This window comes from Coptis chinensis, chromosome 6, assembly GCF_015680905.1.
Source record: "Coptis chinensis isolate HL-2020 chromosome 6, ASM1568090v1, whole genome shotgun sequence".
NCBI lineage: Eukaryota > Viridiplantae > Streptophyta > Magnoliopsida > Ranunculales > Ranunculaceae > Coptis > Coptis chinensis.
This window is the reverse complement of record NC_141461.1, coordinates 56,416,202-56,560,380: the sequence shown is the minus strand read 5'-3', so window position 1 is coordinate 56,560,380 and position 144,179 is coordinate 56,416,202. Positions and strand designations below refer to the sequence as shown.

At 37.6% G+C, this 144,179-nt stretch overlaps 5 protein-coding genes, 1 long non-coding RNA gene, 1 other non-coding gene and 2 pseudogenes across 9 annotated transcripts; 4 read left to right on the top strand and 5 right to left on the bottom strand.

Moving 5' to 3' along the window:
• The first annotated feature begins 38,559 nt into the window (after nucleotides 1-38,559).
• Nucleotides 38,560-38,665, top strand: LOC147493710 (small nucleolar RNA R71). Its single transcript, XR_015200617.1, has one exon. It is a non-coding gene; the product is annotated as a small nucleolar RNA R71 (small nucleolar RNA).
• A 43,284-nt stretch (nucleotides 38,666-81,949) lies between these two features.
• Nucleotides 81,950-85,073, top strand: LOC147493709 (Remorin family protein). 2 transcript variants are annotated; one of them, XM_086568851.1, is made up of 6 exons: nucleotides 81,950-82,017; nucleotides 82,104-82,159; nucleotides 82,335-82,501; nucleotides 82,743-83,542; nucleotides 83,709-83,790; nucleotides 84,424-84,821. In XM_086568851.1, exons 4-6 carry the CDS (start codon nucleotides 82,755-82,757, stop codon nucleotides 84,625-84,627), a joined length of 1,074 nt encoding a protein of 357 aa, XP_086424977.1. In that variant the 5' UTR covers nucleotides 81,950-82,017; nucleotides 82,104-82,159; nucleotides 82,335-82,501; nucleotides 82,743-82,754; the 3' UTR covers nucleotides 84,628-84,821. The 2 variants fall into 2 exon arrangements, with proteins under 2 accessions (XP_086424977.1, XP_086424976.1); XM_086568850.1 differs by adding an exon at nucleotides 84,847-85,073 and having other exon boundaries at nucleotides 81,983-82,159; nucleotides 82,332-82,501; nucleotides 84,424-84,623.
• Nucleotides 85,074-86,318: 1,245 nt separating this feature from the next.
• Nucleotides 86,319-92,807, bottom strand: LOC147493708 (Rubisco methyltransferase family protein). Of its 2 annotated transcripts, XR_015198277.1 has the most exons (13): nucleotides 91,942-92,807; nucleotides 91,791-91,866; nucleotides 91,495-91,700; nucleotides 91,329-91,415; nucleotides 91,092-91,184; nucleotides 89,719-89,873; nucleotides 89,281-89,365; nucleotides 89,099-89,185; nucleotides 88,905-89,024; nucleotides 87,724-87,825; nucleotides 87,462-87,632; nucleotides 87,277-87,375; nucleotides 86,319-86,597 (listed from the first exon to the last, which is right to left on the bottom strand). XR_015198277.1 is itself a non-coding variant. In XM_086565377.1 (12 exons), the coding sequence occupies exons 1-11, from the start codon at nucleotides 92,266-92,268 to the stop codon at nucleotides 87,465-87,467; spliced, it is 1,506 nt and encodes a 501-aa protein (XP_086421503.1). In that variant the 5' UTR covers nucleotides 92,269-92,807; the 3' UTR covers nucleotides 87,104-87,375; nucleotides 87,462-87,464. The 2 variants fall into 2 exon arrangements, 1 of the variants encoding a protein (XP_086421503.1); XM_086565377.1 differs by lacking the exon at nucleotides 86,319-86,597 and having other exon boundaries at nucleotides 87,104-87,375.
• A 226-nt stretch (nucleotides 92,808-93,033) lies between these two features.
• On the top strand, nucleotides 93,034-95,038 carry LOC147493707 (protein CYPRO4-like; annotated as a pseudogene).
• Nucleotides 95,039-97,968: 2,930 nt separating this feature from the next.
• Nucleotides 97,969-99,167, bottom strand: LOC147493706 (uncharacterized). The gene is made up of 2 exons (XR_015199789.1): nucleotides 98,986-99,167; nucleotides 97,969-98,233 (listed from the first exon to the last, which is right to left on the bottom strand). It is a non-coding gene; the product is annotated as an uncharacterized LOC147493706 (long non-coding RNA).
• Nucleotides 99,168-101,196: 2,029 nt separating this feature from the next.
• LOC147493705 (uncharacterized) lies at nucleotides 101,197-102,359 on the bottom strand. Its single transcript, XM_086567918.1, has 3 exons — nucleotides 101,982-102,359; nucleotides 101,722-101,897; nucleotides 101,197-101,481 (listed from the first exon to the last, which is right to left on the bottom strand). The coding sequence occupies exons 1-3, from the start codon at nucleotides 102,046-102,048 to the stop codon at nucleotides 101,197-101,199; spliced, it is 528 nt and encodes a 175-aa protein (XP_086424044.1). The 5' UTR covers nucleotides 102,049-102,359.
• A 293-nt stretch (nucleotides 102,360-102,652) lies between these two features.
• On the bottom strand, nucleotides 102,653-103,776 carry LOC147493704 (uncharacterized). The gene is made up of 4 exons (XM_086569463.1): nucleotides 103,616-103,776; nucleotides 103,257-103,547; nucleotides 103,063-103,165; nucleotides 102,653-102,974 (listed from the first exon to the last, which is right to left on the bottom strand). Exons 1-4 carry the CDS (start codon nucleotides 103,696-103,698, stop codon nucleotides 102,678-102,680), a joined length of 774 nt encoding a protein of 257 aa, XP_086425589.1. The 5' UTR covers nucleotides 103,699-103,776; the 3' UTR covers nucleotides 102,653-102,677.
• Nucleotides 103,777-136,683: 32,907 nt separating this feature from the next.
• On the bottom strand, nucleotides 136,684-138,399 carry LOC147493703 (protein FAR-RED IMPAIRED RESPONSE 1-like; annotated as a pseudogene).
• Nucleotides 138,400-140,740: 2,341 nt separating this feature from the next.
• LOC147493702 (cyclin-dependent kinase G-2-like) lies at nucleotides 140,741-143,808 on the top strand. Its single transcript, XM_086564975.1, has 8 exons — nucleotides 140,741-140,792; nucleotides 140,872-140,915; nucleotides 141,020-142,298; nucleotides 142,421-142,586; nucleotides 142,677-142,765; nucleotides 142,896-143,016; nucleotides 143,123-143,229; nucleotides 143,324-143,808. The coding sequence occupies exons 3-8, from the start codon at nucleotides 141,412-141,414 to the stop codon at nucleotides 143,361-143,363; spliced, it is 1,410 nt and encodes a 469-aa protein (XP_086421101.1). The 5' UTR covers nucleotides 140,741-140,792; nucleotides 140,872-140,915; nucleotides 141,020-141,411; the 3' UTR covers nucleotides 143,364-143,808.
• The last annotated feature ends 371 nt before the right edge of the window (nucleotides 143,809-144,179 follow it).

Sequence of the window (144,179 nt, the reverse complement as noted above, 5' to 3'; positions counted from 1 at the left end):
GCCATATATCAACAACCGAAATAGTTGTGGATCTTTCCATAAATAATTTTCAGATAAAACACATCCAAACACCATCAAGCATCATGATTTCCCATGATGTGGCATAACGGAATAAGAGAGAATAGTGATGAATGTAGAATCTAACCTAGCATGCAAAGTCTTTTTGTTTTTCCAACAAAAGAGTGGGCAAGTGAATGATTGTGGGAAAATGGATTGTTATGGAAGATATGGTGGATATGGATGAATTATAGAAGTAAGAAATGGAAGAAATGAGAGAGTGGGTTTATCACAACATGCATTGGTGGAGTGGGTTGGTATAATCACACAATTGAAAATGAAAGTATCTGGTGGCTCTGCAGGTAGTAATTTCGTACTAGGAGAATTTAGAAAATCATGAAGCACAGGAGAAACGAGAGGGTCAAGTGCAAACTCAAGGTTCCTTTGAAAAGGTGGAGGGCAGGGAACATTGATAGAAGGTGAATGAGTGACAGGATAATTTAAGGTGGGTGAATGGTGTTCAGCTAGAGCTCTCAGGTCTATATCATCATAAGTTTTTAGATATGCAAGACATTCTTTAATAGGTGGGTTAGAAGAATCACTAGGATAGTGGGTAAAAAATTCTTCTTCTATCTTGGCGTAAATGTTGGAACTTTCGAAAGAAAAAAAATTGGTGCATCTGATTATTAGGAAACGTGTTTTTGAAATAATCTTGAGCTAAGCTCTCGATCATGCTAACCTCTCCATCTGAAGTCATATCTGGGAATTGTTTCGTCATTTTAAAAACATTTACCTTAACAGGAAGATGGCCAAGAAGGGACGCCCTAAAATGATATGAACAGAGTGGTTAGCGACTTCTGTGTTGAGGATAACGAAATCAGCCAAATAGTAGAAATCCTTAATCTTAACAAGCATATTTTCAACAACACCCTTAGGATACTTAATAGACCGATTAGCTAATTGCAATGTCATTTTAGTAGGTTGCATCTCTTGTAGACCTATTTGTTTGTAGAGATAATAAGGGAGTAAGTTAACACTCACCCCCAGATCTAATAGAGCAGTTGTCGTGTGAGTATCCCCTAAGGTGCATTGTATAGTAAGATGCCCAAGGTCCTTGCACTTGACAATTCCATTATGTTCAGATAACGTGGGAAACTGTTCAGTTAAAAAGGTGTTTTAGGAATATTTGTTTTATGCCTAGTAGTGCACAACTCTTTTAGAAACTTGGCATGTTGTGGTAACTTTTTAATTGCTTCAAGAAAAGGTAAGTTTATTGTTAAATTTTTAAAAACTTCTCTAATCTCATCAAAATTTGTATCCTTATTTAACATGGCTAATCTCTGGGGAAATGGTGGTTTCTCTCTATATTTAGCATATGGATCAACAGGATGTTTAACCTTGGCCTTTTGTTTCTTAGGTTGTGGTTTAACTAGTGCCTCTACAGGGTTAGGATTTTCAGTTTCTATTTCGGTATCTAGTAAGTTTTCATTTGTTATGACTAATGGTGGTATAACAACGGGCATAGTTACGGCGTTATCAACCACTCTGCCAGAACGGAGAGTGGTGATGGCATTTAACTCACCTATGTTTCCATTTTCATTACTAGTATTATCGTTTACCTCAAAGGTTGTGTTTGGTGTTTTAGGGTTAGATATCGCTTGACCTGGAGACACACCTTTGGGTTGTACTTTTTCTTGTGTTAACTGCTATAAGGAGAGTTGGATGGACTATAAAATCTGTTGTTGGGTTTGCATAAAGGCATCAAAATGATCCGGTTGTGGAGGAGTGTTTGTTACAGGTTGTGTGACAGGAACTATGTCACGTTGATTATTAATGGGTGGGTTGTGATAGTTATTATTTATCAGAACGATACATCTATTAGCATTATAATTATTATTGTTATAATTATTATAATTCCCTTGTCCTTGTCCTTGTCCTTGTCTTGGTGGAGCTTGGTTGTAATTGTTTGCTGGCCTAACATTTTGATTATAATACCCTAGAGGTGTAACTTGTTGATTATTTCTCCAACTGAAGTTGGGATTTTGTCTCCAAGGGGCGTTAGGAATAGGATAGCTATTAATGGAGCAAACATTATCTGGTTGTGATGGTTGTCGTTCATAGGCGAGAAGACAATTGGAATCGGGATGCTCTGGACTCAAACAAAAATTACATGGAATTGAGTTAACATTCATGACGGGGGTAAGCTTTTATTGAACATAAATAGCTTCTACCTTTTTAGTGAGGGATTCAATTAGAATTTTAAGCTCATGATCGGATTTAACCTCAAACATATTGGTAGCATTAACTGTTGAAGAAGAACTAGTGGAGCGGGGGATATCGTCACTACCCCCCAATTATTATTATACTTTGTTTGATCTTCTAAAAACTTATAAGCCTCTGAGGCTTCTTTACTGAGGAAACTATCACCATTCATTATATCCAGGACCTTTTTGTGATGGTGTAAAAACCCCTTGAAAAAGGCATGAACTAACGTGTCTTTCACAAGGTTATGATGTGGACACTCTATAAGAAGATCAGTGAAATGATTCCAGTCCTCTGAAAAGGATTCATGAGGATTCTAGAGGAAAAAATGAATCTTGGAAAGCATTTCATTTGTCTTTAGGGGTAGGTAAAAATGTTCCATAAACAATTGAACAAGTTTGGCCCATGAGTCCACACAATTCGGGGCTTGAGCAGTTAACCAAGACGCCGCCTTATCGGCTAGGGTGAAAGAAAACACCCTCAGTTTAATTTGTTCTGCACCTACCGTAGGATGATAGAATGTGGTAAGAACTTGTTCAATCCTACGCATATGCTAATAAGGAACCCATGAAAAACTGGTAACAAATTAAATATATAGGGGGATTCAGAAATCCTCCACTGGGTCTGCAAGAATGATGCAAGATTTTGGGCTATCATTCAAGGCTTTGTAAAAGTCAGAGAGAGGAGTCTCTCTTTCTTCAGCCATTATTTCAGGTGTAGTGTGTGGTATACTAGATAGGTGTGTGTGTTGATGTTCACAATAGATTATGTTAGTCGTTTTTTCTCTACCTGACCTTAATCTCATGCAATGCTAAGTCCAATATTAACGAAATACGACAACAGTCAAAACAACCCTAATATGCTAGTATAAATCCTCTAACAGGAGATGCGAGGATTGGAAGAAAGAAGTACCTGAATGCCTCCTTGCTTCGCTTATGAATAGCGTCTTGTATACGCGAGCTCAGTGTATTTAACCAGTTAGAAACACTGAATAACTTGAAGACACGAAGTTTGTACTAACTTGTGAAAATCGGGCTGTTCAGAAGAAGGCACGTGGTACGCTCAGATTTTGCCTTTCAAGGGCGCGTGTTACGCTCTTGCCTAACTCGAAGTCTAGTCACTTTAGCATGGGGTGTGCTTCAAATTTGTCTAACAAGGGCGCGTGGTGCGCTCTTGCCTTGGATGATGTCCAAGCACTTTAGCGTGTGGCGCGCTGAAAAAATAGGCCAATCAGGCGCAGGGCGCGCTCAGTGTATTTCTGCGAAAAAAATCAGTTCTGAAGAAAACAACCACAGTTAGAACCAAACAAGGATGGGTGGGTTTAATGGGATATTGGTAGGATTAACACTACTATAGGAAATGAAACTAAACACAACTAGGATGGCAGCGGCGCCATTTGATAACCGAAAAAATGCTAGTTTTACCTACGAATAAGTAATTAAACTCAAATGTAAGTAAAACTAGAACTAATTCATGCTTAATATCAAAGTTATCTACTCTCATTATCAATGCAATATGTTTAGAGTAGAGAATTCGTTCCACTCCTAGTTCGTTTAGATGTGAAGTTTCCTTGTTCGTGTAAGCTAACAAAATCGTGAGAGTAATGGATTTGAATTTAACTACGTTGGTGAATTAACTAATCAAGATGTGATAAATGAAATGACAGCAATTCAATACTAAATTGCCAATATGAGAATGAAGTAGGGGAATTTGATTCCACCTTGATTCGACTTAATAAACTAGCATAGAATATGTTGTAATCCTAATCTTTAAGTTTTCACATAAAGGTTGGGTATTTATAATCTCTAATTATTCATAGTAATCTCTACTAACTAATAACTAGCATGTGAAGCAATCAAACTCATTCTCATGGTGAACTAATTACTTTCTAAAGTATAATAGAATATTACAACTATATCTATATTAACAAAAATCAAGTCATCATCAAGGCTTCCTCAAACCCCTCTAATGGAGGTTTTAGCCTTGATTCATTAAACTATCATTTCTAGAACAAGAACAATAAGAACAAGTCATTATTGAATGAATAACAATTACTTTATTAATCTAATTTGAACAATAGTCTAATGATTCAAAATGAATTAAAACTGGATTAAAACTAATTTAGAACTATGATTATGAATAACTAATTATGAATTTAAAACAAACTAAAGCTAACTAAGTATTGAATTTGAACTAAGTAACTTGAAATATAAACTAAGTATTTGATTCTAAAAACTAATTTCTATGTACTAAAACTAATTTCTTGATAATTAACTAAGTAGTTTAAGAGCTAAGTCTTAGTCTCTTTATATAGAAGAGGCTAGATCCACAATTTCGTGCATGGGCTTAGGAGTCATGTTTTGGGCCGAAAAATCGAGCCCAAAACCTCATTACTTCAGTCCACAAAGGGGTTTTCAGCTGGAAATTACTTCAACAGGCTTTTCATCCACTTCTGCTCCTCTTATTGGGTCAAGGCTTAATTCATTAGAAATCTCTTTCTGAGTCGGTCGTTTTGACATATGGTAAGCCTGATTCCGAGGTCTGAGTCCATAGATATGGCCTTCATAAGTTCTACTGACTTTTATACGATATTTCTGCCCGCGTTAACTTTGACTTTTCAGCTTTGATCGGGCTTTAAAAGGGCTTTTTCTTCTTGAATATTGGCCTTTAATCATAGAACTTCTTAGCAACCAACCTTTGCTCTTTTATCTCGCAAAAGGGACGCTTTTCTTTACATATTCGACTCCAATGCCTGAAATACACAAAGCATAATAACAATACTAACTCTTACTTATTAATCACATAATTGGTCTAAAAGCAATATTGTTAAGGGGTTAAAACTACATTTTTGGGCTCTTATCAGGTTTCTAGAATAGATGACATGTTGCAAAAAAAGGAAGACACAGCTAGCCTCTCGATGTTGTATATGTAAGCAAGAGGAAGAAAACCTTGAGCTTATTCTCTATCACTTCGAGTTGGCCATGAGAGTTTGGGATCATGCCAGAACTATCTTCAACATTCAATCGCACATTGATTCCTTCACTGACATAATGCAACAGGGCAAACACCATAGTTCCTTGATTCTAGATATGTGGAAAGCTTGCTCTGTGACAAGTCTGGTAAGCTTATGGAAGAATAGAAATTAGGTGCTCTATGATCAGAAAAATTCCAGTTTCTCTAACATTTGCTTTCTGACTAGACGAGCCATCATCAGAGCATACCACAAATCATCAGGTATCATGAACAACACAGTGACAGATATGAAAATTCTTCACATATTCAATCTCCAACACAAACTAAGAAGAGCACCCAAAATTTTGGAATGTTACTGGCTTCTCCCACCTCCTGGTATCATAAAAATTAATGTGGATGGAAGTTCACATGGAAACCCAGGCATGGTTGGTTGGGGAGTGATTCTCCGGGATTACATGGGTAACATTTTGGGGGCAGCAGCAGGAGGACTTGGGGTATCAACTAACTATATGTCAGAACCTTTTGCTATTATAGAAGGAATTCATAGGGCACTGCATCGGGATTGGAGATATATTTGGGTGGAATCAGACTCTTCATCGGTCGTCAAAGCTTTTTAGGATGACACAGTGCATTGGAGGGTAAGAACAAAATAGAAGCATCTTAGAGAGAAACAAACTCAAGTGCGGACAGTTGTGCGAGACATGGTGCATCATTGCAAAATGGAGAAAGTAAATGATGGGATAATAAACCTCCTTTTGTGAGAAATTTGGAAAACCATTTTACTACTTACTTCCGATTCATAAGCTAAATGTTGGATGTAATAGGTGGGTACACAACTGATGATACCCATACTAAACAGTTCTTACCACTTCATAATCTTTTTTCTTGTAACCTTTTATTCATTTAATCAATTATCTTTTAGCAAAAAAAAAAGTGATGTAAAAAGACAATTTTTGCAAGGGGTTTATATTTATTTGCTAAAATTTAATTAATACGATTTGTTAGAATTGTTTAAGAATTACACGTTCATATCTTCGAGCAAGTAAAGGTTACCTTTCCCTCATGCTACTCGTAATAAAAATAGAACTTTAAAATTAATTAAACTAAAATAATCTACAATGTTCTAGGGTGGATTCGAAAGCCTTAGTGTTTTCTTCATTGATAGTTAATCCATATTTTTATTGCTTTCGTAGTTAATAGTTTAATTGCATTGCTTAGTTAATAGTTAGATTAAAACATACATTAAAAATCCGGTAGAATTAGTTAAGTTCAATTTTAAGACTCGATTTTTCTAAGTGGCATTCCCTGTGGGATCGACCCATTTGCCGCAACTATTTTCAACGATAGCTGTGCGTTTACAGTTTAACTAGGGTTAGATTAATCTATTAATTTAGATCGATTAAATTCCTATCAGTCAAACACCAACTTACCCCGATCTTCAACCTCATAGTGAAAATTCAGTTTTCAAGGTATTCATGTGTCAGCCACCTGCTCATCAAGCACAACTGAAGAGAGTACTATCCAACCATATGGTTGGGATTGACTCAAGTTTTCAAAAATTTCAAAAGTCTTTGGAATCTGACTTAAAATGACCCACCTTTTTAAAAATTATGTTCTTATTCAAAAATTAAAAAAAAATTAATTAAAATTTTCTTTCTTTTGTTTGTATATATTTTCTACAGTTCTTTTTCGTTTCTTTTCCTCATCCATTTTTTATCCATTGTTGGATGTGAGTGTACCCTATATTTTTGTGTGGCATTTTCTATGTTGATCGTTTTGGTACCTCATGGGTCAAGATCGGACGAGTAACGAAGCGTGAATCGGTTTTTTAAGTTGGCAAGGCACTAAGGACATGATCGCAATTACCTTATTTCATTTAGGCTTGGGCCAAAATTTCATAACAACTTATAAAGGCACGTGTTGTCAACCCTTTATAAGCCTCGCGACCGCCTGACCGACCTTGTATTCCCCAAAATTTCCTAACCTTACCCTCACCTAACCGTGCGCGCGTCTGCCCTCTTTAACTGTGCGACCGCCCACCCACCTATACACACTGTAATTGCCTTTTGCTACGTTAGAGAATTGCTTCTCTTCTTTGGCGAAAGTGCAAATTCAAATTTTTCCTTACTCACGATCTTCGTGTTCATATAGTTGGAGTAAGGATTCGAACCAACCTAAATCTTAGGACAAACTACAACTTGGTTGTTTTACTCTTTAGGGAACTAGTGAGTAACTTTAAATATGATTATATTAATACTAAATACTTGGTGTCTTTACTACACAAAAATTAAAAACATTAAGTTACAACAATCATGCAACTAATACACAATACAATTTTACTAAAAGCAAAGGTGGAGAGTTAATCCTCCTCATGTGAAGATAACTTTTGTTGTTTGATTTTAATAAGTTCATTTTATTCTTCCTAGAACTCATAGACAAGTCCTAATAAAATAAAACTTGATCCCTAACATGTATGGCTCATCTCTAAGCTCATACATGCTAGCATGTAGAACCAAGGCAATGACTTATCTCTAAGCTCATCACTTTGATCCCTAACTAGACACTACACCAACTATCATTTTGGGATAGGATGTAGGTCTAATTGTTCTTCCTAAACAACTTACCAAACCAAACAACAAAGATTTTCCCTCACATGAGTTTTATTAACTCCCCAAAAGGGAAGTTAGCTCATGATCCTTGGGATAAAGGATTACAAGTGTAGAATGTAACAAAAAGAAATAGAGAGAAAGAATAAGAAAACTAACTATCTAAACTCACTTGCTTTTTATTTATTTTTCACTAGAAGAAAACCAAAGTTTCCTCCATTAAAACTATTACAAGCTTTTTCTTACCAAATAAAAAACTAAATAAAAATCTAAGACTAAGGAACTAAAATAATACAAGGTAAGGAAAAGAAGTCAAGGGAGTAAATGGAGTGTCCCCCCCCTTATTTTGTTTTCTTCTCCCTTTTGAGAGAAATCTCATTTCCTCCCACGTGAAACATCAAACCACATTTACTTCATTTTTATCCACCACATTAAAACAAAGTGACACCTTGCCTTTTTTTCACTATTAACACCTAATCTAATTAATTACATGCAAGGTGTCAACTTTGCACCAATAATTTGTCATTTTTGTCTTGACATGCTCCATGATTGATGACTCATCCAATCTTACGAGCCCGCATAATGGGTCCATGTGCAGTCTAGTGGCGGTCCGGTCTTTGGGCAATTTTATAACTTCCCGCCTATGCGTAGAGTTCATCGCCCTGATTTTCTGAGTAGGTCACTTGTCGCATTCGGAGTCCTGGTTCAAGAGGTAGGAGCTTCGGAAGTTTGATGCTTCTGTGCGGATTTGGAAGAATTCATATATATGTCGTTCCCCGTGCTTTATCGTAGGTTTAACCAATATTTCCATGTTTACTGCGAATACCTGCAAAAGTATGAAAATATATTTATTTCATGATTATTAAACACATAATTAACCAAATTTATATGTCTCAATGGGGTTTCATAATACATTTTTGGGTGCTTATCACACACCACCACTCCAATTTTTTACAGTTTGCTCCATTTTCAACCCCATTCCAACCAAAAAAACCGATTTCATAAATCCCTAATCTAAATAGATCGAGTTCTAAAAATCGTGTCAGAGCAAACCTTTCAAAACCTCTTCGATTCTGATCTATTTGAAGTGCACTTCAAGGCCGAGATTAGAAGAAGAGGATGAGAGTCTTTAGTTTTGTTGGAAGGTGCAATTTATTCTCCCTCTCTTACTCTTTCATTTTATAACCACATGAAGCGAGGGGAGGATGACCGCATCATGGTTGTAAAGGGTAGACGCACACTCGAGCTCACTAAGGAGGTGGTGAGTGAGGTTATGGGGATTCCTCTGAAGGTCTATACTCAGATAGAACAGTCCCCAGACCACAAGACCATTGATGTGATGATGGCAGAAACTCTTCTCGAGGGAGTGAAAAACCAAGTCACACTACTCATTTTAGAGTTCGCTGTGAAGGAATCAGTTGGTGGTATTGATAAGAGCCCAAAACTGTAGTTTTAACCCCTTAATAATCATACTGTTAGACCAATTATGTGAATAATAAGTAAGAGTTAATACTGATTACGTGTTTCTATGCATTTCAGGCTTCAAAGTCCATTATGTGCAGAAATGTGCCACTTTAGCGAGATAAAGGAGCAACAGTCAGCAGAACTTCCGAATGCCATATCTTTGGACTCAGACATCGGATTGAGGCCTACCTTATGTCAAAACGACCGGCTCGGGAAGAGCTTTCCAATGGTCCAAGCCTTGACCCAATCAGAGGAGCAGAAGTGGACGAAAAGTCTGTGGAAGCCAACTGCAGCTGAAGAGGCCTTTTTGGACTGAAAGAATTGGGTTTTGGGCCTGATTCTCTGGCCCAAACCATGGCTCCAAGCCCATGCACGAATTTTGGATCTGGATGTATAAAAACAAAAGCTTAGCTCTTTGTTAATGGTAGCTAGTTAGACCTAAATTAAAATATAGAATTATATATCTAGTTTTATTAATGAAATTAAGTTTTAGTTCCATTTAAATTCTTGTTTTAGATTAAATCTCTGAATCATTGTTCTTGATTGATTAGATAAATAAAATAGATAGTTTGTCAATTTCGAATTTGTCATTTCCATTCTAGATCTAATTTCAATTCTTGTTCCTATTTCATTCCAGCCATTAAGTTAGATTCATTATTGTTCAAATTAAGTAAATCTAAATTTCTTACATTATGTTTAGTTTAGATTCAATGGGAAATGTTAGATTGATGATTCAAGGCTAAACCTCCATTAGAGGGGTTGATGAAGCCTTGATGAAAACTTAGTTGTTTAGTATAGAAACGCGTTGTAGCATCTATTCCACTCTAGAAGGTCGTGTTTAGCCATGAGAATGGGTGGGCTTACCTCACATGCTAGTTAGTACTTGGTAGAAATGCCATGAACACTAGGGATTAGACTCGGAATTCTTGCCGTGAAAACGTAAGAATCGAGATACCACAATCTGTACTAGGTCATTAAGTTGGATTCGAGGTGGATTCGATTCCCCTCTAATTCCTTTATCTAGAGTCAAACAATAGTATTTCCATAGCATTTGTAGTTAATTTCTAGTAATCATCTTAATTAAGTATCGTAGTATAATATTTCGTAAAGCTCTCATTGACTTAAGAGCGACTAGTTAGACTTAGAAAACAATCCATGCTAGGGAACTAGGAGTGGAACGAACTTCGTACTCCATTTAGTGCAATTCGCATTGAGAGTAGAAGATTTGATAATAGACTAGTAAAAGTTTAGTTTTAGTTTACTTACGTTGTGAATTCATCGTTCATTTCGTAGGTAGACTATTCATTTTACATTTATCAGGTATCTCAATGGATAGCCTACAACTTGATAGGCTCAGTCAAGCCTTTTGATATCGTAAAGGCGATGCCCCATATTCTATGGATTCTTCAAGAGTAGAAAAACAGCTTCCACGTCGTCTCCTTCGTTTGGGAGCAACTCTGCAAACTCAAGAAGTCCACCGCCCCTCTACCAGTGCCAGCCACTAGGATAATACAGCACTGGGGGTTCGATGCTACAGATGCGTTAGTGGAGGTAAGAGATGTTTCTATAGGTCCTATCTATGCCCACTGCATCTAGAAATTCTGGTATCCACCTGCCACCAGAGCCGCCAAGCAAGCACGCCCTACTGAGCAAGTGGACTACTTCGCTGAAGGTGTCATTCGACAGTTCACTCAACCCATGGATGGAATTCATTTTCTGTATGGAGGCCATGGGATTCTACACCAGCACATTCACCAGATCAGGTAAACACAAGGAGTCATTATAGCGGCACAGCAGACCCTGAGAAAGGAGCAGCAGACTTTCCAGTAGGAGCAGCGACATTTTCATCACAGTGTCACAAGGACACTGTAGAGCCTTAGAGACGTACTCCCGTGTAGTGATAGATACCTTAGGACCTGACATCAAGGAGAAGGATCTTCTCGACGTTGTGACAAGTCACGCACGGATTCCGACTAGGCAGCTCCCTAGTGTCCGTATAGATAGTTATGTATTTACATTTTTATGCACCTATGACATTAGTATAATTTTAATTTTATCTGTCTTTTATTTGTTTCTTATGTGGAATTTGGTATATGAGTAGAAAGTAATACAAATACATAATGTCAAAATTTTCCATTTTTCTTTTCTGCATTTGCATATGTTTTCAAAAATACAAAAACCCAAAAATACAGTTCATAGTAGAAGAATTATACCTAGCACAATAAATCATGTATTTCTCGTTCTATATTAAACAACCCACGCCCCAAACTTATTTGGGGGTGGCGTATTTTCATCATGAAGAACATAATACAGGTGTATCGTTGTTTTTTGTCATGTCTCTACGATACCTTATCTCTTCATACTTTGAAGACAAAACATATTTCTATTTGGGGGTGGTATAGTAACTTTTTCAAAAACTAGGCATTTCTTATAGTAAATTCTTTTTTAGTAATATATTTCTTCCCTTTCTAAAAAAAAATAAAAATTTGGAAAAAGACCAAAAATATTTTTCTGTTGGTACTAAATGTCTTGTTTCCTTTTTCTATGATGAATAAAAAGTCTATAAGTCTCATAATAGCAATAGAGTAAGGATTTGTTCTTCGAACTTAGACTATTATATGTACAATAATTTCTGCATCTTTTCATAAATTGCATGCATAAGCATTTGTTTGTATATAGCAGTGAGTTTCTGAGACCAAGGTTAGAACAATTAAGTTCCATATCATGTGAGAATCTAGTCAAAAGCCTCATCTTAATAATTATTGAGTGATGACACAAAGGATGTCTGGATAAAAATACCACACGTCCACTTGCTTGATCACCACGTCATATTTAAGAGAGAATATAGGCCATTTTTGGATTGATATAGCCAAATAAACGTTAAAAACCTAAAAAGATAGTTTTTCCTCTAGTTACCCCTTTTAAACCTTCGCCTATTTCTCAAAGCCTTTTTATTCTTCACCAAAAATTTCTGACCCATTACTACACACAATAAAAAGCTTACCCAGCTAACGAGTTGAGAATTGGATGGATATCATAAAAGAGAAGAGAATACCTTGTACAAAAACAGATCAACTAGATGTTTCGAAAAGAAAAGAAAGACCCATCAAAACCAAAACTCCAAAAAAATCAAAGGAGTCAAAAATTGAATCTCCCAAAAGTTCAATTCAAAAGGAGATGATATCAGAAACAAAATAAAAAAGAAACAAAAGCAAAGGTAGAACTCCCAAATTTCAAAATCATATGGAGTCACAAAGCCAAAGGGCTAAAGAATGAATCACAATTCAGAAGTAAAGAACAAAACGAGGTTCTTCGCTAGTTACAAGTATCTTGAAGACTCAATTTCTCAACTTATCATATTTTTGTTTTTCCCTTCCTCTTTCTTTCTAAACCATCACCCTAGCCCCGTAACTCCTAATAAAAGACATCTAGCTCAATTAGGAATAGGATGGTGTGATAGTAAGTGGCAAGTGTGATCAATCGACCTCAGTTTCCTTTGGACGTCATACGTGTATGTGAGGAATATAAATGTCCGCTGCATTTGAGAGAACGAAACTTGACTGAATCTATCAGGGAGTTTGTGTTTTGACACATCCCTATGAGAACCCACCTTAAGGGCGCTCTCCAAAAGCTTCGAAAACAACTCTGTTTTTGCATTTCATTGCTCATGTTTATGCATTTATTTTTAGATGATTAAATTATTGTACATATGTTATTCTAAGTTCAAAGGAGCTTGTCTTTATTCACCGCTAGTGAGAAGTATAGACTTCTAAGAATAAATAAGGAAACAAGACCTTTTGTACTAGATGGAAGAAGTTTGTGAGTACCTTCACTGGAAAACTCTCACGAGGCTTAAAGCTCATCCACTAGGGAATTCCTAGCGGTTTAAGGCCTTGTTGCATATGGTCAATGCAATCGCACTCCGCAAAATAAGATTAGTATAATAATAAATCACACATTTTTTGAAACTTATGTGGATGAACATAAGTTGAAACTTGGTTGAAGTTGTGAAACTTACCAAGAGTTAGAGTTTTCATTGCCAAGGGAAGTTCAAGTGTGCAAGGCGAGTCGTGAATCATACGCTCGTGCACTTTGAATCAACTTGGTAATCAACACTTTAATTACGTTTAGCTCTAGTTAATCTAGATAATCTATCTAATCTAGTTAATCTATTAGATTAGTTTTAGTGTTAGTTTACTTTTATGTTTTGGGCCCTTGAAGGTAAAGTTGTTTAATTATCAAAAGCCTGAATTGTGGGCTTTTTAAGTGGACCTTATTTGTAACCTAAAACAGGGAACGCTCGAACGGTTGGGCTTGATTCCCAGATCACGCGCCAACCAATGTCGCCTTCTCCTCAAGCAGTGTGTAAGCACGACTTGAGAGGTAAATTCTAAAGCTCCTCGAATCCCATGTAAGAGAATACCTTGTGTGTTCAAGCATGTTTACGTGATTGTTTGAATTTTAATTTCAGCACTGCAATTTACATTTACGCATAAGGCTGAACCTGAGCCACATAACAACCATTGGGAAGTCATTCCCCAATGTAGATAAATTGGACGTTGTTTGATTCTTGGAGCCCTAGACCAAAAAAATAAATTAAAATCAATCAACTAGAGCCCAAAGTAATCATGTTCCTCCAGAAAAAGACAAAAATATAACCACAAGGATTTAGAGTAATCAATTACCAGATTCTGGTGGACCAACTACCTTCCTCGCTCCCTTCCCCCAGATTCATCGCGAGTGAGATTCTTGGTAGCACACCACTTGGTGAAGTGATTACTTACTCTTCTGAACCATGTAGTAGAGCTATCCATGTCTCGCGCCCAATTGTTCCTTTGAACAGGGCATAGTAAATTATGTAAAACTGATGACAGGGTAAAAAAGAAAGGCGTACATATGGCTTCAAGATGCAAACTATGTAAAACTGAGGAAGAATCTACTAGCCATATTCTTTGGGAATGTAACGAAACTAAAGAGCTATGGTCATGGCTTTTTGAAGTTCACAAGCTGCATCCAATTCTTAGATTGCAAGGTATTCTAACTGCTCCCAAGTTGCTTAGCCCTATCAGAAAAGAGATTTGGAATTCAACTACTACACATCTCATGACCCAGATTTGGAAGACGAGGAATAAAATATTTTTTTAGGACAAAAGCTTGAACAGAGCTCACATCAAGAACGAAGTTACTAAAGGTGTTCAAGCCTAGGGCAAGATAGCTTCTACGTATATGTTTAACTCTGTAGAAGACTTGGAAGTGCTTCACTCACTCAACATCAAGGGTAAAGCATGAGATAGAAGCATACAAGAAGTCAGATGGACCCCACCTGAAGATGGGGTAGTCAAAGCCAATACTGATGGTTCTTCAGCTGGAAATCCAGGGATTGGAGGTGCTGGGGTCATCTTTAGAGACCACTTGGCCCAGGTTTTTGGTGTCAAGGCCTATGGACTTGGGATCACCACAAACTTCGAAGCGGAGTGCTACGCCATTGTTTTGGCAGTGGAACTAGCAGTGTTAAATGGATGGTATCATATATGGATAGAAAGTGATTCACTAGCTGCTGTCATAGCTCTAAGTAGGGACAATGCTCCTTGGGTGCTCAAAGCACAATGGCTTCAAGCAACTCAAAAACTCACCAGCTAGAGACTATCACATACCTACCGAGAAGCAAATTTTGGTGCTGATGCAGTTGCCAAGATGGGATCAACTCTGAACCAAGGTGAGGAAAGGTGGAGCTCTACCAGACCAAGTTATGTCACTAGCCTAGAAAGCCCTTACAGGACTTACTACTGGTTTAACTAAACTTGGAAGTACTATTTTCAGCATTATTTGGATGTAAACTCTCTGCTCTCGATGTAACATTCTTTATTAGATTAATAAAATATCCCTACTTGCGTGCAAAAAAAAATTATAGACCAAGCAAAGTTTTCAAAACTCCAAACTTGCAAAAACGAATTTCGATTATTTGAGCATACTTTACATCGTTTGTGCATGTTATAATAGTTTTGCTTTCTTGCTAAAAGTGCATTATACTGCATTCAGGCATTACAAGTATTAGCAAGAATAAAACTTATTTACGTAGGAGAGCACGTCGTCCTAGACAATCTCCAATTTCTCGCCCTTCACCTACTAAGATGGCCGACGAGGTAGTGCAAGCTGAAGAGCCTCTCTCCAACTTCTACACACCGTTGCAAGATGGGCATCCATCTTGTATACGACTCACACCACTTACGAGCGACTTTCACATTCCACCGAACGTGTTCAATCTTCTACCCATATTCCACGGGTTTGAACACAAGTTACCGTACGAACATCTACGCCAGACACATGAAGTATGCAATACTTTCCACCATCCGGGCGTCACCGACGATCAAGTGATGCTACGAGTGTTTTATTTCACTCTAGCTGGTAAAAGTCACGCCTGGCTTATTTCTCAGAAGCCCGATTCTTTCGACACATGGGAAAAGGTTGTGTTCTCCTTCATGAAGAAGTACTTTCTACATAATAAAATAGAAGAGATACGGAATCAGATATAGTTCTTCATACATAGTCCGAGTGAGACATTTTCTGAAGCATGGGATAGATTCTCTTACCTACTCCATTCATGTCTTCACCATAAACTAGAAAAATCCACTTTTGTCCAATGTTTCTTCAAAGGTCTTCTCCAAGAACACAAAGTAACCCTTGACATCATGAGTAATGGTAATTTTTTGGATCGAGGTGCAACTAAATCTTTAACCTTTCTTGAAAACCAAGTTGAAAAGAGTATCCATTGGGGCGACATAAGCAATTCCATAATAGCCCAACCCAGTACAGCTAATGCTAGTGGAATTTTTTATGTGAAATCCGATCCAGAAATCAAAACTTTAATCGAAACCCTCACAAGAAAGATAGATGCCCTCACAACCAAACAAAAAGACCAAACTCCTCATTATATGATGAACATGAATACCTCACCATACAATTTCTGTTTAAGCTTAAATCATATAGATGCTACTTGTCCCTTGATCACAAACCTATCATCACTTCAACCAGAAGAAGTATGTTATTTCAATGTACCAAATGCACCATGGTGACAACATCCAAACTTCACATGGACTAATATTCCACAAACCCATCTACCTCCAGGTTTCAATAAACCACCAAATACATTCAAACAAAGACAAGGTACCTATAACAATCAGAATGAAACATTGGCTCCATCCCATTTTAACCAGAACTACCAAAACCCACTGATCAACAATCAAAGATACTTAGTTTCCATTACACCATCAACTAGTGTCCAAACAGATAAGCCCACCGAGATAATGCTATCTATCATGCAACAACAAACCCAAATCCTAGAATCCATGCAACAATCTCTAAACTTGTTAACCCAAGATAAAACCCACAAATGTGTGTTCCACGTATATCTCGCATATTCTTTGTAAAACATTTTTACTCGTCGTTTGAGTAAGTGTGAACCTGTAGAGCGAGTATATAATTTTTCTTTTCTTTATTTTACAATCTTTTTCAAAATAATTTTTTTTTCTTGGTTTATGTCTTACATAAGTTCTTTCCTTCAATCTTCACTATTGATGCTTGAATAGTCTTTCCTCTATAAATAAGATATGTGAAACAAAGCAGAGATGAGATGGTGATTGAGTGGAGGTGTCTTACGGTTACTTTTCATGGTTATTTTGCATGCTTCGTCTTATATAGGCATGCCAAATCTTGGGATGGTTGGCAATTGGAGCCCTATTAATTCAAAAAAAAAATTCCTTCTATGGGCGATTTCTAGTTGTTTTGAGTTTCGTCTTACAATCTAGTCGAAATGGCTTTAAGTAGGGCTAACTAAATAGTAAGAGAGGAGAGACTAGATTATCTAGAAATAAAGCTAGTGCTCTTCATTAGATTTGCCTACTTGCAAAACAAGAGGTGGAAGATCTAGGGAGGCCAAACTATGGGATGGTTCGCAATTTGAGTCACCTAAATTCAATTTTTTTTCCTTCTATTAGGTGGATCACTCTCCTCATTGTGATTTTTCAAAGAAAAAAAAAACAAGGCGTCTCCAAACGAGAATTAAACAAATAGAGTAACCCAAAGTTATATTATTATCTATTTAATTCTATCTTTTGCATCCACCTCTCTATTTGTCTAGAGAATCTGACGTTAAAAGACTCAAACTTATACAAATTTTCAAAAAACTTTTCGTTTCTTCTAAAAATTAATCTTTCTTATTCCCAACCTCTCTCTTTCAAAAACTGTCAAAAATGTCATCTATTACGAACAAAAACCCTCCACCTAGCAAGACTAGATGGATAAGTTTCAATGATCATGTGCAAGCACTTCCTAAAGAACTACAACTGAAAATATGGATACATATACCAAGAATCATTTCTGGTTTGGGTAAAAGTTCATACGCACGTAAGAGACGAGCTATGAGAGAAGACTGGTGCTCGAACTGTCAATGATAAACACATAAATGTTACATATATCTATGCCTAATTTTATATTAGTTAGTTCGTTCAATTTATTCATTTGACTTAATTAGTGTGTTTTCGGTGATTATATAGGAATTGAAGCCGACTTGATTAATAGTGTCGATATTGGCAGGAATCGGAATGGTCAGTATGGGAGTTCTGGATTTTACAGGCGATTCATTAAGGACTTTAGCAAGATTTCTTGTCTCCTATGCAATTTACTTGGTAAGGACGTCGCTTTTGTCTTTGATGATGATTATTTGAAAGCTTTTGAGAAGCTTAAGCATTTATTGACTACCGCTCCTATCATACAACCACCTGATTGGAGTGTGCCTTTTTAGTTAATGTGTGATGCGTCGGACTATGCTATTAGGGCTATTTTAGGTCAACGGTTTGATAAGTTGCCCCATGTAATTTATTATGTGAGTTGAACTCTTAATGATGCCCAAATGAATTACACTACAACCGAGAAGGAGTTGTTAGTTGTTGTGTTTGCTTTAGGCAAGTTTAGGTCTTATCTCATAGGGTCTAAGGTTGTCGTGTTTACTGATCATTCGGCTTTGAAGTATCTTCTTTCTAAGAAGGATGCTAAAGCGCATCTTATTCGTTGGGTCCTCTTATTATAAGAGTTTGACATTGACATTAGGGATAAGAAGGGTACGAAGAACGTGGTAGCTAACCATTTGTCTAGACTTATAGTAGAGTCTTTTACTGATTCATTGCCTATGAATGATTTTTTCCCTGATGAGAAACTTTTTGTTGTCTCCCAATTGCCTTGGTATACGGATATTGTTAATTATCTTGTCACAGGTCAGTTTCCAACTCATTGGAGAAAACAAGATAAATCTAAGTTTCTTGCCGAGGTCAAGTATTTTTTCTGGGATGACCCATACTTGTTTAAATCATGCCCTGATCAGATTGTTAGGAGATATGTTTCTGAGGGTGAGTTTAGTAGTATTCTCTTCTTTTGTCATACCATGCATGTGGTGGTAACTTTGGTCCTAAGAAGACGGCTGCTAAGTGAAGTTTTAGATAGTGGTAGTAACTTCAAAAGAGTTTGTTTTAGAAGTGAGGTTCATCCTAAATTATTTAGAGTTTGAGTGAGGGAGATGTGAAGAAGAAAGGTAGACTCTTGTATGGATTAGAATGGTTCTAAGCTAATGAAAACTTGAAAGCTTTGATTGTTGGTATTGAAATGACTTGAAAACATGGAAGAAAAGATTAATTAAAACTTGAAATAAAAACAAGTAAACAAGATTGAAGATTGAAACAAGAACAAGTAATAACAAGTTTGATTGAAATAAAAACAAGTAAATAACAAGTTGATTGAAAGGAAATAAAACAATAAGAAAGTAAAAACATGAAGTGAAAAACTAGACAAGAATTAAACAAACCAAATGGTTTGGATCATAAGACAGTGGATGGTTTCTCTCTCCCTTACTTTTAGCTTATATACCCCTATTTTTGTCTTTTACAGATTTGCCCTCCTCCATTACAAATTAGACACCTCACACTTTACTTTTGCTTTTGCTTTTTGGGTTTCTTCTTGACCAAGGTAGGTTTAGGGAGAAAATTCATCATATTTTGAGATAAGGGCCTCCAACTCTGGTCTTTTTATTTGGGGGCTTTGACTTTTGAGTTTGATCGTTGACTTTGACTTTTTCAGCACTTTTCTATAGCAGCTATTAGCCTTCATTATAAGCGTGATTAAGGCTCCTTTTGGTGCTAAGACACAACTTTTATGATAAGTGGTCTGAAATACTCCTTAACCTGAAGAAGGCAATAAAAACTATGAGTTGTCTTTTCGTTAAGCGTAAGAGGGACTATAATGCAACAATATACGGGTAATAAAACGCACATTTGGGAGCTTATCACCACCCCCAAATAGCATCTTGCTTGTCCTCAAGCAAGGATGATAGAAAAAATTAAGATCACAAATGAGTGATTTATTATCAGTTATACTAATCTCGCTTCCCAGAGTGCGATTGCATTGACCACTTGTAACAAGGCCTTAAACCACTAGGAATTCCCTAGTGGACGAGCTTTAAGCCTCTTGAGAGTTTTCCAGTGAAGGTACTCACAAACTTCTTCTATTTAGTACAAAGGGTCTTGTTTCCTCATTTATTCTTAGGAGTTCATACATCTCATTAGTGATGAATACGGACAAGCTCCTTTGAACTTAGAATAACATATGTACAGTAATTAAATCATCTAAAGATAAATGTACAAAACATAAGTAATGAAATGCAAAAGTAGAGTTGTTTCTGAGGCTTTTGGAGAGCTTCCTTAACTATCTGATAAATTCACTCAAGGTTCATTCTCTCAAGTGCAGTGGGCACTTATATTGCTCACATACTCAAATAATGTCCAAAGAAACTGGGGTTGATTGATCACGCTTGCCACTTACTTTCACACCATCTTATTCCTAATTGAGCTAGAGGTTTTTTATTAGGAGTTACGGGCTAGGGTGATGGTTTAGAAAGAAAAAGGAAAAGAAAGCAAAATCTGATAAATCGAGAAACTGGATCTTCAAGATACTTGTAACTAGAGAAGAACCTCGTTTTCTTCTTGTGCTTCCGAATTGTGATACATTCTTTTTTCCCTTTGGCTTTGTGACTCCATATAATTTTGAATTTTTTAGGAGTTTAAACCTTGCTTTTGTTTCTTTTTGTTTTTGATATCGTCTCCTTTTGATTTTTGAACTTCTGGGAGATTCGATTTTTTTGACTCCTTTGAATTTTTTGGAGTTTTGGTTTTTGATGGGTCTTTCTTTTCTTCTCTTTCTTTTCTTTTTTTTTAAGCAAATAATTGTTTTGTTTTTGTACAAGGTCTTCGCTTCTCCTTTTCTGATATCCATCCAATTCTCAACTTGTCATCTTGGTAAGCTTTTTATTATGTGTTGTAACGGGTTAGGAATTTTTAGTGAAGAATAAAAAGGCTTTTAGAAAGGTTTAAGGGCTCAAGAGGGGTAACTAGAGGAAACTATCTTTTTGGGTTTTTAACGTTTATTTGGCTATATTGATCCAAAAATGGCCTAAATTCTCTCTTAGGATATGGCGTGGTGATCAAGCAAGTGGACGTGTGGTCTTTCTATCTGGACATCCTTTGTGTCATCACTCAATAATCATTCAGATGAGGCTTTTGGCTAGATTCTCATAGGATATGGAACTTAATTGTTCTAACCTTGGCTTCGGAAACTCATTGCTATATACAAACAAATGTTGATGCATGCCATTCATGAAAAGATGCAGAAACTATTGCACGTATATTAGTCTAAGTACAAAGAACAAGTCCTTACTCTATTGTTATAATTAGACTTCTAAACTTTTTATTCATCATAGAAAAAGGAAACTAGACTTTTTAATACTAAACGGAAAAATATTTTTGGTCTTTTTCGGAAAAAAATTTAGAAAAGAAGAAATATACTATTATCTAATATATAGAAATTGCCTAGTTTTTGCAAAATATTACTATACCACCCCCAAATAGAACTATGCTTTGTCCTCAAAGTATGAAGAGATAAGGAAAGATATTACCATTGAAACATGAGCAAAAACGGCGATACACCTATATTCTGTTCTTCATAATGAAAATACGCCACCCCCAAATAAGTTTGGGGTGTGGGTTGTTTGATATAGAATGAGAAATACAAGGTTTATTATACTAGGGATATTTATTCTACTATAAAATCTTTTTGGGTTTTTGTATTTTTTTTAAAACATATATGAAATGCATGAAATAAAAATAGAAAATTTTGGCATGATGTATCTGTTTTATCTTCTACTCACATACCAAATTCCACAAGAACAAAACAAAATAAAACAAGCAAATAATATTAAGCATATAATTAAACTTATACTACGTCATACACGTAAAAAATAAACATAAAAATAAATAAATCCAACTACACGGACACTAGGAATCCTAGTCAGAATCTGTGCGTGACTCGTATCGACGTCTAGAAGATCCTTCTCCCTGCTGACGTCGGACCTGGCATGTCTATCACTATGCGGGAGCACATCTATGATGCTCTGCTGTGTTCTAGTGACATTGTGCTGAAAATGTCGCTGCTCCTGCTAGAAGGATCGTTGCTCCTCTCTGAAGGTATGTTGTTCCTCTCTGATAGTCTGTTGTTCCACTATGATGTTCCCTTGAGTTTCCCTGAGCTAGTGGAGATACGAATGTAGAATCCTCTAGCTTCCATGGAGGAAGTGAATTCCATCCATGGGCCGAGTGAATTGTCGAGTGGCATCTTCAGCGAAGTAATCCACCTTCTTAGTCGAGAGTGCTTGCCCAGCAGCTCTGGCGGCAGGTGGAAGCCATAACTTCTAGATGCATTGGGCATAGATAGGACCTGTGGTAGCGTCCTTGACCTCCACTAGGGCGTCTGGGGCTTCAAACCCCCAGTGCTGCATGATCTTGGTGACCAGCACTGGTAGAAAGGCGGTTGACTTCTTCGGTTTATAGAGTTGCTTAAAGATAAAGGAGACGATGCATAAGCTATTCTTCTGCTCTTGAAGAATCCATAAAAGATGACGCATCGCCTTACCTATATCCGAAGGCTTGGCCGAGCCTAGCAGGTTATAGGTTGTCCACTAAGATACTGCTAGTTGGTTCCTTCGTAGCAAACTTTGAAAAGAGCAGTGAGACTTGGGGTTTTTAACCCCCTCGAGAAGTGTCTCTACCATCATCACATCGATGGTCTTTCCGTCTGGGGACTGTTCCGTCTGAACATAATCCTTCAAAGGAATCCCCATAACTCCCCTCACCACCTCCTTGGAGAGCTCCAGTGAGCGGCCATCCTTGACAACCATGATGCGGTCATCCTCCCCTCTAAGCATGCAGTTATAAAATGAAAGAGTAAGAGAAGGAGAATAAACCGCATCTTCCAACAAAACCAAGGGCTCCCATCCTCTTCTTCTGATCTCAGCCCTGAAGTTCACTTCAAACAGATCGGAATAGATTGAAGAGGTCTGGAAAAAATTTCTCCGGCACGATTTTAAGAACTCAAGCCATTTGGAGTAGGAATTGATGAAATTGGGGATTCTTGTTGGAATAGGGGTTGAAATTGGGGTCGGCTGTAAAAATTTGGTGGTGGTGTGTTGAGGTGAGGTCGCAGTCGCGAGCTAGCTTGTGGTGGCTAGGGTTTGGAAATTTGTGAGGAAAAAGATGGGAGGTTGGGCGGTCGCGTGGGCTAAATAAGGTTGATGGCATGCGCCTCTTTAGTGAATTTGAAATTTTAGCCCAAGCCCAAATAAAATCAGGAAAGTCCGATCTTGTCCTCAGTGCCTTGCCAACTTCAAGAGCCGATCCGTGCTTCGTTACTTGTCTGATCTTGACCCGTGAGGTACCAAAATGATCAGCATTGAAAATACAACGTAATGGTATAGAGCACACTCACATCCAACGGTGAACGAAAAACATATGATGGAAAGAACTGTACAAGAACTATAAGAAAATATGTACATATAACATAAAGAAAATTTTAATTAATTTTTTTGTGTTTTGAATAAGTTTGACATAAATTTTAAAAAGGTGAGTCGTTTTAAGTCAAATCCCCAAGACTTGGAAGTTTTTGAAAACTTGAGTCAATTCCAACCAGATGGCTGGATTACTCTCTTCAGCTGGGCTCGATGAGCAGGTGGCTAGAACATGAAAATTGTAAAAACTGAATTATTATGAGGTTGAAGACTAGGGCAAGTTGGTGTTTGACAGTTCAAGCACCAGCCTTCTCTCTTAGCTCGTCTCTTACGTGCGTATGAACTCTTACCCAAACCAGGAATGATTTTCGGTATATGTGTCCATATCTTAAGATGCAGTTCTCTAGGAAGTGCTTGCACAAGATCATTGAAACTGATTCATTTAGTCTTGCTAGGTGGAGGGTTTTTGTTTGCTACAGAAGACATTTTTGAAAAGTCTTTCAGAAACGAGAGAAAGATTTAGAAGTGAAAAATATTTAAACGAGAGGGGAAAGATTTTTAAGAAAGAAAAATTTTGAAATTTTGAAACTTTTTTAGTCTTTTAACGTCATATTCTCAAGGCAAAATAGAGAGGTGGAGGCAAAAGATAGAATTAAACAGACAATAATATCACTTTGGGTTACTCTATTTGTTTAATTCTCGTTTGGAGACGCCTCCTTTTTTTCTTTTTTTTTTAATTGGTTTTCTCATTCAAAATATATCTCTATCCATATAAAGGTTTTGCCAAGAAGATAAAAATTATACGTTAATCCGGTATCATTTTGGTTACTCTGGGCGTATAACTTTCATTTTTATATCCTCTGGTTTTGAAAATTATGGAGAGATGTTTAAAGAAACTCGTACTCAAAACCTGTAATTCTAGATGCTACTTACTTTAAAACAAATCATAACAGATAATCTTAGGCAACTTTCGTGTCGGCTTTGTGGCGAACCCAATCTAGACAAACAGAGCTTCAGCTATGCGAGTTAGGGGATTTACTGTGCAAGACATGGAATGTCCTGACCCGAGTAAATTGCTCAGTGATATAGGTGACCCTTAATAAGCAAAGCTGATCTTAAAATGCTCCTAGATTGTGTTGTTCTAGGGGTTGGTCTGTGTAATATCCATTGCCCATTTTGAAAAATCACTTAACTATTGATGTATCAAGAATCATCTATTATAAACAAACAATTTTATTAAAGAGAGAAAGATTTGTTTTTGACTTTTTGGTTTTTATGTTCCTAAATTACTATGATAGAAAAATATAAACTATAAAACTACTAAGAAAAATCACTATGACAAAAGTGATCCTCCCAATAGAAGGTGCTTGAAATTAAGTGATTCTAATTATGAACCATCCCATGGTTTGGCCTCCATATATCTTCCACCTCTTATTTTGCAAGTAGGCAAATCTAGTGAAGAGGATTTGCTCTATTTCTAGATAATCTAGTCTCTCCTCTCCTACTCTCTAGTTAGCCCTAGTTAAAGCCATTCCAACCAGAGAGAAAGAGGAATCCTGAAACAATTAGAAATCACCCATAGAAGTAAAATATTTTCGAAATCAAGGGCTCCAGCTGCTAACCATCCCCCGGTATGGCATGCCTATGGAAGATGAGACATGCTAAACAACCATGAGAGACAACCGTAAGACACCTTCACTTAATCCCCATTGCCCTCTACTTTGTTTCACATCTATTCTTTATAGAGGAAAGACTACTCAGCGTCAAAGGTGAGATTGAAAGAAAAATGCTTATGTAAAAATAGAAAACAGTGAAATGAAAATAAAGACAGGAATTGTAAATGAAATGAATAGAAAAGTTATTCTAAAAAGAAGTGTAAAATAAAGAAAAGAAAATTTGTATACTTGCTCTATAGAGGTACACTACTCAAACGACAAGTAAAAGTGTTAATGTGGAATGTGCAAGATATACTGTAAACTAAGGCTCCAGCACTTACAACCACACCCTCCAAGTGGAGAGGTCCGGTCACCTTATTGATGTATCCTCTTTAAAGGAAAAGATTGAATGGAATGGATTAGGATATGAATACATCATAAAAGAGAAGTTAATCCTCATAGATGGGATGATTAAGAAAAAAAATTTAGCTATCCAGCTTCGTTCACGTCACTTGTTGCTTCAAAGGCTGTGTTTGTTGGTTTAGGATTAGGAATAGTGATAAATGTAAAATGTATAGTTTACCTACGAAATGAACGATGAATTCAATCCGTAAGTAAACTAAAACTGTTGTTTTACGAGTCTCAATTATCAAAGCTTCTACTCTCGATGCGAATTGCACTAAGTGGAGTAGGAAGTTCGTTCCACTCCTAGTTCCCTAGCATGGATTGTTTTCTAAGTCTAAGAAATCAGTCTTAAGTCAATGAGAGCTTTACGAAGGGGAATTATACTACGATGCAATATGAAATTGATTATTTGAATTTAAACTACGAATGCTATGGAAATACGATTGTTTTTGAATCTAGATAAAGGATTAGAGGGGAATTGAATCCACCTCGAATCCAACTTAATATCCTAGTATAGATTCTTGTATCTCGATTCTCACGTTCTTACGGCAAAAAAATCGAGTTCTAATCCCTAGTGTTCATGGCATTTCTACCGAGTACTAACTAGCATGTGAGGTCGTCCACCCATTCTCATGGCGAAACATGACCTTCTAGAGTCGAATAGAATCTACAAACAATTCTATACTAACAACTAAGTTTTCATCAAGGCTTCATCAACCCCTCTAACAGAGGTTTTAGCCTTGATTCATCAAACTAACATTTCCCATTGAATCTAAACTAAACATGATATAAAGAATTGAAATTTACTAATCTAATTTAAACAATAATTAAAATCTAATTACTAACTAATAATTGAATGACAAGCAATAAATGAAATCAGATCTAACACAAATGTAAATGACAAGAATCTAAATTTAACAACTAGCTATTTTATTAATCAAACTAATTAAGAGTAATGATTCTAATAGTTTAATCTAAACAAGAATTGGATTTGAAATTAAACTTAATTAAAACAATCAAATCTAGATCTAGAAGCTATTCTAATGGCTACTTTCTATTCTAAGCGATGAACCCTAATTCTCTCCTAAAAATCTACCATTAACAAAGAGCTAAGCTTTTGTTTTTATACATTCAGATCCAAAAATCGTGCATGGGCTTGGAGCCATGTTTTGGGCCAGAGAATCAGGCCCAAAACCCAATTCTTTCAGTCCAAAAAGGCCTCTCAACTAGATTCGGCTTCAACAGACTTTTCGTCCACTTCTGCTCCTCTGATTTGGGTCAAGGCTTGGACCATTGCAAAGCTCTTTCCGAGCCGGTCGTTTTGACATAAGGTAGGCCCAATTCGAGGTCTGAGTCCAAAGGTATGGCATTCGAAGTTCTCACGACTTTTGCTCCTTTATCTCGCTAAAGTGGCACATTTCTCACATATAATGGACTTTGAAACCTGAAATGCATAAAAACACGTAATCGATATTAACTCTTACTTATTATTCACATAATTGGTCTAACAAGATGATTATTAAGGGGTTAAAACTACAGTTTTGGGCTCTTATCAAACCACCACCAAACAAAGATTTTGCTTGTCCTCAAGCAAAGATGAGAAATTAGAATAAGTGACCAAAAATGGAGTTCTAACTACTCTCGTTTTATTGAGTGTGATTGCATTGACCATATGCAACAAGGCCTTAAACCACTAGGAATTCCCTAGTGGACGAGTTATAGCCTCATGAGAGTTTTCCATGAAGGTACTCACAAACTTCATCTATACTACAACGACTAAGAAAATAAAACTATTGTTTCCTTATTCATGCTCAACTATCTATACATCTCTCTAGCAATTGAATAAGAATAACCAAGTCAAAACCTAAGTTAATATATGCATAATAATCTATCATCTACAATAAACATATACATAATGAGTAGTACTATAAAATGTTTAGCGGGTTTGTTTTCGAACTTCGAATAAGCGTCCCTAAAGTAGGTTCTCACAATAATAGTCAAGAAACAACACTCTGATTTTTCCACTCAAGTTTAAGCTACTCCGATTAATGCGTGGGCACACTTTACCTTACACAATCTCAATGACAACAAGGAAGCCGAGTCGATCAAACACATCTGCCACTTACTATCACACTAACCTATTCCTAATTGAGCTAGAGGTCTTTATTAGGTGTTCACGGGGATTAGGAGATGGTTTAAGAAGGAAGGAAATGGATATTCTAAAGGACAAGTCCGAGATAATAGAGTCTTCATATTACGTAACTAGAGAAACCTTGTTATTTACTTTTTGCTTCTACACTTTGTTTCCATCCTTAGCCATATTTTTCTTTTTTTCTTTTCTTTGGCTTTTGACTCCCTTTTATTCTATTTTTGGAGTTTTTATTTTATTTCTATTTTTATTTTTCTTTTCTTTGGATGGAAACTTATTTTCTTTATTTTCCAAAGCACTAACTAATTTTTGTTTACACAGGTTTTTTCTTTCTTCTTTCTTCATCATTCTATTCTCGGACTTATTCTAAATTGGGTAGGTTGATTTTTTTTTTTTTTTTTTGTTTTTTTTGTAACAGGGGTAAAGGAATTGTGGTTTATGGAAGGCTAAAGAAAGGCTCGATTAGGGGCTAACTAGCGAAAAATATACTTAGGTCAGAATTTCTAGCTATATCGATCCAAAAATGGCCTAAATTCTCGCTTAGGATATGGCATAGTGATCAAGTAAGTGGACGTGTGATATCTCTATCCGGATTTTACTTCTTCCTTGTGTCATTTCTCAAATGTTTCGCTCATATAAGGCTTTAGGCTATATTCTCACAGGATTTGTAGAATAAGTACTCTAGCCTAGATTTCAGAAACTTACTGCTAACAATCATAGATACTCATGTAATATATTTATAGATAGATGTAAAGATTATTACCTATATATTAACCTAAGTTTCTAACAATTATTTAGATGCAAAAACTACGTGAGACTTCTAGATTGTTAAGAGCATGGAGAAGGAAAACAATACCAATATTCCTAAGTGTATAGCATGGACTTATTTATTTATATTTTTAAATTTTTGAAATTTTAACTAGAAAACAAATGCATATTATATATATTTATATCCTAGCAGATGTCTTAATTACACGTGTTTCTATGCCCCCAACAAGAAGCATGCTTTGTCCTCAAAGCATTTAAATAAAGAGGGTAGGAAAAATACCATTGAAGCGCGTGAAATTCAGAAACATCTGCAAAACAAGGTTAGAATGTACTAATATAAGAAATAAAACTGACGCGAACTATAAGAGTTCCACCCATTATGGGGTTAATGCAATTAAATTGCTTGGGACATAAGCGGACACTAACGTAAACTAAAACTTACCTCCACTCCCGCTTTATTCAGTCATCTTCGCCATCCTCTACTTCTATAAAGAAGTGAGGCTCCTTCGCGTCTGCCATGCTATGATAATTTGCCGGGCTTCACGCCATTTATCATCTATGGTTGCTAACCTATTAAGTGCCACTTGGTCCGATGGGGTGTAGGGTGCAACCTGGTGAGGTTGTATCCGCCACCCTTGCCAAGTCATTTATGCGGAAAGATCGAATAATACTATTGGTGGGTCGCGACCGCGTCTACCCTAATCCAATCCGTGAAACGTGTACACAAAAACAGGAAAGAAACATAGCATAATACGCGAAATTAGAGCAGGCATAAGAAGGTACTTATGCCTCATGGTATGGGCTCGTGCTAAACTAGACATCAAAATTCCGGGAAGGTCATAGAACCCGGCCCCGTGGCTAAAGCAAGGAAAAACGCCGCAAGTGGCGCCATTCACGTAAGAAAAACGCCATTCCCTAAAATGTTTAGCATAATCCAAAACATAACAGTTCCTATGTTCATGGACAAAGCTACCAAGGGCAACGTTATAGTCCCCTTGGTCCTCAATCTGGAAAATGCCTGCCCCATAAGCCTCGTGCAAAAACTCATAAGTGTAGACATGCATATTATCGAATCTAATAGCACCATGGGTCTTGTATCTCAGCGGGCATAGCAAGTCCAAGAACAAATGCTAGCAAGAACCTGGTAATTTCCATTGGTTCATCGTCAATGTTGATGGAGAACACTTGTTCTCCATCCGGTCTCTCGAAGAAAATGCAGTTATTATAAAAATAAGATGCAAGTGCTGGAGAATAAAGTTCAGCCGGTCTTACCATAAGAGGTTCCCAGCCAACGTATGTGATCACCTCATGAAACCAAGCACCGTAAGTAGTGCTTTGGAACAAATCTTCGAAAGACTGTTCGGTATTATTATAGGAGATGTCATCTCAAAACTACGCCTGGAACAAATTCCAAAACAACCGGGCACAACTTCGCGGAAAAACTGAATTTTTCCGGTCCACGGAAGTCGGTATGCTGAGCCAAAACTAGGCGCGAAGTCGCTCTTTGTATTTTTGGAATTCCAGTGTTTGAACGCGAAGTCGCTTTGACTTGGCGGCGCCGCTTTGAGCAAAATTTTCTGTGTCGTGAAGTGTAGAGCGGCCTCCGAAGTTGCGATTTGCGAAAATGGAGACGAAACGTGGGAATCGCGGGTGTGAAGGGTGCGTGATGGAAGTTAGATGTAGTGTGAGTTGTGAGTGTAGAATGTATGAAGTTTATATAGGTTTTAAGTTGCTAAAACGGATCGGGAAGTTGCCAAAAGTATTTACGGCAGTTTCCGGAAATCCTAAAATTTCCAAACCCGAAAACGGAAACAACTCATTTTCTTGATTCTAATTCAAACCCAGTATCTTTTAGGTTGATTTTATGATTGAATGTACCTATTTAATCTAGATTTCCTCCTACAATGATTCTCAATCATAGATATGCCTAAAACGGCCATATTTTCACCTTACTCCATAATAAATTCTAGCACTAGGGTTATATAAAAAATTAAGCTTGAATTGATAAAACCACCCCCAAACAAGTTGGGAAGGTGGGATCAATATGAAACAACCACACATACTGAAAATAACCCTTATATTAAAATTTTCATTCGAGTACCTTTCACTAGAAAATTCAAATTACGAAAATTAAAGTTACATTACAATAAAACAACAAAATAAATAAAACAACAACCACTATCAATCCTCACACTCTCTAAACACCTGCGCCACCGGGTGGCGGAGGCACACTCTCTAGTGGTGGCTCTACGGGCTCGAAGGTCCAAAGAGCGGTCGTCCTTCGTCGGCGATGCTCATGCCTCGTAGGCTGTGTCCTCGAGGCGAGTCCAGTATGAGGTGGGAAGCGTGCAAGCATATCCACTCTAAACCGGCTTCCATTCCATCTCACCCCTGCTTTGTTCCCATCTCTCATCCTCTCGTCGGGTGCGGATCTCGGTTGTGATGAATAGTCGCCTGTCGAGTCCGTGGGGTCTCTTGATAGTGTTTAGTGAACACATGCCCCTATGAAGCCTGCGCCATGCGTTACGCATCGGACCAACACCTCTGGAAGGCATCCGTATCAAAGCAAGTCACGCCCTCCTCATCCTCCTCCGAATCATCCTCATCCTCCTCCTCTATCTCATCCCTCGCTCCCTATCCGCGGGCAATATCCAGCGTTGTTGGACACACTCCCTATAGATCACGCGGGTTACGGTGCGGGGGTAATGTAAATCCTATCGAGACGGAGTCGCTTTCATCTTCAAAGATGATCTTGGTAATTAACACGGGGAAGAGGTGCCAAAGACTTTCCGACCCCCTAATCATGCTCAGCAAAAACTCCAAGATACAGAAATCGTATTTCTTCGCTCTGGACTACCCATAAGATGTGGAGGCGGGGCGGACCGATATCAATTGACCTTGTCCTTCCCTAGGACATTCCGACCAATCCAATCCAATCGAGCTATAGCCACCGTGGTTGGTCCCGAGGATGCTGGCGAACACAATGGGAGTTTGTATTGTAGCTCCCATTGATGATGATCCACGCCCATCAAAGGCTCTACCCGTCAAACCGGGGCTCTGTAAAGTGGCATCGGATGGATTCTAGGCGGAATGCCTAGAATCTCGACCAACAATTCCGTGAGTCAACTCCTTCCTCTTCTTCCTTACCAACACAAAATCCTACTCCCTCCAACTCTCGGTGTTGTAGAACCGTCGGACCAAGTCTTCGTGGTAGAAGGCTTCGGTCGAAAGTACCATAAACTACTCCAGTCCCTACTAGCCATTTCGTCACCGTAAAAACGGCGCGAAATGGTCGGCAAATGAAAACTTGCTCCGGTAAAATTCGGCGTTGTTGCCATTTGAAGTTTGAATACGGTTTGGGGTTTGTAGAAGGTGTAGGAGTAATGAGGAAAGACCTTCATGATAAAACCGATGGTGGTGGTGATGTAGTGGCGGGCAGACCAAATTTTTTATTTTTTGGTGGTTTTGTTGGGTTAAATTGGTGGAGGGTGGTGGTTTTGGTTTTAGAGGAGATTTGAATTGGATGTTTGATGGTTGGCGTGAGTTATTTTGGTTTTCTTTTTATTTTTATTTTCTTAGGGTTTTGAAGCTTTGTTAATGGCGGTGTGGAGAAAAAACGATGAACTCTGTAGGTGAAGTAAAGGCTTGGCCTTGTTGTCCGTGAAGCTGGTTGGTGGTGGTTGACCCCAAAATCAAAATCGAAATTTTTTTTTTTTTTTTTTTTTTTTTGATTTTCGCGAACTTCAAATCAAAATTGCCGCCGTTACGGTCCGATTTTTGCGAATGAGATATGGAAATGATCAGGAGAGAATTTCCTATCCAATGATCCATAAAACACTCTATTCCGACTTCAGATGACATACGAGATAGTGGAAAACGCCTCGAAGTCGCGTGCATGACGTAAGTTATCTTGAACGAATGAACTCTAAATTAATAGATTATGTCAATCCGAATCGTAATACAATAAAACGGCCTAAGCAACTCTAATTGGACATAAAACATTTTAGTATGCGAAACCACGAACACCCCACCCCCAAACAAATTTTTTCTACGTGAAGCTTAAAAATTTTTTTTAGCGATGGTCTTTTAAAGTCGATTCGAGACTTCCTTACTAGATTACTATTTTTTTTTTTTTTTTTTTTTTTTTTTTTTTTTTTTTTTTTTTTTAGAAGGAAAAACAATAAGCAATAAAGACATAATTCACACCATAGAGAAACATGACTCAAAAAAATCGAGAAAAATCATGCAAGAGTGGAAAACGTGAACTATGTGAACCGTGGACTTAGGATCCGGTACTTACAGCCACACACTCCATAGGGAGGGCCGGTTACCTTAATGGTGCACTCACCAATATATTAAAGTGAAAGGAAGTGCACCAAACACAGAAATTGAGTCGTTTATAGTCGATACTTTCGAGACTTTATCTAAAACATATGTATGAATATGCAGTTGATCATATATCAACAACCGAAATAGTTGTGGATCATTCCATAAATAAATATCACAGAAAACATATCCAAACACAATCAAGCACCAAGATTTCCTCTGGACGCGGCCTAGTGGAATAAAAAGCGAAGTCGGATAACCCTATTGTGTAACCTATCATGCACCTTCTTTTTAATTTTTGAATGAGTGGGTGTTTTAGTAAATAAGTGTGGAAAAGTGAATGGTTGTGGAGAATATGGTGGATATGGATAAGTTGTAGAAAGACAGCCTGTACACAATGAGGATGTGGTTTTAGCATTGAACTCATTCATTGTGTGTGTAGGGACTGTCTCAATTCTGAAAATGAAGGTGTCAAATAGTTTGTCTTTCTGAAGTATCTGTTTGCTAGGAGGATTTAAAAAATTATGAAGCACAGGAGAAACAAAAGGATCGAGTGCAAACTCGAGATTCCTTTGAAAGGGTGGAAGGAGGGGAGTCGAGGTGGATGTTGTGCAAGTTAGTTCTTGATAGGGTGAATTGTCACCTACTCGAAAAAACTCATCGAATTCCTCATCTAGATTGGTCATATCCATATTACTATGGTAGTCCTCTACATCTTTGAGAAAGTCATCTATCCCGTCCTCATCAATAATATGTGTATCGACTAGTGTAGGGATGAAGATGTTGGAGTCTGACTTTCCAAAGGAAAGAATTTTGGGCATATGATTATCAAGGAACGTGTTGTTGAAATAATCTCGAGCAACGCTTTCGATCATGCTAACCTCTCCATCCATAGAGATGAATCGGGTAATGGCGTGTCCTTGTTTTAAAAAACATTGACTTCAACAGCAAGATGGCCAAAAGATATGGACATTGAACCATCCGCGCAATTAATGAGCGCATTGGCGGTTGCCGAGGAAAGGGCGCCTAAAATGATGATCGGAACCCAGTCGTTAGCGACTTTCGTATCGAGGACTATAAAATCAGCCGGATAATAGAAATCTGAACTTTTACCAAAGACATTTTCGACTACACCCTTAGAATACTTAATAGACCGATCAGCTAATTGCAACGTCATTTTAGTGGGTTGCATCTTGTCTAGACCTATTTGTCTATACAAATAAAATGGGAGTAAGTTAACACTAGCCCCCAGGTCTAATAACGTGGTCGTCGTATAGGAATCTCCTAAGGTGCATTGTACAGTAGGACGACCAGGGTCCTTGTACTTAACAATTCCATTATGTTCAGATAAGGTTGGGAATTGTTCTGTTAAAAAGGCGTCTTTTGGTATATTTGTCTTACGCCTAGTAGTACACAATTCCTTAAGAAACTTAGCATGATGTGGTAGCTTTTTAATAGCTTCGAGGAAGGGAAGGTTTATAGTTAGATTCTTGAAAACGTCCCTAATCTCCTCGTAATTTGTATCCCTAGTTAACATGGCTAATTTTTGTGGAAACGGTGGTTTCTGTCTATATTTAGCAATGGTATCACCTGGATGTTTAACCGTGGCTTTCTGTTTCTTAGGTTGTGTTGTAACTGGTACCTCTACAGTGGTAGGCTCTTCAGTTTCTATTTCGGTATCTAGTAAATTAGTAGGTGTAGGGGCTACTGGTGGGGTAACTATAGGCATAGTTACCTTGTTATCAACCACTCTACCAGAACGGAGAGTGGTGATGGCATTTATCTCACCTACATTTTCATATTCATTACTAGTATTTTCGGTTACCTCAAAGGCTGTGTTTGTTGTTTTAGGATTAGGTATTGCGTGACCTGGCAACACACCTTTGGTTTGGGCTTTATCTTGAGCCAACTGTTGGGTTAAATTATTAACGGATTGTAGAAGTTGTTGGTTAGATTGAGCCATGGTTTGGAAAAGTTTTTGGCTCACTTGTATGAAGGTGTCAAAGGCGATCCGGTTGTGTGGGTGTAGTAGTCCGCGGGTGGTGTGGACTGGAACTATTTCCGTGAATTATTTGTGGGTGGATTTTGATAATTATTATTGGCCGAACGATACCTCTATTAGCATTATAATTATTATAATTACCTTGACCTTGTGCTTGACCTTGTCGAGGTTGCACTTGGTTGTTATAATTATTAAAATTACCACGACCACATCCTTGTCGTGGTGGAGCTTGGTTAAAGGCGTGCGTTGGCCTAACATATTGATTATTGTACCCTTGAGGTGTGACTTGTTGGTTATTTCTCCAACCGGAGTTGGGATTTTGTCTCCAAAGGGGGTTAGGTTCACTATTAATGGAACAAGCCTGTTCATAGGCTATAGGACGATGAGAGTCGGGATGCTTTCGGGACTCAACAGAAACTACATGGATTTGAATTTATATTCATGGCGGGGATAGGCTTTTGTTGTCTGAGAAATGGCCGCTACCTTTTTAGTGAGTGATTCGATTAGAGTTTTAAGTTCGAAATCGTGTTTAATTTCAAACATACCGCGCCCTTAATCGTATTAGTAGAGCTAGCGGAGCCGGGAGTAATCGTCACTACCCCCAATTATTATTTAAACTTAGTTTGGTCCTCTAAAATTTATAAGCCTCAGAGGCTCCTTTACTTAAGAAACTACCCCATTCATTATGTCAAGGACTTCTTTATGGTGGTGTAGAAGACCTTTGAAAAGGCCGCGAACTAACGTGTCTTTAAGCTAAGTTATGATGTGGACACTCTATAAGGAGATCGGTGAAACGATTCCATGCCTCGAAAAATGATTCATGAGGATTACGTGGGAAAAATGAATCTTGGAAAGCGTCTCATCCGTCTTTAGGGGTGGGTAAAAATGTTCCATAAACAAATTGAACAAGTTTAGCCCACGAGTCCACGAATTAGGCTTTGGCAAAGTTAACCAAGGCACGCCGCCTTATCGGCTAAGGGTGAAAGGGAATACCCTTAATTTAATTTGTTCCGTACCAACCGTAGGATGGTGGAATGTTGTTAGGACTTGTTCAATCCTACGCGTGTGCGATAAGGTTTTTCATGGTCTAAACCATGAAAAAACGGGTAACAAATTAAAAATTTTTGAGGGATTCTGAAATCCCACTGGTCTGCTAGAACGATGCAAGATTTGGGGCTATCGCTCAAGGCTTTGTAGAAGTCCGAGAGGAGTCTCTCTTTCTTCCCCATTATATCGGGTGGTGTGTGTGAAATAGTAGCTAGAGGTGTAGTGTGTGGTATACTAGATAGACTTGTTTGTTGCTTGTTGTTGTGTATTTACGTTAGGTGTTTTGTTCTACCGGACCTTAATCTCATGCAAGACTAAGTCGAGCTTAACTAAACATGCAACACTCCAAACAATTACGATATACTAGTATAAACCTCTAACGAGAGACGCGAGGTGTGGAAGAAAGGAATACCTGATTCGTCCTTGCTTCGCTTATGAATAGCGTCTTGTTTACGCTTGTTCGATGTATAGAGCGAGTTAGAACACTGAAAAATATGAAAGATCAAAGTTGAATCAAAACGTCAATTCGGAAAAATCAAATAAAGGCGCTGGCTCTCTCCTTGAAGGCTGGTCGCTTCGATTGTAAAGTCAAATTCCAAGAACTTAACTTAGAGCTGGTTGGCGCCGGTCGCTCGGTAAAGTCAAATTCCAGTAACTTAGCGAATTCGTTTGGTTAGGCGCTGGCGCGCTCCGTGTATTTTCTCGCGAATTTATCAAAGCTGAAATGGGCAACCACGCAGATGAAACAACCAAGGGTGGGTGGATTTAATGGGACTTAAAAATGACTACTTCTACAAAGAAAACAATGCTAAAGTGCAACTAAGATGGCAGCGGCGCCATTTGATAAATGTAAAATGTATAGTTTACCTACGAAATGAACGATGAATTCAATCCGTAAGTAAACTAAAACTGTTGTTTTACGAGTCTCAATTATCAAAGCTTCTACTCTTGATGCGAATTGCACTAAGTAGAGTAGGAAGTTCGTTCCACTCCTAGTTCCCTAGCATGGATTGTTTTCTAAGTTTAAGAAATCAGTCTTAAGTCAATGAGAGCTTTACAAAGGGGAATTATACTACGATGCAATATGAAATTGATTATTTGAATTTAAACTACGAATGCTATGGAAATACAATTGTTTTTGAATCTAGATAAAGGATTAGAGGGGAATTGAATCCACCTCGAATCCAACTTAATATCCTAGTATAGATTCTTGTATCTCGATTCTCACGCTCTTCTTCACAAGAAATTCGAGTTCTAATCCCTAGTGTTCATGGCATTTCTACCGAAAGTACTAACTAGCATGTGAGGTCGTCCACCTATTCTCATGGCTAAACACTCGACCTTCTAGAGTGGAATAGAATCTACAAACAATTCTATACTAACAACTAAGTTTTCATCAAGGCTTCATCAACCCCTCTAACAGGGTTTTAGCCTTGATTCATCAAACTAACATTTCCCATTGAATCTAAACTAAACATGATATAAAGAATTGAAATTTACTAATCTAATTTAAAACAATAATTAAAATCTAATTACTAACTAATAATTGAATGACAAGCAATAAATGAAATCGGATCTAACACAAAATGTAAATGACAAGAATCTAAATTTAACAACTAGCTATTTTATTAATCAAACTAATTAAGAGTAATGATTCTAATAGTTTAATCTAAACAAGAATTGGATTTGAAATTAAACTTAATTAAAACAATCAAATCTAGATCTAGAAGCTATTCTAATGGCTACTTTCTATTCTAAGCGATGAACCCTAATTCTCTCCTAAAATCTACCATTAACAAAGAGCTAAGCTTTTGTTTTATACATTCAGATCCAAAATCGTGCATGGGCTTGGAGCCATGTTTTGGGCCAGAGAATCGGGCCCAAACCCAATTCTTCAAATCAAAAAGGCCTCTTCAAATTTAGATTCGGCTTCAACAGACTTTTCGTCCACTTTTGATCCTCTGATTGGGTCAAGGCTTGGACCATTGCAAAGCTCTTTCCGAGCCGGTCGTTTTGACATAAGGTAGGCCCAATTCCGAGATCTGAGTCCAAAGATATGGCATTCGGAAGTTCTGCTGACTTTTGCTCCTTTATCTCGCTAAAGTGGCACATTTCTGCATTATAATGGACTTTGAAACCCGAAATGCATAAAAACACATAATCAGTATTAACTCTTACTTATTATTCACATAATTGGTCTAACAGTATGATTATTAAGGGGTTAAAACTACAGTTTTGGGCTCTTATCAAATAGCTTGACCTGGGAACACACCTTTCTGGGTTTTATCTTAGGCTAACAAGTTCAGAGATTTTTGTATGGATGCTAGGATTTAGGTTTGTTGTTGCATGACAGATAGCATTATTTCGGTAGGCTTATCTATTTGGACACTAGTTGATGGTTATTGATAGGTGGGTTTTGATAGTTCTAGTTAAACTGGGATGGAACCAATGCTCTATTCTTATTGTTATAGGTACTTTGTCTTTGTCCTTGTCTGAATGTATTTGTTGGTTTGTTAAAACCTGGTGGTGTTTGGTTTTGTGGAATGTTGGTCCATGCGAAGTTTGGATGTTGTCTCCACGGTGCATTTGGTACATTGAAAGCACATACTTCTTCTGGATGAAGTGATGATAGGTTTGTGATCAAGGGACAGGTGGAATCTATATGATTTAAACTTAGACAGAAATTGAATGGTGAGGCATTTATGTTCATGATAGGATGAGGGGTTTGGTCTTTTTGTTTGGTTGTGAGGGCATCTATCTTTCTTGTGAGGGTTTCTATTAGGGTTTTGATTTCTGGATCTAATTTCACCTCAAAAATACCACTAGCCTTAGATGTTCTAGGTTGGGATGTTCTGGAATTGTTTATGTCGCCCCAATGGGTACTCTTTTTAGCTTTGTTTTCAAGAAAGGTTAAGGTTTCAGTTGCACCTCTATCTAAAAAATTACCATTACTCATGATGTCGATGGTTACTTTGTGTTCTGGGAGAAGACCTTTGAAGAAACATTGGACAAGAGTGGATTTTTCTAGTTTATGGTGAGGACATGAATGGAGTAGTTCGGTGAATCTATCCCATGCTTCAGAAAATGTCTCACTCGGACTCTGTCTGAAGAACTATATCTTGCTTCTTATCTCTTCTATTTTCTTCGGCGGAAAGTGCTTCTTCATGAAGGAGAACACAACACTATCCCATGTATCGAAGATTTGGCCTTCTGTGAAAGAAGCCAAGCGTGACTCTTACCAGCTAGAGTGAAAGGAAACACTCGTAACTTAACTTGATCGTCAGTGACGCCCAGATGATGAAAAGTATTACATACTTCATATATCTGGCCTAGATGCTCGTACGGTAACTCGTGTTTTAGCCCGTGGAAGATGGGTAGAAGATTGAACACGTTCAATGGAATCCTAAAATCACTCGTAAGTGGTGTGAGTCGTACACAAGATGGATGCCCATCTTGCAACGGTGTATAGAAGTTAGAGAGAGGCTCTTCACCTTGCACTACTTCGTCAGCCATCTTAAGAGATGGAGGACTAGAAACAGGAGATTGTCTAGGGCGACGAGCTCTCCTAAGTGAGTAAGTTTTTTTCTTGCTAATACTAGAAGTGCATAAATGCAGTATCATACACTTTTAGCAAAACCCCAAAACTATCTTAACATGCGCAAATAGTGCAATGTACGCTCAAGAATTCGAAATTCATTTTTGCAAGTATGGAGTTTTGAAAACTTTGCTTTTGGTCTATATTTTACTATGCCCTGTGTAGAGGAACAATTAGGCGCGAGACTAGGATGGCTCTACTACACATCTCAGAAGAGTAGGCAGTCACTTCACCAAGTGGTGTGCTACCAAGAATCTCACTCACGATGAATCTAGAGGAGGGGAGTGAGGAAGGTAGTTGGTTCACTGGAATTTGCTAACTAATTACTCTAAATCCTTGTGGCTATATTTTTGTCCTTTTCTGGAGGAGCGTGACTACTTTGGGCTCTAGTTGATTGATTTTAATTCATTTTTTTGGAATAGGGCTTTAAGAATCAAGCAACGTCTAATTTACCTACATTGGGTAATGACTTCCCAATGGTTGATATGTGGCTTGGGTTCAGCCTTATGCATGAATGTAAATTGCAGTCTGGAAAGTAAATTTCAAACAATCTGGTAAGCATGCTTGAACACATAAGGTATCTTCTTACTTGGGCTTCGAGGAGGTTTAGGATTTACCTCTCAAGTCGTGCTTACACCCTGCTTGAGGAGAAGGTGATAAGAGCCCAAAACTATAGTTTTAACCCCTTAACAATAATACTTTTTGACCAATTATGCAAGTAATAAATAAGAGTTAATGTTGATTACGTGTTTTTATGTACTTCAGGCATTGAAGTCAATTATATGTAGAAATGTACCACTTTGGCGATATAAAGGAGCAAGGGTTGGTTGCTAAGAAGTTATGCGATTAAAGGCCAAGATTCAAGGAGAAAAAGTCTTTGTAAAGCCCAAATCGGGCTGAAAAGTCGAGTCAATCTCTGGCGAAAGACAAAAAATCGTGAACTTCCAAAGACCGTATCTTTGGACTCAGGCCTCGGAATTGGGCGTACCTTATGTCAAAATGACTGAATCGGAAAGAGCTTTCCAATAGTCCAAACATTGACCCAATCAGAGGAGCAAAAGTGGATGAAAAGCCTGTTGAAGTCAAAGCCAACTGAAAAGGGCCCTGTTGACTGAAGAAATTGGGCTTTGGGCTCGATTTTTCGGCCCAAAACATGGACCCTCAGCCCATGCATGAAAATTTGGATCTGGTCTCCTCCATTTCCACACACAAGACTTAGCTCTTAAGTATCAATTAGCCTAGGATAGAAAGTAGCCATTAGAGAATAATCTAGATCTAGTTTTGAGTTTTTGAATTAGTTAATTAATTAGTTTCATTCCTTGTTTTAGATTAGTTATTGGAATCATTGCTTATCATTCATTAGATAAATAAAATAGTTAGTTCTTGATAATTTCAATTTTGTTATTTAAAATTGCTTAGATCTAATTTCAATTCTTGTTATTTAATAATTTCTTAGTTGTTAATTTAGATTTCAATTATTGTTTAGTTGAATTTAATAAAGTTAGAATCTTTATATTATGTGTAATTCAATTTCATATGGAAATGATATCATAATGATTCTAGGCTAAACCTCCATTAGAGGGGGTTGAAGAAGCCTCGATGAAGCTTGATCTTTGTTAACTTAGAAATCGTCGTGATAATCTATTCAATTCTAGAAAGTAATTAGTTCACCATGAGAATGGGTTTGGTTGCTTCACATGCTAGTTATGAATTGGTAGAGATGTCATGTATAATTAGGGATTAGAATTACCATTTTGACATGCGAAGCATTGAAATTTGGATCACGACGAATCTTTGTTAGTTGATTAAGTCAAGTTAAAGTGGATTCAATCCCCCCTAATTCTTTATCTAGATTCAAACCTTAGTATTCCGTAGCATTTCGTAGTTGAATCATTGTAGTTAGTATCTTGTTATTTGAATTTGCATCGTAGTATAATCCCACCATTACTCTCATTAGACTTTGGATAAACTAATAATTATAGAAATCTTTGAATGCTAAAGAACTAGGAGTGGAATGAATCTTTTACTCCAATCTATTTCGATAGATTCGAGAGTATAAATCTTTGATAAGAACTGTCTTTGTAAAAGAAATAGTTTTACTTGCGTTTTGAAATTCATCATTTTATTCGTAGGTAGAATTCTATTCAATTTTATCGATTTATCAAATGGCGCCGCTACCATCTTAGTTCCTTTTAGTATTGTTTTCATTAGAATTGTTAGTTTTCCAAAGTCCCATAACCCACCCACCCTTGTTTGATTCTTACTGTGGTTGTCCGTTTCAGCACTGAAAGTTTTCCTCGCATAATTACACGGAGTGCGACCCGCGCCCTAGGCAGCCCAAATTGGAGCGCCACCCATGCCCAAACGCCTGGAACTCCACTTTTTAGTTGAGCGCGACCCGCACCCTACCAAGGCAAAACACAAGCGCCCCCCGAGCTAAAGCGCCTGCACCTTGAGTTTTTTCCTGAGTGTGACCTGCGCCCTACCAAAGCTAAATTGGAGCGCCACCCGCGCCCAAACGCCTAGAAGTCCAGCTTGACCTGAGCGCACCACGCGCCCTTAGGCCTATCCTAAGTGCGACCTGCGCCCTCTGCTGAAACTGCCCGATTTCCACAGGTTTGTTTCAAACTTCCATTTCTTCAAGGTTTTCAGTGTTCTAACTTGTTATACAAACTGAGTACGCGTATACAAAACGATATTTATAAGCGAAGCAGGGAGGCATTCAGGTACTCTTTTCTTCCACACCTCGCATCTCCTGTTAGAGGTTCGTACTAGCATATCAGGATTGCTTGGAGTGTTGTTGTGTTTCATTAAGATTGGCTTAGCCTTGCATTAGATTAAGGTCAAGCCGAAGAAAAACGCCTAACGTAATCAACCAGCAACGTCAACAAACACGCCTTTCTAGTATACCACTCACTGCACCTCTAGCTAATATACCACACACACCACCTGAAATAATGGCTGAAGAAAGAGAGTCTCCTCTCTTTGACTTTTACAAATCCTTAAACAATAGCCCTAAATCTTGCATCGTTCTATCAGACCCAGTGGGGGATTTCCGAATCCCCACAAATATATTTAATTTGTTACCCGTTTTTCATGGGTTAAACCATGAAAAGCCTTATCAACACATGCGTAGGATTGACCAAGTCCTTACTACATTCCACCATCCTACGGTTGGTGCTGAACAAATTAAACTGAGGGTATTTCCGTTCACTTTAGCCGATAAGGCGGCGTCTTGGTTAACTGCCCAAGCACCTAATTCTGTGGACTCGTGGGCTAAACTTGTTCAACTATTTATGGAACATTTTTACCCACCACTGAAGACCGATGAAATGCTTTCCAAGATTCATTTCTTTCGACAGAATCCTCATGAATCATTTTCAGAGGCTTGGAATTGTTTCACCGATCTTCTTATAGAGTGTCCACACCATAACCTAGCGAAAGACAAGTTAGTTCGTGCCTTTTTCAAAGGACTTCTACACCACCATAAAGAAGTCCTTGACATAATGAATAGGGGTAGTTTCCTAAGTAAGGGAGCCTCAGAGGCTTATAAATTTTTAGAAGATCAAACTAAGCGTAATAATAACTGGGGGGGTGATGATATCTCCCGCAACGCTAGTTCTTCTACAACAGTTAAGGCCGCCGGTATGTTTAAGATGAAACCTGACCCTGAACTTAAAAATTTAATCGAATCTCTAACTAAAAAGGTAGAGGCTATTTCTGTTTAACAAACGCCTATCCCCATCATGAATGTCAACACCAATCCATGTAATTTCTGTTTAAGTCCAGAGCATCCCGACTCTTATTGTCCTCTCGTTTACGAACAACAAACATTACAACAAGATAACGTTTGCTCAATTAATAGTTATCCTATTCCTAACGCCCCTTGGAGACAACACCTCAACTTCAGTTGGAGAAATAATCAACAAGTAACACCTTTAGGGTTTAATAATCAAAATGTTAGGCAAGCAAACAATTATAACCAAGCTCCACCACGACAAGGACAAGGTCAGGGTAATTATAATAATTATAACAACCAAGCGCATTCACGACAAGGTCAAGGTAATTATAATAATTATAACAATAATAATTATAATGCTAATAGAGGTATCGTTCCGGTAAATAACTATCAAAATCCTCCCATTAATAATCAACGTGACATAGTTCCTATCACACAACCTATAGCTAACATTCTTCCACAATCGGATCGTTTTGATACCTTTATGCAATCTCAACAATAGATTTTACAAGCCATCCAACTTTCCTTACAGTAGTTAGCTCAAGAGAAAGTACAACCCAAAGGTGTGTTTCCAAGTAAAGCGATAGCTAATCCTAAAACAACAAACACAACCTTTGAGGTGAATGGTAATACTAGTACGGAAAATGTAAATGTAGGTGAGCTAAATTCCATCACCACTCTCCGTTCTGGGAGAGTGGTTGATAACAAAGTAATTATGCCTATAGTTACCCCACCAGTTGTCCCTACACCGGAGATTAGACTAGATACCGTAATAGAAGAAACCAAGAGCTTTACTTTGTAGAGGTACCAGTTAAACCACAACCTAAGAAATAGAAAGCAAAGGTTAGACATCAAGTTGATCCATACGCTAAATATAGAGAGAAACCACCGTTTCCCCAGAAATTAGCTATGATAACCAGAGATACAAACTTTGATGAGATTAGAGAAGTTTTCAAAAATCTAACAATTAACCTACCCTTTCTCGAAGCAATTAAAAAATTACCTCACCATGCTAAGTTTCTCAAAGAGTTGTGCACTAAAAGGCGTAAGACTAATATTCCTAAAGACGCTTTTCTAACTGAACAGTTTCCAACTTCATCAAAACATAATGGAATCGTAAAGTACAAGGACCCTGGTCGTCCTATGGTACAATGCACTTTAGGGGATTCCCACACGACGACTGCTTAACTAGACCTGGGGGTGAGTGTTAACTTACTCCCGTATTACCTATACAAACAAATAGATCTACAAGAGATGCAACCTACTAAAATGACGTTGCAATTAGCAGATCAATCTATTAAGTACCCTAAGGGTGTGGTTGAAAATGTGCTTGTTAAGGTCCAGGATTTCTACTATCCTGCTGATTTTGTTATCCTTAATACAGAAGTCACTAACGACTCTGTTCCAATCATTTTGGGGCGTCCTTTCTTGGCAATTGCCAACAAGCTTATAAACTGTCGCGATGGTTCGATGTCCTTATCTTTTGGCCATCTTTCGGTTGAGATAAATGTTTTTAAAATGATGAAACAGTTACCAGATTCGTCTATAGATGGAGAGGTTAGCATGATCGAGAGCTTAGCTCAAGATTACTATAATAACACATTTCCAGAAAACCATATCCATAAATTCCTTTCTTTTGGAAGTTCAGATTTTGTCGATGACTCCTACTTAGAGGAAGTCAACACCATTTTGAGTCTACATAAATTGTAGACCCTTCGGTTGCTCCATATACAGAGTTTGAAGACCTGCTGCCTAAGCAAGTATTCATTACTCAAAATGAGGACCCTCCAGAAGCATTTATCGATATTCCTTCCACCCTGGTTCTTAAACCTCTTCCTCCTGAGTTAAAGTATATTCAACTTGATCCAGATGGTAGTCATCCGGTAATTATATCTTCTCTATTATCTAAAGAGAAAGAGACACGATTGATCAGGGTGATTAGGGAACATCGTTCTGCGATTGGTTGGTCCCTAGCCGACATTAAGGGAATTGACCCTAATGTATACACTCATCGTATCCATTTGGAGGATAACACAAAGACTTCTCGCGAACCTCAGCGTCGCTTGAACCCTGTCATGAAAGAGGTGGTCAGGGAAGAGGTCTTACGGTTACTCGATGCGGGTATCATATACCCAATCTCTGATAGCGAATGGGTAAGTCCCATTCATGTAGTTCTTAAGAAATCAAGAATTACCATGGTACGTAATGCCAAGGGTGAATATGTTGCCACGCATGGTCCTATGAAATGGAGGATCTGTATTGATTACCGACGTTTAAATGTCATGACACGAAAGGATCATTTTTTTTTACCCTTTATAGATCAGATGCTTGAACGTCTAGCTGGTCATGCTTTTTATTGCTTTTTGGATGGCTACTCTGGCTATTTCCAAATTATTATTGATATAGATGACCAAGAAAAGACTACCTTCACATGTCCTTTTGGAACATACGCCTATAAACGAATGCCTTTTAGCCTTTGTAATGCTCCTGGTACCTTCTAGCGGTGTATGCTTCATATATTTAGTGACATGGTAGCATTTCATGGAAGTATTCATGGATGATTTTTCTATCTATGGAGACTCTTTCACTGACTGCATGTCTAATCTGTCTAAAGTTTTGACACGATGTGAAGAGAAGAGTCTGGTTGTAAATTGGGAAAAATGTCATTTCATGGTGAAAAAAGGCATAGTACTAGGTCACATTGTATCTAGTGATGGCTTCGAAGTAGATAAGGCCAAACTAGATAAGATAGCGACTCTACCAATACCACAGACTGTCCGTGATATTAGAGCCTTTCTAGGCCATGCAGGTTTTTATAGGCAATTTATCAAAGATTTTTCAAAAATAGCTAGGCCATTAACTAATCTGCTTTTAAATGATGCCATTTTTTATTTTAATTTTAACTGTAAACATGCTTTTGAAACTTTAAAAGCCGATTTAACTTCTGCACCCATTATCTGACCTCGATTGGTCTAAACATTTCAACTCATGTGTGATGCTAGTGATTATCTGGTTGGTGTTTGTCTTGGGGACGAAAACTAGATAATAAGTCCACTGTTATTTATTAATGCTAGTAAAACTCTAAATGATGCTCAAAGGAATTATACAACTACTGAAAAAGAATTCTTAGCTGTCGTTTATGCTTTAGATAAGTTTCGTCCTTATTTGGTTGGTTCTAAGACTCTAGTTTACATGGACCATGCAGCCCTTAGGTACCTTCTCACAAAGAAGGATGCTAAGCAGAGATTAATCCGATGGATTCTTCTCTTGCAAGAATTCACATTAGAAATAAAGGATAAATGAGGGGTCAAAAACGTAGTTGCCGACCACTTATCTAGACTTACAAATGACGATGATAGTGATTCTGAGTCCATACCGGACTCTTTTCCTGATGAGCATCTATATGCTATTTTTTGGTATGCTGACATTGTAAATTATTTAGCGTCTGATGTTATTCCTTATGATTGGTCAAGAAATGAACATAAGAAATTCTTGGCCAGAGTTAAGCTATACTACTGGGATGAGCCCTACCTTTTCAAATATTGTGCGGATCAGATTATTCGTCGTTGTATTCCCCAATGGGAATATAATGAGGTTCTCTAATTCTGCCATGACAAAGAATGTGGTGGCCATTTTAGTGGTATGAAAACAGCTGCTAAAATTCTTCAATGTGGGTTTTATTTAAAGATGCCCAAGTGCATTGCAAGACGTGCATTCGTTGCCACTAACTTGGGCGAATCACGAAGCGTAATATGATGCCATTAAATCCAATCATGGTGGTAGAAATTTTTGACGTATGGGGCATTGATTTCATGGGTCCCTTTCCAGTTTCCCACGGTTTCATATATATTCTAGTTGTCGTGGACTACGTGTCTAAATGGATATAAGCCATGGCTTGTCGTAGGAATGACCATAAGACGGTTGTACTTTTTGTTAAAGAGTATATTTTCTGTTGATTTGGCATTCCCAAATCCATCATTAGTGATGGTGGAACACATTTTTGCAATAGAGTTGTTGCATCTCTCATGAAAAAGTATGGAGTTACACATAAGGTAGCAACTCTGTATCATCCACAAACTAGCGGACAAGTAGAAGTTTCTAATAGGGAAATCAAAAAAAATTAGAAACAACTATAAATCCTGATAGGAGAGACTGGTCAAAGCGTCTATCCGATGTCTTATGGGCATATAGGACTGCTTTCAAAACTCCTATAGGTATGTCTCCCTTTAGACTTGTATTTAGGAAACCTTGTCATTTTCCCGTTGAATTGGAGCACCGTACTATGTGGGCTATAAAAAGCCTTAACTTCAATTTTGATGAGGCAGGTGTCAAGCGCAAGTTGCAATTGAATGAGCTTGAAGAAATCCATAGCGATTCTTATGATCTCGCGAAGGATTATAAAGCTAACATGAAACGTGTTCATGATAAGCAAATCTTGCGTAAAGAGTTTGTGGTAGGTCAAAAGGTCTTACTTTACAACTCCCGTTTACATATTTTTCCAGGGAAATTAAAAACCCGTTGGTCTGGTCCTTTTCTAGTTACTAAAGTCACCCCTCACGGGGCAATCACCTTGGTAAATCCCAAGGACAACAATACCTTTCAAGTCAATAGCCAACGGTTAAAACATTTCCACGAGCTTTTATCCTGTGATATAGAGGAAGTCCTTTTACAGGACCCTATCTATGAGGACTGACCTTTTCATTGGTGTACTTCCTTTCATTTTCATATATTAGTAAGTGCATCATTCAGGTAACCGGGCCCTCCCTATGGAGTGTGTGGCTGTAAGTACCGGATCCTAAGTCCACGTTAAACATAATTTACGTTTTCCACTCTTGCATGTTTTCTCGGATTTTGAGTCATGTTCCTCTATGGTGTGAATTATGCATTTATTGTTTTCTTGTTTTTCTTATATTAAATATTTTTCATAAAAAATAAAAATTGTTAGAATCACAAACATAGTAATTTAGGAAGTCTCGGGAATCTGACTTTAAAAGACCCACTTTTAAAAACAAATTTTCTAAACGTTGTTGTCTGAAATTTGTTTGGGGGTGGGGTGTTCGTTTCCGTCCTGGATTGTTCAACTTTCCAGTTGTGTTGTTTAGGTCGTTTAATTGTATTTTGATTCGGATTGACATTATCTATGAAATTAGAGTTCATTCGTTCGCATAACTTACGTCATGCATGCACTTCGAGGCGTTTTCCATCTTCTTATATGTCATCCATGGTCGAAATAGAGTGTTTTATGGTTCATTGGATTGGAAATTCTCTCCTGATCATTTCCATATCTCTTTCACAAAAATTGGACTGGTAACGAAGCGGCAATTTTAGTTTGAAGTTGCGCTAAAAATCGAAATTTTTTGGGAATCGAATTGGGCTTGGGCCCATGCCCACAGTACAACCCAAGAACGCATCGCGTTCTTCTTCTTCATCTTCCCACTTCCGCCATTAACAACTTTCAAACCCTAACATAAAAAAATAATAAAAAAATAAAAAAACCTCAATGCACCCACGCCCACAATACAATTTCAACTTAAAATCTTCTCCAAATCATTCCACCACCAATTTCAACCACCAAAAACATTAGAAAATTTTGAAAAATCAACAAAACTTGAACTGCCGCGCCACCCACACGCCACCACCATCGTTTTTTTTGTAAGGTTGTTTCACCTTGTTTCCTACACCTTCTACAAACCCTCAAATCCTTTCAACACTTAAAATGGCTCAAAGACGTAGGATTTTCTTAGAGCACGCGTTCTTGCCGACCACTTCACTTCCCGTTTTACGATGTGAAAGGTTAGGAGAGATTGGAGTGGTTTGTGGTACTCTACAGACGATTTTTACCATGAAGATTTGGTCTGACAGTTTTATTGGACGAGGGAGTTGGATAGTAATAGAATTTTTGTTAAGGTGGCTGGGAGGAGGAGAGAAGTATCTACTGGGTTGTTGGCTGAGATTTTAGGCATTCCGCCTAGACGCCATCTCGATGCCACATTACAGGAAGCCCAATTTACTGGGGTCGAGCCTTTGATGAACGCGACTGTTTTGGAAGAGAACTACAATACGAGCTTGCATTGTGTTCGTCAGTCGTCTCTCAGAACCAACCAGCTGGTTGTAGCTCAGTAGATTGGTAGGAATGTTATAGGGAGAGAGAAAGTCAGCGACATCGGTTTGAACTGCCTTCACGTTTTATGGATACTCTAGGAGCAGAAGTATGAATTCTGTATTTTGGAGTTTTTGAGTAACATGATTAAGGGAGTTGGGAAGAGTATTGCACCTCTCCCTGTTTTGATAACGAAGATTATGATGACCTTGAAAGCGACTCCGACGTCTGATAGGATTTGCCTGAAAGAGCACAGAAATCCTCATATTTATATGGAGTGTATCCAAAAAGTTTGGAGGTTGCCTGAAGAGAGGGTAGTTGAAGAGGATGACTCGGAGGATGAGGAGGACACGGCATGTTTTGATGTCGATGCCTTGGAAAGGTGTAGGTCGGATGCAGAACGCATGACTGTGATTCATCGTGGCATGCGTTCTCTCAATACTATTTGCAAAGACCTCCGGACTCGGCAGGCTACCATGCATCATAACTTCGAGACTCGTGCCCAGCGCGAGGATGAGCGTTAGGAACAGATGAAGGCCAAGATGGAAGCTCAGCCCAAGTTCCGAGACAATATGCTTGCACGCTTTCCACCCCAGGTGGGTTCTTCGGAGGAGGAGGTTTCTATGAGGCACGAGCGTCATCGCCGGAAGACGGACGGTTCTGGCCCATCGGGAGCTTAGGAGTCATCACCTTCCCATGTGCCTTTCACTACCAGCAGCGAGTGGTTTAGGAATATTATGAGTTGATGTTGTTTTGTATTTGCTTTTTATTTAGTTCGGATGTTAATTTATGAATTCCGTAGTTAAATTTGAATTTGGTTGTTAAATGTTGTTTGAATTTCAATTTTAATATAATATGGTTCTTTTCAAATTGGGCATTGTTTTTATCGTTAATCCCACCTTCCCGAATTGTTTGGGGGTGGTATTATTTACTCTAGCATGATTTGTTATATGATCCTCCAGTTTAGAATTTGTTTTGGAGTGAGGGTTGAGAATATTGTCGATATGGGCATACCTATGATTAGATGTTGTGGTAGGATGAAATCTAAAAGAATTTAGAAGTTACTATTCTAAATTAAATCTAAAACATATTAGGGTTGTTTTAGAATCAAGAATATGAGTTGTTTCCGTTTTCAGTTTTGGAAATTTTTTGTTTTCGGCAATTGCCTTAAAGCTTTTTGGCAACTTCCAGATTCGTTTTAGCAACTGAAAACCTATAAAAACTTCATTCATTCTACACTCACAACCCATACTACACCTCACTTTCATCTCTCACCTTTCACTCCCACGTTTCCCATTTTTCTTCTCCATTTTAGCAACTCACTAGCTCGAGCGCGCTGCCCCCGGTGGAGCTACCTAGGCCCCCCTTAATTTCATCGGCCGAAATTTCATCGGGCACCCTACCAAGCCTACCAAGCCAGAAGCGGCGACCTGCGCCTAAAACACTGGAATTCTAGTTTTCATCCTGAGCGCAACCCGCACCCATCCCAGGCAAAAAGTGAGTTCGCCCTACGCCCAAGTGCCTGGAACTCGAAAATCACCAAAGCGCGCAGCCCCCTACCCGAGCATAGGTTGGCGCACCCATACTGACCGTGGGCAAGAAAAATTCCAATTTTTTTTGGGGTTGTTCCAGGATCGTTGCAGCTGTTCTAGAAAGTAGTTTTGTAATGACTTCTCCTATAGTAATACCGGAGCAGTCTTTCAAACACTTGTTGGGGAGAGAGACTTATGGACATTGGTTCCGCTAAAGGATCATGCAGTTCGGATGGAGGCATCTACTGGTAAGTGAAGACGACTCGTATTCACCTAAGCTTACTGAATTTTTTTACAATAATGTTAAGTTCTATTGTAACCAGGATGGAGAACAAGAATTCTCTGTCACGATTGATGGCACACCACTAGAATTCAATAAGTATGTGGTAGCGTTAGTTCCGGGAATACCAATACCTGATCCTATTCACACGTGAGGATATATGACCGATAATGCATACCTCTATGACTATACATATTTCCATGAGTATTATGGGGGAGGGGTATTTCGTATAATGGACCAAGGGCATTACAACATAGCCCTTGGTAGCCCGTCCCCTAAATGTAGGCACCACCACTATGTTATTCATCCTGATGAATATTTCAGGTAATTGGCAGTTTACCTCTGCAAATAGTACCGCTGGTGACGTTTTCCTTGCTTTAGCTGAGGGACGTCGCCGATATGACATTCCCTGAGTATTAGTGGCTAGTCTTAAGAGAGCCCAAAGCATGCGACATAAGTATCTTCTTATGCCTGTTTTGGTTTGCCGCATCATGCTCAGTTGTCAACCCGAATTCTGTACCCAGTTCACGGATTGGAAAAGGGTTGAAGTCATGAGACCTACCAATTAGGTGGTTCGCTCATTTCGAGTAATGACTTTGCCGGGATGGTAGGTGCAACCTCATTTGGTTGCTCCTTACACCCCATCAGACATAGTAACACTAGACAGGTTAGCACAAGTTGACGACACACGGCGGCAGGCTTGGCAAGTTATCATGGCATGGCAGAATGTGAAGGAACCACCTCTCTTTGGAGAGGGAAATGAGGATGTTGATTAAACGGGAGTTAAGGTTAGTTTTTATTTCAGTTAGTGTCTGCTTATGTCCCAAGCAATTTATTTCTCATTAATCCCATAACTGGTGGAACTCTTATAGAGTTACGTCAGTTTTTATTTTCTATATTAGTATGTTTAACCTTGTTTTGCAGATGTTCTAGAATTTCATGCGTTTCCATGGTATTTCTCTACCCTATTTATTTAAATACTTTGAGGACAAAGCATGCTTCTTGTTTGGGGCATAGAAACACGTATAATTAAGGCATCTGTTAGAATATAGATATGTATAAAATGCACTTGTTTTTATAGTTAAAAATTCAAAAAATTTAAAAATATTAATAAAAAGTTTATGATGTACACTTAGGAATATTGGTATTGTTTTTCTTCTCTAGGCCCTTGATAATCTAGAAATCTCACGTAGCTTTTGCATTAGAATAGTTTTTAGAAACTTAGGTTAATATGTAGGTAATAATCCTTGCATCTATCTATAAATATGTTACATGAGTATCTATGATTGTTGGCAGTAAGTTTCTGAAATCTAGGCTAGAGTACTTATTCTACAAATCCTGTGAGAATATAGCCTAAAGCCTTATATGAGTGAAACATGTGAGAAATGGCACAAGGGAGAAGTAAAATCAGGATAGAGAAATCACACGTCCACTTGCTTGATCACTATACCATATCCTAAGCGAGAATTTATGCCCTCTTTGGATCAATATAGCCAGAAATTCAAACCTATGAATTATTTTCCACTAGTCGCCCCTCTGAGCCTTTCTTTAGCGTTTCATAAACCGCAAATTCTTTACCCTGTTACAAAACAAAACAAAATAAAAAAAATCAACCTACCCATTCTTTGAATAAGTCTGAGAATAGAGATGAAGAATAGAAAAGAGAAAGACCTTTGAAATCAAGAATTTGTTAGTCGCTTCAGATAAGAAAAGAAAGTTTCCATCCAAATAAAATAAATAAATAAATAAAAGAAAATAAAGAGTTAGAACTCCAAAAATAGAATCAAAGGAGTCAAAAGCCAAAGAAAAAGAAAAATATGGCTAAGGATGGAAACAAAGTGTAGAAGCAAAAGTAAAGAACAAGGTTTTCTCTAGTTACATAATATGAAGACTCTATTATCTCAGACTTGTCCTTTTTGAATATTCATTTCTTTCCTTCTTAAACCATCTCCTAATCCCCGCAACACCTAATAAAGACCTCTAGCTCAATTAGAAATAGGTTAGTGTGATAGTAAGTGGCAGATGTGTTTGATCGACTCCGGCTTCCTTGTGTGTCATTGAGATTGTAAGGTAAAGTGTGCCCACTGCACACTGGAGTAGTGAAACTTGAGCGGAAAAATCAGAGTGGTTTTTGTCTTGACATTTATGTGAGGACCTACTTAAGGACGTTATTCCGAGTTTTCATAAACGGACCTGCTAGTTCATCTCATAGTATTACTCATTGTATATATGTTTATTCGTAGATGATTGATTATTATGTAGATATTAGCTTAGGTTTCGACTTGATTATTATGATTCATTGCTTGTGAGATGTATAGATAATTGAGACATAGATAAGGAAATAATAGTTTTATTTCTTAGTCGTTGTAGTATAGATGAAGTTTGTGAGTAACTTCACTGGAAAACTTTCACGAGGCTATAACTCGTCCATTAGGGAATTCCTAGTGGTTTAAGGCCTTGTTGCATATGGTCAATGCAATCGCACTCGGCGAAATGAGATTAGTTAGAACTCCATTTTTGGTCACTTATGCTAATTTCTCATATTTGCTTGAGGACACGCAAAATATTGTTTGGGGGTGGTTTGATAAGAGCCCAAAACTATAGTTTTAACCCCTTAACAATAATACTTTTTGACCAATTATGCAAGTAATAAATAAGAGTTAATACTGATTACGTGCTTTTATGTATTTCAGGCATTAAAGTCAATTTTGTGCAGAAATGTGCCACTTTGGTGATATAAAAGAGCAAGGGTTGGTTGCTAAGATGTTCTGTGATTAAAGGCCAAGATTCAAGGAGAAAAAGCCTTTGTAAAGCCTGGTCAGAAGCTGAAAAGTCAGAGTCAACACGGGCAGAAACAGCACACAAAAGTCAGTAGAACATCCAAAGACCGTATCTTTGGACTCAAGCCTCAGAATTGGGCTTACCTTATGTCAAAACGACCGTCTCAGAAAGAGCTTTCCAATGGTCCAAACCTTGACCCAATCAGAGGAGCAAAAGTGGACAAAAAGCCTATTGAAGTCAAAGCCAGCTGAAAAGGGCCCTGTGGACTGAAGAAATTGAACTTTGGGCTGGATTTTCCGGCCCAAAACATGGACCCTCCGCCCATGCACAAAAATTTGGATCTGGTCTCCTCCATTTCCACACATAAGACTTAGCTCTTAAGTATCAATTAGCTTAGGATAGAAAGTAGCCATTAGAGAATAATCTAGATCTAGTTTTGAGTTTTTGAATTAGTTAATTAATTAGTTTCATTCCTTGTTTTAGATTAATTATTGGAATCATTGTTTATCATTCATTAGATAAATAAAATAGTTAGTTCTTGATAATTTCAATTTTGTTATTTAAAATTGCTTAGATTGATAAGAGCCCAAAACTGTAGTTTTAACCCCTTAATAATCATACTGTTAGACCAATTATGTGAATAATAAGTAAGAGTTAATACTGATTACGTGTTTTTATGCATTTTAGGTTTCAAAGTCCATTATGTGCAAAAATGTGCCACTTTAGCGAAATAAAGGAGCAAAAGTCAGCGGAACTTCCGAATGCCATATCTTTGGACTCAGACCTCGGAATGAGGCCTACCTTATGTCAAAACGACCGGCGCGGAAAGAGCTTTGCAATGGTCCAAGCCTTGACCCAATCAGAGGAGCAAAAGTGGACGAAAAGTCTGTGGAAGTCAACTGCAGCTGAAGAGGCCTTTTGATCGAAAAGAATTGGGTTTTGGGCCCGATTCTTCGGCCCAAAACATGGCTCCAAGCCCATGCACGTTTTTGATCTGAATGTATAAAACAAAAGCTTAGCTCTTCATTAATGGTAGCCAGTAGTTAGAAAATAATAGTTAGCTTAGAATAGAAAGTAGCCATTAAAATAGCTTCTAGATCTAGTTTTATTTAATTGTTTTTGATTAAGTATAGTTTCAATATCTAATTCATTTCATTAGATTAAACCTTGAATCTTGTTCTTCATTTGATTAGATCAATAAAGTAGTATTCTTTATCCATTTCGATTTTGTCAATTCCAATTCTAGATCTAATTTCAATTCATGTCCTTAGTTCAATTTAGTCATTAAATTAGATTTCATTATTGTTTAATTAAATAAATTTCAATGCTTTATATTATGTTTAGTTTTAATATAAATGGAAATGATTATGAATGATTCAAGGCTAAACCTCCATTAGAGGGGGTTGTGAAGCCTTGATGAAAGCTTGATTCCGATTATCGTAGAGTCGCCGTATTTTCTATTCCACTCTAGAAATGATTAGTTCACCATGAGAATGGGTTTAATTGTTCACATGCTAGTTATGAATTGGTAGAAATGCCATGTATAATTAGGGATTAGGAATAACCAATTGTTCTCATGGGAAGCGATTCAATTCGGATTCTGACGATTAAATGGTCGTTAGTGGATTAAGTTGAGTTATGGTGGAATCAATCCCCTCTAACTCCTTATCATAGAATCAACGAGTAGCATTCCCTTAGTATTCGATAACCGACTAGTTGCATCTTGTGGGTAGTTGCATCGTAGTATAATTCCCTTCAGAAACTCTCATAGACTTAAAAACGACTAGTTATATTAGAAAACATCCATGCTAGAGCACTAGGAGTGGAACGAACTTATCTACTCCACTATATCTCATAGGATTGAGAGTAGAATTCTTTGATAAACAAGATAGCATCAAAATAGTTATAGTTTACTTACGTTGAGAATTCATCGTTCATTTCGTAGGTAAATTATTCATTTTACATTTATCAAATGGCACCGCTGCCATCTTAGTTGCACTTTAGCATTGTTTTCATAATAGAATTAGTAATTTTTAAGTCCCATTAAACCCACCCACCCTTGTTTGATTCATACTGTGGTTGCCGTTTCAGTTTTGGAAAAATTCACGAGGAAATACACCGAAGGCCACCACGCTTCAAAGAGAGCGACGACCAGCTATCTTCTTCGAACTCTTTTAACAACTGGCCAGCTTCAAAGAGAGCGCGACCCGCGCTAAGTTACTGGAATTTCGAATTTACTCTGAGCGCGCCCGCGCCCAAGATAGAGCGCGCCCACGCCCTTACCTGAAATTTACGGATTTCCACAGTTTGTTTCGAACTTCAAGTTGTCAAGTTTTTCAGTGTTCTATTCTCGTATAAACACTGAACACGCGTACACAAGACGCTATTCATAAGCGAAGCAAGGACGCAATCAGGTATTCCTTTCTTCCACACCTCGCATCTCCTGTTAGAGGTTTATACTAGTATATCAGAATTGTTTGGAGTGTTGCATGTGTAGTTAAGCTCGACTTAGTCTTGCATGAGATTAAGGTCTGGCCGAACAAAAACACCGAACGTAAATACACAACAACATCAACAATCAAGTCTATCTAGTATACCACACACTACACCTCTAGCTACTATTCCACACACACCACCTGAGATAATGGGGGAAGAAAGAGAGACTCCTCTCTCGGACTTCTACAAAGCCTTGAGCGATAGCCCCAAATCTTGCATCGTTCTAGCAAACCCAGCGGGGGATTTCAGAATCCCTCCAAATATTTTTAATTTGTTACCCATTTTCATGGTTTAGACCATGAAAAACCCTTACCAAAGACATCGCGTAGGGATTGAACAAGTCCTAACAACATTCCACCATCCTACGGTTGGTTTGGAACAAATTAAATTAAGGGTATTCCCTTTCACCTTAGCCGATAAAAGCGGCGCCTTGGTTAACCGCCCAAAGCCCCTAATTTCTGTGGACTCGTGGGCTAAACTTGTTCAAATTTGTTTATGGAACATTTTACCCACCCCTAAAGACGGATGAGATGCTTTCCAAGATTCATTTCTTTCGACAAAATCCTCATGAATCATTTTCGAGGCTTGGAATCGTTTCACCGATCTGCTTATAGAGTGTCCACACCATAACTTAGCAAAAGACACGTTAGTTAGTGCCTTTTCAAAGGACTTCAACATCACCATAAGGAAGTCCTTGACATAATGAATGGGGGTAGTTTCTTAAGTAAAGGAGCCTCGGAGGCTTATAAATTTTTAGAGGATCAAACTAAGCGAAATAACAACTGGGGGGGTAGTGATGATATCCCCCGCTCCGCTAGTTCTTCTTCCACAGTTAAGACTACCAGTATGTTTGAGGTTAAATCAGATCCTGAGCTTAAAACTCTAATTGAATCCCTCACTAAAAAGGTAGATGCCATATCTGTACAACAAAAGCCAATCCCCATTATGAATGTAAATTCAAATCCATGTAGTTTCTGTTGGAGTCCTGAGCATCCCGATTCCCACTGTCCTATAGCCTATGAACAGGCTTGTTCCATTAATAGTGAACCTAACGCCCCTTGGAGACAAAATCCCAACTTCGGTTGGCGGAATAACCAAAACGTCACACCTCAAGGGTACAATAATCAATATGTTAGGCCTACGCAAAGCTTTAACCAAGCCCCACTACGACAAGGGCGAGTCGTCGGTAATTTTAATAATTATAACAACCAAGTGCAACCTCGACAAGGTCGGGCGTAAGGGTCAAGGTAATTATAATAATTATAATACTAATAGAGGTATCGTTCCCAAATAATAACTATCAAAATCCACCAATAAATAATTCACGGAAATAGTTCGATCCACACCACCCGTGACCACTACACCCACACACCGGATCGTCTTGACACCTTTATACAAGTGAGCCAAAACTTTTCCAAACCATGGCTCAATCCAACCAACAACTTCTACAATCCATAAATAATTTAACCCAACAAATTGGCTCAAGATAAAGCCCAACCCAAAGGTGTGTTTCCGTGTAACGCAATACCTAATCCTAAAACAACAAACACAGCCTTTGAGGTCACCGATAATACTAGTAATGAATATGAAAATGTAGGTGAGATAAATGCCATCACCACTCTCCGCTCGGGCAGAGTGGTTGATAACAAAGTAACTATGCCTATAGTTACCCCACCAAGAGATAACCTACACACCTGCTATATTACTAGATACGAAATAGAAACTGAAGAGCCTACCACCGTAGAGGTCCCAGCCATACAACACAACTTAAGAAACAAAAAGCCACGGTTAAACATCCAGGGTGATACCATTGCTAAATATCGACGAAACCACCGTTTCCACAAAAAATTAGCCATGTTAACTAGAGATACAAATTACGAGGAGATTAGGGATGTTTTCAAGAATCTAACTATAAACCTTCCTTTCCTCGAAGCTATAAAAAAGCTACCACACCATGCTAAGTTTCTTAAGGAATTGTGTACTACTAGGCGTAAGACAAATATACCAAAAGACGCCTTTTTAACAGAACAATTCCCAACCTTATCTGAACATAATGGAATTGTTAAGTACAAGGACCACAATCGATCCCCTTGTCAGATAATGCACCTTAGGAGATTCCTATACGACCACCGCGTTATTAGACCTGGGGGCTAGTGTTAACTTACTCCCATTTTATTTGTATAGACAAATAGGTCTAGACAAAATGCAACCCACTAAAATGACGTTGCAATTAGCTGATCGGTCTATTAAGTACCCTAAGGGTGTAGTCGAAAATGTGCTTGTAAAAGTGCAGGATTTCTACTATCCGGCTGATTTTGTAGTCCTCGATACAGAAGTCGCTAACGACTCTGTCCCGATCATTTTAGGGCGTCCTTTCCTGGCAACTGCCAATGCGCTCATTAATTGCCGTGATGGTTCAATGTCCATGTCTTTTGGCCATCTTGTCATTTGAAGTCAATGTTTTAAAACAAGGACACGATTACCCGATTAGCCTATGGATGGAGAGGTTAGCATGATCGAGAGCTTTGCTCGAGATTATTTCAACAACACGTTCCATGATATGATCATATGCCCAAAATTCTTTCCTTTGGAAAGTCAGACTCCAACATTTTCATTCCTACACTAGTCGATACACATATTATTGATGAGGACGGGATAGATGACTTTCTCAAAGATGTAGAGGACTACCATAGTAATGTGGATATGACCAATCTAGATGAGGAATTTGATGAGTTTCTTCGAGTAGGTGACAATTCACCCTATCAAGAACTAACTTGCACAACAACCACCTCGATGCCCCTCCTTCCACCCTTTCAAAGGAACCCCGAGTTTGCACTCGATCCTGTTGTTTCTTCTGTGCTCTATAATTTTTTAAATCCTCCTAGCAAACAGATACTTCAGAAGGATAAACTTTGTGACACCTTCATTTTCAGAATTGAGACAGTCCCTACACACACAATGAATGAGTTCGGTGCTAAACCAACAACCTCATTGTGTACAGGTGCCTTTCTTTCTAAAACTTATCCATATCCACCATATCCTTCACAACCATTCACTTTTCCACACTTATTTACTAGTACACCCACTCATTCAAAAATGAAAAAGAAGGTGCATGATAGGTTACACAATAGGGTTATCCGACTTCGTTTGGATTCCACTAGGTCAGGTCGTAGGAAATCTTGGTGTTTCATTGTGTTTGGATATGTTTCCTCTGATATTTATTTATGGAATGATCCACAACTATTTAGGTTGTTGATATATGATCAACTGCATGTTCATACATATGTTTTAGATAAAGTCTTGAGTATCTGACTATAAACGACTCAAATTTCTGTGTTGGTGCATTTCCTTTCATTCCAATATATTGGTGAGTGCACCATTAAGGTAACCGGGCCCTCCCTATGGAGTGTGTGGCTGTAAGTACGGATCCTAAGTCCACGGTTCACATAGTTCACGCTTTTCCACTCTTGCATGTTTTCTCGGATTTTTTTGAGTCATGTTTCTCTATGGTGTGAATTATGTCTTTATTGCTTATTGTTTTTCCTTCAAAAAAAAATATATATATATATATATATATATATATATATATATATAAAATAAAATAAACATAGTAATCTAGGAAGTCTCGAATCGACTTTAAAAGACCATTTCTAAAACAAATTTTCTAAAATTCTTGTAAAAAAATTGTTTGGGGGTGGGTGTTAAATTTTCCGTACTAAATGTTTTATGTCCCTTTAGAGTTGCTTAGGCCGTTTTATTGTATTACGATTCGGATTGACATGATCTATTAATTTAGAGTTCATTCGTTCGCATAACTTACGTCATGCACGCATTTCGAGGCGTTTTCCACTATCTCATATGTCATCCGAAGTCGGAATAGAGTGTTTTATGGATCATTGGATAGGAAATTCTCTCCTGATCATTTCCATATCTCATTCACAAAAATCGGACCGGTAACGAAGCGGGAATTTTGATTTGAAATTCGCGAAAAAAAAAAAAAAAAAAAAAAAATTTCGATTTTGGGCTTGGGCTTAACCCCAACTTCAACCCACCAGCCCCATGGAGAGCGGCTCTCTTTACATTCTCACGCAACAGTTCATCTTTTCCATCTTCCACCGCCATTAACAACCTCCAAACCTAGAAAAATCAAAATTAAAAAGAAATACCATAAACCCATGCCAAAAAATCAAATCCCAACCCCCAAATCGACTTCAAACACCAATCAAAACAAACTCCACCAATTTAACCCAACAAAAAGCGACCAAAATTTCAAAAATTTGTTCTTTACCACCACCACTCCACCACCACCACTTTTCTTTAGGTCGGTCAAGTTAAACCACAACTACCACACCTCTACAAACCCCAAACCGTAATCAAACTCTAAATGGCTCAACACCGAATCATACCGAGCGGGGTTTCCTCGGACCATTTTAGCCCGCTTTTACGGTGACGAAATGGCTAGTAGAGACTGGAGTAGTCTGGGTACTCGACCAAGACTTCTACCACGAAGACTTGGTCCGGCGGTTCTACAACACACGGGGAGTTGGAGGAGAGTAGGATTTTGTGATGGTAAGGAAGAAGAGAAGGGGAGTTGACTACGGATCGTTGGTGAGATTCTAGGCATTCCGCCTAGAATCCATCTGAGGCCACTCTACAGAGCCCCAGGTTTGACGGGGTAGAGCCGTTGATGAAATTTCTTGTCATCAATGGGAGTTACAATCCAAACTCCCATTGTGTGCGCCAGGCATCCCTGAGGACCAACCAGCTGGCTACAGCCCAGTGGATTGGTCGGAATGTCCTAGGGAAGGTCAAGGTCAGTGACATCGGTCTGACCTGCCTCCATCGTGTTATGGGTACTCCGGGAGCGAAGCACGATTTACGTATCCGGAGTTTTCTTGAAAGCATGATCGGGGTCGGAAGGTCTTTGGCACCTCTCCCTGTGCTTATTACTAAGATCATGCTGAAGATGAAGGCAACTCCGGCTTCTGAGAGGATTTACATTACCCTGCACAAGAACCCGCGTATCTATAGGGAGTGTGTCCAACAAGTCTGGTTGAGGGCTGAGGATAGAGATGAAGAGGATGGTGGAGCTGGGAATGAAGAGGAGGCTGGGGACAGCAGGATGATTCGGAGGAGGATGAGGAGGATGGGACTTGCTTTGATACGGATGCCTTCCAGAGGTGTTGGTCGATCTTTGGCGCATGGCTATGCTTCATAGGGGCATCGTTCACTCAACACTCTCTCGCGCAGACCTCCCGGACTCGACGAGGCGACCATTCATCACAACTTCGAGATCCGCACCCGAGAGATGATGAGATGATGGGAGCGGCGAGGATGGAGATGGAAGCCCGGCCCGATTTAGAGTAGATATGCTAGCACGCTTCCCACCTCATACGGACTCTGCCTCGAGGACCACGGCTACTAGGCATGGCGTCGTCGGCGAAGGGCGGCTACTCTTCTTTGGACCTTCCGGAGCCGGGAGCCACCACTGAAGTTCAGTGCCCTCCGCCACCAAATGGCGAGGTGTTTAGAGAGGATGAGGAGTGATAGTGGTAGTTATTTTTGTTTTATAAGTTGTTGTTTTTATTTATTTTTGTTGTTTTTATTGTAATGTAATTTTTATTCTCGTAATTTGAATTTTGTAAGTGAAAGGACCTCCGAATGAAAATTTTAATATAAGGGGTTATTTTCAGTTTGTGTGCTTGTTTCATATTGACCCCACCTTCCCAACTTGTTTGGGGGTGGTTTGATTATGTCAAGCTGTATTTTTTATAAAAAACCCTAGTGTTAGAATTTACTGCGGAGTAAGGTGAAAATATGGAGTTTAGGCCTATCTATGATTGAGAATCATTGTAGGATGAAATCTAGATTAAATAGGTACATTCAATCATAAAATCCAAATAAGAGATACTGGGTTTGAATCAGAATCCAGGATATGAGTTGTTTCCGTTTTCGAGTTTGGAAATTTTAGGATTTCCTGAACCGCCGTAATGAGTTTTGGCAACTTTCCGATCCATTCTAGCAACTTTAAACCTATATAAACTTGATACAAACTACCCTCACAACTCACACTACACCTAAACCCCATCACTCACCCTTCACACCCGCGATTCCCACGTTTCGTCTCCATTTTCACAAAACTGCAACTTCGAGAGGCCAGCATACCCTAGTTGAAAGGCCTTTCAGCGCCTACAGTCTGTCGAGAAAAATTTGGTCGAGGCGCGCCAGCTTCAAGTCAAGCGACCAGCTAAGTTACTGGAAATCAAAATACAAAGGCCAGCGCCTAAGTTAAGGCGCCCGCCGCTGACTTCTCGGACCAGAAATTTTCCGGTTTAAGCGTAGTATCCGGATCATTCGCAGCTATTCCAAAGCGTAATTTTGAGATGACATCTCCAATATTGATACCGAACAGTCTTTCGAAGATTTGTTCCAAAAGCACTACTTACGGTGCTTGGTTTTGTGAGGTGATCACATATGTTGGTGGGAACCTCTTATGGTAAGACCGGCTGAACTTTATTCTCCAAAGACTTGCATCTTATTTTTATAATAACTGCATTTTCTTTGAGAGACCGGATGGAGAACAAGTGTTCTCCATCAACATTGACGATGAACCAATGGCGATTACCGTGTTCTTGCTAGCATTTGTTCTTGGACTTGCTATGCCCGCCGATACAAGACCCATGGTGCTATTAGGTCGATAATATGCATGTCTACACTTATGAGTCTTTGCGCGACGAGGCTTATGGGGCGGGCATTTTCCGTATTGAGGACCAAGGGGACTATAACGTTGCCCTTGGTAGCCTGTCCATGAACATAGGAACTGTTATGTTTTGGATTATGCTAAACATTTTAGGGGAATGGCGTTTTTCTTCTGTGAATGACGCCACTTGCAGCGTTTTCCTTGCTTTAGCCAATGGACGCCGATTCTATGACCTTCCCAGAACTTTGATGTCTAGTTTAGCACGAGCCTATACCATGAGGCATAAGTACCTTCTTATGCCTGTTTTAATTTCACGTATTATGCTATGTTTCTTTCCTATTTTTTGTACACGTTTCACGGATTGGATTAAGGTAGACACGGTGCGACCCACCAATAGTATTATTCGATCTTTCCGTGCAATGACTTGGCATGGGTGGCGGATACAACCTCACCAGGTTGCACCCTACACCCCATCAGACCAAGTGGCACTTAATAGGTTAGCAACCATAGATGATAAATGGCGTGAAGCCTGGCAAATTATCATAGCATGGCGGATCGCTTGAAGGAACCTCACTTCTTTATAGAAGTAGAGGATGACGAAGATGACGAATAACAACGGGGAGTGGAGGTAAGTTTTAGTTTACGTTGAGTGTCCGCTTATGTCCCAAGCAATTTAATTAGGTTAACCCCATAATGGGTGGAACTTTATATAGAGTTAAATACGGTTTTTATTTCCTATATTAGTACGTTCTAACATTGTTTTGCAGATGTTTCTGAATTTCACGCGCTTCAATGGTATTTTTCCTACCCTCTTTATTTACAATGCTTTGAGGACAAAGCATGCTTCTTGTTTGGGGGCATAGAATCACGTGTAATTAAGACATCTGTTAGGATATAGATATATATAATATGCATTTGTTTTCTAGTTAAAATTTCAAAAATTTAAAAATATAAATAAATAAGTTTATGCTATACACTTAGGAATATTGGTATTGTTTTCTTTCTCCATGCTCTTAACAATCTAGAAGTCTCACATAGTTGTTGCATCAGAATAATTGTTAGAAACTTAGGTTAATACGTAGGTAATAATCTTTGCATCTATCTATAAATATATTACATGAGTATCTATGATTGTTAGCGATGAAGTTTAAAATCTAGGCTAGAGTACTTATTCTACAAATCCTGTGAGAATATAGCCTAAAAGCCTTATATGAAGCGAAACATTTGAGAAATGACACAAGGGAGAAGTAAAATCCGGATAGAGAAATCACACGTCCACTTGCTTGATCACTAAACCATATCCTAAGTGAGAATTTAGGCGCTCTTTGGATCGATATAGCCGAAATTCAAACCTATGAATTATTTTCCGCTAGTCACCACTCTGAGCCTTTTCTTTAGCCTTCCAGGTACACCACAATTCCTTTACCCTGTTACAAAAAACAAAACAAAATAAAAAAAAAAAAGAATAAATCAACCTACCCAATTTAGAATAAGTCCGAGAATATAATGAGTGAAGAAAGAAGAAGAGAAAAACACGTGTAAACAAAAATTGTTACTTGCTTGAGAAAATAAAGAAAAGAAGTTTCCATCCAAAGAAAAGAAAAATAGAAATAAAATAAAAACTCCAAAAATATAATAAAAAGGAGTCAAAAGCCAAGGAAAAGAAAAAAAAAAAATACGACTGGGATGGAAACAAAGTGTAGAAGCAAAAAGAAAATAACAAGGTTTTCTCTAAGTTACATAATCTGAAGACTCTATTATCTCAGGACTTGTCCTTTTGAATATCCATTTCCTTCCTTCTTAAACCATCTCCTAATCCCCGTAACACCTAATAAAGACCTCTAGCTCAATTAGGAATAGGTTAGTGTGATAGTAAAGTGGCGGATGTGTTTGATTGACCCCGGCTTCCTTGTTGTCATGGAGATTGTAAGGTAAAGTGTGCCCACCGCGTACATTTGAGTATGAAAACTTGAGTGAAAAATCGAGTGTTGTTTCTTGACTATTATTGTGAGAACCTACTTAAGGACGCTTATTCCAAGTTCTCGAAACAACCCTCGCTAAACATTTGATAGTACTACTCATTGTATATATGTGTATTGTAGATGATTGATTATTATGCATATATTAAATTAGGGTTTTGACTGGGTTATTCTTATGTAATTGCTAGAGAGATGTATAGATAGTTGAGCATGAATAAGGAAACAATAGTTTTATTTTCTTAGTCGTTGTAGTATAGATGAAGTTTGTGAGTACCTTCATCGGAAAACTCTCACGGGCTATAACTTCGTCCACTAGGGAATTCCTAGTGGTTTAAGGCCTTGTTGCATATGGTCAATGCAATCGCACTCAATGAAACGAGAGTAGTTAGAACTCCATTTTTGGTCACTTATTCTAATTTCTCATATTTGCTTGAGGACAAGCAAAATCTTTGTTTTGGGGTGGTTTGATAAGAGCCCAAAACTGTAGTTTTAACCCTTAATAATCATCTTGTTAGACCAATTATGTGAATAATAAGTAAGAGTTAATACTGATTACGTGTTTTATGCATTTTAGGTTTCAAAGTCCATTATGTGCAAAAATGTGCCACTTTAGCGAAATAAAGGAGCAAAAGTCAAACCGGAACTTCCTAATGCCATATCTTTGGACTCGGACCTCGGAATGAGGCCTACCTTATGTCAAAACGACCGTCGCGGAAAGAGCTTTGCAATGGTCCAAGCCTTGACCAAATCAGAGGAGCAGAAGTGGACGAAAAGTCTGTAGAAGTCAACTGCAGCTGAAGAGGCCTTTTTGGACTGAAAGAATTGGGTTTTGGGCCTGATTCTCTGGCCCAAAACATGGCTCCAAGCCCATGCACGTTTTTGGATCTGAATGTATAAAACAAAAGCTTAGCTCTTCATTAATGGTAGCCAGTAGTTAGAAAATAATAGTTAGCTTAGAATAGAAAGTAGCCATTAAAATAGCTTCTAGATCTAGTTTTATTTAATTGTTTTTGATTAAGTATAGTTTCAATATCTAATTCATTTCATTAGATTAAACCTTGAATCTTGTTCTTCATTTGATTAGATCAATAAAGTAGTATTCTTTATCCATTTCGATTTTGTCAATTCCAATTCTAGATCTAATTTCAATTCATGTCCTTAGTTCAATTTAGTCATTAAATTAGATTTCATTATTGTTTAATTAAATAAATTTCAATGCTTTATATTATGTTTAGTTTTAATATAAATGGAAATGATTGGAATGATTCAAGGCTAAACCTCCATTAGAGGGGGTTGTGAAGCCTTGATGAAAGCTTGATTCGATTATCGTAGAGTCGCCGTATTTTTCTATTCCACTCTAGAAATGATTAGTTCACCATGAGAATGGGTTTAATTGTTCACATGCTAGTTATGAATTGGTAGAAATGCCATGTATAATTAGGGATTAGGAATAACCAATTGTTCTCTGGCGCGATTCAATTCGATTTCTGACGATTAAATCGTTAGTGGATTAAGTTGAGTTATGGTGGAATCAATCCCCTCTAACTCCTTATCATAGAATCAACGTAGCATTCCCTTAGTATTCGATAAACCGACTAGTTGCATCTTGTGGGTAGTTGCATCGTAGTATAATTCCCTTCTCGTAAAAACTCATAGACTTAAAAACGACTAGTTAGATTAGAAAACATCCATGCTAGAGCACTAGGAGTGGAACGAACTTATCTACTCCACTATATCTCATAGGATTGAGAGTAGAATTCTTTGATAAACAAGATAGCATCAAAATAGTTATAGTTTACTTACGTTGAGAATTCATCGTTCATTTCGTAGGTAAATTATTCAATTTTACATTTATCATAGATCTAATTTCAATTCTTGTTATTTAATGATTTCTTAGTTGTTAATTTAGATTTCAATTATTGTTTAGTTGAATTTAATAAAGTTAGAATCTTTATATTATGTGTAATTCAATTTCATATGGAAATGATAGCGTAATGATTATAGGCTAAACCTCCATTAGAGGGGGTTGAAGAAGCATTGATGAAGCTTGATCTTTGTTAACTTAGAAATCGTCATGATAATCTATTCAATTTTAGAAAATAATTAGTTCACTATGAGAATGGATTTGGTTGCTTCACATGCTAGTTATAAATTGGTAGAGATGCCATGTATAATTAGGGATTAGAATTACCATTTTGACATGCGAAGGATTGAAATTTGGATCACGACGAATCTTTGTTAGTTGATTAAGTCGAGTTAAGGTGGATTCAATCCCCCCTAATTCTTTATCTAGATTCAAACCTTAGTATTCCGTAGCATTTCATAGTTGAATCATTATAGTTAGTATCTTGTTATTTGAATTTGCATCGTAGTATAATCCCACTATTACTCTCATTAGACTTTGGATAAACTGATAATTATAGAAAACTTTGAATGCTAAAGAACTAAGAGTGGAACGAATCTTTTACTCCACTCTATTTCGATAAATTCGAGAGTATAAATCTTTGATAAGAATTGTCTTCGTAAAAGAAATAGTTTTACTTGCATTTTGAAATTCATCATTTTATTCGTAGGTAGAATTATATTCAATTTTATCATTTTATTAGAAGGCGACGTCGGTTGGTGCGTGATCTGAGAATCAGGCCCAACCTTCCGAGTTTTACCCTGTTTTAAGTTACAATAAAGGCCCACTTAAAAAGCCCACCAGTTGGGTTTTTGACAATTTATACAACTTTACATTCAGGGGCCCAAACTTAAAACTAAACTAATATTATATTATCTAATAGATTAACTAGCTTTAGATTAATAAACTAGATTAACTAGAGTCAAATGTAGTTAGAGTATTGATTACCAAGTTGATCCATAGTGTGTGAGCTATGATCCACAACTTGCCTCACATACTTGAACTTCCCAAGGAAATTAAAACTATAATCCCTTGGTAAGTATATAACTTAATCCAAGTTTTACTCATGTTCATCATAAGAAATCAATCAAAAACCAATTTTTTCTAATTTTTTTCATTTTTCTTTTTATCTCGAACTATTTCAAACAAGTTCCACTGACTTCTCCTACTCTATTATAAAATCTGGGCTCAGAGTATAACTATTCATCAAAAACCAACTAAGCTGCCAAAAAACTGGACCCACGTCTCTGGAGGTGACTAGGTGGTCACACCCCACCAAGCTCGTGGTCGCCCGCCAGCGCCGGTGAACTGCGGTCGTTCTTTTGCTGTGTTTTCTGCTGTTTTCCAGCTTTGTTGTCCCGCAACCTAATTTGTAAGAAAGTAGATCAGTACTGAGAAACAATAAAATAAAATGACAAAAAAATGAAAAAAAATATATATATAAATGGAGAGATGAGAATGATGTTCCCTTCTTAGATTCTCAACCAATCATTCTCACTCGTTCAATCCATGACGGCGGTGCCATTTGAAGTTTTAGATAGTGGTTGTAACTTCAAAAGAGTTTGTTTTTAGAAGTGAGGTTCATCCTAAATTATTTAGAGTTTGAGTGAAGGAGATGTGAAGAAGAAATGTGGACTCTTGTATGGATTAGAATGGTTATAAGCTAATGAAAACTTGAAAGCTTTGATTGTTGGTATTGAAATGAGTTGAAAACATGGAAGGAAAGATTGATTAAAACTTGAAATAAGAACAAGTAAACAAGATTGAAGATTGAAACAAGAACAAGTAATAACAAGTTTGATTAAAATAAAAACAAGTAAATAACAAGTTGATTGAAAGGAAATAAAACAACAAGAAAGTAAAAACATGAATTGAAAAACTAGACAAAAATTAAACAAACCAAATGGTTTGGATCATAAGACAATGGATGGTTTCTCTCTCCCTTGCTTTTAGCTTATATACCCCTACTTTTTCCTTTTATAGATTTGTCCTTCTCCATTACAAATTAGACACCTCACACTTCACTTTTGCTTTTTGGGTTTCTTTTTTACTAAGGAAGGTTTAGGGAGAAAAGTCATCATATTTTGAGATAAGGACCTCCGTCTCTGATCTTCTACTTTTAGGGCTTTGACTTTTGACTTTGACCGTTGACTTTGACTTTTTTAGCACTTTTCCATAGCAGCTACTAGTCTTCATAATAAGCGTGATTAAGGCTCATTTTGGTGCTAAGACGCAGCTTTTATGATAAATGGTCTGAAATACTCCTTAACCTGAAAAAGGCAATAAAAACTATGAGTTGTATTTTTGTTAAGCATAAGATGGACTGTAATGCAACAATATATGGATAATAAATTGCACAATTAGGAGCTAATCACTAAGGTTTTGCAGTGTGGTTTTTATTGGCCTACTCTTTTTAGATATGCATAGGAGTTTTGTTTAACATGTGATTGATGCCGGCGTACAGGTAATATTTCCCATAGGAACATGATGCCTCTTTCCCCTATTTTGGTTGTTGAGCTTTTTGATGTGTGGGGTATAGACTTCATTATGGGTCTTTTTCCTCCTTCCTTTGGTTATCTTTATATCCTCATCGCGGTAGATTATGTTTCTAAATGGGTTGAGGTAGTGTCATGTAAAATGACTGATCACAAGGTTGTAGTTAACTTTTTGAAATATAATATATTTTCTCATTTTGGTACTCCTCATGCAATTATAAGTGAGAATGGTACTCATTTTACACATCGAGTGTTTGAATCTTTAATGAAAAAGTACTCTATTACTCATAAACTTGCTACCCCTTACCATCCCCAAACTAGTGGCCAAGTTGAAGTATCTAATAGAGAAATTAAGTGGATTTTAGAAAAGACGGTACGACCTGACCGTAAGGATTGGTCTCAACGTCTTAATGATTCTCTTTGGGCTTATAAGACTCCCATTGGTATGTCTCCTTATAGGCTTGTGTTTGGGAAGGCATGTTATTTGCCTGTGGAATTGGAACATCGTGCTTTTTGGGACATTAAAACTTTTAACTTTGACATGCATCAAGCCGGTTCATAACGTAAGCTTCAATTGAATGAGTTAGCTGAGTTAAGGACTGAGGCATATGAGAATGCCAAGATTTGCAAAGAGCGGACTAAGATTTTTCATGATAAATCTATTACTCGCAAGTCTTTTGAACCTAATAGCAAAGTTTTGCTATATAACTCTCATTTGCATCTTTTTCCTGGTAAGTTACGTTCTAGGTGGACTGGTCTTTTCATTGTTAAAACTGTTTTTCCTCATGGTGTTGTTGAGATAGAGGATACTACGGATGGTCGTGTGTTTAAGGTTAATGGTGAATGCTTGAAACCATATCTTGACGGTTTTGCTAATAAGGATGTGGAAGAGGTGGATCTTATTGATCATGTTTATCATGACTGAATGAGTATGCTTGTTGTATTTTAGTAGTTTAGGTTTTGTTTTTTTCGTTGTTTTTAGGTTTTGTTTTTCTTGCATTTAGAATCGCTTTGCATTGTTCCCCTATATTCCATTCTAGCCCCTAGTCTCCTATATTCACTCTCTTGTGTTCAGTTGGTAGACATAGCATTAATCCAAGGATTAGGTGTGTGAAGCATTCGTCTGCTAGAGACGTTAATTGTATCTCTTATGGGAGGCAACCCAAGTCTTTGTTTTTGTTGAGTCTTATGTGCACGTATCTCATGCATTCCACTAGCACCCTTTCTCTGCCTTTTCGAAGACATGCAACTCTATGGAATGAGACACGTGACACATATTAGTCGTTATAGTAATTAGGTTCCTTATATATCGTCATTCTATTATCTTTTGTAAGGTACTAATTTCTACAAGTCACTCAGAGATTTTATTTTTCATTCATAGAGCTATTGGTAACCTCTTTCCTTATTCTTTTACTTAGCCATGTTGTTCTCTTTTTAATTGAGCATATATGTCAATATTAAGGACAATGTCTATGATATAGGTTGGGGGTGGGAAACAAAATGCTTTGTTTAGTGAGAAATAAATATTTCTGGCATTGTATGATTAATGGTGATTTTCTATGATGAGAAATTCAAAAAAAATTATTTCAAAAGCCACTGATTTTCAAGGAATCTATGAAGTTAAGAGTCACTTCTGAAGTTATTGTTGCTTAGACTATTTTCTACCTCTAGAAATAGATTTTGTTGATGAAATTCTAAGCTAAAGTGGAATATGCACTATTAGCCGCCTGATACTCGTCAAATTGAAGAGTAATTTAACCCCCTAGTGAATTAGAAGAGAAATATAGAGACTTCACCCGTGAAACTTAAGCCTTTGAATTTTTTGGAGAGTCTTTACGTAAATTCAGAGTCCATGTTGATTCAATCATTCTTCCGTGCTTAAATTTGTTGTATAGTCTCATTATTCTTGTTTTGGTCGATCACAAAGTTGCATTAACTGGAGAGATAGCCATTAGGTCTTGTAGTTTATTCGAAGCGGAATACCATACTGACAAGTCAAGTAGTAAGCAAATTAACCTTTATCCTACCTAGTAGGATCATCATGTTAACCCCTTTTGAGCCCTATATTATTAAGCCTTTTCTTATTAATTGAATTCTCTAATTTCTGTAGAATTTCTATTATTCATTATATCTTGCATGTTTAAGTCATGTCTGGACTAGTCAATTGTTGGATTAAGTTTATGTTGATATCAAAGCATCGGTTCTAAAGTTTATTTAAACCTGTGAGAAGTGTGCTGTAAAAAGACAATTTTCGCTAGCGGTTATATTTATTTGCTGAAATTTCATTAATATGACATGTGCAAATATCTTTAAAATCCACAAATTAACAACGCCCATAATACACACGATAATCAACAATAACTTCATTCATTAATAACCAAAATATAGTATTCCACTGTACAAGGACAAAATAAACAAAAAACAAAATTCAAGTTTTCACAAAATTTCTTTCAATAAAAAATAAATAAACATGCTACTATCGACGTACTTCGTGTGGTGATTAGTAAATATTACGTGCTTTGTAGGCCATGCAATTGCGGTCCCTTTAGCATCTCCCATTGTTCGCAATTCAAAATTTTCTCTCTAAAGACATAGTTATGAATTCACAACTTCCTCTACCCAAACTTTTGAGGCATCATCTCCCAAGAGGGTTTTACAGGATCGTCAATCTCCCAACGTCCTTTAGCAACTAATTCATATGGAGCCGCCCAGTTCAACAACTTGCATTGTTGTCCAGGTGCCAACATTTCCAAAAACAAAACAAGAAAAACACTTAATACGTGACAAATAGTCTTAGACTCTTAGGCACACATTATACATTGCACCATGGCACACTAATATATCTTAAAGTTTATATACAGTAGACAAGCCATAAGTTAACATCAAATATAACAACCCCTTGCAAAAAGAAATATTTTACCAATGGAAGAGTAGTTGGAGTAGTTTGTATACCTTGATCATTACTCCCTATGCCTCAACCCTACCCAAACAAAGGAAAAGCAAGGTTGAAGACTCTGTGCTTTAAGGGTGGTGTGGCATCGGCATCGGCAGATTCCCATCGTCCAGACACAATGATGGGATAGAGCGGCTAGTTTCTATCGCTATCTCGATTTTCTCTTATAATGTCTAATGAACAAGTTGTATTTCGTTTCTTAATTAGGGTAAAAATAACAAGTATATTTTTCGGGACCTTTCACTCCTTTCACGGTACCCTCGACAAAGTAATAATGATTCATGATATTGGCTAATTTAATACTCCTAGCTCTATACACCTCGGCAGACAGGTGAGCATTGTAAGAATTACAAATGTGCATTAACCTTCAGAAGTTGCCCATGCCTTGGCCAGGAGGGATATCGAGATGGTTTAAGACTTCACGATCGAGGTCTATCAAAGGAAATCTTAAACCTGCAACTATTTGACCAACGGTGACAATGATGGAGTCGATATCGCCACTTTGGCATTTTGTATCTCTCCTCGATCCAGCATAGTGTGGAAGATGGATGGCATTTGGTATTTCGTAAGCAGCTCGAACCAAGGCTAGATTTGGCCTCTTTGGGAAGCAAGGATTGAGCCCATATTGCCATTTGCTGGTATCATCCACAATGTAACGCTCGAATTTAGAGCTAAGCATTTCAAATGGATGACAGAGCAACCCCTCAACGATATATGTAATCTCCCAAGTTTGTTCATTCTGAACATCCCTTTAAGATGTCGAGGTCAAGGAGGAAGACTGGGCTCTTACATCCGATTCGGTATCTTCACTCGACATTTCGATTTTAGTAGAAAAAATAAATTTAGAATTAAAACTATATTTACTATCGGTACTACTATCACTATATTCAATACAATCATATATTATATTATTTATAATACACGTATCGAAGTTTCGAGGTGGTGGCGATGGCGTTCTTAGAGGTGGAATCTGACGTCTCATCATGAGACCACTGCTCCTTTTTGTGAACAAGGTTTGCTCACTTTCACACCTCTGGAAGCCTTCATTGATGAAATGTGCTTCGATTCTGCTAAACCAAGCTCGTGGAGCTTGTTTTAATCCATACAAAGCTTTGTGTAGTTTGTAGACCAAGTGCTCCTTCCCTTTCTTCTCATATCCCCTTGGTTGCTCAACATAAACATTTTCACTCAATTCCCCATGAAAGAAAGCGGACTTGACATCTAACTGCCCAATTTTCCAACCTTTTTGTGCAGACAAAGCAATGACCATCCTCACTGTGTCCATCCTTGCCACTGGTGCAAACACCTCCGTATAATCAATTCCATGTTTTTGTGAGTATCCTTTTGCTACCAACCGTGCCTTGTGTTTGTCAATCTCCCCATGCTCATTGAACTTCATTTTGTAAACCCATTTGACCCCAATCTTCTTAGCTTTAGCTGGTAATTCAGTTAAAGTCCATGTCTTGTTTTTCTCAATGGAATTAACTTCACTATCCATGGCTTGTCTCCACTTCACTTCCTTCACCGCTTCGTCAAAGTAAAAAGGATCTTCAACTGCCACCACTTGTGCCATGTATGCCTTATCTTCACTCAAACTTAAGCCTTCTCCACTAACATAATCATTCATCCAAACTGGAGTACGTCCTGCTCTCCTTTCATCCTCACTAGGTTCATTAGAATTTCCTATTTCTCTAATTTCTTCACTCTCTCCTGCTCATGAGACCTCGGTTTCAAAGCTAGTAATGCATAGATGTAATACCCCTAAAATTACCAAAAGTTTTTCTCCTAGCCATACTGGAACAAGTAAAAGCATACAATTCAAAATCCCTAAAAAGCTAAGATAGTATCGACAAGCAAAATATGTCGAGTATAGATCTTTAACCCTAAAAATATAAAATTCGATGAAATACGTTGACAATAATTTATGATGGTAGCATGCATGATAAGACATAATGTTCTAACCTTGTTTGTGTTTTGCAGAGATTGGGGAAGTTTTTGATTTTTTGTCTTGTCCGTAAAGATAATCCAGGCGGAAGCTTTAGAGTTATTTAATGGCGGTGGGGTGTTTGTTTGTTTTAAAGTGTAAATAAGTTAAGAGAGAGAAAGTGACAGCGAGTCTTTTATACTGGCGGTGTTGGGCCTAACTATTCATTTCCAACAGTAACCATTTCATTTTTTTTTTTTAATTTTTAAAATTTTTGAAATTCAAAATTATTTTTTGCGCTTAATTCTTGAAACATTCAAATTTTCAAGGTTGAAATTTGAAGGTTTCAAGAGGGGGCGATGTCGTGGGCAAATATCGTCAGCTGATATTTCAGCCCATATATTTATTTAAATATCAAGATATCGACATAAGGGTCGATATCTCGCTATAAGTTGAATGTTGCAGGTATGAGCGGGAAGAAAAGGTGATGAAGAAGAGAATGGACACATGTCAGCAATTGATTGGAGGAAAGCTAACTTGGAGGACTATATAAAGACTAGATCCACTATTGCTGAAAAGTCCATAGATAGCGTCCAAAAAACACTATGAATTTTACTTGAGAGCAAGTCCAATGGAGGGCTGCTATAATGGGCTACTAAAGGTGCCACATATACCTTTTAGTAGCCCCAGTCAAATTTAGCACCCGAAAATCCAAAAACCAGTCCAATGGGACTTTTTAGTAGCTGTTAAAATCGGGATACAGATGGAAGAGTTTTTGCCATCTGTTGCAATTTAACATACAGACGGCAGAAACTCTGTCGTCCGTATAGTCCAGTCGCTAAAACACACAATTCTCTTCTCTTCAGGTACAGACAACAGAGTTTCTGCCGTCCGTCCATTTAATTAAAATGGGAGACATATGGCAAAGTTCCTGTCGTCTGTCCACAAATTGTCAACAGATGGCAGAAACTATGTCGTCCGTCTCACAAAACTTATTATGGCAGCTGCTAGCGAAGGTCTTAACTTTGGCTGGGTTTATGGCTCCTTCCAAATTTACGAGTCTTTTAGCAACCCTATTGGAAACACATTTTGGTGGTTAGGGTGTTATATTTGCCTTTAGCAGCCCATATAGCACCCCCATTGGACTTGCTCTGATAGCACTTACAAAATGTTATCAAACACGATGCTATGCTTTTATTAATAGCGTTGTCCCCAAAAACGAAATTGATTTGATAGCGCTTTTTGGGAAATGCAATTAAATTAATAGCATTTTTTCTTAGCATTATTAAAATATTTATAGTGTTTGCTGGAAAATGCAATCAATTTAATTGCATTTTATTTTAGCACTATTCTTGTTTCTATAGCGTTTAGTACAAAAGTGTTATCTATTTCGATAGCGCTTTTTATGTCAGCGCTATCTATTTAAATAGCGTTCTTTCAGAAAGTGCTATCTATTACAATAATTTTTTTTTTTTCCGATCGGAGATATAAATCTAATAACCACATGTGCAAATATACTTTAAAATCCACAAATTAACAATGCCCATAATACACACGATAATCAACAATAACTTCATTCATTAATAATAAAAATATAGTATTCCACCGTACAAGGACAAACTTTATCAAAAAAAAATTGTACAAGGACAAAAAAAACAAAAAATGGAATTCAAGTTTTCACAAAAGTTTCTTTCAATAAAAAATAAATAAACATGCTACCGTCGACCTACTTCATGTGGTGATTAGTAAATATTACGTACTTTGTAGGTCATGCAATTGCGGTCCCTTTAGCATCTCCCATTGTTTGCAATTCAAAATTTTCTCTCTAAAGACATGGTTATGAGTTCACAACTTCATCTACCCAAACTTTCGAGGCATCATCACCCAAAAGGGTTTTACATGATCGTCAGTCTCCCAACGTCCTTTAGCAACTAATTCATATTGAGCCGCCCAGTTCAACAACTTGCATTGTCGTCCAGGTGCCTACATTTCCAAAAACAAAACAAGAAAAACATTTAGTACATGACAAATAGTCTTAGACTCTTAGGCACACATTATACATTGCTCCATGGCACACTAATATATCTTAAAGTTTATATACATTAGACAAGCTATAAGTTAACATCAAATATAACAGCCCCTTGCAAAAAGAAATATTTTACCAGTGGAAGAGTAGTTGGAGTACTTTGTATACCTTGATCATTACTCCATATGCCTCGACCCTACCAAAACAAAGGAAAATGAAGGTTGAAGACTCTGTGCTTTAAGGGCAATGTGGCATCGGCATCGTCAGATTCCCATCGTCCAGACACAATGATGGGATAGAGCGGCCAATTTCTATCGCTATCTCGATTTTCTCTTATAATGTCCAATCGACCAGTTGTATTTCATTTCTTAATTAGGGTTAAAATAACTAGTGTATTTTTCATGACCTTTCACTCCCTTCACGGTACCCTCAACAAAGTAATAATGATTCATGATATCGGCTCTATGCACCTCGCCAAACAGGTGAGCATTGTAATTGATAGGGTTATATACTAAAAGCATTACTTTTGTATTAACTCTAATTCTTTATATTTTGGATGAGAATCATATGGGCAAATGTTATGCATATTATATATGTTATTAGTTATATGCATGTGTCTAATACTTTATGTTGTAGATGATATGGTGTGGACACCTGAGAAGATCATATCATCGCATCTTTATAAAGTATAAGTAATCATTCACAACCTAGATGGATTTGGACAAACCATTGGTACGGTTGTAGTATAATCTGGTATTAGTATATCTTGACTATAGGATTACACTAGTACACTTTTGTTGTATTGAACAGGACCAAAGTGAGGTTGTTTCTCCTTATACTGACTATATAAGAGAACAAATGCCTCTGTTATTATGGATGCTTGTCCTCCTAATCCGGATATAATAACGGACACTTACATGCATTGTACATTGCTTTAAATCATCAATGAGTGAGATTCATTTTTGAATCAACAAACTCGATGGATTGGGTAATGACATTGTATGTAAAGTGTACGGTTGATTATAGAAGGAATCCGTGTCTCGCAAGAAGTCGGGTTGATGATGTCCCCTTGAGGAGCTCAAAAAGATTGTCATGTAAACCCTGCAGGTGGATTTATTCCGACATGACAATGAGGTCGAGTGGTACTACTCAAGGACAAAAGAAGTTGATTAATGTAGTTGTCAGTAACTTGACTTAATCAATGGACATTCGATATCTTAAACACGGGGAGATCAACGAGCATATAATATGGAGCCCATAAACGCTGACACGTAATTTGGGATTAGGACGGTAGTGCAACAATGGCCTTTAGTGGAATAAGCCATTTGTTGACGGACTTGGGCCGTGTGTTCTGGGTGAACATGGGAAGCCCAAGCCCGTCAGGAGGCCCAACCCTAATTTCTCCTCATGGTCCCTGTTTTAGCCTATAAATAGAATAATCTCTCTCTGGCCGAAATTTACTATTCATCTGAACAGAAAAAGAGGCAAGGAAAGATAGATCCAAAATTGGATCTAGCTAAGAAGGGGATTAGTAGATCGTTGTTCACACAACGTATAATCTATTCTAAAGGAATACAACAGAAGATCAAGGGGTTGATTGTTGATTCGGATTCATAAAACTTGGATTCTCAGAGTTATCAAAACCAGATCTAAAAGGTATCTTCTCTATCCAAATCGTGAGAACCCATTGATTCTGCTGCGCGTGGTTCTCGCGGTTTGTAGAAATATTGATTCTGAAAATAATGGTTCCTACAGTAATAATTACAAATATGCATTAACCTCCAAAAGTTGCTCATGCCTTGGCCACGAGAGATATCGAGATGGTTTAAGACTTCACGATCGAGGTCTGTCAAAGGAAATCTTAAACCTGCAGCTATTTGACCAATGGTGACAATGATGGAGTCAATATCGCCATTTTGGCATTTTGTATCTCTCCTCGATCCAACATAGTGTCGAAGATGGATGGCGTTCGGTATTTCGTAAGCAGCTCGAACCAAGGCTAGATTTGGCCTCTTTGGGAAGCATGGATTGAGCCCATATTGCCATTTGTTGGTATCATCCACAATGTCATGCTCGGATTCGAAGCTAAGCATTTTGAATAGATGACAGAGCAACCCCTCGATTATATAAGTAATCTCACAGGTTTGTTCATTCTGAACGTCCCTTTGAAATTGAGATGTCGAGGTCAAGGAGGAAGACTCGGCTCTTGCATCGGATTCGGTATCTTCACTCGACATTTCGATCTCAGTAGAAAAAATAAATTTAGAATTAAAACTATATTTACTATCGGTACTACTATCACTATATTCAATACAATCATATATTATATTATTTATAATGCATGTATCGAAGTTTCGAGGTGGTGGCGATGGTGTTCTTAGAGGTGGAATCTGACGTCTCGTCATGAGACCTCAGTTTCGAAGCTCGTAGTGCATAGATGTAATTTGCCTAAAATTACCAAATGTTTTTCTCCTAGCCATACTGAAACAAGTAAAAGCATACAATTCAAAATCCCTAAAAAGCTAAAAACAAAATATGTCGAGTATAGATCTTTAACCCTAAAAATATAAAATTCGATGAAATACGTTGACAATAATTTATGATGGTAGCATGCATGATAAGACATAATGTTCTAACCTGTTTGTGTTTTGCAGAGATTTGGGAAGTTTTTAATTTTTTGTCTTGTCCACAAAGATAATCCAGGCAGAAGCTTTAGAGTTCTTTAACGGCGGTGGGGTGTTTGTTTGTTTTAAAGTGTGAATAAGTTAAGAGAGAGAAAGTGACAGTGAGTCTTTTATACTCGCGATGTTGGGCCTGACTATTCATTTCGATCCAATAGTAATCGTTTCATTTTTTTTTAAAAAAAATTTAATTTTTTGAAATTCAAAATGGTTTTTTGCGGTTAATTCTCGAAACATTCAAATTTTTAAGTTTGAAATTTGAAGGTTTGAAGAGGTGGTGATGTCGTGGGCAAATATCGTCAGCTGATATTTCAACCCAAATATTTATTTAAATATCGGCATATCGATATAAGGGTTGATATTTTGCTATGAGCGGGAAGAAAATGTGAAAAAGAACAGAATGGACACATGTCAGCAGTTGATTGGAGGAAAGCTAACTTGGAAGACTATATAATGACTGGATCAATCGGCCGGTAGAACTGAAAAAGAATATCATTATGTTCTTCCCACCAAAAATCTGTAAAACCCAACCAAAAGAGAGCGATTTTAAAGAACACTTTATGAATCAATAAAACTTGTGTTTACTCCATCTCGAATCCAAATCATCAAGCAACACACCTAGATTCTTAGAGAAACTATCTTGGATACTACAGTAATATTCACACTAACACATTTTGAAGATGTGGTTCGGGGTGCAAACCCAACCATCTTATTCTTCTTTAAATTTGTCACAACTTAAACTAAGCCTAAACTTTCATAAATACCGAAATGTGAAATTTTTTCACTATGCGAGTCGATATCAATGAACATCTATACAACTGAACCAAATGTCATTGGACCCTACATAGAACCAAATGTCATTGGACCCTACATATTTATTCAGGGTAAATGGGTGATCCATCATGCCAGGTTTGCAACATCCGTCACTTATCTCAAACTTCCATATTTCCAGTTTGCCACAATATAGTCACTTGTCTCAAGTCTCAACTCACATATATTTATTTTTCGCATCAGATAAGATAATGTCATCATAATTAGATGTGATCACTACGACTCCAAGTCTCCAAACAAAATGAGTGGGATAATTTGCATTCCTAAGCTATTTAGGATTGTACGTGTGGGTTTCCTAAACTATTTATGATTGTGTAATTTTCACCTTTTCTGGCTCATCGCGCTCACAAAAATGAGCAGGAAACTGATATTAAATGTTGTTTACAGTCACCAATAATAAGAATTTAAAATAATTGTCTCAGACAATAACACAAGTGGACAATTGATATCCATATATGAAGAAAAATACATTGAATTGGGAAGTTAAAATTAAGCTATATGTATCTTGATAATCATTTTAAGATTATCAGGTAACAGATTTGGTGAAGATACACACCTCTTAATCTGAAAAACATGACGACTATACAACTAACGTGATAAAGAGTATAAATAGACTAATAGTACTATTACAGAATTCCATATGTCCATCTTGTGGTCCTAGCTCGAGCTATTGATTTTGATCCGTTTTGATTCATAAATAGAACCAAAGAATTTTCCTGTCTCAAATGGGCCATAATAATCTTCATGGTGATGTGTCCATAGAAACTAGTCCTTAATTGTTCAATCAATTTTTCATGCACCTCCCCCCGTCTACATTTCCGTTTCCGTTTGGTTGATATTCAAACAACAAATACGAATAATATATGAAATGGAAGGGTATAAAAGTAATTTGAGTGTCCCAGATTCCATCTTTTAGACTTTTTGTTTCCAATTTTGCACATATGATTGTTTTTGAATTACAATCCATACAAATATCAAAAAATGTAAATTTGAATTAAAATAAAGTTAGATATGTCAGTTTGATCCAATCAACTTTTTCAACAAACGCTTGAGCCCGGCATGTAGCCCCATGTTGAAAAAAGTAAATGAATTTATTATTTTGTTTTTATTAATCAATACGAAATTTCAACATTTTCAATCGATTAAATTTCAATATATTTTAATAGCAGTTCTAGAGTGTGCCTGCTGTATGGCTGCGCTAGCATCTAGAGTTTTGAATAAAGACTCTGTCATGCAATACACACGAATCTCCTACCTGATGGAGGGCCCAGATGAGAGAGTACCGGTATAGCATGCATACTTTAGATTTTGTCATATTTTAAAACCAAAATTTATATATATTTATTTTTTTTTTTAATTGTGATTATTGGAAATCGATGTAAATGTTTATTTTACATGACAACTTAATATTCAAGTTGAACATTTTCATATCGAATTTTTCGATTAAATTTCAATATATTCTAAAATCAAAATTTACATGTTTTTTTTAATTGTGATTATTGGAAATCGATGTAAATGTTTATTTTACATGATAACTTAATATTCAAGTTGAACATTTTCAAATCGAATTTTTCGATTAAATTTTGATTATATTTTCATTTTAAAAAAAATTGGGTGATAAAAATCGATATAAATGTTTATTTTAACATGACAACTTAATATTCGAGAAAATGTTTACTTTTTAATTTCTTTTGTAAGATTAACAAATTGAAAATTGAATTTTTCTAAAAAAAAAGTTATAAAAAGTCAAATAAATTTGAAAGTATGAAAGAAAAAATATTCTATTTATTATAGAAACTATATGATTTTTTTTTTTAATTTTTTTGTAAACAAAGAACTTGAATCCACACTCATCATGAGCGTGCACAAAATGCATAGTCTTGTTAAAATTTGTAAAACCAAATTCATGAACGAAATGCAACAAAAAAATGCCTCAGGAAAAAAAAAATATTAACATGAACTACTGGGCCCAACAGTTTCAGTATATATATTTGGCTGCATTAGCTGGTTGGTCAAAATGAGAGAAACCAATTATTATTAACCAATTATACACCACTGCTTCTCCCCATCATTCCCACGTGAACTACAGAAACCGTTTGCAGACCTGAACCAATCAGTAATCACTGACTGAGACCCGGCAGTTAAATTAAAACCCAGATTCAATATATACATCCACGTGTCAACTCCAAAGGCTTTGCAGTATAAATTAATAACTGTTAAGAATAACCGTAACTCAAAAGTAACTGACAGGCGGCAGTTAAATTAACACCTAGATTCACTGTATTCGTCCACGTGTCAACTCTAAATTCTACAGTTGAAATTTATAGCCGTTAGGAGTAACTGTAATTTATATAATAATTTTTTCCACTGACTCTTTAGGAAACAGTGACAGTGAGTGTAGTACTTGAAAATAAATTTTTCTAAACTCTTCCCTAGATTAATGAGGTGAAAAAGTTCACAAGTTCCCAGGTAAAGGCTTATTTATAGATTTTATAACATTTGTTGGTTTTAGCTCATGCAAATTGTTTAAGAATTTTTATGGAAGGACAACACAGATCTTCGTTTTAGTCTAAAGCTAGTTCTGCACTTCAGCAACGCTCATGGTTTTAAGGTATGTAGTACTCCTTTTACGTTTTCTTTTATACTTTTTTTATCTTTCTGAAACACCCATTGTGAGCATGTGTTCCTGTTAGCTGTAGCTCTGCACTATTTGTCATTCTGTCTGCCCACTATGGTGATTTATGGTTTTGTCTGAAGTTCTCACATTTGGGTTTTTGGTGAAGTAGGTGTAGGTTTGGGGATTTACAAATGGTACGTGAGACTTATTTGAGTGAGGGGTTCCACTGATTAGTACTGCAGTGAAGTATTATTTGAGATAGCTTGGCCAGTCATTTTCTTGAGTAATTTTCATCGGGAGTGATGCTAACTGCAATGAAGGATTCTTGTTTATGAGGTATGTGTTATGCCATTTTTGTTCAATATTTGATATCTGAAGTCTGGAAGTGTGGATGATGTAGTTTTTGTTCAGCATTTTAGATTGTTACTACTCTTCAGTGATCATATTGAATGTACTTAAGAGTCTTGCTAAGAAAGTTATTTGATAGAACCATTTGAGTGACTGAAAAGCGAATATATTTTCTTTAATAATGTTATAAGCGCATTAGATCCATTTCAAGCTTTGTCAATCTGATTAGGCCAGAGGAAGAATGAGGTCTGTGGAGGATAAGGGATGTTTTAATTACGGATCTACACAGGAAATTTCCAACAACAATGCTATTAGTTTTGAGTTTCACAAAGGAAATGAGAAAAATCGAGGTTCTCATCATCGGATGGCATTGGGCAAACCAACCCCATCGAAGTGGGATGATGCCCAAAAGTGGCTAGTTGGATTGTCAAGAGGGGTAGAACGTAGCAGCCACGCAACTACCAAGCCACGCAACTCAAATGCTGATGATAGGAGATTAATAGCCCCTGTTCCACAAAAAGAGGATTCCTCTTCTAGCAGCTCTGATGAAGCAATTCAAGATGAGGGGGAAACAAAGAAAATTGATTCTAACGAGTCATTTTGGCGAATTAATAAGACTTCAGAAGAATCATCATCTGCCATTAAATCGATATGCGTTAGAGATATGGGGACAGAAATGACCCCCATTGCAAGTCAAGAGCCTTCAAGAACTGGTACTCCCCTTAGAGCTACAACACCTGCGGTAAGGAGTCCTATATCATCAAGATCCTCCACTCCTGGGAGATGCCCTCAAGGAGGACAATCCACTGAGAGTTACCAGACAGGACTTACGTCATTGGGGAACAGATGTGTGCCTGTGCCATTCTGTAGGGCTAGTGGTGAAACCAGATGGACTAACAGAGAGGAAGATGAATCTAACGCTTCCAAGATGTATGAGAACAAGAACTTAGAGCAAGCCACAACCCCCAATCCTCTAGAAGTCCGTGCCATAGCTTGGGATGAGGCAGAACGCGCGAAGTTCATGGCCAGGTTAATTACTAATCACTCTCTTCCTTAAGGTATTCAATCATTAATATCCAGTTGTCCTAACTGTTTATTATCTTGCTTGTCTCATTTTCTCGAGTATCATAGCAGGTGAAATTTTGGTACCGCTCCAGGTAAATTGACAAAAACCTTGTTCAAAATTTAATTTCAGGTACAAGCGTGAAGAAGTGAAGATTCAGGCCTGGGAAAACCATGAAAAAAGGAAAGCTGAAATGGAGATGAAGAGGATTGAGGTAATCACATTCATTCTTACCTATTATGAGCTCTCCCTTAAAATATCGCATATGTATGCATTTCTTGCCATGTTTTGCTAATATTCTTCTCGTTAAATTAATGAACTATAAGCAGGATAAAAAAAATTCTTATATCACATAGACATTTTACAATCATAATGAGTTTCTAGTTTCCTACCAGCCGATACCACTTAGTGTTAAACCATCTTTTGGAGACATAGACCCAACAAATATGTATCCATGAAGATTGAAGACCATGATCTCATATTTCTGAGATAATGCTAAAGTAAAATATAGGTCTGCTGCAAGAATTGTATTTACTTGACATGGGTCGGCTAGTAAAGTGCCATGAAAAAAATTTGGCCGATTTTAATATAGATGTACTTGAGGGTATGGTCATTTCACGGCGTAAATCTCAATCTAGTGTCATTCCTGTACTGTATGCGAAATCTAATCAACCTTATGGCGTTTGATGGTGGCTGCAAACTTTTAGTGAATTTGTTGTCCAGTGAGTTATGTAGTTTTGCTTTTATATCAAACACCGGCGTAGTGTATATATATATCATTATTTTCTCTTTTCTGCATTTTATTTTGTTTTTGGTCCAACCAACCATTTTGCATTCTTGGATGTAGGTTAAAGCAGAAAGACTGAAATCTCGAGCACAAGAAAAGTTGTCAAACAAACTTGCTGCAGCACGTAGAATTGCAGAAGAGAAGCGAGCAAATGCAGAAGCCAAGCTTAATGAAAAGGCTGCGAGGACCTCTGAAAGAGCAGATTATATGAGAAGGACAGGTCATTTGCCCTCCTCCTTCAAGATACCTTCACTCTGCTGGTAAGCACACTCTGCAGTGCCTTCCTGTAATACCAAATGGTAATTTATGTTATGTTGATCACTTGTTTCTACAAAATTTGTGGGTAATTGTTATACATCTGTTATGCTTCCATTTATCTGGTTATTACTTCCACACTGATTCATGTGCAACGTGTCAAACTATAAAATTTTATATAATTGCACATATTTTAGTGACCATTTTTGCTGCAATTCCTTTCAAAAGGTGCAGTTTGAGACATTGAAGAAAGCACAAAGGCGTGTGTATCTATGTTTACCGATAATCAAATGGGGGAAGGAGTAGAGCTACATAACGTTTTTAATGTTCTTACCTTGTTTGTAAAAATGAAGAAAACTATTTCTTACATTGGAATTGATTCATCTCCGTTTAAATATATTATACTACTAACAGTCTTGAGATGGTGAATGAAAATATAAGATCGGTTTTGTAAATGTTGTTGATTTACATAATGTGTAAAATCCTGTGGTGAGGATGATGATACGATTGATAATGTAGACTTGAGTTAAGTGAATAGTGGGAAGTTACTTATGTGATTCCTGTAGACTGAACAGCCCTAATAATAAGCTTGCGCTATACTGCCAAGTGCCAACTATCTGAGTTTCTTTTCATTCATGTCCTTAGCAACAACGAAACAGGGGAGCTTTAACTGAGTACTCCTTCCATCACTTTTCTTCTCACGACAGCTTTGCAACCTCCGCATACCAATACCATGATATTACTTTGATGTACATGTATGATGTTGCAGAAAATGCCATATACCATTTGACCTAGCCAAGATAAGGAATGAACATGGGTCATGGGAATGCTTATTCATGGAACACTAACAACTAACTCTGCCACTCCATCATTTAGTTATCCCTTGCTAGTTCCATTCAGGAGCATGCAAAATGCCCATCTCAGAGCATTCCCAGTGAATAAACTTAGCAAGGTCGTTTCCTGCAACTAAAGATTGAGTCCTATGCGGCTATGCCAGGTGTGGTGTCTTTACGGCGTTAAATGAGACAAAAAGTTTTTCCTCTTGTTTTTTTGCGGAAAATTAAGGAACAAAACTAATGTATCTCCTTGGTCGTGTTTAGGCAGTACAAACGGGTATCCACTTCAGAATTTGAATTGCAATATGGAAATCAGATGCCATAATGGCTTTATTTCAAGTTCAATGACACTGTCCTCAAACATACTCCATGCTTATTACATACTGAAAATCATCTCAGAGCTCGTAGAACATGACCTGAACCAGAATGATAACTCCGTTCATTCATTTCTCATCGTTGTTGCTCACAATCACGATCTCAAAAAGTACATAGGCGTCTTCCTCCAAATAATGAGCAGCCATTTCACATTCTCTCGAACCTTCATTTTCTTTCTGTAGCCAGTTAACCACCATCTTGTTAACCATCAAAATTTTGTTCAATTCAGCATTTTGTAATGGCAATTAGCATTGAAACATTAACGGCCTTTTTTTTAGTTCATGCATTTCCATCTCTTTTAAGATTTGACTTCAAGTGCTCACTGTTGAAAAAGTTATGTACGACTTGAACCACCTCCTTCCCCATAATCCCTGACATTTGGTCAGTAGTTTTGTTTCCGTTCTCCTTAACGACTTTCTTGATTCCTCTTAGAGAGGGACAACAAGTTCAGGTTAACCTCATAGATACAATCACTTCGAAGAAAGTACATGGTACAGCAATTCTAAATTCATGATTATCTATTAAAGCCACTTTTACATGTACACAGATTGACAGAGGAATGACCGAACAGGCCAAAAATTAACTAAAAACGCTGTCTAGAATGTACCAAAAGCTCTTTGTATAAATGTACATCAAGCGCTAACCACATATCAGAACATTAAGCACAGAGTTGCCCAGATCAGGCACTAATCATGTCAACAAATACTTGAGCCGCCCGGTCATAAATATAACTTAAAATGCCCAATCAAATCCAGCTTTGGATTGTAGCTGCCAATTTAAACGGAAATTAATCAGATATATCAAGAGTCATATTATTCTAAAAAAAAAAGCACTTCCATCAACTTATGTCTACACGTAGATAGTCAAATTCTAGCCACAAAAATAAAATCGTGCTGAAAAATAATATAATAATATCAGTAAGTACCATGTCAAGAGATGGACATTAAAATTGTTTTTGCAAACTGATTCCACCAACTTACAGTTTCAGTGAGTTGCCAGTTTCATGTCTAAGTGAACAGTGCCTTTTCTATAACCCTACCATGTACTCGTTAACACTGTAGCAGCTGAACTTGGGAATTAAAAATTTTTGGATTGACTACAGCGATTAAGATGACAAAAATGAAAGCCTTTGTTGCCACATGCAAAGTGCCCACTGGGCCACACATGCTGTTCAGTGAGGTGGTGAAATGCATGAGCTCCTTGGGCATGCAACCAGAAATGATTTAATAGTGCCTCGGATTAAATAAACCTGCGACGTGTAAAAGTCGGCTGTGTAGCTCCAAAAACCCATTCCTTAAACATAAGCCATGCTTGAATTCCTTCACCTATAAGCTATGCATTATGTGCATGCCACTTATCATACAAAGATCATTACAAATAGTGACATACGGATAAACCTATCTTTAAGGGAAATGATAAATACACAGGGCACACTGGACTGACTTACAGAAGTCCCCCTTTCTCAAAATAATATGGCCAGAGATATAATGATGCCAGAAACTCTCTCGGATTTGCAGGAATGCTCAAAAAGGTGATCAACAATTTTCTGCAGTTCAGACAGTTAACATAAATTACTGTAAACACAATTCTTCATAAGCCAAGGCCAAGATCCCATTAAGGAATTGTAATCACCTTCTACTTCAATTGTGGGGCATAAGGAGCAGGGCAGGGAGATACAGTGACATCAGGTAACTGATCGATCAGTCGAACTGTGGTCTGATAGCATGCATGTAGCATTTTCTTTTCTAACTTGACAAGCTGTGTAGCAACTCGTTTCCTTGGGTCCAGGTTGCAATCCGCCAACTAATTCAACAGAACATGGGAAGTATCTGAGCATAGGCCCAACATTGAAGTTTAAAATAAGACTGGAATTCTGAATGCATGTAAAAATTACCATAACTTCATCTTCCTCCAAGCTAGTAGGATATCGAGCTAGACAAGCTTCAAAATAATTGAAAAGCTGATCCAGAACTGCTCGTTCCATGCAAGGGCTCACCTGTCAGTAATAGTATTGGCTTAATTTAATGAAGAAAGACATTTCACACAGATTTATCGAAAAAGTACGAAGAAAATAAAATAAGAAGAAAACCCATATATTGGTTACACAGGTTTCATGGTTTCTGCCCTTATATAAGAAAAGAACCCAAGCATAAAAATGAGGTCCCAGAAAGATTTGGATTGTTCCTTGGAAAATGTTAAATATAAGTACCGAATTATCAACATACTAGAAAGAGATCATCAGAGCAGTAAGTAAATAGCACCCATAAAGAGTCTAATGCAGTATTGGGAAATTATCAACAATGTTCGCTAATTTTTTTAGCTAAAGAACTCCGCATAATGACTACCCACCTAGTTGGCATTGAGTGTGTCGCACGTCCTTGTGTTTGTAATTTGGCCTTTGTGGTTAGGAGTGTGACTAACATGACCCATGATTCGACTAAGGAAGAGCTTTATTAGACAGTTGCCCACCCCCTTCTGTGTGGTTAGGTTAGCTGTGTGCATGCCAGGGGATGACATATATTTTTTGGTGCACCTCTCTACAAGTTCGGCTTTTCCAGTAACTGGGCTTCAATAAGGTATTAAACTGTTTCATTCCTAGCAGGTTGAGTTCAAGTGTGCTCAAAAGCAGGTCAGGTATATGCCTAACGTTTGTGATCCCCGATCCGAATAAGTGGTGTTGGGTGCATGTCCACTCCCATGTGTGCTAGGTGTGTCATGCATGTGACCCATGAACATTTCAAGATACATTATAGTGCATTACGCTTTTAGAAACCCCAGTACTTGATGCTAGTTGGATTACAATTGAAACAGTGACACCACAATATTGAATCACCATCAGGCCAGAAAATTTTATTAGGTTTAACAGGTCAAGTAACTTAATCGCTTTGAGTAAATATAGAAGAATAAAAGTCTTTTTAAACAAAGCAGTTTACATTTACATGGATGCACTTGTTAAACACAAATAGTATGGAGAGGCTAAAGATTTTAGGGTCCATGCAAAGCTAGAATAGTCACCCACTTTTACACGGAAATCTTAAACGAGAGTTATTTTTGTATAAAAATGGAGCAACTTACAGGACATATAGGCCCTTGAGAAGAGATAACTGATTGCATCTCAGATGGGTCTGACACATAACCCAATCGCAGATAAGGAAGCATATCTAGAACAGCTTCCTTTTCTTTTCCAGCGTTTACCTGTAAAATATCATGATGCTCATTACAAATGGAACCACTATATTAGCAACAGATCCAGACAGAAAATTTTATACTTGAAAAACTTGCACAGATAGTTTCCCATTTCTTTGAGCAACCATTCTCTTGTCCTGATATTGAGGATCGTCAGTATTCAAGGATGCCTGGACCAAAAGGGACATGTAAGCACTATTAACCCATTAAAAAAATATGGGTAAAAGGTACCCTCAAAATAGAAGCAAGGGAGCAGATACTTCACCTCAACCAGCAGACGGTCGTAAGGATTATCTTCGTCAACAAAGCCATAGTTTATAAGCAATTTTGAATTTGGCTGTGGCCCGCACCTGCAAGGCAAGTCAATACAAAGATACTTCAGAACAAACTACACTAATTTTTAAATCAGAAAAGTCAGAATATATTAGTGATCTGCTAAAGTCCAAGCTGCAGTACAAGGGTATCAGGTATCCTACAATACAACAAGAAACACATGAATGTACAAAACAACATACAAGAAGAACCCATATCTCTCCGCACAACCTAGAAATTATTAGAACACAAACTTAGAAAACGAGTATTCCTCCACAAAACTGTCCCCGTGACAATGCTGACAGACAATGCGGGAAGGTACACAACCATTTAATATAATGGAAGTCGAACAAACAAAAAGTGGTGATCTGAAAAGAAGCAACTCACACACCAGATAACTATTGATTCCCCGGCTTTATAAGGGCGGTCAACCACCAGCTGGACACAACCTTCCCCAGCAGTCAGCATCGCCTTGCAGTTGCTTTTGTAAGCCAATAATGGAGGACCCAGAGGAACTAGAGCAAATCTTCGGGCCAAACTGACTTTCTGATTCACCAAAGAATTAAATCAGACAAAATTTGAAAATTTCCCGTCTCTTTACATCAGCAACATCTAACAGACTCAAAGTAAAGACACGTATAGTGAAGAAATGCACAAAAAATTATCTTTTCAAAATATATATGAAACAGAACAGCATCACAAAAAGGAAAGCATCAACAGGGCTGTGCAGCAAAGTCATTTAACCTTAACTTTTCTGCAGTACCAACTTATTTATGTGATGTAGATACTCTCATGTTACAGGTGTACCACAGTCACAACTTTCATCATTGTATGAGAACTTACATAGCAATCTTTGGCGTTCACTCATGCATTAACAACCACAAAAACAGTCTTATGAATAGGCCAGAGTTGCTAGCAACTGACATACTAGATACTACTTTTATCAGTATGGCAATCGATATCGAAGGGGTATGCATCTACGACCATTTCCAACTTTTGTGAATTGTCCTCTAGCAGCCGATGTTTGGAATCTATTCTTCTTTTCATTCAATAAATCTTGGGATCCACCACTAAGCATTTGAGAAGCCTTGGGTGAAGGAGTTGATTGCTGATCCTTTAGATTAGTAAAGCTAAATGGCTAGCGAATCATATTCGAAGCATGATTATGTGACTTAATTGAAGGAGAGAAACTTGAGTATCTTTGAGCATAAGGAGAAGGAACTTCGCGAAATATGGAAGAGGTCAAAGAGTGTTTTTTGATTGGGCTAGTACGTGTCCAGCTTTCACGGAGTAGGTTACTCTGATTTTATTTGCGATTGGGACACTCTTGTACTTAAGGTTTCTATGGGTATTACAGTTAACAAGCCTACTTGATTCATACCGATAACCTACTATCTCTATCTAACAAAACATATGTCAAAATTCATAGTCCTGACAAACATTGAAGGCAGAACGAGGTTTGACTATTACAACAGGTAGTATTCATAATGAACATGATTATTTATCAATCTATGACCATTCATGTTCATCAAAAACTGTTGGAGGAACTCAATACAATGAATCCACAATATGCACAAGCTTTAAAGAATTGCACTTGTGATTAAGGTAATCAGTGAATGTGAGTGTTAAAATGTATTATGATCACAAAAGAATCAGTAATTGTGAGTCTATACAAATATATGTATATGAAGTATTTTAGTCACAAAAGAATTTAGTCAAAACTTGAACATCATCAACATGCCTGGATGACATGAAGAATCTCACCTGCAAATGCACAACACAAGATTGAACTGCGACAAAAGCTTGTTTGAAAATCTCGAATGGGAAGGCCTCAGTCGGTATATCATATGGGTATTGCTGCAAAATGCAAAATGAACAATCGTAACGAATCTCATTAACATTCAAAACAAAAAGTTATTAAACTGAACCAATTCGCAGAACAATAAGAAATATAATAGATATTCATAGTTCTAGGCAACAAAATCTAAGAAAAATATTGACCTTAAAAAGAGATCCCGCCATAAACCAGACTGTATCAAGCTCATTATACTCCCTCATGATTCCCTCTTCCCTTAAAAGAACTTCAGCCTGCATTAAGATCACCAAAAATCGGTTGCTTGGTATTTTGTCGCATAAGTACGTCATTTTTATTTCACATTGATATTACCTTGGTTGGGCTCCCAGTGAGATAATCCAATTCATCTTCCGACCACAAAAGCGGTGACTCCACGGCAAGTTGTCCCCTCCCTCTTTGGCGATCGAGCTCCCTAATAAACGGGTACCAAAACGACTTCCTTCCTTGCTTCTTTTCATACATAAGATACAATGCCAAACACGCCAATTCAGATAACTTATTCGTCGTTAATAACTCCGCTACAAAAAACAATTAACCATACATTATTCTCACTACTAAAAAACAATATAAACAACAACAACAACAAATACTAGGGGGTGCTTACATACCAATTGTCTCATTCCCCAAAACTCTCTCAAGTGTAACAACTAATGAATTCGGAACCGTAAATGCCACATCACCCACCTGCCCAAGACCACCATTTACTTCAACAACATAATGAATAAAATGAACAAAAAGATACAATCTTTGAAACATTACCTGAAGATCTTGGCTAGCAACAACATAATGAATGGGTCTGTGTTTATTATTATCATAAGAAATAGGTTTATCCTTAAGTTGAATCTTGCAAGGAGGAAGTCCTTTACTATGCATCCATGACTTCAAATCAGTAAACTCCTCGTAATTTGCTTTCTTGCTTTCAGTAACTAATGATGAAGTGTCAGAAGCAAAGAAACATAGTTTTTTTTTACGAATGGTTCGAAGGTTGAGTTTTTGAGGTTGTTGGGTTTGTAGAAACGAGGTTGTTGTTGGGATTCTAGTAGTTGCCCATGGTGGAAGGTGGTGAGTACAACAAGTAGCGTCCATTGAATGCTGTTTTTTGAGTTGCAGGAATTTTTTTTGTTGGGGAAAAGAGATAGAGATTATTTTTTATGCGAGTCTGTGATTGGTTAGTTGCTAGTTTAGCATGCCACGTAGGTTAAATAGCCACCTATTATTAATCTTCTTGAAAATCACTTCCACAGTTGAGGTTCAATTTTTGTCGAAAAAAACACATTAAGCGCCTCACCACTGGGTTGCGTAAATTTACACAGCCACATCGGAACCAGATGGGATTTTAAAAGAGTTTTACACAACCGGTCTCATGCACCAAAATATACACATTAAAGTATTAAACAGGGAACCAATGCGTCCCATGTTTTCCCTCGTTATTGAGTAACCTCTCCCTCCAAAAAAAATCAACCTACCAATCTCTCCCCACTAAATTTTATTTTCATCCCTACTTCTCAAATCCTTGATAACCAAACCCACCAACCTTCTTAGCCTCCTTCAATGGATCCCAATAGATTTGAAAGAATTAAATTTAACAAGTCAATATTTGAAGATATCACTAGTTCTAGTTCGTCTTCATCTTCTGAAGATGATGAACTATATTATCCACAAGTAGAGACCATGATCCTCTCAGTCTATATCTATATAATAAGATAGGGTTTTTTTTTCCACTACAAGACAAAATTATAATAAAAGACAATCCGGATTATTTAAAAGACAAAATTATAATAAAAGACAAAATTATCCACAATCTAACGACTGCTGTGAGGCTGATCATCCTCGAATTTTAATTGTTGGAATATGACATTAACGGGAACGAATCCCACTTCGTTTTTACGGGCTTTTCTCACACCAAGTCGTAGATTCGAGTTAGAGCCTAGCATCAATTTCGTTTTTTTTTTGGCACTCCTTTTTTTCACTCACTATAAATATAAAATTTTGCCCTCAAATAAAAAAACACCTCCTGATATCCAAGCTTTGTTACGAAGTTTCAGGACTATTTGTTTGAGAATGTTTAAGGGGTTGTAGCTAATGAGGCTAATAAGGTTTATGGGAAGGACTTTATAAGGTGGGCAAAGGGGGAGGTGGCGGATGATTTTCGATTTGGGAGGGTGTAGAAGATGGGGGTGGCTTGGTGAGGCTACTCAGAATTTGATGGAGGAGTTTGAGGAGGCAGCACAAGGAGGAGGAATACAGAGTTTGGCATTGGGTGCTTTGGAAAATAGTTTTTTGGTTGGTGGTTCTGGTGTTGAGGTTGTTAAGAATTTTAGTGATGGGATTCAAGGGAAGGGTGTTTATGTGAAGTTTGATAATGGGAGTTCTAGATTTGGTTCACATTTTGGTCATTCGATTTCGACACCGAAAAAAACTCTTCTTATGAGGGCTGAGACTAATACGCTGCATATGAACTCGACTACGAGTGAGGTTAGTTCTCATTCGACTGGGCTTCATCAGCTTGATATTGAAACGAGGAGGATAGTTTTGGAATGGAAGTTTAAGAAAGAGGGGATTGATATTACAATGAGAGATATAACTAACAATAGTAAGGGGTCTCAGTTGGACCCTTTGGCATCGACATCCTTGGGTTTGGATGATAATAGGATTTGTAGGTGGGATAAGCGTGATCGAAAAGATATGATTCAGAATCTCGCAAGTGAGAGAGTACATCCGTCTTGAATTGGACTCAAGGACATCAATTTTCTAGAGGGACGAACTTTCAGTGTTTTGCCATTATTGGTGGTGGTTCAATTGTGGTTGGATCTCTTGATGGTAAAATTAGATTGTATTTGCCATTACTAGTGGTGGTTCAATGTGTCATGAGTGCCGTCTGACACGGGAATCAACTAGTACTTCCAATAATTCTCAACGAAATTTATGAATATAGCTAGGGAAGGTCTAGGACGAGGTGGTTCTAAGAAAGGAAGAAAATACATTTTACGGGACAGGGGAGAATGTCATCAGCGTATTTTGAAAGATTACTTTGTCGATTGTCCGAAGTACCCAAAGTCCAAGGTCGATCATGACGTGTACTTCACGCAAAGAGTTGATGGAATAGGTTGATCTGGGTTATCAGGATTACAAAAGTGTATGGCTGCAATCCAAATGTTTGCGTATGGATGTGCAACAGATTTTCTCGATGAATATATTTAGATTGTTCAGAGCACTGCTATTGAGAGTTTAATTATATTTTGTAATGTTATCATCCAGTTGTTCAAGGAGAAATACTTGAGAACACCGAATGCGAATGACATCCAACGATTGCTTGCGCAAGGGGAAGAGTGTGGTTTTTCAGGCGTGCTTGGGAGTATAGATTGCATGCATTGGACTTGGAAAAATTGTCCAACTTCTTCATGGAAAGAAACACATGTTGGTCACAAGAAAGAACCGGCAATTATATTGGAAGTTGTTGCCGACAAGGATTTGTGGATATGGCATGCATTCTTTGGCATGTTCGGCTCCCACAATGACATCAATGTATTGCAACGCTCTAATGTCTTTGAGCCATTACTCAAAGGAAATGCTCCTACGAGCAATTTCATTTTTAAGGGGCACGAATATCAAATGGGGTACTATCTTTCAAATATTGTGCTAACAACTGGAAGGAACTAATAAGGTGATTGTTAAAGGTTCTTTTGTTTCTGTTTCATAAGAATCAGTGTCTTCTGATTTATGGAAGAAGTGTGACAGTGATAATTGTTACTGCTTTGACAGTGAGAGTGAAGATGAGTTTGGACAAGCATATTCAATCACTTCAGCTCATGAAATGGACGATGATGGGAGCTCTTTTGCATCAAGTACTATTTAAAGGTTATCAAGAAGAAATGTTATGTAGTAATTTACAATTATGCAATTGTTATGAAAAAGAAAAGTTAATTATTATTGTAAAGGTGCGTTTTGGTCTTTCCATTTACATACAAGGAGGGAGAAGGAGAATGGATTAGAATATGGTCAAGACCGAGTTCGTCGATGAGCGAACTACCTACGTATCTTCTCTTGATTCTGGGGGGAGAGAAGAATCAGGTCTGGCGTAGTTCATATGGGGAGTATTTATAGGTGATGAAAGTGAATCCTCACCCAACACGTGTAAATAACAGCACAAATGTAGGGTCAAGATTGTGGAGGCGTGTGAGAATTGTGCTCATAGGTCTGCTTGTAATGATGGGGATTAGTAGCCTGGCTTAGTAGCTTGCGGCAGTGGTCAGTAGCTGGTGGCAGTGATTTGCGTATGTGTAGCTTCATTCATGATTGCTTCTAGAAGATAAGCTGAGTCACAATATAGAACGATCTGTGTAATGATACGAACTGTTCTTGAGCGATCTCGTAGCTTGTCGATGCGATCTAGTGACATAGATCGGCGAAGTACACTAGAGATCGGTGTGGTATTTCCACTATGTTGAGCACGTGCTTGATATTCCTGAAGGAGAATATCACTCTCTCACACAGCCCCCTCTCAGTAGGTCGTGCCGGTCGTTGAAGCGATTTGCTAAGAGAACACAGTAGCGCGTGTGGAGCATGTCTAAAGAGAGAAGCTAGTGGAATGAAGTGGAAATACCCAACGAACTATGGAGATCGATCCGTGCTATCTAGTGACCTGATGGGCGAAAACATTTGACACGTGTACGGCATGTGAACGGATTTGAGCAATTGCAGAGAAAACGTGTCATCCTATTTTTCGAGATTTGAAAAGACAAGACAGCTTGTTGGAAGTCGTGTGCGGCTAGGGCTAGGATGTAATCATAACGCTTTGGGAATTGGAGGGGCGGTTATACAAAAACTACGTTGGCTCTCTGAAACGCCATTTTGTTGCTTCTCTTTGCAGAAAAACCTCACTACACCAAGAGTCTTCAGGTTAGTTTTCACTACACCAGAATTGCTTAATATCGACACCTTGTTAGGACTGTTGACCGTCCTTAATGTAGGATTGCAAGAACCGTCCTATATGGCCTAAGCTCGTCGTATATTGGCATTAAGGTAAAATAAAGGACGAGCTTTTAGTGTAGTGCATTCACGACGGTAGCAGTAGTGCTCGAATTTTCAAGAACTCGTCGCGGGGTAGTTTTTCATTCTCGCGCTCATTATACCCAGTTAGAAACCCTAGTGGAAACAGAAGAGATAAAAAAAAGGGTGATTGCTAAGTTCTAACAAGCCGTGGGTTTTGTCACTGAATCAAGACCTCTACTGTGAAATTGTAAGCTCTCTCTTTCTCCCCAAACCATAATATTTAGTCAATGCTTTAAAGCTTCAAGTTCGAGTTTTTTGGTCCGATATTTGTTTGTTAAACTGAAATGGGTAAATTTATTTTGCCAGAGTTCACTCAAATCAAAGTTCCTTCTTCAAATCGAGGTAAATTTCTTCCCTTTTTTCATTCTTCTTGTTTTATTATTATTATGGATTCAATGGCGTTTGCTGAACCGTCGAAAATTTAACAAAATAAAAAAGAAAACCAAAATTAATAACTTAACAAAAAATAGAACCGTCAGCATACTTACCGAAACAGTTAAAAATGGAAGTTCCCATCGCACCCTCACTTCCTAGTTCATCTTACAGTCTTCACTTTAATTGGGGTTGATTGACACGTGTTTAAACTAGTTCGAAAAGGGATTTTTATTTTAGTTCGATTCGTACTACAAGCTAGGTTTTTATTTAGATCGAAAAGTAAGTTTTTTTTAGTGTATTTCTACTTTGTTCTTCTCTTAAATTATTTGCATATAAATATACTTGTTGATGCATATCTTTTTGCCGTGGGAAATTTTGTATACTCGTAAATTCATTCTATTCTATGTATTGTTTTTATTGTTGTGTGGAATTTTTTTGCATTTTTATATATTGGAAAATAGAAAGAGCATTACCGATGGTTTTTTTCCTCGTGACATGGATGTTCACTATTGTTTGGTATATAGAGTAGTTATGAATAGGCTTTAAGTCTTTAATCTTTTATACTAATATATATTGTCTTTTTCTTATATGATATTAGTCATCTTAGTTAATTTGTCTGTGAAAATACCCTGTTATGTCTTGATTCTTCTGTTGAGTGAATTTTTTAAAAGATACTGCAATATAGTGGATGTGGTAGTTGAAGATGGGGGGTGAACTGTTGGGTTTTAGAAAAGAAACAGGAACACCGTAGTCATGTAGCACAGGGTTTCTGGGTTGAAAGTGTTGTCTGTGAGTTTGTAGTGGTGCCCTAGGCTTAGGCCTTGTATCTTGTGGGGGGTGGGGGGTGCTCTATTCTTTCTCAGGCTTTGGCTTCTCCCCTATGATGTGCACTGTTGCCTGGTTCACTACATCAGAAAACCTCATAAACGACGGCAAAAACCGTCCTAAAATGAGATTTACGACGGTAAAAATCGTCCTCAATTACAATATATCCCCCTCATGCGCTAATATTAACGACGGAATATATTGTCGTATCATTAATTAGAAAACGACGGGATAACGACGGGATATCTTGTGTTAATATTAACGACGGAATTTATTGTCTTAAAACCACTTCCCAAACGGCTTTATTTTTTTGAATATGCAACCACTTAGACCGTCGTAATATTTATTTTTAATTTAATTTTTTAATGTTTAATATTTTGTTTATTTTTTCTATTTTTGACATTATTATTATTATTATTATTTCTATTTTAACATGGAAGGATCTTTTTTGGGTTACTTGTGCTCCGAAATATCCAAAAAAAGGAACATACATGTAAACCATGCACCATATCCAAAAAAAAATAAGAACATACATAAACAACTTGTAATTTCAAATTAAAACATTGAACCAGTAGTACAACTTAATATTCGTCTTCTTACAAAAGAACATACCTATAAGATTTACATCTGACATAATTAAACATCGGTGTACAAAAAACATATCATATAATCTAATCCTTCACATGCATCGTGATATACAAAATTGCTAAAGCTAAGACCTATACAAGCATCTTCCAAAACCCCCATAAACACCGATATCAAAAAGAGGAGATGAACTTACAAAAGTCACATCCACATCCTGCAAACAAATTTAAAGTACATATGTATTAGTATCAATCGAAAACGTTAATATAAGTTACTATAAGATCTTAGCAGAGGCAAGAGCAGTTCCAGGTGGTCCAGTGGATTAAGCCATCAATCATTGAAAGGTAGGACAAGTTAGCTGCCCCAAGTCCGATCGTAAGTCCGTTGGTCATTAGTTTGGAGTATATAAAGAATAGGAAGTCCGGTCCGCTAGTAGGAGGTATTCATAGATAGTCACTCGACAGCCAAATAGGCTTAATAAGACCCGTTACCGCGATCTCAATAGGTTACTTGGCGGAAGGCTTCTCTTCGGATCAATCCCCTCACCCTTCCTTTATATTCTCTAGGGCACAAGGATAGAGTCCCGTTCTCCGACTCACGAGAATAAGGATTAAGTCTCATTAAGTTGGACTCATTTTACTTGGATTCTCTATTTGCTTCGTACCTTCGCCAAGAAAGCAGGAAAGCTACAGAAGCAATAGTAAGTCAAGACAACATAATCGTGAAAGAAAGTCCTCGCGAAGGGCAAGTCAGTCATTGGGTAAGTCCGCTGGCATCTCTGTCTTTAACCTACTCCCCTTCCTCCGGTCACTGAAAACAAGCTTTAGCAAATGCTTTCAATTTCATTGCCTAGGTATCCTGTGAACTCCCAGGTCCGCGGGTACACAAGAAATGGGAGTTTCCTAGCGTATTAGCTATCATAATCCTATTGGAGATCAAAATATATAAGTCAGCATATATATATACCTAACAGTTAAAGACGGTAAAAGCTTTAGGCCATTCGATAATCCCGCCTATCTCCTCCTCCCCAAGAGTTTCCATGTGTGTACTTTGAGCAGTAGGTACAAGCACCAAATCCAAAACAACATCATAAGTCTGAATTATTTCTTGATTGCCTTCTTCTCCTAAGATAGCCCTGCCACTCGCCACATGCACCTGACGCGTTGAGTACAATTTACAACTCACCGAGCTTAGCTCGGAGGAAATCCATCCGGTCTTTGGTCCGTGATGATTCGCTAGACATAGATTTAAAATGTAATGGCAAAGTTAAAACAATGAAAGTTTGGATCAAATATGCAATAACTATAAAAGTGAAAACTTACATGAGAAGAATCGGGGAGAGAATTGTGCATTTGACCCTTGAGCGGACTTCATGATGTTGACATCTTCTTGCATCTTTTGGTATAACACTTTCGGGTTTTCAACCTCTCCCACAAGAGTGATTCTTTTTCCTTTCGTTTTTGAGTTGATACTTTGCGGGGGCTGAAGCATCAAGTCCCCTTTTAGTAACCCCACTACCCATACCACGCACGCACCGCGACCCTTAGAATCGGGACCATAGACATCGTCAATGGGTCATGATCCAAATCTAACAAAGTGCTAGAGGGATCATTTGCAGCAATTTCCTTTATGCTTTCCTATAAAAAGATAACTTGTATATTAGTTAGAAGATACTACATGACATAAAAAATTTACCACTTATTAACATTCTTACCACTTCATCTCGATGCTCTTCGGTGGGGCAAGTGCCGTCATCATTGGTATGTAAAGCGACATACACGAGTGTTCTAGTAACAAGAGTGTTAGGATTCTTTTCTTTCTGAAATGTCAGAAGAAACAATCTATGTTATATACAAAATATGACCACCAAACCAAATATGACAAAGCATCCTCCATTTGCTAAAACACTTGCACACACCTAGCACCAACCCACACACATGCACAAAGACAAAATAACACTACAACACACATGTACCAAGACAATTCAGACCACACCACCCACCTGCACTCAACATTCAGACAACACCATCCACCTGCACTCACCCACCCAACCTTCACACACCCACCAGTATTCACCTACCCACTTGCACACACCCACTAGTAGTCTCCCACCCACTTTCCAACACAATTTAGACCACACCATCCACCTGCATTCACTCACTCAACCTACACACTCCCATATTCACCCAATCAATAATACAACTACGAATAATAATAAACCGAAATATAACACCTGTGAATTCTCTCGACATTCACCAATCAATAATACAACTACAAATAATAATAAACCGAAATATAACACCTGTGAATTCAAGTTTCAAACCTGATTCAAGTCATTCTCCTTGGAATTTGGAACGCAACAATGAAAACAGTTCGACAAACGGAGTTATAACGAGAAAGTTATGACCAAAACAATATAAGTTCTAATTAACCCAATCAAAACTTCCGAAAATTCTTGTTTGAAGTATATTGCAATTTCATATGGGAAGACTTGTTGCAGTCCAAGTTTAGTGGCTGAATGCATAATAAGAAAACATAAGTAAACTACAATCAATGAAAATGGTTTTATATCATTCTAAACAAGTATTGTGTGCTTTAGTTCAAAATGTGTCATAAACCTTACTTGTGAAACTATGAATTAACTTGTACCAAAAATCAGCACTGAAAGCAAACTTCAATTCAATTCTAACTAAATTAGAACATAAGTCAATTATTGAGAACATTCTCTAGCAAGCTCCTAACATGGTGGAAATAAAGGGGGAGGAAGACACCTACCTCAAACCTTGAGCAAGCCAAGCTATAAAGAACTACAAGAGTCCAATCTTCAAGAGTGAATACTCCCAAACGCCATTCCCCACAAAAGTTGCGAACCAAACTATTTGGAGTTTCCAATTGATTGTTAAGAGTTTCAATGGGGGTGAGAACGATTAGAGGATGAGTTTCTAGTAGCAAAACACCCATACTTGTCGCGAAGAACCAAACCAATATAAAGAACCAAATGTCAAAATGAGGTTACTACACACCCACCAAAGATCTCCCACCAATATCCACCCACAAAAAACAGCCCAACCCCCACCCATCAGACTCAAACACGACATAGTATGTCTAATAAAACTATTTGCATTCTTTCCATAAGTAAATAACAAAAATATTATCAAATTATTACCATATCATGAGCTAATCTCTAGCTGAACCCTTTCTACCGGATCTGTGGCGTGCTTTTGCAGCCTCCCTAGAGATCTTGCCTTTAACACGGCGAAGCTTTGCTGCTTCCATAGACTCATTATCAACGAACCTTTCCCAATCTTCTTGTCTCACACAACCAGGGCAATTTCTTTTCCTTTCTTCATCTGTACGAAATTTGTCATGTATCTTCCTTAGTTTACTCTTGTACTTTCTCCAATATTCATTAGCTTTTTTAAGGACTAGTGCTTGTGTTGTTCCAGTCACTACGAATTCTTTCTACAATGACGATAACATCTTAGTCAAAAATAATGAAGTAAACTATTAAGTAATGTACACTGACCAACAATAAAGGACGGCCAAAATATAGGATTAAAACACTAGCTATGAACATTTCAGTAGTTCTAAAAGACACTCACTGAAATCACAAAGACGGCGGTGAAAACGGTTCGTAAAATAGATTTGACACGAGAAAGATATGACCAATACAAGATTTAATCCACATAACACCAAACTCACCGAGATCAGTTCCCAGATGAGATCTTTCTTTTGGTCGGGTACCTCTTTCCACCTTTGGAACACAATTGGAGCATGGGCACGACTGATTTCACCAAGGGAACTAGAGAAATCTGCAGATTTGTCTCCAACAGGTCTTCCATCTTCATCAAATAGAACAAGCTTCTTTTCAACAATTGCTACAACAAAGAAAAAAATACTTTAGAAAAAAATAAAATACGCGAATCATATAATTTCCAATAAGTAAACAATACATTACTTACCATCATCACCATGCTCACTTTGTCCAGATCTAGCCCCACCCTCAGAATGTTGAGATTCGGAAGACATTATGCTGAAATCTTTCGCAAAACATCAATAACTAACTTGAAAAAAAAAAACATGGCGATAAAAAAATGCAAAAATTACGTGATGGGCAGCCAGACCTAGTACTCATAACAAATACACTTTCATCTATTACACTTTAACCATGAAGACTCACCCAACAAAACAAGTCCACACAAAAAGAACAAGTACAAACCAGTACATACAAACAGGATTTGCATTTTAACCAAGGATTGCGACACATGAAGTACACACAACATTACAAAATGAACAAAAGTACCATAACAAAAGTGTTGTTGCTCTTTTAAAACTTAATCAACCCATGATCCTTCGTTTATCTCTTCATCTACCACCTCATCCACTAATGTGGATCTAAAAGCATCTGCATTCACTCTTGAACGAAAAACCAGAGGATCCTCATAGGAATCAACATCTCGGGTCAACTTCTTAGGAGCATCTAAAACAACATGCCAATCATCTCTTTTGGGATCTTTGCAATAAAAGACTTGGTGTGCATGAGAGGCAAGGATAAAAGGCTCATCATCAACTTTTGAATTGTTCATGAACTTTCTAAAATTCACAAAAGTTAACTTTGTTTCCGGATCAATCCAACATCCATTTACTCTATCTTCTGTTCATACCCAATCACAACAAAAAACTGTTTGCTTGAAATCAATATAATCCAGCTCAAGAATCAAGTTAACAACACCATAATAGGTCGCATCCCCATCAACATAGTTCTTATCTTTAGCGCTTGCCCTAAAGCTTGTCATAGCATTCATGGTAACCCCGCTGTTTTGTGTTGTCTTAGAAATTTCAGACTCCGCTGTGCAAAATGTATACCCATTTACACTATATTGGTTATATGAGGTAGCTTTAAAAGACGGGCCTTCAGCAAGCCTTTTCAAAGTGGACATCTCCTCTTTTTCCAACTGGTGAGGTGAAAATGCATAATGTTAGAATTCTTGTATAACCTAAATGTCAGAAATTACTAGAGAGCTATATATGGCTCATACAGACCTGTTCTCTAAGCCATGGAATAAAATTCAATAGTTTTTCGACTGTTTTTCCCTTTCGCCCTCTCCTCCTAGCTGGGTGGTTTTGTTGGTAAGACTCGTATTTCCTGTTTAAGAATAGGCATAAGTACAGAATGTTATCTACTAACTAGATTGGACATTAAAATTTATGGAATTTTAAGTATAAGTTGTGCATACTCTCTCCATAGAACAGCATCTTTAGAGCACTCTAAAACCCATCTTCTTGCTTGCTCGTATTGCAAATTTGAAAGCTTGTACACCCTTCCCTTTCTACCCATAGGATGCTCACTTGAACATCCCTTCTCTTCATCCATGAATTCTTTCCTTCCGCGACTATGACTTCCATTTCCACCTTCTGGCATGTATTCATTACAGTATAATATCGACTCTTCAACAAGGTAGCGCTCCGCAATACACCCTTCTGGATACCTTTTATTCTTCACGTATGTTTTGAAAGTTCTCATCATCCTAAAACAAGACACTAGTTAAACATTTTCATTGATAATCATCAATGAGCAATTAACTAATTCACTAACCTCTCGAAAGGATACATCCACCGAAATCTAACAGGACCACATATCCGTGCTTCCTCTGCTAAGTGCACTACAAGGTGTGTCATCGAAACAAAAAAAGAAGGTGGAAAGTACTTCTCAAACACACATAAAACTTCAACAATTTGTCGACTTGCAAGATCAAGGTCCTTTCGGCAAATAACCTTGGCGCAAAGGACATTGAAAAATATAGACAGTTGTCTAATGGCAGCAGCCAATGGCTTTTGAGTCTTGTAGGCGACATCAACAAGATCCGCAATAATAATTGTTGTATAACAATGTGATAATCATGTGATTTAGGACACCTGATTTGAAGGTCCTCCATGTTCACGTTATACTTCCAATTAGAACTGTACCCAATCGAAACTTTCAATGATTGAAGGGTTTGACAAAATAACTTCCTCTCTTGCTTTGAAAGTAAAAAGGGAGCATTTGGCAGAAATGTTCTATTCCCATTTTGGATTGGCCACATTTTTTTTCCGGATATTCAAATCCTTAAGGTCCAAACGAGCTTGAAGGCCATCCTTAGTCTTACCCTTCGTGCCCATTATTGTAGCTAAGAGATTTTCAGCCACATTTTTTTCCACATGCATGACATCTACGTTGTTACGGACATCCAAACTCTGCATATACATTCAAATTTAAATGATTAAGTAAATGTTAATACAAAAATGGAATTGATAGCTATTAATATTGTACCTTCCAATAAGGCAACCTAAATAGGATTGATTCACTAGACCACGGAGTCAAATTGTCATCCTCAAGCCTCTTTCTTTTCCTAGCTGCTACTTTTCCATACACATATTGAAGGTTTTTAACTTTTTCAAGTACCTTGCTGCCAGGCAACCGCTTAGGAGCTTTTCCATGTTCTTCTTTTCCATTAAACTGAGATTTTTGTTTTCTAAACGGATGTTCATCAGGAAGAAAGCATCTGTGACCCATGTAAGCTTGTTTCATTCCATGTTTAAGCCTAATTGATGATATATCTTCACCGCAGATTGGACAGCGCGCTTTCCAAAGATTTTTGCAACCCGAAGGTAGCCATAGGTCGGGAAATCTTGTATGGTCCACAAAAGTATAGCTTTCATTGTAAAACACTTTTACTATGAGAGTCATAAACTTGATCCAAGATTCCACAAATCAATCAAATTCATCCACTAGCGGTTCCAAATACACATCAATGTTTCTTCCCGGACTGTTTTTCCGTGAATTAACAATGATAGCATAGTAAATTCTTTTTTTCAGATGCAAAAGAAGGTGGAAGGTTGTATGGAACAACCATTACGGGCCAACAACTATAAGAAAGGCTCTTGTTTCCGAATGGATTGAATCCATCAGTTGAAAGCCCTAACCGAACATTACGTGGCTCAGCGGCAAATTCAGGATATCGCGGTATCAATTCCTTTCCAACAAGAAGAATCGATGGGTGGCGATGTATCCAATTGGGGAGGCTGATTTGAAATGCCATGTCATCATCTCAAAGATCCAAGGAATGCTAGAAAGTAGAGACAATTAGAAAACTTACACGAAACAATTTTGTGTGAGATGAACATATAGGAAAAATAATTACTAGAGAACAAGTAGCTAACCTTTATAGCCTACGCCTCACGCGGCGTGGCGTTAAAGGAAAGTATCTCAAAACTTTCTTTGGGACAAGCGGCGACTTATTATGGAACTTCGGCCTTATACCTGCCCCTCTCCACATGTAGGACACCGTTTCAAAGCTTTATTATCTTTCCAATACAAAATACAATCATTTGGGCATGCATCGATAGACTTGTAATCCATACCTAATGACTTGATAATTTCCAAAGAATCTGTACTATCGGGCAAGGTGTTACCACTAGGAAGGACTTCGCTTGAGTGTTTTCAGCAATGCATTGAAGCTGTTGTTAGACCAATTATGTGTTGATTTCAAGCCCACTAACTCAACTATGACAGATAACTTCGTGTCTTCAATGCTACATGATGGATATAAAGGTTGAATAGCATCATCCCTTAATTTTTGCTTTCATATCCTCCATTGAATTGTTTTGAGCATGGTCATCTTCTTCTTCATGATTAGTAGAAAGATTGTCATGTGAATTTAATTCATTCATACAAGCATCAAGGTCCTCAAGATGGATATGCCCAAAAGTGTCATTCACCAAATCAGGCATTCTAGGCTGCTCTCCTTGAGTCTGACCACTAACAGATCCCTGATTCTCACCATTAACAAATGCCTTATACCTCTCAGGGTTAGCCTCAATCGGTTTAAGGGGTTCGCCATGACAATACCATGTAGTGTATGATGGCATTATACCCTCGCAAATTAAATGTTCCCTCATCACTTCATAAGTTTTTCCATCACCAACATTATGACAATTTACACATGGGCAAAGATACCAATCAACACCCCCGGAGTTGCCTTCGGCAAATTTCATAAAAGACTCAACACCTGCCAAATACTTGGTCTGCGGTCGTATTTCTTTCATCCAAGCCTTGCTTGGAGAAGTAGAAGACATCTAGCACAGAAGTTTAGATCTCTGCCTTCTTTTACTTCACATAAACGAAGCAAAAAGGTTTATAAGTAGTTTATTGCGACCCCAAATGGAGCACAAGACAAGCATAGAATATACTTTACATATATAATAGAAAATAACATAATCAATTAGCAACAGTTCACTATGAAGTTGGCATGCCATATAACCCAAATGATTTTCACTATTCTACGATACGACATTTCAATTAAGACTATGGCTTGGTTACAAATTTACTAAATACCAGAAAACCACCGTAACAAGATATGATCTTGAAAAATCAAGCAAAAGAAAGACAAGAAAAAACATTATTCTTAAAGATAATTGACCAATAAATCTAAACATTTATAATTATATATACATTCATTACTATGAAGCAAGTTGCAATAGGTAATATATCCACATACACCTATTCACGTCAAATTCCAAATATGCACTATCAAACAACAAGGACTACAAACAAGCAGTGAGCCAAGCCCTAAGTCTCACTAACTGCTACAGAAGCATGTCATAAAAAACAGCAGAGAAGCTAATATGCATACCTCGGCTAATTTAACCTATGGATCAAATAAAAATACTCGCAGCAAATGTTCACGAAAGATACTACAAACAAGCAATGTTGATGAGGAAGTTAAACATTCAATCAATACATTGTTCTTCTTCATGGGCACTACTAAGTGTTAAGGTCAAGACCTAGTCAACATTCAATCAATACATTGATAAAAAAATTTTTAACAAATAAGTGTTCCACGGGCGTGGCAATGGTTTCCCTTCTTGGGTCTTGATCCAGTACGCTCCGTTGCCGACGACTCGTTCCACTATGAATGGGCATTCCCACATGGGTGCTAGCTTAGAGTCATCTTGAGTCTTTTTCAGAACTAGATCACCAGGATGAAAAGAGCGAGAATGTACTAGCTTGTTGTAAGACTTTTTCAGAGTTTGATGGTAAGATACCACTCTGATGGCAGTTAGGTCGCGCCGTTCTTCCAGCAAGTCGACCTCACGAGCTAGGACGGAGTCATTATGTCCAGATTTGACGAGCTCGGATCGAGTCGTCGTGACTGTCAGTTTGGTGGGAATAACGGCTTCTGTGCCATAGCATAAGGAGAAAGGTGACTCGCCTATGCTGGAGCGAGCTGTGGTGCGATGAGCCCACAGAATGTTCTCTAACTGGGTTGGCCATTGGCTCTTGTTTTTTTCAATTTTTTTCTTCAAATTTTCTAAGATTGCTTTTTTGCTGGCCTCTGTTTGACCATTGCTTTGAGCGTACTGGGGAGTGGAGAATGCATGAACGATCTTCCACTTGGCTAGAAACTCTTTGACTATTTTGCCCTTGAACTGGGAACCATTGTCCATCACCAGGGTGTGTGGCAAACCAAATCTAGTGATAATGTGAGTCCAAATGAAGTTTCTGACATATGACTCTTTGATATGTGCTAACAGAATTGCTTCGACCCACTTAGTGAAATAATCGGTTGCGGCTAAGACGAAGCGAAAACTGGTGCTTTTCTGTGGGATGAATGGTCCCATGATGTCCATGCCCTACATGTAAAATGGCTAAGGGCTCGCAATGTTAATCAACTCGTGAGCTGGTTGAATGATGTTGTGGCCGAAGGTTTAACATTTGATGCACTTGAGGACATATGTTTTGGCGTCGACCTGCATTCGAGGCCAAAAGTATCCTTGGGAGATCGCTTTGTGGGCCAAAGAGCGACCGCCGGCATGGTTTCCACACTCTCTTTCATGAATTTCTGCAAAAATTAACTGACCTTGTTCTGGGCTTATGCACCTCAAAAGAGGTCTGCCAGTGGATTTGCGGAATAACTTGTTATTAACCAGGCAATAACAGCGAGCTAGATATGGGATTTGTTTGGCTTTGGCACGCTCTTCTGGGAGTGTACCGTGTTAGATGTACTCGATGATGGGCTGCATCCATGTTTGACTCATCTGATCTCCAGAGAGTGGGCATAGGTCACTGACTTCTAAGACGTGTTCAGCTTGATAAGCAGGTCGGTCAACTACTTCAATGAGTAATTGCCTAGGGGCGCGGTTCGGTGTTTGGGTAGCCAGGTAAGCTAAACTGTCTGCATGACAATTTTCGTCTCGCAAAAAATGGTGTATCGAGGCTTTCTTGAAATAAGAAAGTAATTGATTAACAACTTGAAGGTATTTAGAAAGGTTACATTCATGGGTAGTGTACTCTTTAGCAATCTGGCGAACAACCAATTGCAAGTCACTAAAGACCTGCAGTTCTTGTACACCGAGTTGTAGCGCCATTCTGAGCCCCATGATTAATGCCTCGTACTCTGCCTCATTGTTGGAGGTCGCAAAGTCGATGCGAACTGATTTCTCCACCATTGCTCCATCTGGTGACACTAAGACAACTTCGATTCCACTTCCTCCGGGGCTACTAGAGCCATCCACAAAGAGAGACCAGACGATCTTGTCATTTTTCTTTGAGGGTGGGATGTCTGCTTATGGTTCCCAATGTAAGTCATCGACAGGGAAGTCGGTGAGGAAATCTGCGACGACCTATCCTTTCTGCGAGGTGCGTGGGACAAACTCGATGTGGTGTTCTCCGAGTTCTTCGGCCCATACTGCCATGCGAGTTGTCTTATTGTCCTTATGAATGATTTTCTTCAACGGGAGGTCGGTGAGTACTTTGATTGGGTGCGCTTGGAAAAAAGGCCTGAACTTCCTTGTAGAGTATAATAATGCGAGTACTGCTTTTTCGATGTAAGAATAGTTCTTTTCGGCTGGAGTTAGCGTCTTACTCGTGAAGTAGATTGGTTTCTCAGAGTTGGTATCCTCTTTGAAGATAACCAAACTGATAGCAAAGTCGGATATTGCAAGATAAAGCCCCAGCATTTCTCCATCTGTTAGCTTGGCTAGGACAGGAGGTGTTGTGAGATACTCTTTGAGGGTGGAGAATGCTTGGTGACATTGATCGTTCCATGAGAACTGCTTGCCTTTTTAAAGAAGTTGTAGGAACAGTCGGCACTTGTCTAATGCTCTGGATATGAATCGGTTGAGTGCAGCGACCATTCCTGACAACTTCTGTATCTGCTTCTTTGTATGCGGGTCGGGCATGTCCAAGAATGCCCGGATTTGGTCTGGGTTAGCTTCGATCCCACGCTGTGATACTTGATAGCCCAGAAACTTCCCGGAGGACGCTCTAAAAAGGCATTTTTCTGGATTCAGCTTCATGTGGGTTCGGCACAACCTGGAGAACGCTTGCTCAGGATGAGTGAGGTGGTCGCCTGCTTTCTTGCTCTTGACTACCATGTCATCAATATAGACTTCCATGGTCTCTCCTAATATGTCTTAGAACATGTCAGTTACCAGACGTTGATACGTCGCGCCAGTGTTCTTGAGGCCGAACGGGAGGACGTTGTAGCAATAAATTCCCTGCTCTGTAATGAAAGACGTCTTCTCTTGATCTTCCTCAGCAAGTGGTATTTGGTTGTACCCACTATATGCATCCATGAAGGAGAGGAGCTTGTGGCCACAAGTCTGGTCCACAAGTCGGTCGATTCTAGGTAATGGAAAGCTGTCTTTAGGTGTTTCTTGGTTGACATTGGTGAAGTCAACACAAAGGCGAACTGTGCCATTCTTCTTTGGAACTGCCACTATGTTAGCGATCCAATCGGGGTAATTGACCTTTCGGATGAAACTGACTTGCTTGAGTTTGTCGACCTCATCGTTGATTGCTTTTTGAAACCGTAATGATAGTCTCCTAGGTCGCTGTCGAACTGGTCGAGCATTAGGATTGACATTTAATCTATGGCATGCAACGTTAGGATCTATACCCGGCACATCAATATACGACCAAGCGAAAACATCTTTATTCATGGATAAAAAGTTTACAAGCTGGGCTTTGAGTGTGGGATCGAGGTTAGCCCCTACATAGACAAACTTAAAATCGTCTTCTGTTCCTAAGTTCACTCTTTGCCTTTCTTCAGCTTGTACTGTGTCATGTGGTGGGTGAACGTCCTCTGGGGGATTGCACTCTGTAGAGGCTTTGTCGGTATGATGAGTAATGGGAGTGGCTGTAGGAACCGGAGCGTCTTCTGTGGTTACGACAATAGGGTCTGAGATGACTTCTGTGGTCATGACAACAGAGGCTGGAGTAATTTTCTGAAGTTGTATTGGTTGTATAGGATATGGTGGGGCGATCTGTGGGTCTGAACAGGTGGAGCGCTGACTACGGGAGCGACCTCTGGGGTCCTGACTGTTGGATCAATAATTGCTTTAGCGACCTTCGGGGTCTGGACAGATGGATACACCTTCTTGCTGGAGCCCTCAGCGTTCTGATTTGGTGTGTTGCCTCTGACTTCAACGACCAAGTCTTTGGCCATCGTGTAGCTGGTGAGCTCGTTCTTTGTGTTGACTGGTGAATCGGCGGTCTTATTCGCTGAGAGGATTTGATTACAATGATAGGCCTCGAGCTGGTTGCTTCGAAGCTCCATCATGCCCCTAGGGCCTGGAAAACGAAGAACTTGATGCAGTGTTGAAAATAGCCTGCATTTGATGAATCCAACGCCGTCCTAGGATGGCGTTGTAAGACGACTTGATATCTAAGACGCTGAAACGCGTATTGAAGCTGACTTTATCTTCTTGTGATCCCACTGAAACTGGGAGTATGATATCACCAATTGGGTCGGCTCTGGAGCCATTGAACCCGTAAAGAGGAGCAATCGGATCTATGAAGATTGACTTGGGTAAGTTCATCTCCTGGACTATGTGGCAGAACAAAATGTCACATGAACTGCCGGGGTCAATCAGAACACGCTTAACTGTCCAGTCGCTGATTTTGACATGGATTACGAGTGCGTCATTGTGCGGGAGGCAAACTTTGTTGAGGTCGGCTTCTGTGAAAGTGATGTCTCTGGTGTTACGACGTGAACTTCGCGGGGCAGGTGCTGCTTGTGAGGAGAAGTGGTAGACCTCTTGAAGGGCGCCCACGCACCTTCTTTTCTCTCTGGACGAACTGACTGAGTCATTTGGGAAAGTGATCATGTGAATAGTTCTTTCATTATCACGATCAGAAGAGTGTTGACGTCGCTCATGACGGGAACGATCTTGGGGGCGCCCTCTGCTATAGGAGCGAGCTTGAACATTATGGCGATCAATGCGGGGTGGAGATCTACTGCGCACCCTTCGAGCCATAAGTTTGTGTTGCAGATCTCCATCAGCGATGTTGGTGTATTTCTTGATATGGCCTGCTTCAATGAGGTCCTAGAGGTAATGTTTTAGCCCCCAGCATGTATCAGTCTCATGACATTTTGCTCGGTGGGAAGCGCAGTAAGTTTTGTCAGGTCGATCTGTTGTTTGTCGTACCTCAGGTCGGTAGTATGCAGCTCGCTTTATCTTATCCAGTATGTAACTGGGAGATCATGTGAGGACTGCGAACTCTCGGTCGTTGTTTGTCCTGTTTCCCGACTTCTGCTCCTGCGGTCTGGACCGCTTTTTGGTAGGTGGGGCATCGTCAGAGATCGCTGCGACTTCCTGTTCCTCTGTTAAGCCGTGAAGTTTCAGGCTTTCTTGTAACTTAATGTACTTGTCCACTCGAGCGTATAGCTCGGATAGCGTTTCTGGACGTTCCTTCATCAGTGACCTAGAGAGGTCTGTGTTGCGTACCCGACAGGCGTTGGAGAATGCCAGGTGTGGTAAAGGATTCTTTAAGACCACTTTCCATGCATAACAATTCAGCTTTGAACCGTCCTAGAAACTGGCGAATGGTTTCATCTTCACCAAATGATAGCTGGAAAACTGGCGGGGAACAAACGACAATGAAGGTGATCGAACTCTAGTGCACTATAAAGTGCCAGACTTTGAATGTAACAAGCTTCGTGCTGACCAGGACACGTGCTACCATCATACATTGGAAAACGTGGTTGTACGAAATCTAGAGGAAATGCTCTGCTAAGTACCTCAGAAGTGAACGGGGACGAGCGGTATGTTTTCAACATTTTTTGGACGATCTGGGTGGCGTCCTTCTTGACTGCGTGTTGGTCGATCCGTTGTGACAGTTCGTTAATCTGTTGATTAACTTTGTTGATGCCATCTTCTGGTAAGGTACCTGGTGGATTTTGCGTGTCCACTTGAGCGCATAGCGTAACATTCTCCTGCCTGAGCAGGGTGATTTGCTCATTCATCATTCCTAACTAATCAGCTAAACCTTGGATTTAAGCTTCGAGGCTTGCCATGCTTTGTGGGCTTGAGAACTTTGGTTTTTGGTTTTAAGATTGTTTATGTGGTTTCTCAAGAAATCGAGACCACAGACGGCGCCAATGTAAAGGTGTGTTTTGGTCTTTCCCTTTACATACAAGGAGGGAGGGGGAGAACGGATTAGAATATGGTCAAGACCGAGTTCGTCGATGAGCGGACTGCCTACGTATCTTCTCTTGATTCTGGGGGGAGAGAAGAATCAGGTCTGGCGTAGTTCATATGGGGAATATTTATAGGTGATGAAAGTGAATCCTCACCCAACACGTGTAAATAACAGCACAAATGTAGGGTCAAGATTGTGGAGGCGTGTGAGAACTGTGCTCATAGGTCTGCTTGTAATGATGGGGATTAGTAGCCTGGCTTAGTAGCTTGCGGCAGTGGTCAGTAGCTGGCGGCAGTGATTTGCGTATGTGTAGCTTCATTCATGATTGCTTCTAGAAGATAAGCTGAGTCATGATATAGAATGATCTGTGTAATGATACGAACTGTTCTTGAGCGATCTCGTAGCTTGTCAATGCGATCTAGTGACACAGATTGGCGAAGTACACCAGAGATCGGTGTGGTATTTCCACCATGCTGAGCACGTGCTTGATATTCCTGAAGGAGAATATCACTCCCTCACAATTATCTACTACTAAATCATCGTGTTATTGCATTCATTCTCTTTACTTCTCATTACAATAATTTCATTACAAATTCAAATGAAAAACAACCAAAATACAATTAGTAAGCAAACAAAGATAGCTGCTACTTTCTTCAACCCTCATTCGAAATTCTTCTTCTCTAAGTTGGCACATAAAAGTGCATTCATCTTCTCCAAATCTATAATTCTCAATTTTAATTGCTTGTTCTCGGTGATCAATACTTCATGATTACTTACTTCCTGATTTCTTAGTTCTTTATCAACCCAGTCGAAGAACATACACGCTCTGGTCTTGGTCTCCCAATCATAGTTTCCGCAACTAAAAAACTTCTTTCATGGATGTTGGGAATCTGGACTAGACACTTTTATATATTGGAGAAGGGACACCACAGTAGCAAGATTTGTGCGAATTGGCTGAGTTTTTCGAAGATGACATTGTGAAAGTTAATTTACATGCAATTGGGGGTGGGGGAAGAACTAATTGAGGAGTTAGGGTTCTTAGTTATAGTTTATTTGATATGATTTATATACGAAATTGGGGAAGAAAGAATCATAAAAATTACCGTTGAAATAGCACGTGGTTCGTGCACGTGTGGGTGCGTAATCATCTTGCATCATAACTATTTTTATACTACCCCTTTGCCACATAAGAGAGAGCCACATTGGAAAATAAGGGACACGTAATTAGCTATAGATAGAGAAAAAGAATAAAAGAGAGACACATATAAAATAAATGGACGGAAGTGAAATAGAAGCCAACATTGCAAAATGTGGTATACTTCGTTACCCAAATTTGCTAAAAAAAAGTTTATACACAAATGTTTGATTTCATGTATAGTTCATTACCTATCTATGCATTTTTTTTTCAAAAAACAAATGATTAACCAATCAAAACAAAACCAAAAATCTCCAAAATTTTATTGGAGCCTCTTAACAGATCATGTGTGTTCCTGTAAAAATTTGAGAGCAATTGGAATTCTGAATACCCTCCATATCGGCTGTTGTTCCAGAAAATTAAGTGTTGAAAAACTGCAGGAACAAACTGGAAACAATCAACTAGTTAGGTGGTCAAAATAGGTTAAAAAAACTTCAAATTTTAACAGTAAGAACAAGTCTAATGGGGTGTTATATGGGCTGCTAAAGGGTCATATAGCGCCCCAAACACCAAAATGTCATTCCAATGGGGTTGCTACAAGGGTCTTAAATTTGGTTGGTGTGATAAACAGAGCCAAATTAGTGGCATTGTCTAGCAGCTGTCATAATAAGTTGTCAGGGGACGGACGACACAATTTCTGCTATCTGTACACAAATTAACAACAGACGGCATAAATTGTGTCGTTTATCAGCCGTTTTAATTAAATTGACGGACGACAGAGACTCTGTCATTTGTACTTTACAAACATAAAAACTGAAGACAACTGTTCTTCTTTTATATACAAACTCATTCCAATTATTCCAGAACTCACCAATCCATTCCATTCACTTCACATTCTATTATATTCATTCCACAACTCAACAATCCACATATCCATTCAACTAAACAAAATCTATTCAACTAAACAAAATCCATTCATTAAACAAACATAATTCAATTAATTCATTAAACATAGTCCATACAAACATCAATCAATACAAACATAAAAAAAATTCTAAACTAACTTCAGCTCGAACCCTCGTCAGGTTGACTCTTCTTTAATTTACTCCCTCCTCATGATTCTCGCAATGTCATTTATGACAACAACGTTTCTAACTCCACAGCTCTATCACATGACTTTTTCTTCTTTTCTCACTCGACCACCAAATAATGATAGTACTCGTCGGTTGTAGTCATAAACGAGTCACGCATCTCATGCATCATTAGTTGTAATTCAACATATCATTCCCTAAGTGTAGCCTACAAAAAAATCAATAACTTTAAGAAAAATCATCACTATAAACAAAATATAATTTGAGATTCAAAATAAACCAAATACTAACCTCATCTAGAGTGTCAAAATCCAGGACTAGGTTCGGAATATAACTTTGATCAACGTGAGGTACATGCATGTCGACATGCATTCCCTGAGATGTAACCATGTCATAACTCCATGGGTTATCGGGATCAGAAGGAGGTGGAGCAAAAACCTCATAAAGACCTTGAGATGAAGAGTAGGGATCAACAGGGTGTCACAAATCACTTCTAATAGCCTTTAGTCCACAAAGTCCATGTTAGTAGATTTGTACATGTTAGCAGGTGATGTTAGCACTTTTATGTATTTTATGAAATTGGTCTTTCACAACCTACTACGTACTAAAACTCAAGATTTTCTTACTCACGTGTTTTCATCTGTATGTTTTACAGTAAGGGTTTCGTTCCAACCTTAAGACAAGAATGGTATCACAACTGAAATCCTATCACCTTAGATAACTGAAGCTTTAATATTGTAGTGAGTATATTTCAAAAGGGTTTAGATTAGAAGTTGAGGTTTATCCTAAATTATTTAGAGTTTGAGTGGGGGAGATATGAAGAAGAAAGGTAGAATCTTGTAGGATTAAAATGGTTCTAAGCTAATGAAAACTTGAAAGCTGTTGTTGTATTGAAATGAATTGAAAACATGAAAGGGAAGATTGATTAAAACATTAAAATAAAAGCAAGCAAACAAGATTGAAGATTAAAACAAAGACAAGTAAATAACAAGTTGATTGAAACAAGAAAAAGGAAATTACAAGTTGATTGAAAGGAAATACAACAACAAGAAAAATAAAAACATAAATTGAAAAACAAGACAAGAAATTAAACAAACCAAATGGTTTGGATCCTAAGACAATGGATGGGTTCTCTCTCCTTTATTTTTTGCATATATACCCTTACTTTTGCCTTTTACATATTTGCCTTTCTCCATTACAAACTAGCTGACACCTCACACTTTCACTTTTGCTTTTGCTTTTGCTTTTACTTTTTGGTTTCTTCATGACCAAGGTAGGTTTAATGAGAAAGTCTTCATAATTTGAGATAAGGGCCTCCATCTTTGGTCTTCTGATTTGAGAACTTTGACTGTTGACTTTGATCGTTGACTTTAACCGGTTGACTTTGACTTTTTTAGCACTTTTTTATAGCAGCTATTGGTCTTCATAATAAGCATGATTAAGGCTCCTTTTGGTGCTGAGACGCAACTTTTATGATAAGTGGTCTAAAATACTCCTTAACCTGAAAAAGGCAATAAAAGCTATGAGTTGTCTTTTTGTTAAGTGTAAGAGGGATTGTAATACAACAATATACGAGTAATAAAACACACATTTGGGAGCTTATCATCACCCCCAAATAGCATCTTGCTTGTCCTCAAACAAGGATGATAGAGAAAACTAAGATCACAAACGAGTGATTTATTATCAGTTATACTAATCTTGTTTCGCAGAGTGCGATTGCATTGACCACATGCAATAAGGCCTTAAACCACTAGGAATTCCCTAGTGGACGAGCTTTAAGCCTCGTGAGAGTTTTCCAGTGAAGGTACTCACAAACTTCTTCTATTTAGTACAAAAGGTCTTGTTTTCTTATTTATTTTCAAAAATTTATACATCTCATTAGCGGGGAATAAGGACAAGCTCCTTTGAACTTAGAATAACATATATACAGTAATTTAATCATCAAAAGATAAATACATAAAACATGAGCAACGAAATGCAAAAGCAGAGTCGTTTCCGAGGCTTTTGGAGAGCTTCCTTAAGGTGGGTTCTCACAGGGGTGTGTTGCAATCACAACTCTCTGATAGATTCACTCAAGGTTTATTCTCTCAAGTGCAGTGGGCACTTATATTCCTCACATACTCAAATGACGTCCAAAGAAATCGGGGTCAATTGATCACACTTTCCACTTATTACCACACCATCCTATTCCTAATCAAGCTAGAGGTCTTTATTATGAGTTACGAGGGGCTAGGGTGATGGTTTAGAAAGAAAAATAAAGGGAAAAACAAAATCTGATAAGTCAAGAAACTGGGTCTTCAAGATAATTGTAACCAGAGAAGAACCTCGTTTTGTTTTTTTGTTTTCGAATTGTGATACATTCTTTTAGCCCTTTAGCTTTGTGACTCCATATGATTTTGAATTTTTGGGAGTTCTAACTTTGCTTTTGATTCTTTTTGTTTTTGATATCGTCTCCTTTTGATTTTGAACTTTTGGGAGATTCGATTTTTTGACTCCTTTGAATTTTTTGGAGTTTTGTTTTTGATGGGTCTTTCTTTTCTTCTATTTCTTTTCTTTTTTTCTTGAAGCAAATAAATGTTCTATTTTTGTAAAAGGTCTTCTCTTCTCTTTTCTGATATCCATCTAGTTCTCAATTCATCAGTTGAGTAAGCTTTTTATTGTGTGTTGTAACGGATTTAGAATTTTTGGTGAAGAATAAAAAGGCTTTTAGAAAGGGTGAAGGCTCAAGAGGGGTAACTAGAGAAAAACTATATTTTTGGGTTTTTAACGTTTATTTGGCTATATCAATCCAAAAAGGGCCTAAATTCCCTCATATGATATGGCGTGGTGATCAAGCAAGTGGATGTGTGGTTTTTCTATCCGAACATCGTTTGTGTCATCACTCAATAATCATTCAAATGAGGCTTTTAGCTAGATTCTCACAGGATATGGAATTTAATTGTTCTAACCTTGTCTTCGGAAACTCACTGCTATATACAAACAAATGCTGGTGCATTCTATTCATGAAAAGATGTAGAAACTATTGTATGTATATTAGTCTATTGGTGAATAAACTATTGGTGACTTGGTTGGAATTGGTGCTTCAATCGTAGGTTCATTATCAAAAACAAATTCATTTGAAATTCCAGTGACCTTTGGTTGATCATCTGGCATACGTATTTGATTGTCTATGGTTTTGCCAGATCGAAGAGTAGTGATTGCATTCACCTCACCCTGGTTTGGAGCAATACCAGGTGCAATGGTGAGTTCAAAGGTAGTGTTTGCTGGCTTAGGGTTCGGAACTGCTTGTTTAGAAAACACGCATTCTGACTCTTTTCTTGTGCTAATTGTTGAAGCGATTGTTGAATAGACGTCAGTATTTAAGATTGTTGGTTCATGTAATGTAACGCCCGTATTTAAAATACATAATTATTTATTAATTAATTTATTTATTTATATAAAATATGTTGGATTGGATTTGGGATATGTGGGCCTGGTTTCTGGGCCCGAGTCTGTGTTGGGCTTGGGTTTCAAACCCAAGTATATAATCACATTGTTATAGAGAATAGGGTTTTTAGAGAAGAAAAATAATAAAAATGGAGGCGGTTCGTTTGCTAGAGCGTTGGAGCGCGTCGATTCGGACTAGGAGGGATTGTGCGAGCTAGCTGGGATTGGTTCTCTTATTATTTTCTTCGATAGTTTTCTTTTCACGGTAACAGGAGGTGAGTAGTTTAGTTTTAAATATTTTTCCCCGTGATATAGACACGCTTAAACCTGCGTCGTCCAAAACCATGTTCTATTCATCTTTCATTTTCTGCTATTTTCTGTTCAAAGAGTATTCTTATTGTGAATGTTTAAAACTTGGTAGATTTGTTAGGACTATAAACACCATTAGGTGGTGGTAAAGGGAGGCGCGAGCCCCAAACCTCCTCCCCTGTAAAGAACGCCATTACTACCATTACTGTGATACTGAGGGATTTGTTTTTGTATTTATTTTTCGTGTTTGAACTGTTTTTGTGTATTGAGGGTTGTTGGTTGAATGAATGGTGGTAGGGGGAAAGTTTGAAGTTGGTTGTTGAGCTTGGATGGGGTGTCGTCGGGATTGAAACTTGGTAAGGTGCTGCCAAAGCTTGGAGGCGTTAATGGCGCCGGTGGTTGGGCTGTTTTTGGGTTTAATTGGAGTGTGAGGCTTCTACCTAGACTAGTGTATAGTTGATTGTAGTGAGGGTGCGTGAGGGCTGTCGAGTGGAGCTTAGAGAAGCCATTAATGGCGGCCCGAAATTATTTTCAGATCTAGTTTGGTGAAATTTGGATTGAAGGATTTGGGGATTTTTGTTTTATTAAAGTTGTGGGGGTTTTCACCCACACAATTTTCAATGGGTTTGTTTGGGGTGGTGTGTGAAGGTTTTGTGGAGGTCGATTTGGTGTTGGTGGTGGAGGAGAAGCCTGAGGGAGAAGACGACTTGGTTTGGGCTTGGGCTTTGGGCCAAAGCCTCTTGGGTTGTTTTGTTGGGCCGGTTTCAGTTTAATATTTGGGCCGAACTCAGTTGTGTTTTGGACCAATTTGGTTTAGTTCAATGGGCCGGTTTGTTTTGTTTTGATTGGGCCCGATTTTGTTTTAAGTTGTTGGGCCAGTTCAGTTTAAGTGTTTGGGGCCAAATTTCTAATATTGTTTGGGCCAGTCCATAGGACTTAGTAGAGATCCAAATGGGTCTTTCAACATTTAGACTTTTGGGTTCTAAGGTTTGGGTTTGGCCAGTTGGGTCCGAACCATTACCTTAGTCATGAGCCCATGAGCCATGTACATTGACCTTAGCCATGAACTATGGCTATGACCCTGAACCTGTCGAACATGGAAACGACAGTTTGACTTTGACAATGATGTGTTGACTTTGACTTTGACCGTTGATTTTGACCTTTGACCATTGACTGTGGAATGTTGATTTTTTCCAATTTTTCATATATTTAGGAATATGGACAAATGTAGTAATAAAATATTGTCGAACATTGTATAACCTTGGTTGTCATTATCTAATTAAGATTTGACGTGGGTAGTGTGTAAAACCTATAATATATTGGCACGTAATTAGAGGGGAATTCTGATAATAAGAATTTGATATATATGTTTTTATGAGTATTAAACTACATACGGACTTAGATTCATGGACTTTAGATTTTTGGGGATTTGATTGTGGACTGGATCAAGCTTAATTGTACTACGCGCTTATGTTGTAAGTTGTATGGACAAATCAAATGCTAAAATGCTGTGGAAGCTTGTATAAATTTGGTGGTCATTATCTAATTAAGATTTGACGTTGATATTGTGACATTATATAATATATTGGGATATATATATTAAATGCAATAGTTTTGGAGAAATAAATGTATAGACACTCCATTATTTTATCTGTGAGATGCTAGTAGAGTATTTGTGGTTATTTCCCACGGGATTGTAGCGTAGTGCAATAATATATTGGCACGTGAAAGAATGAAAGTGGTTATGAGATATAATTGAAATATTTCTTAATATTGTGGCTTAGTGCAATAATGTATTTGACATGCACGTGATATAGTGAAATGATTATGAGTCATAAATGTATGACACCCGAATAAATTACGTAACAAAAATCCTAGAACCTGACTACCACAACTCATGTGATTTGCCCTGTGTGGGCGTATGTGATATGATTGGCCCTTGTGTAGGGTGTATATATAAGATGTTGATTGACCCATGTGTTGGGCAATCGTAGCCGAATAGTGGCTTGATTATTCCGTTCGCAAAAATTAGAATGAGACGCGCGATATTTTATGCCGAATAGTGGCAGTACTTGCATAATGGCTTTCGTGTGAGGGTTACCTGGTGTGCGGCATCCCGCTCAGGGTAGTTACGCACGGAGTGGTTCATTATGTAAGGGGAGGCATGTGGATGTATATGTTCGGCGTTGGGAAGCGATTGTGGTAGTCAGGGAAACTAGGTAAGACATAGATACGACGTGAATTTTAGGGACACACAAAGAAAACCTTAATTAATATAATTATGGTAATATGTTGGTTAATGATATATCTTTAGATAGATGATTGTATATGGTTTGGCAGAAGGGTGGGTCAAACTAATTACTTGGGCAGAGACGACCCACTCTGTAATTGAGCATGGAATGCGGTACGTATATAATACGTTTGGTTGGTTATTTGTTTAGTTGAACCTAAGGCGCCTCGATGGAGGAACTACTTGCCTTATTTATTATGTGTATAGTTTGTTGTGTGGTTAATGGGAAGTTAAGGCGCCTCAGTGGAGGAACTACCTGCCTTCATTATTGTACTTAAGGATGTTATATTAGTCGTTGAAAGTTAAGGCGCCTCGGTGGAGGAACTAACTACCGTATGGTTTGTGTATATATTGGTATAAGTATATGTTGTATTTTAGGGCTACTCACACCAGCATTTTTATAATGTTGACCCGATTTGCATGTTTGCTTATCGGGTGTGTTCATTAAATGAACATAGTTGATAAGTTTTGACAGGTTTAGTGTTGAAGAACATTGGTTGCTGCTTGTGGTTTGCGTTAGCATCGCATTTCAAGATAGTTTTTGTTTTCCTTTGAGGTGATATAGATTTTCAGTTGAGATAAGGTTATTTGCATTTTCATTTGTTAATTTTTGTAATGAAGAGGACTTTTGTTTAAGTTAAAATTTTTATTGGTTTTTAATTATCCGCATATTTAAACTGTTTATGGGTTTTTGGGAGTTGAGAGTGCGTCACACCTCGAAAATCGAAGAGTCGGGAACAAATCTTGTTTTTTCCGAATTCTATCGAAATTCGGGGTGTGACATGTAAGCTAAGAAAGTTTCGCTCGTCCTATCAGTAGTGAGTGGCATAAGTTGTGCAACAGGGACTAGTTCACGATTATTGCTGAGAAGTTGTTGATTATAGCCGGAACTGGGATACTGGCTGGAACAAGGCTGTGGTTGGTTTGGTAGTTAGCATTGGAATTACTTGGAAACTGATTTTGACTTTGTTGGCACTAGTGATTATTTCCTTGGCGGTACGGAATAAAGTTGGTGGATGGTCGAACAAGTGGATTTGTGAAACCTAGAGGATCCATCTGTTGGGTATTCAGGTGTCAAGCGAAATTCGGATGTTGTCTCCAAGGTGCATTAGGAATGTTGAATGCACATGTCTCTTCTGATGGTTGGGAAGGGGAGGCATATAACAAGGGACAATAAGCATCAGGATGGTCAGGATTTAGACAAAGAATACATGGGGAGGTGTTAACGTTTATGACTTGTTTTGGGAGTTGATTGTTTACTTGAACCGCGATGGCATCTACTTTTTTAGTCAGGGATTCTATTAGATTTTTTAATTCGGGATCAGGTTTTACCTAAAAAATAGATGTTACTTTTGTAACAATGTCCTTAGATGATCTAGAAGAATCAGTGTTACCCCAATGTGTACCTCTCGTTGCTTGTTTTTCAAGAAAATTATATGCCTCAGTAGCTCCTTTGTCCATGAAGCAATTGCCGTTCATTATATCAAGTGTTTCTTTTTTATGATCGGAAATTCCATTAAAGAAGGAACGAACAAGGACAGCAGTGTCGAGCTGATGATGAGGACATTATAAAAGAAGATCAGTAAATCGACTCCATGCTTTTGTAAATGATTCATGAGGATTTTGGCAAAAGAATTTAATTTTTTGAAGCATTTCAGTAGTTTTCTTCTGAGTATAAAATTGTAACAGGAAAGCTTGCACAAGTTTATTCCATGTTTCTATAGATTGTGGTTGTTGTCCCGCTAGCCAAATTGACGCTTTATCAGCTAAAGTGAAAGGAAACAACCTAAGCAAGACTTGTTCGGTAGAGACTGATGGATGGTGAAATGTGGTAGCTACTTGTTGAATCCTACGGAGGTGATTGTACGGTTTCTAATGGTTTAAACCATGATAAACAGGTAACAATCCAAAAATGTTAGGCGGGATTAAAAAATCACTGGCAATATCCTCGAGTTTGATGCAGGAAGAATGTCCGTCTTATAAGGCAGTATAGAAGTCAAAAAGGGGTTTCTCTGCTGGTGGAGTTTCGTCGGCCATAACTAATGCAGTTAATGGCGACAAGGGATCTTGATGATTTTTATTAACAGATAAAGAACTGTGTTGAGGTGAGAACTTACGCAATTGTCTATCGTATTTTCTCCTACGATAAGTATGTTCAAATTCTTTATTATTACCAGACCTTAATCTCATATATTCAAGCATAAAATTAGATCTTATGCACAAAAGAAACTTATTATTACTTGAATTTTATTATTTTCTTAATTATTAGAAGTGAATAACGTAGGCCTAAGTTGTTGCTAATGCAGCAGTGAAGCTAAGAATACGTGTGCATAAACCGGCCAACAGCCAAGTCACAGGAAAGATATGAGGGAGGTTTTCCGTGCAAGCACGATCCTAATTAAGAAACCTCAATCTTTCAAGTTTCCTAGACACCATCGGAATATGTTTAAGATTTATGTGATTTTTTTTTAAGTTATTTAAAATATATGCATAGGATAAAGCTGCAAAATATTAATATTAATATTATTATTATTAAAATTTATGCACGGTCCTTATTAATTATTATTTTTTATTATTTTTTTATTGAAGCTATTTAAAATTACTAAATAGGCATATAAAATCTAATCATGCAAAGATAATATACTCAGATGTAGCTAGAGACTGTAGCATGTGAAGATATTCTACTTAGATGTATATAAATACTAATAGGCAAAGATGTATCATCTATAAATATTTCTATACGAACAGGCAAATACATATTAGTAATACGTATATGGAGGCTAATATGCAAATATATATAACGTATACGTATATCTACGTTAACAGGCAAATCTAAACTACTCATACGTAACTAGACATGTAATCAGGTGAAGGCACTTTACATAATATATATATACGGCATAAAATCCTATATATACTAAACATGGTACTTATATATATATAATCATGCACGTTATATATATATAATCATGCAAAACATTATCATGGGCATGTATATAGACATTAAAATGCAATTCATAAAATCATAATCACTCAAACGTGGATAGCGAAAAAATAATAATCATATCACCTTAGAGAACTACGAGAGAGGATTACCTACTACGTACTAAAACTCAAGATTTCCTTATTCACGTGTTTTCGTCTGTATGTTTTAGAGTAAAGGTTTCGTTCCAACCTTAAAACAATAATGATATCACAACTAAAATCCTATCACCTTAGAGAACTATGTGAGAAGGATTTTTAATTAGGTATTTTGAAGATTTCTTTTTCCTAACAATTATTTACTACACAAGTTATCTAAAATTTGCAAGTTGTTTCTTAAATAAATAGAGAGAGAAAGATAAGGAGAGGGTTAACCTACTCATGCAAGATTAGTTACATAGCTTTTTAGAGAGTAAAATCACCCCATCTCTAATGTCTCGGGTTCATAGACAAACCTGAAACTGATTCGAGTATCGATCCCTAGCAAGATGTACTTTGCTAGCATGAGGAGTTGTCGAGATATTTCATCTCTGAAATGTATTTTCAACTCCTGGTTTCATTTCACGCCATTTGGACAAAGATAAAAATCTGGATTCTCTAGAACTCGCGCGCGATTGATCCCAGTGTCAATGGGTCGCGTGCGCTAGCTTTTCTAAAGCACAAGGCTAAAAAATTTGTCGGACTCAGTCATTTTGTAACGTCAAAGAAAACCTAAGCCTATAAGAAGTGATTCTAGGCCCTTAAAACGTGCACTGATCCTCACATGAGCATCATTCACCCTCCCCTTGGGAGGGTTTTAGCTCATGATCCTAGGAAATATATGCAAATAGATGTTGGATGTATGCTGAATTAAAGAAGAAGAAGAAGAATGCAAACAAATGATTTTTTAAGCTAGAAAGTAAGAAATTTTATTTAGAAAACTAAAGTGGCTACCATTAACACTATTACACCAAACTAAAGCTTACTTAGAAAAATAATAACATGCATCCAAATGGAATGAATGGAGTGTCCAAAAATCAATACAAATCAGCCCATTTCAAGAGTTTTCTCTCTTTTCACCCACGTGAATCAACTCCCACCATTAATCACATTAAATTCTATCTTATCTCAAAATCAAAACAAATTGATACCTTGCATTTTTTTTACACTATTAGCACCTAAAATCTAGTCAACTTAATAAATGTCATGCAAGGTGTCAATTTGTGCCAATAATTTGCATATTTTGTCTTGACTTGCTTGATGACTCATCCAATCTTGTGGGCCCTAGAATTGACCCACATGCTGCGTCCAGTGGCGAACCGGTCTTTTGACATTTTTACAACTTCCTGCCTTTGCGTAGAGTTCATCGCACTGATCGTCTGATCAGCTCACTCGCCGAAATCGGAGTCCTAGTTCAAGAGATATGAGCTTCGGAAGTTTGATGCTTTTGTGCACGTAATCCCTTTTTGACTTGGGATCGTCCTGTTGGAGTTCCTGGGTTTTAGGCGGGTTTTGTTGAGCTTTGCATGAGCTAACTTGGAAAACTTTACATAGACACACTATTCCATGCTTAAATACTGGCTTTATCCTCATTTTTACATTGGTTGCGCAAACCTGCAAAAGCACGAAAATACGATTATTTCATGATTATTAAGCACATAATTAACCGAAATGTTATATCTCTACGGAGTTTTATAATACAATGTAGGACCATTTGAGACGTGATCCCGATAAATGCCGTAGTCACCATTATAATATAATTATAGTGATGTCTGTGGCCACAAGTCTTCATTATTTCTAAGGTAGAACCTCCACTGACTAGCTTTTCCCAATGGGCACATATTCTCCGGAGGAGGGTGTGGAATGAAAATGATTTGGTGCCAACACCTATCACCCAGGTACCACATGATGGTACCTCCAAACTTAAAGACAACTCGACGCATTGTAAGATCATATGAACGACGTATATGGTGAATCGCCTCACACATCCACTCATCATCCACGATATCCCCAACCACATCCTCAACATTTAATTGCATATACTTTGCAGTATACCATGGTGTCCACTGTATCACCATTGTTGATCTAGTCTCGAGTTGGTTACGGTCTAAGTGAATGTTGTAGCGTTTTTTACCAGATTGGTGTTCTTTATAGTCATTTATCCATGCTCTAATCCGTGGGACAATATCACGGTTCATGTTCATTCTTATAAGTGGAGTCACTGTAAGTACGTACTCATGTCACTAATACTATAATAATAATAATAATAATAATAAATATCAAAAACAAACTTGTAATTTAATATAAAGTTATAATACTAAAAATTTAAAATTTACTTGTAAAAGAAGGGTGAAGCCACCATATGGACCATCCACAACATTATTATTAAGTCAGCATGTTTGATCCAACGCGTAAATCAAAACTCCTGATAGGAAATTAATCAGTCTAATTAAATAGACTAATCTAACCCTAGTTAAACCGCAAGCGCACATCTATCGTTGAAAATAGTTGCGACAAACGGGTCGATCCTACAGGGATTGCTACTTCGGACAAACGGGTATTAAAATTATACTTAACTAATTCGAACAATATTCTTTTATGGAAGTTTGAATTACTATTAACTAAAATTAACTAATTACTACGAAAGCAATAAATTAAATGGATTAACTATTAACGAAGAAAACACTAAGGCATTCGAATCCACCCTAGACCGTTGTAGGTTATCCTAGTCAAATCAGTTTATAGTTCTCTTTTAATTACAAGTAGCATGAGGGAAAGGTAACCCTTGCTTGCTCGAAGATGTGATCATGAAGCTCTTATATTTATTAGATTGATTGGATTTTAGCAAACGAAAATATAAATCCCTAGCAAGAGTTGTCTTTTTATAGCACAACTCTTCACAGATTTATTTAAACGATAAACGTAGTGCATTTATATTAATAAGAGAATAATCTAACTATTAATTAGTCGAGACATGAAAACATGCAAGATATAATTAATGAAAGTAATCCTATTACTATCTAAAGAAATCAATCGAGTTTAATCTTTAAGTTCCGAGAACAGTAAACTAATTAAACATAAAAAAACCTACGCAAGTCTAGGGCTTCATCTAAGCCCTAGCTAATAGTTTAGCTACACATAATAATCAAACTGAAAATAAAGTAAAGGTTAGGAGAACTCATGTTAACAGTGAAATCTCCTTGGCTTTCCTTCGTCTCGTTCTCGATTTCCGTGCGTCTCCAATTCTTGCTCTTCGGCTCTCCAGTGTTATGTTCTGTCTTCTCTGTTCTAGAGCGCCCCCTCTCTTTGTTTTTTACTTGTATATATAGAGGTTTCGGTTTTAGCAGTGTTTGATTTTGAATGGAATTCGAAGTCGATCGCAAGAGTTTCGGTTTCGATCCAAGTCCGAATTAAAGGAGATGCTGTTTTGGTTTTCCTTCCTATTCGCGAGAATGAGTAGAGTTTATGGTAATATAGTGTGTGGGTTATTTAGTTGTTTGGTTTGATTTCGATTAATTCGCCAGAATTTAAGGGGGTTTTGTGGTTCTGTTCGTGAGAAGTGAAATGGAGAAGGAACTAATGTTCCTGTTCGTGAGTGAAGCGAAGGGTGGAGACCGATCAGGTGCTCCAAATACTATAATGAGGTGAGGTTTTAATGTTTGGTTCGATGGGCTTTGGTGTATATGGGCTGGTCTATTTAAGTGCTAAGAATTGGCTTGGTACACATGGTCCGATCTTAAGCTATTGGACCCAGACTAAACTTTAGGCCCAAATTCCATTTTCTTTTATTTCCTTTGTATTTACTTAATTGGGCCCAACTTTACAGCACCTTTTTCTGGTCATGTCCTCACTTAAATCTTGGCTTCATGTGCATTCACCAAATACTCATAGCCATAGCCTTGTTACTCCACTGAACTAGATCAACGTGCACACACTAATATCTTCGAATCTCGACAGTTTCAACACTTTTAATCAAGTTAACTCTGATCCTGCAAAATCACTAAAAACACACTAATTAAGTCAAACGAATAAATTAAATGAACTAACTAATATAAAATTGGGTGTAGATATATGTAACGTTTATGTGTCTATCAACTCCAAACATAGCACCACTCCAATCAAACTTATGAATGTATTCTAACCAATCAAAACACATTATATAACATAATCTCAGTGAACGAACTATCACCCGTGGGGAAGAAAACACTGCGTGATTAAGTAAAAATATAATGCTTGCAAGTATCTATCCCGATTTGTACCCGTTGGATACTAACTTTCGTCACTCTCTTTAGTCTTGTCCAGCCATGAACTCATTTACAAAAAAAAAATGTTTGATACACCTTTTAGACCAATGCTCTGGCCTTATATTAGGCCATCACTCCTATGTGTAATCAAAAGTCGAGTACCACCCTTCTCCAAACGTGATTGTCTTTCCTTTTCCTACGTTTATTCCCGTGAGCATAGTAACATCAATTATTAGAGTGATGCCTATCTCGCCTTTCGGAAAGTGTGAAGTGTAAGTTGTGTCCCACCACTGCTCGATCAAATCATATATTAAACCACCGTCGGCATTTTGATAACATTGAAACAATGACCCAAATAGATATTGTACTAAAATTTCATTTCATATATCTGCAAAACAATCTCCTTTGGTAACCATTATTTTTCACCAAGTGCTCACGGATGCCCAACAACACCGCAATTTCATCTCCCTGCCGCCTAAACATTTATTCAAAACACTTCATTAAAATTAAAGTAAATACAAATTAGGATGTTAAAACAAAATCAAATTTAACGATGAAATATTTACCATATTTATACTAACACGATGAGAGATGTGTATTTTTAGGTTTCTAGCCAATGTAGAATGTGTTAGTGTAGGGGTGTGCATAAAACCGGCTGAACCGACAAAATTGACCGAACCGAACCGGTCAGTTTCGGGTCGGTTATGTTTATGAGTCAGTTTGGTTCGGTTAAGTATATTTGAAAACCGATAAGGCCGGTTCTTTTATCAGTTTAGTCCCATATCTGACCCGAACTGACCCGCTATATATAATATATATATTTAATTGATTTAATTTAAAAATATGTAAAAACCAGTCGGTTCGGGTCAGTTAAAATCGGTTAAACTGTAACCAAATCGGTTCGGTTCGGTATCGGTTCGGTTGGAATTAGTTCGGATCGGTTCGGTTAGAATAACACAGTCGGTTCAGTTCGGTTCCAAAAAAATATAAACCGATAGGGTTGGTCTGGTTGTCGGTTTATACCTAAACCCGACCCGAACCGACCCGTGTACACCCTAGATTGATTGGGTTTGGAAATGGAATTACTAGAGGGTTTTGCAAATTATAGACTTCATTTTCGTCCTCATCGGCGTTTAACATTGATGTTGACTCTTTTGTCAATCTACTAACTGATTTTTAATTGAAAACTCATTTATCCTTATTACTCGTTTTGAGTGGCATCTGCAGTTCTAGCATGATCAAAGGCAATGAGCAAACATATATACTATATTCAAATAAAAACATGCGACGTATCAACAATGTCTATAAAAACATAAATTCCGCTCATACAATACAATACCATTTCGGGCTCATACAATACAATCTCTGCTCTCTCACCCGTTCCTTCATCTTCAATGGATCTCAAATGAACTAAACTATATATCCACTTTGGTATTCGCATCACTCTCACCAAGATAAACTACTTCCTCTTACTCTCATAATTTTTCCAAATAACTACCATTCTTATTCCCTCGCCAAAACCATAAACTCCCAAAAGAGTCCTCCACGTAACATGTGATTTTAACCAACGGAATGTAAACAATAACCAAAGAATTGTAAATTTAGGTAATGAGAACAACACAATCAAGAATATGGCAACAACAATTATATAAGACAAGCCCAAATTCCATCTCCATAATTTATTACTCGTTTCTTCAATCAAACTATACCCAACACAATCACAACTTTGAAGTGTAGAAAATCAATATTAGAGGGAGCCAATGCAATAACTTTACACAACATGATCTTCCTTAAAACGCTTTTCAAATTATCAAACAACCACATTTAACGATAGTTTATATCAAATAACATTCAAGCATTCAATTAACAAAAAAGCTCTCAATTAACAAAATGTGCATTCAATTAACATTAAAAAATGCATTCATTTAACAACTCAATTAACAATTCAACAATTCCAGAATGTTACCTTTGAGTGATTTGGGTGAGGAGATCGAGAGAGTGTGCGAGGTTCGATTTGTTTGAGTGAAGGAGTGAGGAGAGGGGAGTTGTTTGAGTGAAGGAGACCAAGAGAAGAGAAAAGGAGAAAGAAATTTGCGTTTAAGTTGTCTGGACAATACAGACAACAGAGTTTCCGTCGTCTGTTGCAACTTAGTATACAAACGGCAGAGTTTCTACCATCCGCCTCCCGAAACTACAAGCTGCTAAAAACATGATTGGAATAGTTTTTTCATTTTGTGTTGCCAAATTTGGCTAGGCAAGCTAAAAGGCATATGTGACACCTTTTAGCAGCCCAATTTAACATCTCCACGTTGGACTTGCTCTAAACGACCGACTTATCAAATATACTCCTATAAAAATATGAAATTATTTAGAACTTTCTAAGTAAGGAATGAATTCAACTCACAAGGCTAGTAGCTACATCTTCTTGCCTATGGACTGAGAGCATGGGAAAATCTATTAATGGATAAGGTAGGGCCTAGCCCCCCCTTAACTTTGGACCCAAAAAAAATAGTGGTGTTGTTAATTCAAAAGGAAAAGGAAAAAAAGGCCTAACTGCTAGTGTCCAACTTTAATGCAACCCAGTGTTGGTAATTCAGCAACTCGGCCACAAATACACCTCTCTCTGGACTATAGTCTCTCGGTCTCTCTTTCTCTCTCTGTCTTTCACACCTGCAAAGATATTAATTAACCATCATTACACTTAGAAGGCAGAACCAATCAATTTTCACTTTGGTGCGTTATCTTTTTCTCATTTCTTACTTCTGTTTTATTATTTTATTATGAACAAGTAATACAAAAATGTGGATATTAATTTGTATAAAAACATATTTTCAACTTTCTAATTGATTGATAACATACACGTTTCGTTTTTGTACTAATATCGAAACTATTTCTTGGACTATTTTCATTTTAGAGGTTTGGGATTGGATAATGAAGGGGTTATGTTATTTTAAGTGTTACAATAGAATTGTTTGGATTTGTGAATTTTGGGCTTTTGTAATTTGGGGTTTCTTATAACAAAATGCCTATGTTGTTAGTTTATGGGAGATTGAAAGCAGGAATACATTTTTCAATGGAGACTTAAAAGATTTAAATTCGCATGTTTTGTGGCTTTTATATTCGGTTAGCCTTTAAGGAATAAATAATTTTTTTTGTAGTGATATGCAATTGATTTTTATGTATATATGCAATTGATCAATCACCCGTGGTTGTGGTAGTAGAAGATACTCCCCCTAATCAAGTGCAACCTACGCTAAAACGAAACCGTGTGGAGAATGATCATACAAGTCTTCTTGCCGATCCGGGGTTACGTCATCGAATTTCAAATTATCCTCCTAATGAGCAAGAGTTTGTTCATCGATTATATCTACTAAAGAGCCCTTTTTAGCCCCGTGAGCACAAGTTTCCATTAACACCTATATACAATAAACTACGAAGATTATTCAATGTTTCCTGGTTCAATGATGGTGGTGACTGGTTAGAGTATAGCATATATAATGATGTTGTTTTTTGCTTGCATTGCTATCTTTTTAAGACTGGACCACGGGATCAAGGAGGTGGAGATTCATTTGTAGTTATTAGTTAAAGAATTTAGAAATTGGAAAAGCATAAAGGTTGCATTACAGAGTCATGTTGGGGGGCCTAATAGTACGTGCCGACAATCATGTATATAAGCAAGGACAAGCTTTACTAAATCAAAAACAACAAGTTTGAATTCTTTTATCTAAACAGCCAGACAAGGTTCGAAATGCATACAAAATTCATTTGCAAACAGTGGTTGATTGTTCTCGATTTCTTTTACGACAAAGATTAATCTTCATAGGTGCATGATGAATCCTCTACTTCAAGTAATCCAGAGAACTTTCTAGGGATGTTGAAATTTGCATATAATCAAAATGATGTCACTAAGGATGCGATAAGAAATTCTCTTGGGAATATCTGTTTGACTTTATTTGATATTCAGATAGATATTGTCAATTCAACTGCAGTGGAAACTACAAACGCCATCCTTAAAGAGCTTGGAGATTTTTTTTTTCTCAGTTTTGGTCAATGAATCTCGAGACATCAATTAAAGAACAAATGACTGTTATTTTACGCTTTGTAAAGAAAGATAGATGCTTGTGTTGAACATTTTATTAACATTGTGCATGTTGAATAAACTAGTGCCTTATCACTCAAAGTAGCTATATTGATTCACTTTTCAACAAACAAGGATTATGTATATCAAGATTACGTGGTCAAGGTTACGACAGAGCTAGTAATATGCAAGGTCAGTTCAACGATCTTAATGCCCTCATCATGAAGGAAAACAAATCTGTTTTTTATGTTCATTACTTCACCCATCAACTTCAGTTGGCATTGGTTGTTGTTGCTAAAAACATTATCCATGTTGCTTTGTTTTTCAACTTGGTTTATAGTGCCGTGAATACTTGTGCAAACATCGAGAAATTCTTATGGATAGCCACAATACAAAAGTTCTTAAAGCAGTAGAAAATAGTGAACTTCCTATTGAATAGGGTCTCAATCAAGAGATTAGTTTGAAACAGTCTGGAGACAAACGTTGGGGGTTGCATTATGCTACTCTTGTTTGCTTTCTTGTCCTTTCTCTTTCAGTTATTGAAGTTCTTGAGCGTGTGGTAGAAGATGGTATAAATTCAGAACAAAGAAGATAAGTATCTGCTTTACTGGTATCATTACAATATTTTGATTTTATTTTCTTATTACATTTGATGAAAAAGATTATTGGAATTACTAATGATTTGTCAAAAACATTGCAAATAAGTGATCAAGACATTATCAATGCATTGACACTTGTTGAAGTGTCCAAACAACGATTGCAAACTATGAAAGATGATGAATGAGATCTTTTTATAACTAAGGTATCTTCCTTTTGCACTAAGAATATCACCTCCATCCCTAACATGGAAGACAAATTTGTAGCAAGAGGGCAATCTGGACGTAATGTCGAAGGGATGATAAACCTTCATTATTATCGTGTGAGTTTATTCTACAAATGTATAGACTGATAGCTTATTGAGTTAAACAATCGATCAGTTTGATAAAGTGAATATAGAACTGCTTCTTTGTGTAGCATGCTTGAATCCAAGTAATTTGTTTGTTGCATTTGATAAGAAAAGTTTGATATGTCTTGCTGAATTTTATTCGAGTGATTTTCCCCCTAAAACTCTTATAATACTTCATGATCAACTAGATAATTATATTACTGATGTACGCTCTAGCTATGGATTTTCAGAATTAAATGGAGTCAATGATCTTGTTAGAAAGATGGTAGAGACAAAGAAAAGTATAGTATATCCGTTAGTGTTTTTGCTGATGACATTGTCATTAATCTTTTACCTATTGCTATTGCCAGTGTGGAGAGAGCATTTTCTGCTATGCACATAATAAAAAACCGATTGCGCAACCGAATGGGATATGATTGGTTGAATGATTGTTTGGTTACATACATCGAAAAAGACATTTTTGATTGTTTTGATGATGAAACAATCCTTCAACACTTCCAAAAGATGGGTCGTTCAGCTTCAAGATATTGATAAGCATGTAATTGTTACATATTTTCGCCCAATTTTATATTAGTTAGTCCGTTTAATTTAGTTAGTGTATTTTTATTGATTTTGCAGGAATTGGAGCTAAATTGATTAGATGTGTCAAAACTGTCGAGATTCTAAGATATCAGTGTGTACGTTGGTCTAGTTCAGTGGAGGTGCAAAATATATATGTTGTTCGTATTGGAGTATGGCTATGGGTTATAGCTTACTAGCTTTGGAGCTTGTGTTGTTACTGGTGGTTTGGAATTTTTGAGTTCGAACCATGCGGGCTAAAGTCAGTTTGAAGGAATTAGTGTATCGAACTATAAAATCCCATGAGCTATAGACTAGCCCATATACACCAAAGCCCACTGAACCAAACATTTAAACCTCATCCCATTATAGTCCTTTGACCACCGGATCATCACTTTAGATTTCCTTCCCATTTCATTCTCATGACAGAAATAGTAACCCAATGCGCTTTATTTCCTTCCAATTAGAATTCAAAATAGTACGGAATTATTATATCAGTAATGCTATACGGACCTACTTAATATGACCTACTATTTCAACTTACTTATGTGTCTAATTAGGTGGCAGCCCACGTCAGCCAAATGTGAGAATTACAAAGTCCCATGAAATCTTCCCGCGATTTATTTTTGGCTAAAAAACAAAAAAAAAATTAAATCCCTGTCTATTCTTCTTCTCGCCAAACAGATTCAAAACCGAAGATCTTATTGAAGGAATCTCAAGCAGGAAATATCTATATGGCGTATCGATCGCTCGTCTAGTTTGTTTCAGATGCTTCCAGTTTCGACTTCTCACCATCAGACAAACTAAATTCATCCTCGTCTAGTTTGATTTTGCAGATTTAGCTCAACTTCACTATTTATGAGTTTTAATGGGGATGGCCAAGGGTGATTCACTATTCATCAGGCTTGTCTCTACAGCCGGGACTGAATTTTTTTATGTGAAGCGTAAGAATCCACGGAAGATGACAGAGAAGCTTGAGTTTAGAAAGTATGACCCATGGGTGAATTGTTTTACGCTGTTTACTGAGGCAAATATGAAGTAAAAAGTTATGTTTTGGTCTTTGGAAGAATGATATAGACGAACTCCACATAACTTAAGCACTCGTCCCTTCCATGCTGTTTTTGAGATTGCTTAGTTTGTTTGGATCTAGTTGTTATCCCACTTTTTATATAAAATTCTTTTACCTTTCAAGGAAGAAAATGAGTACTGACTTTAAATTAATGCAAAATGCTTAACTAATATAAATTGACACAAAAAGATAAACAATTCATGTTTTGAAAGAAGTTTGCATCTAAGATGCAAGTTCTGATAACACAATTTTTAAGAGTATAATTATACCACACATTGATCGTCATGAAACATTGTTTTGAATAACCAAAAACCAACTGATCACTCTACACATACATCACAGCCAATAATTGACTTGTAATAGAATCTCCACCGCATAACTAAGGCAAAGGACCACATCAAGACCCTCCAAGTCAAGAAGCATTAGCCATTGAATATATTAGTAGCTGGCAACCTTCTGGTACCGATGTTTCTGTTTGCACACTCTGCTAATGCGGGAATATTAGCATTGGGGAACCTTGACAGCAGGAGTAGCAAGCGAAAATCTGAAATTTTCTTCACAAATGGAAGATTCTTTGTCTTGTCCAAGTGAGTTTTCAGTGCCCTCATCGTCACTGGTACAACCGTAAATGATTTATACAAAAAATAGATAACACATTAATGATCAGCTCATGTCTTCATCCACCTTCTAAGGCGTATCGTGTCTACTAAATGGCATATCACCCCCACTCCAAAAAGGGTAATGGTAACTCTGTGACACCAATGATGTTTGTAAGTTTGCAGTAGTAAAAGTGGGGTAACTTATTTGCAATATAAAAATAGAAAAATAAGTTACCGGAATTTGAAGTGGAAAGTTGATACCCAAAAAATTATTTGGAGGATAGGCACGAGGAAAATTATCTCCATTCTCCTGCAATTGTAAAATTCTTAGTATAAGACATCTGCGACTTTGTAAGAAAAAAAAGAATGACAGAGAATAGGGCAAAAGTACACACCTGGACATGAAGAGGAAAGTCGGCACCAATATAGTTATTCAGATGGCTGCCACCACGAAAAGGAAAGGTTCCTCTAGTGTCCTATATATTTATAAGATATTTAAGGAATAGACATTGAAAAATATTATATGAAAAGATAATAACTAATAACCTGCAAATGAAGAGGAAAGCCGGCATCAATCGAATTGTAAGGATGATTGGCATGAGGGGCATTTCTTCCATGGTCTTACATTTGTAAATGTTCAAAAAGTGGCATTTGCACAAGAAACAAAATCACGACACAATAACATCAAAGCTCAATAGAAAATTTGTAGAATATGAAGTAGTATTTATTTAAAGAATAACCGAGAGCAAAGTAAGCTACGAACCTTCATTGTAATACTTTCTTGTGTCCCACCAAGCTCGATAACTTCTAATCCACCAGTTGAATCCAACAATGATAGTACAATAAGTTATATACATATAAGTATTAGTTTGAATAAAATATATTAAGTGCAATAAATGACAACTGAGTAATTGAGATTTGTGTTAGTCAGTTGCTTGCTACCTTATCGGAGTTTAGGTTACCAAAGACACTTCCAGCACCGACCTCTTTCTCTTTTTCTCTCACTTTCTTCTCTTGTTCCTTTTTCTTTCTAACAACTTGTTCCCCCTTAGACTCCTTCCTTTTAAAAGGCGGTCGACCTATATTACTACGGACTGCCAATGGACTCCGAACAATTCCATTTTGCTTACACATAGGAATAATGTCATGACTTGATGATCTATCATGATGTTTGATGCCTGACAACGAATTTGGCAAACTACTTCCCCATGCTCCTTCATCTTCATTCAGTTCCTTGCATAATAACTTAATCCGATCAACAACCAATCTCGTCTTAGCTTCGTTATGAGTTGCCAAGTCTGCAACTTCATAAAAGACTTTGCACATCCTGTCATACCGTTCATTATCGGGGTTTTGCAGCCAATCAAAGTAACTAATTTTAACCTTTGTGTGTTGCCTCCTTACATCTTTCCTCCATCACCTAAAAATGTATTTTTCAGGCACCTTTTGCACTTTTTTGTGAATCAAGGCCGTAAGAGCATGTCTACATAGGATTCATTTAAACTCAAACAAACGACAATTGCACTTAATATCTAGGTCATTTAAGTTTAACGAAACAGTAAAAGTGGTTTGCCGATCCAATCCTTTATCTTCTAAAATTTCATACATGTGAATACCACAATCCTCTTTAACGTGAGACATGTCACAATAAATCTTACTTGTTAGCTTTGTTTAAAACTCCTTAAACTTTGCAGTTGTGTAACTATCTTGAAACTGCTTCTCCATCATATAATGAGTAATACAAGGGACTCGAGAGTTGAATGAGATAAAATCTGCTTGGTTTTCTTTCTCTACCTTCCTTCGTAGTGCATTTTCATACTGCTCGACAAACTGTTTCAGGGTAGTCTTGGAGTTTACATACCCATCAAAGAATGAATTCATGCTCTCACTTCTTTGAGTAGTTGACATCCCCACCCAAAAAGTATCCTTTACAAACACAGGAACCCAGCGAGTTTTCTCCTCATACAACCCATTCAACCAATCATTTTTTTTAAGATCAAATTTCCTGATAAATGTCTTCCAACTTTCTTCAAAATCATCAATAGTCACAGACTCATAGACTGCACGTTACATTGCAAACTTGATAGACTCGTACTCTTTATGAGCCTTTAACTTTTCAGGCAATTTTTTCATTATATGCCATAAACACCACCGATGTCGTGTGCTCGGGAAGACACTCCCAATAGCATTTTGCATAGCTCTGTCTTGATCAATTATTATTGCAGTAGGAGCACGACCACCCATACATTATAGCCAAGTCCGAAAAACCCAAGAAAATGTAACAGTATCCTGCTTCGAAATCAAAGCACACCCCAATAACATTGACTGTCCATGATGGTTCACACCAACGAAAGGGGCAAAAGGCATGTCATACTTATTTGTTAAGTATATCGTGTTAAAAGTGATGGCATCGCCAAACTCTTCATATGCCACTCTACTCCTTGCATCAGCCCAAAATATATTCTTTATCCTGCCATCAATTATATCTAAATCCATCAGAGAAAAAAAGTTTGAGTTGTTAGCCTGCATTTTTGCGAAGTAGTTTTCAACTGTTGCACCATCTCCATTACCGAGTCTTAACCGTCTTACTTTGTCAAGATGATTGCGACAATCTTTCTCTAAAAATGGCACCTTCTCATGACCACCCGCTTCTGTAACAAAGGTGCAATAATTGTTGCTAGGTTTAATACTCGACATATCATTCAGTTCAAGCCTTCTTTTTACAGATGGTTTCAAGCCACGGTTCTTCTTGTAAAATTGTGATTTTCCTAGGCTCAACACGTGATTATGATCAAACGCAACCGATGTCAAGCGCCACTTCCCATTGGGGCATAAAGCAGCCCTAAGCCTTGCATTGCATTCAGTTTTAGTGGTTGGATGCAATTTGAAAGCATTTCTTGATGTGCTCTCTGTTTTGCCTGACCGAGAGCATGCAAAAGCCACCCATCGAACCTCCTTATTATCATCAGTCCTTGAGGATCTTTTCTTAACTGGAAAGCCATTTTCATTGCCATATTTCAAATAGTACTCAAATAAATCAGCAACACTATCAAAAATTATTCCGATATTCAACTCCAATTTATTTTCTTCTTGAACAAATACATTCTCTATATCCTCATCATCATCTGGTATAACCTCAACCTCATCTTCATCAGTATACTCGTCAACATCTACTACATCCTCATTTTTATCTTGACTAAATCCATCCATTCCTTAAAAAACAATAAAAGTTTAGGATTATTTACCTTACTGTTATGATGACGAGCAGTTCAAGATTATATTTTTGACGTAAAGTCGTTTTGTATTTTTTTTTTGTAGAAGAAGAAGAAGAGACGGAGAAGAAAGAGGGTCATCATTTTTCTCTTTGTTTCCTTTCTTATTTTTAGGGAAAAAATTGTGGGAAGTGGAAAGATTTTTCATTTTCGCGGGACCAGTTCTATAACTAAAAATAAAAGAGTCTAAAAATTGTGGGCGCTGATGTGGAGATGCCATTCACCGTCCATCCTAAAGCAGGGGATCACCACCTTCTATTCTCCTTCACTCACGAATAGAAACAAAAGAGAAACAAAAGACCGACATAGCTGCACCGAATTAGAATGTTCCAATTCTAATCAAATACGGCTACAAAACCTCTATATAAACAAGAGAAATGGAGAGAAAAGCGGGGGAGAATCGGGATCAAGAACATAGAACAGAACACCGAAGCCAGGCTCTTGACAGTTGATATCGATTTTGTTAATGACTTTATTTTCTTCTGCTTCTTTTGCTTTATTTTCCATGTGTAACTAAACTATTTCTAGGGCATATATGAAACCTTAAATCGATGTAGATGTTAGAGATTTGATATTTGGTATTCCTGAATTATTATTAATGATTTAATTCTTCTTTGATCTCGTGATTAATATTACTATTATTTCTTTCACTATTTTTGTGATGCATTTTCGGTAGTTTGAATAGGTGGTTATTAATCAAGCTTGGTATAACTGTTAGTATTAAATCATTTGATTGTTTGTGCCGTAAGAAGACAAATAATATTTTGGGTTTAATCTTTAGCTGAGTAAGAAGATAATTTTGCGAAGAAAGTACAAAAAGAACTTTAACGATAATATCATCGAGAATCATCGATTGCTACTCATAAATATATAACTGGAATACCATAGGTTAAGTCGATAGTGTCTACGGAGATGTAAGGTGGATTCGATAGTCCTATAATTCTCTCCACTTAGCAAATCTTAATTGTTTAGTTTATTCATTTCGTAAACGTAGTTAAATTAATTAGCTTTAGTTAATAGTAATTCCAAATTTCTATAAAACAACATTGTCGAATTAGGATAAGTAGTATTTTAGTATTCAATTGTCCCTAAACAGCAATCTCTGTGGGATCAACCTTGTTATTGCGCACCTATTACGATAGACCTCGTGCGTTTGCGAGTATTAGTATAAGTAAAGTAGAATTTAATTAGCCCATTTATTTAGGTCGGTTAAATTCCTATCAGATATCCTTCAACTCGCCAAAAACAATTGTGAAAATTATTATGTTATTGGAGGTATTTTTGTGTTTATATTATTACTAAATATACAATCTATGCTCATTCTTGTTGATTGTTTTTTTTTAATGAAGTACTTATTGTAGTCATTCTGTGGTGCCCTGAATGAATTTCGGCCATTGACTAAGAGGGCATATTTGTTTTGGTTTTTCACTCTTTGGCTTAATTCTTCGGCGCTGGATACTCAAATGCTATTACTGTTACTGTTTCAACTTGATAATTCTGTATTTCTGTCCCAGAAAGGGTTTTAGATTGGGTCTTTTTATAGTACGTCACACTATATTAGTGCGTTTTTTAGTTTAGTCACACGAAGTTTAAAATTTTGATTTTAGTCAGACTTTGTTAACAAGTCTGTCTTAAGCCGTTAGTCAACGTATTTGACTAGATTTGACCATACGTTGAATGTATATATACATATATATATATATATCATATAAATTAATTTTTTTAGAAATGAACCAAATACGGCCATTTCTAAAAAAAATTAAAATATATATTGTAGAAATTAAAATTAAAATTTAAAAAATAAATATATATATATTGTAGAAATTAATTTTTTAATTTTTTTTAGAAATTAATCCGTAGATTTTATTTTTTATTTTTTTTAATTTCTTATGATGGATTGGTTCATTTCTAAAAAATTAAAATATATATATAGTCAAACCTAGTCAAATACATTGACTAATGGCTTGGGACAAACCTTGTTAACGGAATGTGACTAAAATCAAAATTTTAAACTTTGGGTGACTAAACTCAAAATCGCACTAATAAAGTGTGACATACTAAAAAAAGACCCTTTTAGATTTTACTAGTCGGGTAATGTAGATTTTACTCTGCCCTATACTGTTTTTGTTTCGGTTTTCTACTATACGGTTTTCCCTCGAGATGCACCAAGGCAAACTACTGCACGGTGCAACTAATTATTACTTTCCTAAACTGTGTCTTGACTTTTGACTTTTTGAGAGTCAGTAAGATATAAATAGACCTGAACCCTAAGTCGACCTCTCAAAATTTTATTCTCTCTCAAAATTTGGAAATCAACTTCCGTGATTTTCGGTAAGACGATTTCTAGGGTTTTCCTTTTTAACTTTTTCACAATTGATCAAATTCCAATCAATTGATTCTTGTTGTGTAGACGGCGAAGAATAATTCTGATTTCAATCAATCAAAGTTTATTTGGTAACGTTTTTTTTGTTCGTTCTCGATTGTTTCTGTTTTTTTTTTTTTTAATTCGATTAAGGTTTTGATCGAAAGAAAGTTTGTTTCTTTTTTGAATATGGCAGCAGCAGGTAAACACTCTAGTTACCGACATAATGAATTTAAGAATCATCGTGAATCTAATTTTGTTGTTTCGTTACGTAGAAAAGAAAATGATGATTATTATTACGAGAGGAGAGATGAGGGTGGTAGATATAGCTCTTCTAAGATTAGGGGTAATGATAGAAAGAGAGAAGTGGGACGAAGGCGTGTTGTTAAAAGGGAAGAGAGGGAATTAGGGGAAGTGTATAGTGGAAGTGGATCTGATGGTGCTGTTGAGGTACCATCACCTCCGGTTAAGAAGCGTAAGTTTTTGCCCATTGTGTGGGATATTATAAAAGGAGAGAAGAAATTGGAGAAAGGAGGAGTAGTCTCGAGTGGCACACCCCTTTCGGGAGTATCCTCATTGGTGAATGATATGGAAGAGGGAGAAGTTATTCCTGTAAAGAATGTTTCGGGTTCACGATGGGTTGATAAGGATGAGGGTGAGGTTTCAGATAATGATGATGAGATGGCTAAGAAAGTTCATTCTGGACATTCTGTGACTATTTTGAGCACGACTGTCTTGAGTCCTCCTGAGCTTGGGGAACTGACGGATTTGCATGTGAGTGGAGGTGAGTGTCGTGTGAATGAGAATAATGATATGGAGGAAGAAGATGAAGATGATGAGGATTATAAAGTAAATTGTGACGCAGAGGGTACTGAATTGGAGGGGGTTAGTAACTCTCCTGGGTCCTTTGGGTCAATGGGCCAACCACAAAGAATTGTAAACATGCTTAATAGTTGTAGGAGCGTGCATGAGTTTGAAAGGCTGAACAAAATCAATTCAGGAACTTATGGTGTTGTTTTTCGCGCTAGGGACAAGAGGAGTGGAGAAATCGTTGCACTGAAAAAGGTGATTAAGAATGATAGAGACAGGGAGGGCTTCCCTGTGACGTTTTTGAGGGAAATAAACATTCTCTTGTCACTCTGTCATCCATCGGTTGTGAACATCAAGGAAGTTGTGGTCGAGGATGAAAGGGATGAAACTTTTGTGGTTATGGAGTACATGGAGCATGACCTCAGAGCGCTATTGGAAACTAAGGAGCAGCCTTTTACTCAGAGTGAAGTGAAATGCCTAATGCGACAGCTATTAGAGGGCATGAAACATCTTCACGATAATTGGGTGCTTCATAGGGATCTGAAGACTACAAACATTCTGTTGAATAACAGGGGCGAGTTGAAGATATGTGACTTTGGGTTGTCTCGTCAATATGGGAGCCCATTAAAGCCGTACACACCGTTGGTGGTTACTCTCTCATACAGGTAAATAGAACCCGACACGCTTCATCAACTCTTCCTTATTGCATGTTTTAAGTAGAATTATCTTTTTTGTAGAAAGATTTACTATGGTTGTAGAACTCATGGTGATGCTACCTTCTTTGCAGGGCGCCAGAGCTACTATTGGGAGCAGAAAAGTATTCAACAGCAATTGACATGTGGTCCATTGGTTGTATTATGGCTGAACTTTTAGATGGGAAGCCGCTGTTCATTGATGAGAACAAAAAGAAGCCGCGGTTTACTGCAGAATCGGAAATTGAGCAACTCAAAATGGTATTCACTGTTTCTCTTAATCGTCTTTCTATTCTTGATGCTCCAGCTTACTTGTCTAAGTAAATTTTTGAATTTTCATGTTTATTGCAGATATTTGGAACTCTTGGAAGGCCAGATGAGACTATATGGCCAGGTTTTTCGAGATTACCTGGGGTGAAGATTAATGTTCCAGTGAAAAAGTAAGTAACTCTTTTATGTTCTTTTCTGGTTTTGTATTAATCTCAAATTTTCTTATGCTGTTGTTTTCCCTGGCCTTGATTATCGAGTTTTTTTGGTCGGGTTGTCTGACCATTTGTCTTTTTCTTTCAGGTATAAAACACCACGTGAAAGATTTCCGTCACCATCTTTTTTTACGTTCACAAGTCGTCCATATCTTTCTGAAGCTGGACTGGACTTGTTAAACAGGCTTGTAGCCTATGACCCAGAGAAGGTAATTCTTACCGACTAGAAAGTATGTGTGATAACAATTGTCTTTCTGTATAGTTTGTTATTTAATTCTGATCATTTTGCTAATTCTATTCTACTACTGAATGCAGCGGATAACAGCACAAGATGCACTTAACCATGAGTGGTTTCGTGAGGTGCCTCTTCCCAAGGACAAAGGGTTCATGTCACCATTTCATACTCAACGCAAGTCAGCTCGGTATTGATTCAATAACTAAGAATCCGGGACATCGATGAATACCTCATCCATTTCTGGTCTTTATAAATATGAATTTTGTTCTAATGATGTTTAGGCGGCTGCATAGAATTATGAAGAGCTTGGATCCACTATGAATTGGAAAATGATGGATTGTTTGGTGAAGAGGGCTAAGAGAAATGAAGATGTGCGGTTTTACTCGAGATCCATTGTTCACCTATCAGAGTATATATGTTAAAGTGGTTTAGGTGAGATGAAAATTGCATGTGCAGTTGCAAAATCTCTGTTTGATGTGATGAACGTTGATGCTATTGTTTAGCAGGCACAGGGATGATATGGGTGGTGAAAGGTGTTCTTTTGTCAGCTCCAATACTTGCAGACTACTTTTGTAGTTTGGCGGTTGATCATACAGGAGTGCTTTTTTGAATGCTTCGAAAAGGTGTGGGGCAATTAATTTTTCTTATGAGAATCAGTTTCTTTTGAAACTTGTATATGTACATATTTTCTTTGTAGGCAGAATGTAGCAGTGCCTTTAAAACTCTGATATGAAATCTTCTTAATATATTTCTGTGTACTTCATAATATTCGCATTGGTTTGCAAGGGACATTTGGTTGAAGGGTAGGGATGTTCGGTTACTACTGTTCATAACTGAAAAAGAGATGTTGCTAAGGAAATTAGTTATTAAAAGTATTTTCCTGTGTGATGCACTGATGCTTTGGAAGTATCAGCAATAGTTGGGGGTTTGCTTTCCCTTGATTGATTAGTAATTTACGGACATAAAAAAAATTGATAAACTATTCCTGCTTAGTTGATAATTTATGTGAACACATACAAAATCATTTGATTGTTACTGATTTACTGACAAAAAAATGATGAACAATGTCTGCATAGTTGATAATTTGTGGAAATCATTTTATTAAATTTTTTGTCAGTGTTTACCTGTTTAAGGAAT

Excerpts from the sequence above, each read along its gene's own strand:
- LOC147493702 (XM_086564975.1), top strand. The coding sequence starts at position 141,412 with ATGGAAGAGGGAGAAGTTATTCCTGTAAAGAATGTTTCGGGTTCACGA. Across the intron at positions 142,587-142,676 it reads AAATTGAGCAACTCAAAATG|ATATTTGGAACTCTTGGAAG; the intron begins GTATTCACTGTT and ends TGTTTATTGCAG. Across the intron at positions 142,766-142,895 it reads ATTAATGTTCCAGTGAAAAA|GTATAAAACACCACGTGAAA; the intron begins GTAAGTAACTCT and ends TTTTTCTTTCAG.
- LOC147493705 (XM_086567918.1), bottom strand. The coding sequence starts at position 102,048 with ATGTCTTCCGAATCTCAACATTCTGAGGGTGGGGCTAGATCTGGACAA. Across the intron at positions 101,898-101,981 it reads AAGTGAGCATGGTGATGATG|CAATTGTTGAAAAGAAGCTT; the intron begins GTAAGTAATGTA and ends TCTTTGTTGTAG. Across the intron at positions 101,482-101,721 it reads TCATCTGGGAACTGATCTCG|AAAGAATTCGTAGTGACTGG; the intron begins GTGAGTTTGGTG and ends TCGTCATTGTAG.
- LOC147493709 (XM_086568850.1), top strand. The coding sequence starts at position 82,755 with ATGAGGTCTGTGGAGGATAAGGGATGTTTTAATTACGGATCTACACAG. Across the intron at positions 83,543-83,708 it reads CGCGCGAAGTTCATGGCCAG|GTACAAGCGTGAAGAAGTGA; the intron begins GTTAATTACTAA and ends ATTTAATTTCAG. Across the intron at positions 83,791-84,423 it reads TGGAGATGAAGAGGATTGAG|GTTAAAGCAGAAAGACTGAA; the intron begins GTAATCACATTC and ends TCTTGGATGTAG.
- LOC147493704 (XM_086569463.1), bottom strand. The coding sequence starts at position 103,698 with ATGACACACCTTGTAGTGCACTTAGCAGAGGAAGCACGGATATGTGGT. Across the intron at positions 103,548-103,615 it reads TGGATGTATCCTTTCGAGAG|GATGATGAGAACTTTCAAAA; the intron begins GTTAGTGAATTA and ends GTCTTGTTTTAG. Across the intron at positions 102,975-103,062 it reads TTCCATGGCTTAGAGAACAG|TTGGAAAAAGAGGAGATGTC; the intron begins GTCTGTATGAGC and ends TCACCTCACCAG.
- LOC147493708 (XM_086565377.1), bottom strand. The coding sequence starts at position 92,268 with ATGGACGCTACTTGTTGTACTCACCACCTTCCACCATGGGCAACTACT. Across the intron at positions 91,867-91,941 it reads TTGCTAGCCAAGATCTTCAG|GTGGGTGATGTGGCATTTAC; the intron begins GTAATGTTTCAA and ends GGTCTTGGGCAG. Across the intron at positions 91,185-91,328 it reads TGGCGGGATCTCTTTTTAAG|CAATACCCATATGATATACC; the intron begins GTCAATATTTTT and ends TGCATTTTGCAG.